The sequence below is a fragment of the Lynx rufus genome, unplaced genomic scaffold (genome assembly GCF_022079265.1).
Source record: "Lynx rufus isolate CCGP_SWC_20201006 ecotype Redwood Valley unplaced genomic scaffold, mLynRuf1.p SCAF_7, whole genome shotgun sequence".
Classification (NCBI taxonomy): Eukaryota; Metazoa; Chordata; class Mammalia; order Carnivora; family Felidae; genus Lynx; species Lynx rufus.
The window spans coordinates 26,160,457-26,304,635 of NW_025814889.1; the positions used below are offsets into that span (position 1 = coordinate 26,160,457).

General features: G+C 40.0%; 2 protein-coding genes across 7 annotated transcripts in view; both read left to right on the top strand.

The window, feature by feature from the left end:
- The first annotated feature begins 22,304 nt into the window (after positions 1-22,304).
- On the top strand, positions 22,305-108,598 carry WAC (WW domain containing adaptor with coiled-coil). 6 transcript variants are annotated; one of them, XM_047066444.1, is made up of 14 exons: positions 22,305-22,391; positions 23,368-23,404; positions 24,976-25,171; positions 73,054-73,160; positions 79,058-79,173; positions 79,735-79,847; positions 84,137-84,445; positions 96,409-96,654; positions 98,026-98,148; positions 99,072-99,220; positions 101,961-102,079; positions 103,571-103,757; positions 105,013-105,140; positions 107,139-108,598. In XM_047066444.1, the coding sequence occupies exons 3-14, from the start codon at positions 25,033-25,035 to the stop codon at positions 107,206-107,208; spliced, it is 1,806 nt and encodes a 601-aa protein (XP_046922400.1). In that variant the 5' UTR covers positions 22,305-22,391; positions 23,368-23,404; positions 24,976-25,032; the 3' UTR covers positions 107,209-108,598. The 6 variants fall into 6 exon arrangements, with proteins under 6 accessions (XP_046922400.1, XP_046922401.1, XP_046922398.1 ...); XM_047066445.1 differs by having other exon boundaries at positions 22,308-22,391; positions 24,958-25,171; XM_047066442.1 differs by lacking the exon at positions 22,305-22,391 and adding an exon at positions 22,783-22,988 and having other exon boundaries at positions 24,958-25,171.
- A 35,006-nt stretch (positions 108,599-143,604) lies between these two features.
- The window catches only part of BAMBI (BMP and activin membrane bound inhibitor), a 4,447-nt gene continuing 3,872 nt past the window's right edge, over positions 143,605-144,179 (top strand). The window contains exon 1 of the mRNA XM_047064970.1: positions 143,605-143,680. Within this exon, the coding sequence (XP_046920926.1) occupies positions 143,605-143,680 (76 nt within the window). The remainder of the gene's footprint in view (positions 143,681-144,179) is intronic.

Consider the following 144,179-nt stretch of genomic DNA (forward strand, 5'->3'; position numbering starts at 1 on the left):
GATCTGCAAGAAGGCTACTCTCAGATCTCACTGGAAAGCTCTGCTTTAATTCAGAAAGCATAGTGGTTTAAAAGGCAGATCTTAGAGCTAAACTGTCCCAGGTTTGCCTGCCACTTTAAAAATTTCTTTTAATGTTTATTTATTTTTGACAGAGAGAGAAAGACACACACACAGAGCATGAGCGGGGGAGGGGCAGAGAGAGAGGGAGACACAGAATCCGAAGCAGGCTCCAGGCTCTGAACGGTCAGCACAGAGCCTGACGCAGGGTTTGAACCCACGGACTGTGAGATCGTGACCTGAGCTGAAGTTGGACGCTTAACCGACTGAGCCACCCAGGCGCCCCTGCCTGCCACTTTTATTATCCATTTGACTTCGGTCAACTAATTTAACTACTTTGTGCCTTAAATAAAATAAAGATGATAATGAGGTGGTAAACATAAGGGTATATATCTATGACATTAGTAAAATAAAATAGAACCTTGAAAGGGAGGTGTATGCAGGCGCTCAGTTTAATCTTGAACTGGAAGTTTGTTTTTACTTGTATTTCCTAGTTTATATGTGAAGTTGGACATTTTTGGTATGTTTATCAGCCATTCGTATTTCTGTTTTTGACTCATTTATTAGTTTACTTTATCTCCCTTTTTGTAGAAGTAGTCTTTTTACTCTTTCATGACCTCTTTATACACCATACATAAATTCTCAATTCTTATATGTATTGCAATTATTTTCTCCAAATCCATAATTTACTTTGTAACTTTATTTGTGGTGCATTTTTTATCATGAAGAAGTCTTAAATTTGTATGTCAGATCTATTAGTCTTTTTCTTCCTGGCTTCTGGTTTTCATATCTTGTTACACCTAGATCGAAACTATTCCACATTTTATTTCAGTAGTTTATATTTTAATTTTCAATATTTGGAAATGTAACACACTAAGAATTGACTTTGGAGTATTATGTGAGGAGGGGATCTAATTTTTTTCTTCAGAATGGGTAGCCAATTGTTTCAACATCATTTCTTAAATATTCTATTAATTTGCTGCTGATTAGAATGTTTTCGTTATAATACACTGATTTGTTATAACCATGTGGACCTATTTTTGGATTCTCTGTTTTGTTCCATGTGGTATTAGTCTCTTCCAATATCCATAACATACATTTTAAATTACTTTAGCTTTATAGTAAATTGTAACGTATGGTATGAAAAGCTCCCCTTCATTATTCTTTCTCATAATTTTGAATTTTTCCTGAATTTTATAATGAACTTGTCAAATACAACCCTAACTCCCCCCAAATTGTGACTGTGATTGGAACTGTATTACATTTATATGTTAATTTGGAAGCACCATCCTCCTTTACAATATTAAGTTATCCCGGGTGCCTAGCTGGCTCAGAGAGTGGAGCATGAGACTTGGGGTTGTGACTTTAAGCCCCACGTTGGACTGTAGTTTAATTAAAAAACAAAACAAAACAAAACAAAAACCAGATTAAGTTATGCCATCCAGGATTTTAAATGGCTTTTAATTTAGTCCAATTGTTTTATGTCCTTCAGCAAATTCTTAAGATGTTCTCAACATAGGTCTTGCTACTTTTTAAAAAACTTATTCTTGGGTATCAAATGGGCTATTCTGTAGAGATCTGTCTGTGATTATTACCTTCAATCAGGATAAAAACTGTGGATAAAAGTCTACAACTGTGAATTTTCTTATGCACATATTTTTGTTTTGCCTCATCTTGAAAAATAGAAGTTAAGGCATTCAAAGTTTATAGGATGAACAAAATATATCAAGAATTAAAGATGATTTTTTACTGGCTAAGATAGGTGAACTGTTTGTCTACTAAACTTGTCTGATCCATTAAATTTGTCTCCTCAAGCAAGATAAAATGTTTGAGTCAAAAGTAGATTCCATGCCTCTCCCTGGGTCTTGAAAAGAGAAAAGTTAGGAGTAAAATCCTTACTTTTAATGTGTAGAATCTCAAACAATCATGTGCATCAGAATCATTTGAAGGGATCATTAAAACAGAATTTGCATTGTAGCAAGTTTCCAGGTGATGCTGATGGTGTTAGTCCAATGATTACACTTGACCTCCACTGATGTAGTGAAATGATGCTGGGAGAGAAATTCCAGTAGCCTTGCTGAGATAGATGCAAAAGGAGATGGTAGAGAGAGCATTAAAAGTTAGATCTTGGGGCACCTGGGTGGCTCAGTCGGTTGAGCGTCCGACTTTGCCTCAGGTCATGATCTCACAGTTTGTGGGTTCGAGCCCCACATCAGGCTCTGTGCTGACCGCTTGCTCAGAGCCTGGAGCCTGCTTCAGATTCTGTGTCTCCTTCTCTCTCTGCCCCTCCCCGATTCACCCTTTGTCTCACTCTGTTTCTCAAAAATAAATAAATGTAAAAAAAAAATTTTTAAGTTAGATCTCTTTCCACAGTAAGGATTATTATGTTTGGCATTATACTCCTTTAAATTTATGATTTTTTCCTCTGGGTTTAGGTCTTATTCATATCTCATATATTTTTGTATGAAATGTTCTGGTTTTCTGGTTTTTCAATTTGCATACAATTGGTAATCTCAACTTTGAATTCTGCTGTGACCCAAACATTATGTAGTAGAGTGCTTTAAAAATTAGTAAGGTTTTAAGTCTTTTTGTCTCATTTGTTCATTCATCCATCAAATATTTATTGAGCATCATCTGAGTCACATGCTTGGGATATATCAATGAGTAAAAGAGACAAAGATTTCTACCTTGTGGAGCTTACACTAGTGGGCAGGAGATAAGCAATCCACAGTAAACATAGTAAGTAAGTTATATAGCATGCCAGAAAGTGTTCAGTGTTATGGGTAAAACAAACAAACAAATAAAAAAGAAAACACATACACACACAAAAATAGAAAAACAAAACAGAGACAGGGGAATCATGGATGCAGGTGGAGGGGGCTGCAATTTTAAATATGCTAATCAAATTAAGCCTCAGTGAGAAGGTGAAATTTGAGCAAGGCCTTAAAGGAGATGAAGGAGTTAGCCAAGTGGACATGTAACAGAAGAATGCACAGTTTATAGCTTGTGCAAAAGCCCTCAAGTAGTAGCATGTCTAGAGTATCTGAAGAACAAGGAGGCCATGGGAACAAGCAAGGGTAGAGAACTGGAGATGGGTCAAAAACGCGAAAGGGTGAGTTCTTTATAGATTTTGGATACTAGCCCTTTGTCCGATATGTCATTTGCAAACATGTTTTCCCATTCTGTCGGTTGCCTTTTAGTTTTGTTGATTGTTTCCTTTCCAGTGCAGAAGCTTCTTATCTTCATGAGGTCCCAATAGTTTATTTTTGCTTTTAATTCCCTTGCCTTTGGAGATGTGTCAAGTAAGAAATTGCTGCAGCTGAGGTCAGAGAGGTTTTTTCCTGCTTTCTCCTCTAGGGGTTTGATGGTTTCCTGTCTCACATTCACATCCTTTATCCATTTTGAGTTTATTTTTGTGAATGGTGTAAGAAAGTGGTCTAGTTTCATTCTTCTGCATGTTGCTGTCCAGTTCTCCCAGCACCATTTGTTAAAGAGACTGTCTTTTTTCCACTGGATGTTCTTTCCTGCTTTGTTAAAGATTAGTTGGCCATACTTTTATGGGTCCAATTCTGGAGTGTCTATTCTATTCCATTAGTCTATGTGTCTGTTTTGTGCCACTACCATGCTGTTTTGATGATTACAGCTTTGTAGTAGAGGCTAAAGTCTGGAAAGCAAAATCTATAAAGAATTCATCAAACTCCACACCTGAAAAACAAATAACCCAGTGAAGAAATGGGCAGAAAGCATGAATAGACACTTCTCTAAAGAAGTCATCCAGATGGCCAACAGGCACATGAAAAGATGCTCTAAGTCACTCCTCATCAGGGAAATACAAATGAAAACCACACTGAGATACCACCTCATGCCAGTCAGAGTGGCTAAAATGAACAAATCAAGAGACTATAGATGATGGCGAGGATGTGGAGAAACGGGAACCCTCTTGCACTATTGGTGGGAATGCAAACTGGTGCAGCCACTCTCTAAAACAGTGTGGAGGTCCCCTCCAAAATTAAAAATAGATCTACCCTATGACCCAGCAATAGCACTGCTAGGAATTTACTCAAGGAATACAGGAGTGCTGATGCATAGGGGCACTTGTACCCCAATGTTTATAGCAGCACTTTCAACAATAGCCAAATTATGGAAAGAGCCTAAATGTCCATCAACTGACGAATGGATAAGAAATTGTGCTTTATATACACAATGGAATACTACTTGGCCATGAGAAAGAATGAAATATGGCCTTTTGTAGCAACGTGGATGGAACTGGAGAGTGTTATGCTAAATGAAATAAGTCATACAGAGAAAGATACCATCTGTTTTCACTCTTCTGTGGATCCTGAGAAACTTAACAGAAGACCATGGGGGAGGGGAAGGAAAAAAAAGTTAGAGAGGGAGAGAGTCAAACCATAAGAGAGTCAAAAACTGAGAATAAACTGAGGGTTAATGGGGGACGGGAGGGAGGGGAGGGTGGGTGATGGACATTGAGGAGAGCACCTGTTGGGATGAGCACTGGGTGTTGTATGGAAACCAATTTGACAATAAATTTCGTATTAAAAAAAAACACAAAAGGGGCCAATTCGTATATGGTTTTTGTAAGCCACTGTTATGACTTTAGATTTCACTTTGAGTGAAATAGGGAGTGATTGAGGGATTCTGAGCAGATGAGTGACACAATATAATTTATATTTTAAAAGTATCACAGGCTGTTATGGTCTGCATAGACTATAGGGAGCAAAAGTAGAACCAAAGAGATCAACTAATAGGCAATGGAGCAGTAATCCAGATGAGGGATGATCGGTTCCTCAAAAAATTAAAAATAGATCTACCCTATGACCCAGCAATAGCTGGGTCAATAGTGGAATCAGAGTGGGGGCAGTGGAAGAACTGAGAAGTGGTCAGACTCTGGTTCCATTTCACAGAATTTCTTGATAAAATGAATGTGTGGTGTAAAAGAGGGAAATCAAGGATGACTCTAAAGTTCTTAGCCTCAGCAACATGAAAGATGGAGGTCACGACAGTGAAATGAGAATAACAACTGAACAGGTTTAGGGTTGAAGATCAGGAAATTAGTTTCAGATGTCCTCTTGACATCTAAATGGAGATATGGAGTAGACAGTTAGATATAGGAAATTGGGTATTAGGAGAAAAGTCAAGGTAAGATATACATTCAGGAATTATCAGCAAATGTTTTTGAAAGCCATAAAACTAGATATCATCACTGAGACATATAAAGGACCAAATCGTGGGACACTCCAATGTCAAGAGACCAGAAAGAAGCATCAGACCAGTGGAGGATACAACAGTACTATAGGGAGAAAACAGAATTTGGCATTCTGGAAATTAAGTGAAGAAAATATATCCAGAAGTAAGGAGTGACCCACTGTGTCAAATATTGCTGTTAGGTCAAATAAGATTAGGATTGAGGATCAATCATTGGGAGATGGGGGGTATTAGTGACCTTAACAAGAGTGGTTTCGGTGATTGGGTGAAAGCCTGATTGAAATAGGCTAAGGTGAGAACTGGAAAGGAGGAATAGTATAGACAAATAAAGACTAGTATTTCAAGAAGCTGTGTTACAAAGGGGAGCAAAGAAATGGAACATAACTGTCAAGGGAGGTGGAGTCAAGAGTTTTGTACTTTTTTTTAAATATAGAAGAAATAACAGAATGCTTGAATGATAGTGGAGATAATCTAATATGGAGGCAAAAATTTGTTAACAGAAGAGAGAGAAGGGAGAATTGTTGAATTAATTAACAATGAGCAGCTGAGCAGATACGATCTAGCAAACTTAAAGGGCCAAATAATGACTATTTTAGGCCTTGCGGGTCACAAATATTCTCTGTTGTATGTTCTCCTCTCACACCCAGCCATATATAAAAATGCAGAAATGATTCTTGGCTCATGGACTATGTGAAAACAAATAATAGGATTTGGCCCACAGGTAGTTTGCCAACCCCCGAGCTAGTACACAGGCAGAAAGGCTGATTTTAATAAGAGCATGGAGAATATGCATAGCTTTTGTATAGTCATAGGCTGAAAAGCATAATACACGAATTCAGCTACTGGTAGGTAGACACTTAGAGTAGCAGAAGCTCTGCTGATTTCTTCAATTTTCTCCAGGAAATGGGAAACGTTATCACTAAGGGTAAGATTGAGAGCAGAAAGTGCTGAATATCTGAGGAGGAGAACTGTATAAAATAGTTGTCTATGAAAAGGAGAACATGGATAAACTTGGAGCCAACATAATTGGATTGCCTGCCAGCATTGTGAGATTACTTGAGGATTGTGTTCATAAATTTAAAGTGAGACCTCTTCACACTGTCATTTTTCTTCCAGTCATGGTCAGCTTCCTGGGAGCAAGAGTGGAATGAACAAACACCGATTAGAGTTACAGTTTTGCCAGGTGAGTATGATGAATCAAGAGAGAATATTAAGGAAATGTCCAAAGGAGTGATCAATAATAGACCATGAAATTTAAACAGAGGGAAAAAAGGGTGAGAGGCAGTGAAACAGTGATAGGATCAAATATATTGGAATTCCCAATGACTTGGAAGAATTGTTGGGAAGCAGGTATTTAGATGAGGTGAGCTGGAAAGATAGAAGAAGGTGGTCATAGAGGGGGATGCATGAAATTCGGATACTGGTGAGTTTGTAGTTACTGGTAATAAGTAGGGAATGACCAAGGGAGTGGCTTAAGTGCCATGGAAAAGAAAGCTAGTCAAGATGAAATCAAAACATTAGAAAAATCATTGAGGAGCGCCTGGGTGGCTCAGTCGGTTAAGCGTCCGACTTCAGCTCAGGTCATGATCTCACAGTCCGTGAGTTTGAGCCCCACGTCGGGCTCTGTGCTGACAGCTCAGAGCCTGGAGCCTGCTTCTGATTCTGTGTCTCCCTCTCTCTGCTCCTCCTCTGCTCATGCTCTGTCTCTCTCTCTCTCTCTGTCTCAAAAATAAATAAAAACATTTAAAAAAAAACTTAAAAAAAAAGATCATTGATATGCATATTAAGATCACCCAGAATGGAGGCAAGAATGTTGGAGAGACTGAAAAAGATAAATCATCAAGAAATAAAGGTAACTTTTGTTGACTTGAGGTTTTATTGTTTCGAGAGCTGAAGAGTAGGTTTTAAGATTTGTACCTTTGGAAGTTTCACTAAGATTTTCTATGTAGCCAAACTTGATTAATAGTTGGAAATGCTCCATAGACATAAGACAATATGAATTTCCTACTTGTAAGATAGAAAATTATGTTCATAATTATTTTTCATTAGGTTTTTCTCAGTAAATATGGAGAGATCAGTTAGGAGGACATTGTATAGACAAAAGAATGATGGTTTAGATGAGGCTGGTGGTAGTAGAGATGAAAGGAAACAGATGGGGGGACAGAAATTAATGAAGTCAAATCATCAAGACCTAATGATGAATTGGATATGGCATATAAAGGATGCAAGCAACAAGGATGTCTTCTAGGTTTCTATATAAAGGTGAATGATCGTCTAGCAATATCATTAAGAACAGAGATTCAGGGGCGCCTGGGTGGCGCAGTCGGTTAAGCGTCCGACTTCAGCCAGGTCACGATCTCGCCGTCCGGGAGTTCGAGCCTGTCAGGCTCTGGGCTGATGGCTCAGAGCCTGGAGCCTGTTTCCGATTCTGTGTCTCCCTCTCTCTCTGCCCCTCCCCCGTTCATGCTCTGTCTCTCTCTGTCCCAAAAATAAATAAACGTTGAAAAAAAAATTAAAAAAAAAAAAAAAAGAACAGAGATTCAGGATACCTTTGTTCAAAGTTAGCCTTACTTACAAGGTGTGTGATAGCAACATGTTATTTTGCTTCTCAGTTTCCTCACTACAGAGAGCAGGTAATAATATATGAGATTTTTGTGAGAATTAAATGAATTAATGGATGTAAAACACTTATTTCAGCCCTAACACATAGTGAGCCTTCAGTGAGTATGAGCTATTTTTAGCCTTTACTGAAACATTCAAAGGTCATCCATCTTGAAAGGCAAGGAATGATCTCAGCTTTGTATGTTTCAAAGCATATACTGGAAGCATACATGTGGAGGTGTTAAGTAAGTAAGCAGTTGGATAGTCAGGCCTGGAATACAGAAAAAAAAAAAAAAGATCTGGGCTGGAGATACAAATTAGTGTCATGTGTGTTCAGATGGTACCAATTCACAGAAACCGTTGGGGTGGGTAAGATTGCCTGGAAAAAACAAAACAAAACAGTGAGGAGAAGACTGATTTTTTAAAATTATTTTTTTAATGTTTATTTATTTGAGAGAGAGAAAGTGGGAGTGTAGGAAGGGCAGAGAAAGAGGGAGACAGAGAATCCCAAGCAGGCTCCACACTCAGTGTGGGGCTCGATCTCACAACCATGATATCATGACGGGAGACAAAATCAAAAGTCAGTCACTTAACATACTGAGCCACCCAGGCACCCCTGATTTTTTTTTTAATTGAGGTAAAACTCAATTTTAATATGACATAAAATTCACCATTTTAACCATTTTAGTACAGAATTCAGTGACTTCCCAGTACATTCACAATGTTTGCAACCACCACCACTGAATTTGAACATCATTCAACAAACGCAGTATTACTACCATTAGGCAGTAATTCCCAATCCAACCTCTTGCTAGCCCCTTGCAAATACTAATACTGCTTTTTATATCTATGGATTTGGCTGCTCCTGATATGTAAGTGGAATCATACCATATGTGGCTTTTTGTGCCCAGCTTCTTTCACTTAGCATGTTTTTCAAGGTTGATCCATATGCATTGGTACTTCATTTCTGTTTATGGCTGGATAAAATTCCATCACATCAATATACCACAGTTTGTTTATCCACTCATCAGTTGATGGACTTTGGGATTGTTTCTACTTTTTGGTTACTATTTGGCTATACGCATTCCTGTACAAGTTTTGAACACTTATTCTCAGTTCTCTTGAGTGTGTATTTAGGAGCAGTATTGCTGGGTCATACAGTAATTCAATGTTTAAACTTTGAGGGCCCCAGAAACTGTTTTCCATAGTGGCTGCATGATTCTACATTCCCACCAGCAATTTACGAGGGTTCCAATTTCTCCACATCACTGCTAATACTTGTTTTCAAATTATAGCCATCCCAGTGGGTGTGAAGTGGTATTTTACTGTGGTTTTGATATGTATTTTCTTAATGGCTTACATTGTTGGGCATCTTTTCATATACTTCTTGGCCATTAGAATATCTTCCTGAGAGGAATATAGTCAAATCCTTGCCTATTTTTAAATTGGGTTGTCTTTTTATTGATGACTCACAAGAGTTATTATATACTTCAGATTACAGACCCTTAACAGATAAATGACTTGCAAATATTTTCTCACATTCATTGGGTTCTTTTTCTTGATAATGTCATTTGATGCATAGACGTTTTAAATTTTGATAAAGTCCAATTTATCTATTTTTCATTTTGCCACTTGTGCTCTTGATGTCATATCTAAGAATCCACTGCTAAATCCAAAGTCATGAAGATTTACCCAAATATTTTCTGACATTTGTACAGTTTTGCTATTACACTTAGGTCTGTAATTCATTTTGAGTTAATGTTTTTACATGGTGTGAGAAAAGGGTTCAAATTCAGTCCTTTGCATGTTGATATCCGGTTTTCTCAGCAGCATTCATTGAAAATACTATTCTTCCCTCAGTGATCTGTCTTGGCATCTTTACCAAAAATCAGCTGATCATATGTGGTGCCTAGGGGGGTCAGTTGGTTAAGCATCTGACTCTTAATTTCAGCTCAGATCATGATTTCATGGTTTGTGAGGTTGAGCCGTGTTGGGCTTTTTACTGACTGCACAGAGCCTGCTTGGGATTCTCGCTCTCCCTCGCTCTCTACCCCTCCCCTGCTCATGCTGTCTCTCTCTGTCTCTCAAAATAAATCAATAAACCTAAAAAAAAAATCAATTGACCATAGATGTATGGGTTTACTTTTGAGCTTTCAATTCTATTACATTTACATATCTATTCTTCTGCCAGGACCACACTGTTTTCATTACTATAGATTTGTAGTAAGTTTTAAAATCAGGAAGTTGAGGTGCCTGGGTGGCTCAGTCAGTTAAGCATCCAAATGGGTTTTGGCTCAGCTCACGATCTCATGGTTCATGGATTTGAGCCCCACATTGGGCTCCATGCTGGCAGCATAGAGCCTGCTTAGGATTCTGTCTCCCTCTCTCACTGTCCCTCTCCTGATCTCTCTCACTCTCTCAAAATAAACAGACATTTAAAAACACTACAAAAAATAAAAATGAAAAAAAAAGTCAGGAAGTATGAATACCCCAACTTTGTTCTTTTTCAAGATTATTTGGGGATCCTTTGTTATTTCATATGAACTTTAGGATCAACTTGTCAGTTTCTGCAAAAAAAAAAAAAAGATGTTGGGATTTTGGTAAGTATTACAATGAATCTGCAGATCAATTTAGGGAGTATTGTCATTCTAACAATATTTGGTCTTCCAATATACAAACATAGAACTGTCTTTCCATTCATTAGGTCTTCTTGAATTTCTTTCAAAAATGTTTTGTAGTTTTCAGTGTACATTTTTTACACTTCATTTAGACTGAGTTCTTGGTATTTTATTATTTTGATGCTGTCAATGGAATTGTGTTCCTAATTTCATTTTTGTAATATTCATTGCAAACGTAGAAAGGCAACTGATTTTTTATAGGTTGATCTTGTGATTTTGCCAAATTTGCTTATTAGCTCTAATAATATATTTTGTGGAGGGGCACCTGGGTGGCTCAGTTGGTTAAGCGTCCAACTTCGGCTCAGGTCATGATCTTGTGGCTCGTGGGTTCTAGCCCCGCATAGGGCTCTGTGCTGACAGCTCAGAGTCTGGAGCCTGCTGTGGATTCTGTGTCTCCCTCTCTCTCTGCCCCTCCCCCCACTTATGCTCTTTCTCTCTCTCTCTCAAAATTAAACATTAAAAAAATTCTTTTTTTAAATTAAAAAATATTTTTTTGTGGATTCCAGTTAGTCATGGAATAGAATCCTTTTACTATGCTGCTAAATTCACTCTTGTTGAGATCTTTGTATCTATATTCATTAGAGATATTGGTCTGTAGTTTTATTTTCTCATGGTGTCTTTGTCTGGGTTCAGTATCAGGGTAATGCTGACCTCATAGAATGAGTTAGTGTCTCCTCTTCATCTGCTTTTTTTTTTTTTTTTTTTTTTTTTTTTTTTTTTTTTTTTTGGTAAGACTTTGAGTCTTCAAAGAAGACTTTGAGAAGCTGTTTTTTTAAATGTTTGATAGAAGCCACCAAGGAAGCCATACGGTTCTTGGCTTTTCTTGTTGAAAGTCTTTTTGATTACTGATTCAGTCTTGTTACTTGTGGTATTATAGGTCCATTCTATTTCTAATTGAGTCAGTTCTGGTAGCTTGTTTTCAGGAATTTGTTCCATTTAGATCATCTAATTTGTTGGCATATAATTGTTAAACAATTCCATTTATTTCAAGGTTGGTAGTAGTAGTAGTATTAGTAGTAATGTCCCACGTTATTTCTAATTGCAGTAATTTGAATCTTCTTTTTTTCTGGTTTATTCTATTTAAAAGTTTGTTAATTTTATTGATCTTTTTAAAGAACCAACTTTTGGTTTGATTCTTCTGTTTTCTATTGTTTATTTCATTTATGTCTGTTCTAATATTATTTCTTTCCTTCTGCTTGCTTTGGATTTCATTTATTTTCCTTTTTCCAATTCCTTAAGGTGGAAGGTTAGGTTACAGATTCTAGATCTTCTCTTTAAATTTAGGCATTTACAACTATAAATTTCCTTCTTAGCTCTGGTTTTGCCGCATCCATGTTTTAGTGTGCACTGTTTTCTTTTTCATTCCTCTTATTTTAAAATTTCTGTTGTAGTTTCATACCATTGTGGTAAAAGAAGATAATTGATATGATTTCAATCTTTTTAAATTTATTGAGACTTATTTTATGGACTAACCTATATTCTATACCGGAGACTGTTCTGCATGCATCTGAGGTATCTTGGAATATCTCCTTCCATCCTTTCAACTCATTGGTTCTTTGGTTCTAGAGTGAGTCCCTTGTAGAGAGGATGTAATTAGAACATTAAAAACATCCATTCTAAAAAAAAAATCCATTCTGCCTGTTAATTGGGGTTTAATGCATTTATATTCAATGTGATTAGTGATAAAGACTTACTTTGCCATTTGCTTTCTCATATGTTGTATATCTTTTATGTTGCTCAGTGCCTCCACTACTGACTTCTTTTGTGCTAGCTATTTTCTAGTGTATCTTTTACTTCTCTCGTCATTTATTTTACTACATAATTTTTAGTCTTAATAGTTGCCCTGGGGACTATAATTAGCAACTAATAACAATATTGTTCAAATAAAAATCAACTTAGCTTCAAGGGTATAAAAAAATCTTTGCTCTTAGGCTTCATCCTATGTTATTGCCAATTACATCTTTATACACCATGTGCCCAATCATATAGATTTATAATTACTGGTTTTTGTTGTTGTTGATTTTAAGTCATACAGAAAAAAAGCTACAAATCAAAAATACATTAACTCTGACTTTTACCTTACCTATATAGTCACCTTTAACAGTGCTTACTCATGTGGATTCAAGTTATTGCCTAGTGTCCTTTCATTTCAGGTTGAAAAACTCCCTTTAATAGTTCTTGTAGGGAAGGTCTACTAACGACAAATTCTCTCAGTGTTTGCTTTTCCGAGACTGTCTTAACTTCTCCTTCAATTTTGAAGGATAGTTTTGCTGGATATAGAATTCTTGACTGACAGTTGTTTTTTTTTCTTTCAGCACTTTGGATGTCATTCCACTGCCCCCTGGTTTCCATAGTTTCTGTTGAGAAATCAACTGTTAATTTTATTGAGGATCCCTTGTATGTGAGGACTTGCTTCTCTCTTGTTGCTTTCAGGATTCTCTCTTTGTCACTGGCTTGTGACAGTTTGATTACAATGTGTCTTGGTGTGAGTCTCTGAGTTTATCCTACTTGGAATTCATTGAGCTTCTTGGATATTTAAGTTCATGTCTTTCTTCAAATCTGTGAAGTTTTTGGCCATTATTTCTTCCCTTTCTCTCTCTCCTCTCCTTCTGGGATGCCCGTTATGCATATATTGGTATGCCTGATACTGTGCCACAGGTCTCCTATATTCATTTTTCTTCATTCTTTTTCTTTTCTGCTCCTCACGTTAGGTAGTCTTAGCTGACCTATCTTGAAGTCTGCTGAGTTCCTTAACTGATAGCTCACACATATTGTTGAATTCCTCTAGTGAATTTTTAGTTTGTTATTATATTTTTCAACTCCAGAAGTTCTATTTAGTTCCTTTCTGTAATTTCAACCTCTTTATCAATATTCTCTATTTGGTGAGACTTCAACCTCTTTATCAATATTCTCTATTTGGTGAGACATTGCTGTCCTGATTTCGTTTAGTTCTTTGTTCATGGTTTCCTTTAGCTATTCCAGCATATTTAAAAGAGTTGGTGGAAGGTCTTTGTCTAGTAAGTCCAGTGTCTGTGCTTCCTTGGGGACAGTTTCTATTAGCTTCTTTTTTTTTTTTTTTTTTTTTCCTGTATATTGGTCACACTTTTTTTCTTTCTTTTCTTTCCTTTTTTTTTTTTTCCCCCTGCCTGGTTATTTTGTGTTGAAAACTGGACACTTTGATTATTACAATGTGGCAAGTCTGGAAATCAGATTCTTCTTCCTCCCTGGAATGTTTCTGCTGTTTACTGTAGTTGCTTTTGTTTGTTTAATGACTTTTCTGAACTATGAAGTCTGTATTCCTTATTTGTGACCACTGAAATTTCTGTTCTGTTGGCTTAGTGGTCAGCTAGTGATTCAACAGAGATTTCCTTAAATGCCTAGAGTCAAAAAATGAAGAAAACAATTTCCAGGCTTTATCAGAGGGCTCTTTGTGTGTGTTGGAGCATGTCTTTATCACCCAAATGGGCAATTTATAAATCTATCTTAGATTTCATTAAGCAAATCTGAGCAGATCCTGAACATTAGCCAGAGGTGAGACTTAGGAAATTTGTAGGGTTTTTTCTGACCATTTGCCCCAGGTAGTCTTTTAGATTCCAAGGAATATGTAGGAGCTTTTCAAAGATTTTATTCTCCAAAGTATTTCACTCTTCAGCCTTTCCTCCCAGGCCTTCTGTTGTGTCTATTGTTTGCCCCAACTGTTACTCCTTTCCCCAACTAGCAGCAGCTAATAAACTTGCCTTTAAATGTTCTTGACAAACATCCCCTCGGTAGTCACCTTTGACTCAGGAGAGTTCCACATCAGGCAAAATAAGGGCAAGCCCTTGCCCCAGTCCTTCAGGGAGCCACCAGATAGGTCAAAATAAACTACTACAATTCTCCAATAACAAGGTCCATTTTGCTACCTCTGGCACCAGAAACCTACACCAGAAATGCAGGCTGTTGTCTTCAAAACTGCCACTGAACTGGGGATGAAGAAATGGGGCTAGGGTTAGTTTAAATAACACAAAGCTCTCCTAATGGGATTCTACCACCTTGTTCTTGATTAAATGTTTGCCTGGTTACTGTAACCTTTTACTAATTTCCAGTTCACATAAACTTGCTTTTGACAATTATTGCCAAATTATTTGCTGTTTATGTGGAGGGACAGGTCCCTGGAGTTACATAATGGACATTTTTGTTGACATAACCCACAAGAGACTGATTCACGGAGAACTTCAACATTTGGTAGTGGAGTAGAAGAGGATGAATCTGCAAAAAGGAATGAGAGGGGCTGTCAGAGAAGTAGAAAGAAAACAAAGAATGTGATGCATTATAGAAGCTAAGAGAGAATGTAATGCAAACAGTAGCTATTCCTGCCAAATATTCTAAGACCAAGTAGGAAAAAGATTGGAATATGTTCAGTGAAAACAGGTACATAGAAGTCATTTGTGACCTTAAGACTGTTTTTCAAGAAGTTTTCTTCCTTCCTTCCTTCCTTGCTTCCTTGCTTCCTTCCTTCCATCTCTATGCCCAATGTGGTGCTTGAACTTACAACTCCAAGATCAAGAGTTGCATGCTCTACCAACTGAGCCAGCCAGGCACCCAAGACTATTTTTCAACATGATACTGGTATTTCGAGAAGGGTAATTCTTTTTTTCTTTCTTTTAAAAAAAATTTTTTTTTACATTAATTTATTTTTGAGACACAGAGCACAAATGGGGGAGGGGCAGACAGAGAATGAGACACCAAATCCAAAGCAGGCTCCAGGCCCCAAGCTGTCAGCACAGAGCCCAACGTGGGGTTTGAACCCACAAACTGTGAGATCATGAGCTGAGCCGAAGTCAGATGCCCAACCGACTGAGCCACCCAGGTGCCCCTCTTTTTTTCTTTTAATAATTTTTTTAAAGTTTATTTATTTATTATTGAGAGCACAAGCTGGGGAGAGGCAGAGGGACAGAGAGCTATCAGCACAGAGCCCGAGGCGGGGCTTGAACCCACAGACTGTGAAATCATGACCTGAGCCAAAGTCAGATACTTAACTGACTGAGCCACCCAGGCACTCCAAGGAGGATAATGCTTAAAGGTGAGGGACTGTCCTACACATTGCAGTATGTTAGGTATACTTGATCCCTGATAACTAAACAGCAGTGGCATTCTTCAGCCTTAAGTCATAACCAAGAATATACAAATCAAAACCAAGAAGTACTGCCACATAGCTCCAAATGCCCCCTAGAGAATAATTAGCACTATCTCTTCATGAACCACTGCATTAGAAAATTGTATTTTGGTGATATTATGGGGGCAGATGACAGTAACCTGGAATGAAACCAGTGAGGTGCCAGAGACAAGGCTTACTGGAAGTTTAGCTGAACTGAGGAATGGGACAGTGTAGCAACTGGGATCAAGGAGGGGATGGGGTTTTTTGACATAGGATTCAGGCATGTTTTTAAAAAAGTGGATACAATCCAAATAAAAGGGAGAGTTTAAACACACAAAGAAAGGGGTAATTGTTAGTGTAAAGTAACTTAAGAGGTGGAAGGAAATCATGGGGAAAGGAAATAACCTTAGAGAAGCTTAATTCCTGTTTTGAAACAGGGACCTTAGGATGATGCAGTAGCATCCCAGCTAATTTCTCTGGCTTCTTCCTTGCCATATAGACTATTCTTAACACAGTAGCTAGCATTACTTTTCTGCTTTTAACTCTCCAATGGCTTCCCATCTCACTCAGAATAAAAGCCAACCTTCTCACAATGGCCTGTTAGATCCTTCATGATCTGCCCCTTAATCGCCCTCCTTTAACCTATTTGACTGCATTTCCAAAACTTTTCCCTTCTGCAAAAAGGAATGAGAGGACCTGTCAGAAGTAGAAAGAAGTAATCACTCTCCCTCCACCCTCCCCCCCGCCCCCCCCCCCCCGCCCCCCGGCTTCCTTATTGTTCTTACACACCAAACTCCTGCCTCTAGACGTTTGCTTTTGCTGTTCCTCCTGCCAGGAATACTCCTCTCCAAACCGCCAAACAGCTTGCTCTCTCACCACCTTTGAGTCTTTGCTCAAATGTCATCTGCTCAATGACTACTCTATTGATTACTTCTTAATCAAGTCCTTCTTATAACCTTCCGCTCTTCTCCATAGTACTTACTACTTTGTAAATTGCCATACCACGTGTTTGTTTTATTCCCATCTTCCCCCACTAAAAGGTAAGCCGGTGAGGGGGAAGTAAAGATTTTTCTTTGTATGGCTCATTGATGTATCCCCAGCACATAGTGGGTACTCAGTAAGTTGTTAAGTAGGGAGGATGAGTGTAGGTAGATTTGCAAATTTGGAAAGATAAAATTTCTATTTGATGGCTTCAGTTTGGGAGGAAAGTGATGATGTGATCTTCTGAGAGTGTCGGGGAGGTAGTAAAGTGAGGGGGGTAGATTTGAGGAGAGTGGAAGTTTGAAAACCTGGTTAAAAGTTGAAGAGATGGGGCGCCTGGGTGGCTCAGTCGGTTAAGCGGACGACTTCGGCTCAGGTCATGATCTCACGGTCCGTGAGTTCGAGCCCCGCGTCGGGCTCTGGGCTGATGGCTCGGAGCCTGGGGCCTGTTTCAGATTCTGTGTCTCCCTCTCTCTCTGACCCTCCCCCGTTCATGCCCTGTCTCTCTCTGTCTCAAAAATAAATAAACATTAAAAAAAAAAATTGTTTTTTAAATAAAAAATAAAAAAAATAAAAGTTGAAGAGATATATAAATAGAAGATTGTCTAGATGTACTTAGGGTTCATTTGATTTTGGTGATTATGAAATTTTAGTGGAATCAGACTGCTGTATTTTCCAATAGCCTTTGGCAGTGTGCAATTGCTCAGATGTTTGGTCTAATTCAGGCCGCAGTTCTGCCAGACAGAGTCAAAGGGTTTAGGGTACAGTTCTCAGTCTTGGCTGTATTTTACCATCTATCACTTGGAAGGACTTTAAAAAGTGGCTAGTTTGTAAATTCAGACCTCACATGAGTAAATAAGGCCCTCTGGACCTGTTAACTATTTACACTATTATCTCTGCTTAAAAAGATACACCATTTACTAATATGGTGCTGTCCTGGAGATTTCTACTCCCCTTTTCTAAATACTGATTTTGGTTACAGCTTTCCTAGTTTTCCACATATTTGAATGAAAGCCTTACATCACAACTCTGAGAACTCAAATGGTTTCTTTTTAGTTATATATTGCAGTTAAAATACAAACTCTCTTGGGGGCACCTGGGTGGCTCAGTTGATTAAGCGTCTGACTTCAGCTCAGGTCATGATCTTGCAGTCCGTGAGTTCGGGCCCCACATTGGGCTCTATGCAGACAGCTCAGAGCCTGGAGCCTGTTTCAGATTCTGTGTCTCCCTCTCTCTCTGCCCCTCCCCTGCTCATGCTCTGTCTCTGAAAAATGACTAAAACCTTAAAAAAAATTAAAAAAAAATATATATATATAAACTCTGTAAGAGCAGAAACTAAGTTAATTTGCTTAATACTGTGCTCCCAAGACATGATACACAGGTCAATGTTTTTGTTTTTTTTTAATGAATGAATAATAACCACCAGCAGTAGGGCATGTATATGCCAGGTGCTGCTAAAGTATTTATGTAATTTCATTTACTTCTGACAAACAGCCTTATACCCTATCAAGCCAATTTTAGAGACAAGGAAGCATAATCACTGAAATTTTAGTAATTTACCTGACGTCACACTGCTTGCTAGTCAGTGAATAATGTAGCCAGAGCTTTATATTGTGTCATTCTGATTCCAAAAGCCATGATTTTAACCACTATACTATGCTGTATGGGAGGAAGGCAAGGACAGAGAAAATAGGTAAAAATTTCAGGGAATACATTCTTATTTTGTGATCCTTTAGAAATTCTAGCAAAACTGGGGCACCTGGGTGGCTAAGTTGGTTGAGCACCTGACCGTTGATTTTGGCTCAGGTCATGGTCTCACAAGTTGTGAGACTGAACCCTGTGTCAGGCTCTGTGCTGGGTGTAGAGCCTGCTTAAGATTTTCTCTTCCTCTCCCTCTGCCCCTTCCCGGCTCTCTCCCTGTCTCTCTCAAATACTCCTGCCCCTTCAAAAAACAAAACTAAAAAAAATAAATTCTAGCAAAACCTTTTTAAGTCACTTTTACAACTAGAGGCTTGAGGACTTCACTTTTTGACTCTCCTCCATGAATAGGATCACATTAAAATCATGGTCACCTACAGCCTAATGGGCCAATAGTTCTTCCTCTCTATTAGCTGATACGTTAATCTGTTGGTTGAAATATGGATCTTTTTTCACATACAAACTTGCAATCTCTCAATAGAGAGGAATGTAAATAGTTTAAGATTTGTTATACATGTAAATTTTCAAATGTTATCTAATACAATATTTTACCCGCATTAGGAATAAGCCAGCTTTTCTCTATTTGTGACAGCCAGACTGGATCTTATAGCCACATGTCTTTTCTTCTTAAGATTACAATACTTTGCTAGTTTCCTTTTTTAGTGTTTATTTATTTTGAGAAACAGTGAGCCCAAGCAGGGGAGGAGCAGAGAGAAAGGGAGAATCCCAAGCGGGCTCTATGCTGTCAGCACGGAGACCAATGTAGGACTTGATTTCATGACCATGAGATCATGACCTGAGCCGATTATCAAGAGTCAGATGTTCAACCAGCTGAGCCACCCAGGCACCCCTTCTATTTCTTTTAGCAATTTTGTAGGTAAATATCCTTTCATTCAACATATTTTTCTGATGTCACAGAGATATCATTATAGTGGGGGACAACCAGTAAACAAAATATGTATTATATGGCAAATAGTTAAAAAAAAAAAAGAGGATGACAGAGAGAGAATGGTGGGGTGCCATAAACAGAGTCTTCAGAGGAAAGACCTTTCTAAAAGTGAAATAGTGTGAACCACTCAGGCAGCCCAAGTTTTTTTTTAAATGATGGCAGCTATTAAAACATGTTTTTAAGTTGACAGGAGTGAATCACTTAAGAGTGAAAAAATCGTAAAGTAGACAATTCCAAGAGTTAAACAGAATTCAAGGCAAAGGTGGCCAAGTTTGCTCTTAGTAATTTTGACAGTTTATCCACAGTTACTGGAGTATAGCAGCATATTCAGATATAGAAAGGTTGGTAGATGCAATGGTGAGTAGCAGACAGCTGTTATTGATTTCTGATTTTTTTTTTCTATTTCCCTGGAGAGATTAGAAGCATGATAAGGATCTACTCAGGAGGAGTGGGATTAAGAAGTTAAACAGCTGTTTAAGAGAACAGGCGTAAACGTATTAGGGAAATTAGACTAAGGGTATGGGGAGAACACAAGGAGCTCAATCTGGAGTTAGCAGGGCTGTGTTTTTCTCCAGCCAAGTTCAACTGCTCCGCAGCAAGCATACAGTGAATTAACCAGGACTGTGGATTAGAAAGATAAAATGGAAGAGAGAAGGAAAGGATTGAAGGTATTCACAAAGGGTTTATAACAATGGATAATGGAATCTAAAAATAGGCAAGGAATTTTTTAAAACATGGGTATAACATTTAGATGTACCTTTTGGTAAATAACTGATTCTTATTTTGTGAGGTAGTTCTATGAAGCCACTGTGAACACTGATCTGTTCCTAGGGGAAAACAGGGTTAGGTTCCAGAAACACTCTGGTCACAACATTTTCATCAGTTTCTATTTAAACATCTTATATTCATTATTGATTCCTTAACACTGAACTCATCACAGTCAAGAGCACAAATAAGAAGCCTGAAAGTTTATCTAGGGCCTGTGTTTTCTCCACAAGGCACATCACATTTTGTGCTTAGGGGTACTAGACAGCACTTTAGCACTATGCTTGCAGGGGCATTTAAAACAGCAAAACCAATAAAAAGCATGAAAAGTGCAAAAACCACAGAAGTATATATATTATGAAAAGTACATTTATTTACAATATGAGAGCTGAATTAATAAGGGAGTGCTATCTTGTTCAACACAGCTGGGAATGTTACATTGTTTGCCACTGTGTGCATGCCCATGAATGCTATGCACACTGATTTGGTGGTTACAAATTTTTAGTGAGTAGGCAAATTTGCAAATATGGAATCTATGAATAATGAAAACTGTACATTGCCTTGTAGTTTCCTCCAGTTCGCGGCTTTTGATCAAACGGTATATGTCAAAGTTTCAGCACATGATTACCATCAAGAAATTAGTAATAATTTTTGCTGCCGGTTTTCAAAAACATTCTGCAAAGGATTTATATATTTGTGTGTACTCTGCTAACCTGTATCTTCAGTGCATGTTACAAACGTGTTAGAAATTGCACGTAAGACTAGGTTTTTAATTTTTTCCCTCATTTCAGTCACTACCAGTTTTGTTTTAGTTACCAATAGCTCACAAGGGGTATTAAGCTTTTACTGGTCCTCACAAAAAGCAATAATCTTAACATCTGGCAGGGGGACTTGACAAATGAGGGTATGTAAGCATTTTTTCTTCAATCAATTGTGATTTCAGGGCCTCTTCCCCACTTCATTCCTTCTCTTTATTAGGCCCAGCAATAAGGATAATTGTTGGAAACCAAGTCAGCTACTTTTGGATACTGGTTTTTGGTGGGGTCTTGTTTTTTTCTGGTTTCCCGTTTTATCTTTCTCTTTTACGCAAATAAGTATATACTTCCTTTATGTTTATTACAATCTATTCGTTAAGTTAATGCTGCCTTATAAGAAATTCAGCGCAGGGGAAAAACCCCACCTGAATATCAGCCACTAACCACCCCACGCTTAATTTGGGGGGGGGTACACCTGACTTTTCCCCTCCCAATACGCCAATGTTGGCATTGCGCGGGTAGCGGTTTATAAAATTCAATTCGTAGCAACTCCATTTAGCACCCCCTATGCCTTTATTCACATGCAGAACGTTCGAATGAGTTTTCTTTCACCAAAGGACTTCAAGGACAAAGAGGAACTAGAAGAGAAAAATGGGAAATAAAGGTGAGGGTGGGGAGGACACTGCCGCGGACGGAAAATACTCCTCAAGGATGAGGCGGGTCAACCCTTTTCCCCTAGAACCCATCCCGCTCCAGATCAGTTTCGGTTTTAATTCACTGCCCCGAGCCGCGCGCGCTCGCGCGCGCGCGCTCCCTCCTCGAACCGGGCACCTTCGCCTTACAGCCGCTGGGGCGCCCGGTCCTCCCGCATTCTGTACGACACCCCGTAACGCCTGCGTCTTTCCTCGCCCGGCAAGCTCGCTTTCCTGCACGCCTCCGGGGGTGACACTTACTTCTAGCGCGTCGACGGGCGAGCTCCGCGCAGCCCCTGCCCACCGAAGGCCGGCCCCGCGCCCGGCTTCCGGTCTGAGGCAGGTGCCCAGGCCCGGGTTCCGGCTCCCGGGAGCGGGCCAAAGGGAGCAGCGGCACGCTCCCCACCTCCCCGAGGGCGGCTGCTGTCGTTGCCAACCGAGGAAGCTCCTTGGTAACCGTCCGCCCGCCGCCTAACCGGGGAGTGGGGGGGGGGGGTCCGACCACCCCGCCGGAGCCCGAAGGGGCGGGGGCCGGCGGCCGAAGAGCTCACTCAAGGGCACCCGCCCACCCCCGCGCCTCTGGGCGCACGCGCAGCAGCCGCAGACTCCTTTATTTAGTCCGCGATGGCTTCTCTCGCGCCCCACCGTCCTCCTCCCGAAGGCGGCTCCCTCCCCGCGCATCCCGGAGCCCCCGGGAACAGCCTCGAGCGGGTCCCCGAGCGGGACTATCCCTAAACTGGAACGGCAGCGGCCAGATTTGCGTGTGAGGAAAAGAAGCGGCAACCGGAAAGACCTGCCGGGTAGCGAGGAGGCGAGCCAGGCCTCAGAGGAAGAGGAAGGCCGGGGCGGGCCGAGGTTTGCCGAAGGCGGCGTTCCGGAGCCGCGCGGGGCGGGGAGGCAGGCAGAGGGTGGGAGAGGAGGGGCGCGGCGGAAACTGCCGAGGTTTTCCGAAGGCCGCGGCGTCCGAGTTGCCCGGATGTAGTTGGTGGAGCGGCAGCGGCGGCACCAGCGGCGGCGGCGGCGGCGGCAGGAGGCGGAGGAGAAGGACCAGGCAGCGGCGGCGACGGGGGGAGGAGGGGAGGAGGCGGCGGAGCAGGAGGAGGAGAAGGCGGAGGAGGCGGTAGCTCTCCGCGGGGCTGAGCCGGACGCGTCTTCTTGCCCCCTCCCCCCGGTTCGCCGCTGCCGCCGTGTAGTTGGCGCCGCTGCCCGGGCTGAGAGTGAGCGTGGTGTCGGCGGAGGGAGATGGCCCGGGAACGCCGGCGCCACTAACGGGGAGGTGCTGAGAGTCGCCGAGGGCGCGCCGGGCCCTGGTGCCGGTGCTGCCGCCCGCCCGCCGCCTGCGCGCCCGCCCGCCCGCCTCTCGCGGCCGCTCTCCCCCCTCCCCCGACACACACTCACAGGCCGGGCATTGATGGTAATGTATGCGAGGAAACAGCAGAGACTCAGTGATGGGTAAATTGTCTTTTCGTTTCGGGCCGGGCCGCAGCGCGGGCGGGGGGCGGTGGCGGCGGCGGCGCGGGGAGGGGGGGGGGCTGTTCCTCCTTATCTGGTGCTGGCCGAGCCGCCATTTTTGTTGTTAACCCTGATCCGGATCGGGCTGGGGAGGAGGAGCAGCCGCGCGAGCAGGCGAGGACTGAGTGAGTGTGGAGGCAGCGGAGGGCCGGGTTCGCGGCGTTTCGCCCTCGTTACCGCCTTTGAGTCGTGTGTGTGTGTGTGTTCGTTGCCGGTACGTTTGGTAGGTCTCCCGCGGGGAGGGGCGCTGGGGGGGCACCCGTTTTCTTCCTCCCCGCCCGAGGTGTCTCATATCGCCGTCTCTCTTCCTGTTTTTCAGCTGTCACGACCGGAGGGGGGACTCGCAGCCTTACCAGGTACCAGCCGAGGCCGGGGTGGAGGGGTGGGTGGGGGGACGGAGGGGGAAGGGAGGAACTGCTACTCGAGCGCAGGCTTCAGAAGTCGCTACAGGCCCTTCGGTGCAACAAATCTGAAACTAGCACCGCGGGTCCCCTTAAAATTCGTGTTTGGTGCCATTAGCGCTCTCCAGCAACGTTGAGTGACTTATTTTGACAGGTGACTGGAGGAAGTTCAGGGTTTGTTTTTTCTTTTTTTCTTTTTTTTTTTTTTTTTTGGAAAAATATTCCTAGCCAGGAAGGACCTGACTCGATTATTTCAGTGTGAAGGAATCGATGGGATGAGGTGATAGGTGACTTCTAAGCAGTATTTATTTATTGTATTTGGGCACTAAAAATAACGTAATGATATTTAAATTAGGAGGGCCTAGGAAGAAATGATTAATTGATCTGCAGCTCTTAGTATGTCCTAAACTATCTCCTCCCCGTTTGAATGGTTTTGGCGCAAGGAATTGCCTTACTAGTGAGAGATAGTGCTTTTCTCTTTGTACGAATTGAGATCTTTGGATACTTGGATAATTAATTCTAATATAGATGGCTCTAGGTATGTAAGGTTCCTTTTTGTTACTGCGGTTTCTGCATATCAAGTTTTTAAAAATTATAGAAGTGGGCCCTGTTTTGAGGGGGAAGAATCTCATAAACGGTAACTATCAGATGACACCAGAAGTAAATACATTCTGCTTAGTACATTTAATCGCTTAAAGGGGTTTCTAAGCTGATAGTTCTGTTATTGGCTAGCCGGAGTTGTTAAAGCTCAAGTTAAAAGTCTTAGGTCCCTTGAAGTGTAAAATCGTTGTTCATTACCTTTGGATAGTCAAGAGATTAAACTCTCTTGAATCTGCTCCTCTGAAACATTGTAATTACACACTGTGAAAGACTGGTCTATTATGGTTGTCTTAAATGTGTGTTAGAATAAAACTGAACCATTTTTCTGAGGGAGTTCCATTAAGTTATGTTAGGAAATAGGAAGTATTGACCAATGTTTTTATACCTTAAAATTATTTTTCCACACCTGCAAGAGTAGGTAAGTTAGGCCTGAAATGTTTTATTTGAATCAGAAAGCTGGAGAACCTGATGCTTTCTTTTTTTGTAGGTTTTCAGAAACCTGCTTCTGCTTATTTATGCCTATCAGTTGTAGAACACAAGATTACACTAGTATACAAGATCACGGACGATGGAACTAGTACATGAGTTTCTACTTTGGGCTAAACTTTGTAATTTGCAGAAAAACTTACTATGGAATTAATGTGCCAAGGTGTTTGGTTTCTGGTATTTACAGTATATTTAATGAAGTGTTTTTTTGTTTCCTTTTTTGAACATGATTTGTATGAGGAGCCTTATCATAACTCTGGGGCATTTAAGTCTTGTCTGAAAAACTTAGAGGCAGAATTGAAAATGGAAATTTTAATTTTATTGATAAAAGTTCACGAAACTGAAGTTAATACGCCATATGCTAAAATTGATTTGGTTTATTGTTAAGTTTAAAGTTTCAATTCTTTCTCTCTTTTTTTTGGGGGGGTGATGTTTTACAGGCACTTAAGTATTCATCGAAGAGTCACCCCAGTAGTGGTGATCACAGACATGAAAAAATGCGAGACGCCGCAGATCCTTCACCACCAAATAAAATGTTGCGGAGATCTGATAGTCCTGAAAACAAATATAGTGACAGCACAGGTCACAGTAAGGCCAAAAATGTGCATATTCACAGAGTTAGAGAGAGGGATGGTGGTGAGTAGCTTTTTTAATGAAACTTCCACATATATTTAACAATAGCTCTGTGTAAAACAATAGGTAGCAGTGATATTTCCAGCCTGTGGACATGACCATATGGTTGTGTCATCAAAATATTTTATTTCCATCAATTAATCCCTAAACAAGTCACTATAGAAGTAAGGTGCTGATCTGAGGAGCATCTTAAAATGGATACCAATGGCATGTAATAAGAGAATGCCTTTATATGAATATAACCTATCAAATGCTTTATTAATGATGAGAAAAATGCAGAACATTTTTCCAAGGAAGGAATTTTCACCTTTTCAAGTAAAGATTTCAGTTTATTTGGCTCAGTTTAAAATTTTTATTGCTGCTTCATTTACTTTTATAAGGAGTTCAAATGTATTTCCTACTGATACATTATGAATTTAAAAGTTCAGTAGGGTTTTTGAGATAGTTTACAGGTTTAAAAAACCACTTGTGATTATAAAATTCTTATGGGTTTTTGTTGTAAGGATTTAAAATGTTACTTTCTGTATTCTCCAGGGTCTTATTAATGTAATTTCTATGCTGTGTTCATACAAATATTCAACTTTTTAAAAGTATGCCTCATTTCTTTTGTATAGTGCTGTTACCCTTAAGTTACTACCTTACCTCATCTTAAGTTCGTTGTGGTGGGAGGCTAAGAAAAAGTAAATAAAGTAAATTCAATAACTTCAGATTTAATTTGCCCAGAATTTATCAAAAAATGCAATTTCATGTCTAAAGCATGTATTGAGCAACAAACCAATTTCACTAAGGTGATTAAAACATGTTTTTTCCCCACTATAAAATTTCTCCTTAATAGGTAACATGTTTGATATACAAATATTCAACAGTGATTGTGCTTTTAGAAGCTACTAAGGAAACTCGAGTGCCATGTGGCTTTCTGCCTCTGACTGCCAACTACCTTCTCAATACTTCCTTTTAAAAAATATCCTGCATCTTCTGGTCTTCTTTTTTGCCTCTTGGGATGGAGAACTGCTTTGTTCAGTGTGCTCAGATAACTCGGAAACATGGGTCTCCTCTGTACATAGTTACTGGGTTGAGGAAATTAGCGATGGTCAGAAGATGGTCAGATTGTGTTGAGATGGAAGAATTTAGATGGTTATTGGATGGGAGGTGAATATAGTTCTGATGAACATAGCTGTAGTTCTGTGCTACTTATGCAGATAAACTATATTTTTGTTTGTAAGTAACCAGTAGCAGGTGGGTTTGGTTATTAAGTGTTAGAAGTTCTTTGATGGCAAAATTACTTAAACTATTAATATTTTTAATTTTGTGGATAAATTTTCCCTTGTGTTATGTACAGTCTGAGATGATACCATTCTCAATCACTCTTATGTAGTGGATTTCATCTTAAACGTTAGCTCTTGGAAGGCAGGTACTGTTTGCATTGTACTGTGCTTTATTTTTCAAATTTTGGTGATTGTGACAAAATAGGATGTGGCACTTCATCTCCTTATGGATAAGTATCTTGGGTTCTCTTTTAGTGATTGTGATCTGGTTTAATGTATCATCAGTTTCTAAATCCAGAAGAAGTCAGTTAAGGTACTCTAGGAAAGTTCTGTAAATGCTTTCAAACATTTATAGTTAACTGTACCTGATAATTCCTTTATAGGTTAAATAATCCCAAGACCATTCTGTTACTTATTCAACAAACATGGGGCAACAATTGTGTTGTATTCCTGGAAGTAAAGATAAAATGTGATCCTGTCCTGGAAACAAGTTTGGAAGACTGACTCTTGTCAGCTAGTGGTGGTTTTAGCTTAACTGCTTACTTTCTCTGTACTCCTTTTTTCTTCATTTTTATTTTAATTTTATTTCTTATATGAATTCCAGATACCTTTTCTAGGATTTTAGTTTTCTTTCTTTGCATCTGTTTGCTGATTCTTCCATTTGTAAGAAACTTCCTTGTTTTTCTGATAGTCATTTGCCGAGTTAGGCCCTACTTTCTGATTTGCTTTTTAGCTGCTTATCTGTCTTCCTCTGGAGACTTTAATAGAAGCTCTGTTCTGAAGTTTGGAGTGCAGATTTGGTGTCCATTCTTTTAAAGATATGAAGTCATTTTCTCATTTTAATACTTATTTTGTCATTATACATTGACTCCAGGTGTTTGCCTTGATTGCTGATACGTGTTTGAAATGGAGTTTTTCAAAGTGTATAAGTATCATCTTATTACAAACATTTGTATCTTTTTAGATTTTAATTTTTAAATATACATTTATGTATAGATATCTGTACATAGATAGATATTTGTCTATTTAAACGCGAAGCCATTACCCAAAGTCAGATGGAAGTGAATTGGGTTCTCTGCCCATGTGTTAAGAAACAACTTGATATAAGAATGGGTTACTACATTGTTTATTGATTTAATATCAGATGTGTTTTCATTTTAGTGTTTTAAAAAAATCTAATGAGTTTAGTAAATACCTAATAACGTAAAAGCCTACGTGCTATAAAACAAACGGATGTGGAACTTACAAAATGTGTTTGTTTTTTTCCGAGATTGGATTTTACTGGCATCTATCCACATCGCAACATATTTTTTACAGTAATTACTAGATGTCTTCTGTAGCACCTTGGATTTCCTTGAAAAGTGCCAGTTCACATGTATAAAATGATTTTAAGTAATTTACCATGAAAAGTAACAAAGCAATTATTGAGAAGGATTGTCTATCGGATTGTTTGTCCTAGAAATCCTTAGCTAAAAGACTGACTGCAACATAATATGTGCAGTTAAGAGTTAAATTTTGTCCTTTAGGATTTATTAAAGGGAATGTGGTTTATTGTAAGTAAAGGGAAGTTCTGTGAGAGTATAATATTTTAACTTCGTGAATCAAGCTATTTTTTATGTATTCTGGGATTTATTTGCAAAGCAGTCTTTTGTTTAAAATGTTTTGTTTAAAAATAACCAAAACCAAGAATCTTAAGGGTTTGTTTTTTTTTTTTTTTATAGCTTAGACATGTTTTAAAAGTGCAGCTGACATCCAGACCTTAGAAGTATGAGCATACAATTCAGGTTGAATTTGTATTTTCGTGGAATTTTAAAAACACTTTCTGTTTGGTTATGAAAGTATTTTTTCTGGAGAACGAGTTTCAAATGATTATTTTACCAAGTAACTAAATTTAAGAATGATGATAGTACAGATGAGTTTAGGAGGGAAAGGTATCTTTACAAGGATTCTGGAAAGCTGTTCCACAAAACTTCAGCCTCGTGGGAGTTGTTCCATTTTTTCATACTATTCCTCTCAGAATTAACTGTTAAGAAACTTACAAGATACATTTGGAATACTTTTTAGAAACCTCTTTTCTGGGGAGACAGCTCAATTGACTGATAGCAGAATAATCTTTATTGTTTTTCTGATTTGTTGGACTTCATTGAATTTGCATAGCTTTTTAGTTAGCATTCAAATATCTTTGAGTACAAAGTAAAGTACCCTTAGTGGTTTAGTAATTATTGTTCTAAAGATTTTAAAGTTTTTAGCTGCATAGTGAAAGCTTTTATCTTGTTTTGTCATTTAGCTATATATTTGGAGATATTCAGAAATGTATTTTCATCTAATTTTCAAACGAAGGATACTTTGACATTTGAAATTGTTCAGTAGAAACTGGGGATAATGGGTACTTTTATAGTTTTTAAAATATACTTTAGTAACGTTTGAAGCTTTTCATGTTGGATGATAGACTGGTACTTGTGTAACATGGCCTTATAGTTACTCAGATAACTTTGTTTTGAATAGAAAGGAAGTATGCTTTGCATTTATAATGCTAGAAAGTATTATAAAAATAAACAGTTTAATTTGATCCTCATGTTGCTCTTGGGAGGTAGAACAGATAGCATCCCTGTTTTACAGTTCTACAAATGAGGGAAAATTTACTTGTATAAAATTGAATAGTGGACTCTAGAAATTGGTCCTCTATACTCTGGTAGATTGTTCACACTCTCAGATGAAACATTTAAGCATATTGAAAGCTTATTTGGTGGGTGTTTACTATAGCACAAATTAATTTAAAGTCAGTTTGCTTGTATCCTCTTAATGCTTTCACCCAGCATCCCCTGTGGTTACATCATACCTAATTTAGTACATTATCAAAACCATGACATTGACATTGGTACAATATATGTGTGTAGTTCTAGACCAAGTTATCAAGTCAGTGTTTTAGTTTTAGAAAGAGTTTTAATGTGAAAGTTGACCAGAGTTTTTGCTTTGATATTTAAAGGCTGTCTTGATTGAACAAAATGTTTTTTAGTTGTGTAAGATACATTTAAAGTTTTTGGTGTAACATATTTAGGATTTTTGGTCCATAATTCAGGAAACTTATTCTAGATTGTCTCTGTTAAGCATCTGCTTCTTGTCTTCTGTTGTGCAGAATGGTTGTGGTGTATGTAGTTTATCATGTTATGCTTGAAAGAGTAAAGATAACAATGAGCTGGGGCATCTTTACAGGGTTTCTATAAGTGGGACTATTGCGCTTCTGGGATTCTGTCCTAAGAACTGGAGATAACTCTTTGTTAATCATTTCAAAACCAGTTACTTAGGTCTTGCAAATGTATCCTAAGAAGAGTCTCCTTTCCATTTATGATTTATGTGATAAATCATAATTTTGAAAGCTCTTTTACATTGTTTCTCATCTCATTCTTTAACAACTCTTTGTGAAACAGGCTGATGAGGATTATTCGTGTTTAAGTGGTTGTTCTTAGAAATATAATTTGAAGATCAAGCTAAGGTTTCATATAGTGCTAAAAACTTGCTTTCCAGTTTCAATAATTAATAGTAGCCTAAATACTTCACTTGGATTGCACTTATAACCATTTTTAGTAGTTAAAATGCAACCATTATACTCCTAGCTACTATCTTCTCTTACCGGGACTGTGTAAGAGCCTGCTGAATGGTGTTCTTTTTGCTTCACACAATCATTTCCCCCCACAGTCCAGAGTGGTCCACTAAAATACTGGTCAGTTCACATCACTCTTGCTCAGAACCCTCCAGGGACTCTCTGTTACTTACAAGGCCCATATGAAAATACTCTGTGTAATCTGGTGTCTGAGTTTCTTCAGCCTCTTCACCTACCACTCTTTCCCCTTGTTTGTGCTTCTCCATTCTGGCCTTATAGGAAGAAGTTCGTTCTTATCTCAAGGATACTGCATGTTACGCTCCTCCTCTCTGGGACGTTCATCTTTCTGTATGTCCTCCTGGTGCGCTTTCACTGAATAATGTGCTTAAATGGCATCCTCTCCCAGAGGCCTTCCCTAGTGTTTGTTCCTGGTCGCTCTGAAACAGCCATCCCCAGCACTGTTTATCCTTTTCATTGCTTTGTTCCTTGCTCATATTTAACATGACTTGATGTTATTTATTTATAGTCATTCTGCTATAACATGACATGTGTTCCTGAAAGGTTTCATGCTATGCAAAATAGCACCACAGGACCTACGGGAAAAATGTGGTTAGGGGCACATTAAAAAGATAGAAATCTAACAAATCCTAGCATAACATTAAATGGTTAAGGAGTCCATTAATAGTGCAGTACATATGGTACTTTGACAAAGACCTGGAGTTAGCTTGTGGAAGTGGGCATCTTTTGAAAGGGTTGCAGATTGTGAGTTATTGTGAATTGATGGGAAGAGGGTTACCTGAAATAACCCTCGTAAAGTTGTAACACAAATTGTGGATGGATAAGAAAGACTCCTACTGGCAGGATGAACCGAGGTAGCTGGCAGATGTTTGGGGTGTGCTTGTGAATTCCTGTGTAGCTTGGTTCAGCTGGGTGCAGTTAGTGTTTTTCATAGGTGAAACCACTCAGAAGTGGTAAATTTGTTATGCTCAAATAATTTCCTGATTTATCAATAGTGCTGGGACAAATTTGTGTTTTCAAAATAAGTGTTAATAGCAGAACTAACTGTATTTTAGTTTATTTTTGCTTATCTTCTGTGGAATACGCTCTAGAACAGAGAGCGAGTTTGTTTTGCTAACTTGTATTCCTATTGCTTAGAACAGTGCCTGACACCTTATAACATTTCAGTAAATGGGTAGATAGAATAGTAGTGGGATTGTCAGTATAATTTAAGGGAAATGAATATTCCAGTTTTCTGAAACAGCGCTTCTCAAACTTCAATGTGTATAGTAATCACCTTGGGATCTTGCTAAAATGCATATTGTAGTTAAGTAGTGCTGGGGTTGGTTCCAAGGCTCTGTATTTTTAACAAGATCCCACATGGTGCCCCTGTTGCTGGCTGCGTGTGAGTAATGGATCTACAGCAGCTCTGTCCAGTGGAAGAAGATTGTGAGCCACAAATGCAAATCCCACGTATAGTTTTCTAATAGTCATAATGAAGAAAAGTAAAGTACGATTAATTTTAGTATATTTTATAAACTAATTTGTCCAGAATATTACTATTTCAACATGTACTTGATATTTTAAAAACACTTAAGATTCTTTACATTCATATTTTTGTGTGAAGTCTTTGAAATCCAGTATTTTACACCTGTAGCACATTTCAGTTTGGACTAGCCACATTTCATGTGCTTACTTGCCACATGTGATTATTGGCTACTGAATTGGACAACACATATTCTCCATATTCTGCAGAATATGATCATTCTGTTGAATGATCTAACTTCACATACTCCTATTTCTCTAAAGAAATTTTTCTTTTTTAATTTTTTTTTTTTTAACGTTTATTTATTTTTGAGACCGAGAGAGACAGCATGAACAGGGGAGGGGCAGAGAGAGAGGGAGACACAGAATCGGAAACAGGCTCCAGGCTCTGAGCTGTCAGCACAGAGCCCGACGCGGGGCTCGAACTCACGGACCGTGAGATCATGACCTGAGCCGAAGTCGGCCGCTTAACCGACCAAGCCACCCAGGCGCCCCACTAAAGAAATTTTTCATATGCCTGATGATTGAAATATCACGTAAAATGCAAGGTATGGTTAGAGTTGATGAATCCTTGAGCCATAGAGTGCTCCTGTACTAAAATTTTTCTCTGTTAGGACCCGTTTGTGATAGAAGAATTAGGAAATGTGGAGAATGGGGGAAAATAAAATTGCCTTAAATGCTGTCACTTGGAGTTAATCAGTTTTCAGAGTATACATTTTTATGTTGTAAAATATCAGTAGGGTTCCACAGGTAGCTTTTCCAGAATTTTTATTAAAATGGTTTCATATTCCGTATTCTGTTATGTCCTTTTTGGGGGCTTGTATTTAAGATTTGTGTAGTGGATTCAGTGGACACTTGGTGTTGATGGTATCAGTCTCAGAGGACTGATCAGAAATACTTTTTAGTTCTTAGAGAATATGCGTATTTATCTTTTATCCTTACCTAATAGATTGAAGTCTTCTTTCAGTTAGATTAGTGTTTTAAGTCTAGGCTCTGATACTTGTAGCTAGGTGATGTTAGGCACACTACATACTATGAATTTTTGTGTCCTGTTCCCCTAGGATTGTTGTGCCTGTTATGTATCTAAAACACTTCCAAGCAGTTAGGTGAGTGCCTTGACTGTGGCACCCTAAATGATTAGGTTTACTCGTATTCCTGTCACTAAGTTAGTGGTAGATCAGCAGGTGTAGGTCTCAGGCTACTGCTTTCTTTAGAGTCAGGAAGGAAAATACTAGATATTTTAGTTGCCGACTGAGGAGCCTGGCAAGTGAGAGCCGTGTCGGGGGCGGGGCGACACGACACGGCAATTTTAACTTGGTACCTGCTCCTACCCAGGACTTCGCAGTTTAAGGTTTTTAGGATAGATGTAAGGATAATTTCCCTCAGATGTGGCTGCTTTTTAGAATCACCTGAGAAACTTAAAGCTACAAGTTCCTTGACTGCCTCTGAATTACTATAAATCAGAGCAGTTTCTAGGATGTAGCCTAGAAAACTGAATTTTTAAATAAACATGAATTTAATTTATTTATAAAGTGCAGGTCTAGAGAGAGTACATGTAAGAGGAGGAGGAACTCTGAGCGAGATTCAGGAATCTAGAAGTTAGAGTGGTTATTTGCCAGATCATAACGTTAACGTGTTACCTTGAGTTTTAAAGAATTTTCTTCTCTTTAATCTTTCCTAATTTATAAATAGTACAATTTCTTTGTAGTTATACGTTAAATACCTAACCTAGTGTTCTGTGGCACATACATCTGATGCCCTACTGTAGAATTCGTGCTGGACGATAGACAAGTTTCTAACCAGTATCAGTGACTGGGCAGGCTGCTAAGCTACTGGGGTGGTGCCAGGAGCCACTATCACTGCGTGAGGTAAAACTGTCCTTGATGCTCCGTGTCCTCCGCCGCCACCCACCCACACCGTCCCTGTGCGTTCACATTGTCGTGAGACTGTTGAATGGTGAACTTCGTTTAGTTTTTGTTTGAGAAACAGGTTTCGCCTGTTGGCGTACTCTGGCTGACTTCAGGTGTTCATAAACCATTTTCTTAAAATTGACTTTTGGGAATAAGTGCATTTTAAAAGAAACTTAGGATCTGAGTGTGGCTGGTATATTTACTTAGTGTTTTTTTAGTCTTTTGTTTAATCTTTCGTTACTTTTGAATCGTGTGACAGTATACCAGAAGAGCGTGACATATGTTGGCTTCTTCTGAAAGATTCTGACCTGTGCTGTCTGAACAGAGTTAGTTGTTTTTGGTAGCCAAAACGCAACGCTAGCAAAATGCGGTATTTTGAAATATTTTGGCTCATATGAGGGAGAAGATCATGGTAAAATTTCTTCACCTAATATACTGCCTGTTGCCTTTTCTGTGGTGGTTTGGTCCAATTTATGCCGGTTTTTTTTGGTTTCCTCAGGGTTTTAAAGCATTTGTATATATAGTATTGTATGCGTAAATATCCGAGTCTCATTTATCATGGGACGTTTAAACTATTAAAAATGTTAAAGTCACAAAGCAGGAGCTATACTTAGTAAACCTTAATTTTATATTTTTGTATAATTATAATAGTTCCTCTTTTATATAACTGCTAAATGTCAATGTTGATTATTTTGGAGAAAGAGGAAAAAGTGCTTAGCCCCTCAGAGTCTCCTCTTTGATTTGGGCCAGTTTTATTACTACCTTGAAAAGGAGTGGGTGAGTCCCTGACACTGACTCATAATTTTGGGATGTTCTTGATGTCTTGGGAAGAACAGGTTTCAGAATGCAGCAGTCATTTTAGTATTTCTGTGTTTAAATCCATTAGTTGATTTTCATTTCCATAGTTCGTGGAAAGACTTAAGTAGGTCAGTCTAGAGCAGAACTACTGGAGCTGTGACTCCTAACTGTTCAAAACTTGCCTTTGTCAGCACATGTTATTAGCACAGTGAGGGGATTATATACCGTTCACTAGTTTGTCCCCCCCATGCCCTTGTACATTGGCACATTATACATTTAGGCTTTGCAATTGTCCTTTGCTGATTTGGGGGCACATTAGCTAAGTTTTGGTTATATAAAGCCTTATGTTACTAGCATTGCTTGTCGTACTGTAGATTTGAGGTAATTAGGATTTGGGTTAAGATAGTGGAAGTAGAATTTAAAGAGAATTGCGGTCCGTATGAACACTTTTGACATCAAAATGGTTAGAAATGCTAAAGAACAGCTCAAGCTTGAACCTGATAGTCTGGGTGAATCCAAGAAACAACTAGTTTTATTCATATAGGAGTGAGGCCTAGGAAGTTAGATTTTGGACATGTGTTATTGGGTTACTTTGGTTGCTTTTATGGCCTTTCTAGAATTTTACTAATATGGGAAACATCAGAATGTCAGTCACGTGGACACTTCTCATTTCTCTTTTGATAATGTAGAATGGGTTGAGTTAAAAACATCTTAAATTTCCTAATTTATTTTCTAAATGTTTGTTTGAGAGAGAGCATGTGTGCACGAGTTGGGGAGGGGCAGAGCAGGAGAGCCAGAATTCCAAGTAGTACCCAGCCTGTCTTGGACCCACGGACTGTGAGATCAGGACCAGAGCCGTGATCAAGAAGAGTTGGCGCTTAAGTGAGCCACCCAGGTCCCCCCACATTTTCTATTTTAAAACAGGTTTACTTAATTTTTACAAAATCAGTAGGACTGTATCCAAAGAGAAAGGCCTGTGCAAGGTAGCCATTATATGTAGTTTGTGCTAATTGTGTGTGTTGTTTCTTCATTAAAATTAGAACAGCAGTGTTGATGAAATGATGTACATTTCAGCTGCTTCCCCTCACTGTAGTTTTATATTAGGTTAATTTGTATGATGTTGCTATTTCTGCAAGTAAAAAAAAATCCTCAATTTCATGTGGTTCCATTTAAGTTGTTATAGATTTATAGCATATTTTACTGCTTATTAGGGCAGTCCTCATGTTTTCAAAAATATCTAGGATATACTTAAATATATTTTCCTGCCTGGATAATCTTTTTATTTTTTGTTTTTATTTTTTAATTTTATATTTATTGCCAAAGATGGGTATCCAGATAATACTCATTGTGTTGATACGGCATCTGGGTGGCTCTGTTGGTTAAGCATCTGACTCTTAATTTTGGCTCAGATCATGATCTCACAGTTCTGAGGTCGAGCCCTGCATCTGGCTCCATGCTGATCATGGAGCCTGCTTGGGATTCTCTTTCCCTCTCCCTCCCTCTCTCTCCCTCCCTCTCTCTCTCTCCCTCTCTCTCCCTCTCTCTCTCTCTCTCTCTCTCTCTCTCTCTGCCCTTTTCCCACCCACCCACCCCCCAAATAAATAAATGAACTTAAAGACCAAAAAAACCCGAAAAACAAATAATGTTTATTGTGTTGACAATGAACATCCTTGTTCATGACTTTAATGGGCATACTTCTATAGTTTCACCTGTAAGAGTACTTTTAGTTTTTTTGTGGGTATTTACCAAATAAGATGGTTTCTTTTTCCTAGTTTGCCAAAGTATTTGTCAGGAATGGACCTTGAATCTCCTGCTTTTCTGCAGCCGTTAAGAGAGATGATTTTGTTTTTTTCTTCAGTTCATTAATATAATAAACTACAGTATGTTTCTTCATGTTGTAGCACCTTTTCTTGGTCATGGTCTTCATGGTTTTGACGTGCTAGTGTTTTTTTTTCCCCCCCTAATGTTTATTTATTTTAGAGAGAGAGAGAGAGACAGAGCACAAGCAGGGGAGGGGCAGAGAGAGAGAGGGAGACACAGAATCTGAAGCAGGCTCCAGGCTCCCAGGTGTCAGCACAGAACCTGACACGGAGCTCGAACTCTGGAACTGTGAGATCATGACCTGAGCAGAAGTCGGATGTGTAACCAACTGAGCCACCCAGCCGCCCTGACATGCTAGTTTTTATTTTATTTTTTAATTTTGTGTCCCATTTCTTTATGTCCAGAAGTGAGAGGAGAAGCACTGTTTAAAATAGGTGAGAAATATTTTTTTTCTGTGTCTTGAAGCAGCTTAAATAATAATTGGAATTACCTGTTAAAGTTGTAGTTGAATTCTGCTATAAATTCTGCTCTTAATGCCTTAATGAGTGGTAGAACTTTGGCTCTTCTCACGTTTTTTGTGCGGTTACTGATTTCCTTTTCCCTGCTTCCTTTAATATTTTATTAGAAAATGTATTGATAACAAAGTTTAAAATTTATATCTAACAACAGTTTCTCTTTTTTTTGTATTAACATTGTATCTTGTACTTTTCAAGAATCAGACTTAACCAAAGACTCTTTTCTTTTATTGGTATTTTTAAACAAGCTACAGAGAAAGAACTCTTGTTTTCTATTTTTATTTCGTTTTTTATTGGATTCTTCTTTGGCCTTAATTTCTTCAGTTGAATCAGTTGGATAGTTTATTTTGATGTTTTGTTTATTGAAAACATTTAAACTTGTAAATTTTCTAAACTTGACTGCTTTGTTCATACTGCATAGGTTTTGATGCAGAGTGATTGCATTTTTATTCATATCTCGATGTGATTCCAGTTTTGTCTTTTTTCTGTTTTTTAGCCTGAGTATTTGGGAGTGTGTTTTAAAAATGTTTAATGCTGGGGCACCTGGACGGCTCAGTTGGTTGAGTTTTTGGCTCAGGTCATGATCCTGTAGTGGTGGGATGGAACCCTGTGTCATGCTCTGGGCTGAGCATGGAGCCTGCTTGAGATTCTCTCTCCCCCTCTCTCCCTTGGCCCTTCTCCTGAGGGCATGTTCGCCCTTGCTCTCTCTCCCTCTCTCTCTTTCTCTCTCTCTCTCAAATCAAATGTTTAATGAATTTTATAAACCAGTATTTTAAAAATTACTATTTAACTTTCTGCTAAATTCTAATTTTCTTGGCCTGTTAGAATTATTTTTTCCTTACCTCAGGATAATTATTTTAAGTATTTTGTGGATGTTTGAAAATAATCTTACTTCTTTTTGGTACAAAGAACTGTCAGATCAAGTTCTTTAGTTTTGTAACACCTAACTATGTAATATCAGTCCTTAGTAATTTTAATTTTGATCTGTTTTCTGACTGATGAGAAAGTTTTCTATTATGATAGTTGATTTCACTTCTCATTTTTTAAAAATATTTTTTGCCTTACATGTTCTATATGTTTGCATGGAGATTTATAACGGATATTTTTTACGAGTGGTAATGTGAAGCTTTGCATGTCTTCATTTTGTCTTTATACAAGAAGAATGATCTTTTGGCTAGATTAAATACAAATTTTTTTTTTTTTCTTTTCTGAAGATACTTCTAAATTGGCGATTACCATTCATTGTTGCAGATGAGAAGTCTGATCTCAAATCTGGTTGTTATCTATAGGTAGTTTTCCATTATGATGTGTGTCTTTTACTTTAATTCTCCTACCCCCCAGCTTGGGAGCCTTTAAGATTTTTCTTTTTCTTCATCCTAAAATGTAAAACTTCACCAGTCTTCTCTTGTAAGTGGGGTCTTTTTTCATACTTCTGCTTATGGCTCTTTTAGTCTAAAGAGAGCCCTTAGAGTTGTTCCTTACTCCTACTGCTACTTTCCCCCTCTTTTTAAAATTGTTTTTGACTCCTCACCTTTCGGAATTCTTGTTATATGTTTTTTGGTTATATTCTACTTCCCTCTTCTCTGATAAACAGTAGACGTTTGGATACTTTTTTTGTCAAATGTCTATTTTTACTTTTTTGAGAGAGAGTGAGTGGGGCAGTAGCAGAGAGAGAGGGAGACAAACAATCAGAAGTGGACTCCAGGCTTCAAGGTGTCAGCACAGAGTCTGACCCAGGACTCGAGCTTATAAACCACAAGATCATGACCTGGGCTGAAGCTGGATGCTTAACCAGCTAAGCCACCCAGGCACGCCAATTATTCAGATGCTTTTTGAGTGAGAATACATTGCACTCCCGTGGCATATTTCAGCACACTAATTATATTTAAAGATGTGTTCATATCATCTACCTATTGAAAGTTCTATTTTGCACAATCTATTTTTTTTTATAGCTTTTAATTTTATGAATCTGATTCAATAGAAATAGTCTGGGAATTTAAATTATATTTTCGTTTTTTTTCCATGTCAAATGTTTCCTCATAAGGTTTTCTGTTTGAGTTTAGTGCATCTCTTCCACATTATTGGGCTCCATGAATTTTTTTTTTTTTTAATGTTTATACTTGAGAGAGAGAGAGAGACAGACAGAGCATGAGCGGGGGAAGGGCAGAGAGAGACAGGCAGACAACAGAATCTGTAGCTGGCTCCAAGCTCCAAGTTGTCAGCAGAGAGCCTGATGCGGGGCTTGAACTCATGGACCACAAGACCATGACCTGAGCCGAAGTCAGACTAAGCTTAACTGACTGAGCCACCCAGGCGTGCCCCGAATTCCATGGATGTTTGCTGTTTATAGTTGAGTGTTCACATTTGGAAATGAGAATCTAGGTTAGCCACTGTTCAATAGAATATATGGTTGAAATGTTTGATGTTTGAGCTATCTATATGGTAGCCACTAGCCACATGTGCTCGTGGAACATTTGAAATGTGACTAGTGCCACTGTGAACTTCAGGTTTTAGTGTTACTTAAATTTAAATTTAGCCCATTGCCCTTATGCTGTTTCTCTCTCACTTGAGGTTTTTTTAAAAATTTTTTTGCAACTGCTTATGGTCTCTTTGTTTAACAAGTCCACTGAAAACCTTTCAGTCCATTAGTTTTTTGAAGTTTTCTCTTTCTTTATAATATTTCTTACGATGTTGGTTTTCCTTTCTCTGTTGCTGTTTTCATCTCATTGCCTGCACTGAACAGTTATTATTCCCTGACATGTTCTGTCCTTGCTGCTTCTCATTCTGTAAATCCTACCCTTCGGTGTCCAGGCCCACATGTCTTTTTTGCTTATTAGGCATGTTTCAATATTTTCCATAGTTACTTTCCTAAAATCTCTTCCTAAATTGATTATTCCCCGGTTAATGCTTAGGAATGCATCCTTGATTTCCTTTTCCTTTTTTTTCCTCCTGTGGGGAATTCTAGACCTCATTATCCTCTTTAAGTATTGCAGCATCCTTTTAACAGATCTTTTGTCTCATCCCTATGCATTGCTATCTGAGTAAAAATTTTAGACTATAATTTTAAACATATTCCCTTCATTAACCCTTAGAAGTCTTCATTAATATTGTATTGCCAACACGATTGCCTGTGTATATGGCTTTCCTCCTTTGTCATGTACTTATCTGGGAAATCTGTCTGGTGGACATAGGGGACACTGAAACGAAAAGGGAACAGTTATGTTCATGCCAGAAATCTAACTAGCATCTCAGAGTAGATGTTTTGCTTGTAAATATAGCTTGAAAATTTGAAGAATTTAAAATCTAAGTCATTCTTGCCAAGAGTCCAAATTTCTGTCTCTTCTCAACCTACTGCCTCTCTCTGTGCTACTGTCATGTAAATTTATTTACCCAGTCCTAGAACATCAAATGCTGTTGTCCTTCTGTACATTTTCACAGCTAAAACCGTCCTCTCCTATCCCATTTTTTTTTCTCTTGGTAATCCTTCAAGATTCCAGCTCTTTTTTTTTAAATATTTTTTTTTCAACGTTTATTTATTTTTGGGGGGACAGAGAGAGACAGAGCATGAACGGGGGAGGGGCAGAGAGAGAGGGAGACACAGAATCGGAAACAGGCTCCAGGCTCCGAGCCATCAGCCCAGAGCCTGACGCGGGGCTCGAACTCCCGGACCGCAAGATCGTGACCTGGCTGAAGTCGGACGCTTAACCGACTGCGCCACCCAGGCGCCCCATCCAGCTCTTTATTGTATGGAGACTTGCCTGAACCTTTTTATATTACAGTTTTTTTTTTTGTGGGGGGGTTAATTGTTTGCATATGTGGTTTGCCTGCTATACCGTAAGCTCCTAGAAGGCAGAAACTGTTTTAATTTTTATTGTATCAAGGCCTGGCATATAAATGTATATGCTCAGTAATGTTAAATTAATGTCTGGTATGACATTTGACATGTCTAACACATGTCAGAAATAGGTAAGTGGTAGTAATCTTCAGGGAATTACTTGGGTTCAAGTGAGTTAATTTTTCAAGTGCAGTTGAGTAAAATAGTAAGAATTTACTATTTTAGAATTCCTAAAGTGGTTAAACTTGCTTTTGTACTATTCGTGAAGAAAGCAAATAGTTTATTCAGATCTTGAAGAAAATATATAAAGTTTTAATTATAAATTTAAAAACAAATTGTAATTGATGTGCTAATTCCATCACAATACTACCAATCCCTTAAGTAGCCCTGATTTTTAGACTGGTACCAGTAGCTTTATTATAATGCTATAAATACATATATATATAATTAGAATAAAATGACATTTAAAGCACTTTTTAAGTTTATTTTTTTAAACTTTTTAAAAAGTTATTTTGAGAGAGCGTGCACGTGTGCAAGTGAGCAGGGAGGGTCAGGGAGCGAGGGAGAGAGAATCCCAAGCAGGTTCTACACTGTCAACACAGAGCCCGATGCAGGGATCGATGCCATGAACTGTGAGATCATGATCTGAGCATGAGTCAGATGCTTAACCTACTGAGCCACCAATGTGCCCTGACATTTTAAATGCTACAGACTTTTTAACTGTTCTTTTCCTAAAGCATAGTGTCTTTTCCAAATATAACCCTATATTTGAGTATTCAGTTTTTCGAGCTTTAGTGAAATTAAGAATTTCCCCAGAAATTCTCATATGTGGTGCTCCATTTCTCAAGGGTAAACCCTTGAGAATTACTGCTCTAGTTATTTTTAATTAGTGATTCATTGTGTTGTGATTTTTATTCCTAAAATGATTAAAATGTTAAGATCATTTTGGATCAGGAAAAAAAGAGTGCAGCTATAACGTGGCATATTTGGGCTCATGAATTTGTGCCTTTTGACAATAAAACTATGACTTTTAAAAAGTAAACTCTTTGAAAGAATATAAGCTATTCTAGTCCAGCAGTGGCTCAGTTGAAGTCTTTTGGGGTTGAATACATATTTTGTTGAAAATCCAAGAGCCACAGTAGCAGATCATTCTTAATTTCTCTTTAATAACTCATTTTGTTTTTGATATGAAACATTAGCCAGTATTCCTTCTACCATATTTACCAGTATTTTAATTGAATTACTCACTACTCACTATTTTTTTTTATTTTTTTATTAAATTTTTTTTTTTAACGTTGATTTATTTTTGAGACAGAGAGAGACACAGCATGAATGGGGGAGGGGCAGAGAGAGAGGGAGACACAGAATCGGAAGCAGGCTCCAGGCTCTGAGCCATCAGCCCAGAGTCTGACGCGGGGCTCGAACCCGCGGACCGCGAGATCATGACCTGAGCTGAAGTTGGACGCTCAACCGACTGAGCCACCCAGGCGCCCCAAATTACTCACTATTTTTAACCCATCTCCAATGTTTGAAGAATTAGCTTAAGACATTTGAGTGAATATATTATAGGCTTTGAAATGGTTTCTCGAGGAGGAGTGATAAATGGTTTGAGAAGTGACACTGGAGAGTCTTAAGGTGAATACTTTGAAGGTTTCTACTTTTTTTGTATGTGAGTATTCTAATTTTTTTTTAATCACATATTTGTCCCTTTTCCAATTTTTTCTTTGTCTTTAGTCTTAAGGATGTGTGTGGTTTTTAAAAGCTGTCTTGCTTTGAGGAGCACCTGGGTTACTCAGTGGATTCAGTGTCCAACTTGGGCTCAGGTCATGCATGATCTCACGGTTCATGAGTTCAAGCCCCGTTTCAGGGTCTGTACTGACGCCTCAGAGCCTGGAGCCTGCTTCAGATTCTGTGTTTCCCTCTCTCTCTCGGCCCCTCCCCTGCTCATGCTCTGTCTCTGTCTCTCAAAAATAAATAATCATTAAAAAATATAAAAACTATCTTGCTTTGAAAAGCGCTGATTTATTTTTGTAGATGTTGGAATGGTGTATCATAAGATTTTTCCTCTAGGCTCAGAATTGATCAAATTAAGTGGAGAAAGTCCATTTGTTGGGCAGAGTGGTACTTAAGTTTTGGCTTGTTAGCCCTGTTTTGTTTTATTTTGTTTTTTTTGTAAACATTGTAATGCTTTCAGTATCACTAAGATTAGTATCAATGGAGGAAGGCAGGGAGGCATATAGAGAACTTGGATTATGTGCAGTGTTATTTCCAAAGACTCTTTATTGGTTAGCCTTTGAATATACATGTCAAAAGCATCATGTTAAGGAACTACTACCAAATAAAATTTACAACGTAAAGTTGTCGGATCACAGAGCCAGAACTCTGAATATTGACTGGATTCTAATTGTCTTACAAGAAAAGTACCTTTTAGGGACACCTGGGTGGTTCAGTCAGCTAAGCGTTCGACTGTGGCTCAAGTCATGATCTCGTGGTCTGTGAGTTCGAACTCTGCATAGGGCTCTGTGCTGACAGCTCAGAGCCTAGAACCTGCTTTGATTCTTTGTGTCTCTCTCTCTGTACCTCCCGTGCACTTTATCTCTCTCACTCTCTCAAAAATGTTTAAAAAAATTTTTTTTAAAGAGAAGTTCCTCTTGGGGTTTGGATATATTTTCGGGATGCTGTGCTGCTAGAGATAGATCATTGTTAACTTGATAACAAGAATTAAGGTGGAAACGTGTAAAGCGGAAGGAGATATCCATGTCTTGAGATATGGGTTGTAGTTGTGTTTTTTGTTTTTTTTGTTTTTTACTGGTTATTAGCTTTTTTAACCATGGGCAAATCATGTTCATATAACTTCTTGGCTACTGCTTTTTTTTTTTTTCCTTCCCCTTTTTATAACAAGGTTGGATTGATAATCTCCAAGGTCCTTTCCAGATAAATGGCTTGAGATGTGAGCATGAGAATTTTCTGATTTTTGTGCTTTAATTTGTTTATTTATTTAGTTTGAGAGAGAACTCAGGTGCACACACACACAGGAGAGGGGCAGAGAGAGAGAAGCCCAAGCAGGCTCTGCACTTTTAGTGCAGAGGCTGATGCAGGGTGCGAACTCAAGAACCATGAGATTATGACCTGAGTTGAAGTCAGGTGCTTAACTGACTGAGCTACCCAGGTGCCCCTGCATTTACTAAGTTTAAATTGAGAAACAAGATTGACATTTTTGAAGACTAGTATAAACAGAAGTCCTAGAGTTTTTACTGTATATGCTATATATAATATAGAAATCAGATTTTGTTTATATAAAAAGTGGTTTAGTTTTTAACCTTGTCAATATAAGCTTCTAGTTTATTAAGTCTTAAGTTGCCCACCAAATTCAGAATTCATTTTTTACTTTATTTACTTATTTTGACTTTCCAGAGTATTAAACATTTTAAACTTAATCTACTGGTCTAACACCAGTTTCTTGTGGGTTTACTTCTAAAAAAAAAAGTGAAAGATATTATTTGCATATTCTAGAAGTTCTTTTATAGTCTTTGTATTTTAGAAGTGGAGCCTTTCTGGTTTTTATTTAATGGGTGAGAAATGGGCATTATAAAACAGGCATTATATAGTTATATAATGCCATTTAACATTGTGGGAAGAGTCCTTACAGATTTAAAATATAAAATTTAAATTTTTACATTTACAATTTTACATTTAAAATCTGTAAGTGATGGGCCCCCGAGTGGCTCAGTTGGTTAAGTATCTGACTCCTGATCTCAGCTCAGGTCTTCATTTCAAGGTTTTGAGTTCAGGCGCCTGTTCTGGGCTCTTTACTGGTCCTGAAGCCTACTTAAAAATATATATAAAGTTTGTAAGTGAAGCATAAATGTTAATTCCTAAATTTGGCAATTTATTTCCAGTGAAAATTGAGAGTCAGTATTCATAATGTTGTGTATGTTTCTGTAGCTGGGGAATGGAATGAGCACTGAGGCTTGGGTGAAACATCCTGGATGTGCATTTATATGATTGTATGAGCTTCAGTTCTCTTTGCATCTTGGTTTCCTTTCCTTTCCTTTGCTTAGCCCTTGATTTTCTTAATGCCCTTATCCTCCCTTATCCCCAATATCCAGTTTTTTAGTCTCTTAGATCATGCCTCTGAAATAGCTTTTGAATCTATTCATTTTTTTCTCGGACCCTGATCCTCTTTTGCCTGAACTAAAGACGTGGGATACTGCCCCTTCCTTCCCTGCTAGTTCATTCTCCCCAGCACAGCCAGAATCACCTTTTAAGGAAAGTACATTTGCTCTTTCTTTATGTAAAAAATCTTTCAGTGTCTTCCACCCCCTTAAGATAAGGTACAAATGTTTCACTGAACAGCTTGCTATATCTCTTTCTCATTTTCTTGCTTTCTTACATGCTTCAGTTCTTTGAGGATAATGAGTTCTGTCACACATGGGTACTTCACACATGCCGTTTCCTTCTAGGATATTGTCTCTCCTCCACCTCCTTTAGCCTAGTTAATTCCTTCCTGTTTTTTAGGGTTCAACTTAGAAGTTACTTCCTCTAACCTCCAGTCCTCAGTCTCAGTTAGTTAGCACATCTGTTACCACATGTAACACCTTATTTCTGGTGATTGTATGGTAGTGTCCAAAACTTGGCCTCTCATTTTCCCCTCCCAAGCCTGCTTTTCCCACAGTCTGCTGTATATTGTTAAATAGAAAATACAGCCTCTCAGTTGCTCAGGCCAATAATCTTGAGCCTCCTAAACCAGTCTTTCTGCTTTCCTACTTTCTAGCTCTTCAGTTTATTCTCCACGCAGCAATCATATTAAGTTACCCCTTTGCTCAAAACCTTCTCACATGTCCTTACAATGGCCTACAGGCCCGGTGTGATTTGTTACTCTCTCCATTGTTACCTCTGACTTTATGTCTCTAGATTTTACTTTTCATTTGTTTGGCTTTAACCACAATGACCTTGTAGTTCCTTGAGCGTTCTATGCACATTCCTGCCTCACAGTCTGTCTTTGCTTTCTTTTTTATTGGATATCTCAGATGTCTTCTGTCATTTAGGTAGTTTGAAAATGACATAAAAAATGTGGATTAAGAATACGTATCCGAGTAATAACACTGAATTGAATGGAATTATCAGAAGGATTACAGTGACATCTGTGGTACCATGGTTCTTACCCAGGCCAGCAACAGATTGTTCAAATGCTGGGTTTCTCATGAATCTTTTTTTCTCCTGCCAGAGGAGTAAATCTCTAATCTTAAAGACTAAATTCAGTGTGGTAATTTAGAGTCTATAGTTTTTTTCTTTTTAACAAAAAGTGAACATACACTATCAAATATATTCCCAGTAACCTTAACAAGCCTTTGGTATTCTTCAGAATACTTTAGTGTATTTTGGAGAAACCTGTATTCATTATATTTTTAGAGAAACATTATGGCTTTTTTTCCCTTTCAAAGAATCACTCGGAGTGTTTAAAAATGCCACTCATTCCCACTCAACGACTACCTGAATCAGAACTTCTAGGTGATGAAACCTGGATGTCTGCATGTTGGGGCACGTAAAAATTTGACAACCAGTACTTCGTGCTGTAGGAATGGTAGAGTTATAATGGAATAGAGGAATTAAGGATTCCAGGGCATGATCAGTGGCAGAAAGTTTGGGGTAGACTTTTAATTTACAACTTGTCGGTGTTCCTGTGCCTTCTTTTTTTTTTTTTTTTTTTCTTTTTTTTTCCTTTTTTTCTTTTTCTTTCCTTTTTTTTTCTTTTTTTTTCCTTTTTTTTCCTTTTTTTTTTCCTTTTTTTTTTCTTTTTTTTTCCTTTTTTTTTTTTTTCCCTGTGCCTTCTGATTCTGAATGACATTTTGTTACTTGAGGGTTACACTAGAGAACCTTGAGGAATACTCTTTAATTCAAATCATAGAAACATCATGAACAGTTTGGTAAAGAGAGTTTATACAACTCCTTCTTTCTAGGAAAATGCCTGTTTTGTCTTAGTGCTTTGGTTGCATCAACAAATTTTAGGTGTGTGTTATAGGAATTGGGAACTGTTTTTATATTAGCACTCAGTTTTTAGCCTGAATGTGAATGGGTTATTTTGGGTTGAGGATGGCTTTTTTTTCCTATGTGCTAGCAGTAGTTTTGTTATGTGAAAACTTTGTTGCTTTAATCCTTTTAGTGTATAACAGTGTTAAGTTGGAGATTCTCCTAAACATTTGGGACTGGCAGTTGCATACTTTGGTTATATTTCTGTGAATGCTGCTTAAGTCAAAATTGTTTAACTTGAAACAGTCTTTTTCTAGTAAAAACAGGTGGTTATACCCTAAGGTGTTTGGAAATTAGCTTTGAGTATCTGTGTAATTGACTTATAGGCATAATTTAAAGCATTTTCAATGCTGGTGTAAATCCTGTTGAGGCAATATGACAACAGCATTATAAAATTGTATTAATGTCATTTAGTATTATTGTTACCTATATGAAGGATACGAAATTTAGAAAGCTCAGTCTTTAGAGAGAAAACTTTACCTCTGTGAAATTACTCATTTTTTTCCCTGCTGCCACTTTTTCTTCTCCAGTGTTATGTGCAGCAGTCTACTTTTATAAAAATAAATTGTAAAAAATTTTTTGTGAGTGGACCAACCTATGTAAGTTAGGAATTTTTATTTTTCTTGGTCTTCATTATTGCACTCCATTGTGTTAAAGACTGTAGTTATATTAATGAAAGCACATAAAAAATAAGTGAATTTGCTTCAGAATCAATAAAACCTGGCAAATTCAAGAACTTCACGGAATCCCAAGGTAGGACTGTCCCAAGGATTAAAAAGACGCTGCCAAGAGTGGAGCATAATATTTATACATTGCAGGCTTCTTAGTTGATGAAATTGGTAGGCACCTAGAAGTCCAAGGTTGACCAGAAAAGAAGTTAGAAGATTTCAAGGAATTGTAGATTGAATCTGTAGTAGTCCATTGGTACAGATCAATGAACATGAATTTGTTACTGTAACAAATGGAATATGTAATTGTAAGAAATTACTGGGGAAAGTGATATTTTCCATAAGATACTGATATAGCAGGTAGAAATAAATTGGACGTCTACCATGTTAGAGAGTTCGAGAAAAGTGCTGCCTCATAGAAAAAGCTGAAGAAGAGGAAATAAAAATAGTCCAGGGAAGTGTAGGGGTTGTTAATAAAGAAATGTTGAAAGTAAGGGTTGCTGTATAGAAATGAGGAAGGTAGGATGCCTGGGTGGCTGAGTAGGTTAAATGTCCATCTTCAGCTCAGGTCACAATCTCGCAGTTCAGGAGTTTGAGCCCTGCTTCGGGCTCTGCTTACAGCCTGGAGCCTGCTTCGGATTCTGTGTCTCCCTCTTCTGCGCGTCTCCATTCATGCTCTGCTTCTCTCCTTTAAAAATAAATATTAAAGGGACGCCTGGGTGGCTCAGTTGGTTAAGCCTCTGACTTCAGCTCAGGTCATGATCTTGCAGTTTGTGAATTCGAGCCCCACGTCTGGGCTCTGTGCTGACAGCTCAGAGCCTGGAGCCTGCTTCAGATTCTGTGTCTCCCTCTCTCTCTGCCCCTTCCCCGTTCATGCTCTGTCTTTCTCTGTCCCAAAAATAAGTAAACATTAAAAAAATATATATATTAAAAAAAAAAAAGAGGAAGGTAGGCATACGACTGTGAAGGGAAGAAGTAGGTTCCAGGCAGAGAATAGTAAATGGCAAGGGTTTCACATGAGAATGTGTTTGGAATGTTTGTTTGAACAAGATAGCTATAGATGTTTTTAGGGTGAGGGTGATAGAAGCTCAAGAGAGGTGAGGCAAGGGCCAGATCAAGCAGAGTCTTGTAGGCTTTTGAAAGGATTTGGGGTTTTACTCAGATGAACCATTGGAGGATATTGAGTGACTTAATCTGTAGGAACAAGACAGGTAGGTCACTTAGGACACTTGATTAGTGGAAAGAGACCATAGTGGCTTTGGATTCGGATGAAACAGTAGAAGTGGTGTGATTCTGGATGTATTTTGAAAGAATCAACAGATAAACTAGAAGTTAAGAATGACTCCCAAGAGTTGTCGCCTAAGCATTTGGAAGCTGGAATTATCCTTTACTGCACTGAAGAAGACTATAGAACAAAAGGTTTGGGGTTGGATAGAATTGCGAGTTTTGTGGTTTTGGGTTGTCTTAAATCGGAGAATCTTGTTCAGACATCAAAGGAGTAGGCAGATGGCTGGGTCGGAATTTAAGGAGGAGTTTGGGTTTGAGTCCTCTGCATATAGAGTGAATTTAAAAACTAGGAGACTAGATTCCACCCAGACTAGAAAATGAGTAATGATGAGGGTTCTGCAGCCTTTCTTTTCCGTAGAGGACCTAGATAAGTAAATATTTTTGACTTTGCAACCATATGGTCTCTTACAAATACTCTGCTCTACCAGTGTAGTGCAGTGGAACTATGATATTGTACAAAGGAATGAGTGTGGTCAGATGGCCAGATTTGATTAGCAAAAAGTTTGCACACCTCTGCCATCAACAAATTAAGATGTAGCTGCAAATTTATCTGGTGGTGCCACCGTGTTTAGAAGTCAGGGACTTCTCCATGTTTAGAAATCAGAGAGTGACTAGGAAAGGAGATAGGGAAGGAACAGCCAGTGGAGTAAAAGAGAACCTTAGAGTATCTCCTGGAAGCCAAGTGAAGAAAGTGTTACATGATGTTTGTGATGACTTCTGTCTAGGTCTGTCAGTAGGTTGGGTAACGTGAGAACTGGTGTCCTAGAGGGTATTGACCTTCAGCAGTTTCAGTGGGCTTGGGGGAATAAAGACCTGATTGGAGTGTGTTTAAGAGCATAGAAGAGGTGAAGGCATTGATGAACACAGGAGTTTTGCTATAAAAGAGTAGAGAACAGAGGTATGGCTAGAGTAGGATGTATGGGTTAAAGGAAAGGGTTTTCCTTCCTTCTCCCCCCCCCCCCCCCACACTTCCTGCCTCCTCTTCCCCGCTCCATCCCTCTCTCTTTTTTTGAAGAGTCATTAAAATATACTGATAGGCTGATGGAACCGATCTAGTAGTGGAAGAACTTGCAGAGGGACTATTGCTGGAGCAGTGTTGAGATTTACTATACAAAATAAATGTTTGACCTGAGATAGGAGCATTAACTATTCATTGATAATAAGTAAAGAGGACAGCCTATTAGTATTTGAGTGTATATACTGATTGTTCTTTGTCATTTAATTATAGCTGGAGAGATCACTATAGCACCATTTTTTAAGTAAATCATAGGAAGATTTATTTGAAACTATAGTTGCTAAATTGGTGTTCTTAATGCTTTCAAACTGCATCCTCTGGTGCCATTGGTGTTCTGCAAAAGTACCTTGCCAGGTCACTGTTAGCAAGGGAAGAGAGACCAATTCTATTTGTATCTGTTTTATATATCTCTTCTGGGTAAGATTTGTTTTTGGAAAAAGATTCTTCTTTAAAGGTTTTGAAAACCATTTGTCAAAATATTTTATATTTTGTTCATATGAAGTGATAAATGTCAGAGTTAAAAGAGGGCCGCCTGGGTGGCTCAGTCAGTTAAGCGTCCAACTTCATCTCAGGTCCATTATCTCAGGGTTCATGGGTTCGAGCCCTGTGTCAGACTCTGTGCTGACGGCTTGGAGCCTGGAGCCTGCTTCAGATTGTGTCTTCCCCCACCCCTCTCTCTGCCCCTCCTCCACTCACAATCTGTCTCTCTCAAAACTAAATAAATGTTTAAAAATATTTTTAAAAAAGTAATGGAAGGTGATGATCTACTGCACCTCTTCAGAACTCTATGCTCCCCACTTAATTGAAGAAATACATCATTAAAAATAAAGGAAGCCTCTTGTGTAACTGCCCTTTTTCAATCATAGTATCCTCTGGATGTCACACTCTCAACCTTGTCCTGCTTCTTTCCTAGAATTACCCTGATTTTGGTATTTGTTGTTCCCAAGAATTTGTCTTCTTTTGATTTTGTGTCACCTAAAATGTACTTTTACAAATTTTCTTTTGACAGAAATGAAGAGTTTACCTTTATCTTATTTATTTTTTAAATTAAAAAAAATTTTTTAATATTTATTTTTGAGAGAGAGGACAGATAGTGCAAGCAGGGAACGGGCAGAGAAGGAGACAGAATCCGAAGCAGGCTGCAGGCTCCAGGTTCTGAGCTCAGCACAGATCCTGATGCAGGGCTCAAACTCTGGAGTTGTGAGATCAGAACCTGAGCTGAAGTTGGATGCTTAAAGGACTGAGCCCCCCCAGGCGCCACTAAACTACTGTTTTTAAAAACACTTATTTAAAAGTAAACGTTTCGGGGCTTTGTGCTGACAGCTTGGATCCTGGAGTCTGCTTCAGATTCTGTGTCTCCCTCTCTACCCCTCCCCCACTCATGCTGGCTTGTTCTCTCTCTCTCTCTCAAATATAAATAAACATTAAAAAAACTGAAAAAACAGTAGTTCAAAACAGTCTGTATTAGGTAGGGTATGTGGATGTATGTGTGTTTTAATGAGATTTGACCCTAGATTGCAAAACTTAAATTTTTTCATTAGGGGGGATGGTGAGTGAAATACTTTCTGGCTTTCTCTGCTAGACTATTGCATCAGAATTTTTTGTCGGTGGGGTGGTTGGGGAAGGGTTAACATTGAGACAACAGGAGAACAGAGAACAAGAACTGATCATGATACACGATATATTGCAGACATTTGAGATGCGTTGTTTTCTTTTTTTTTTTTTTTAAGTGTATTTATTTATTTTGAGAGTGTGAGTGGGGGAGGGCAGAGAGAATCCCAAGCACGCTCAGTGCTGAGCCCGACCCTGGGCTCAGTCTCCCCATTGTGAGATCATGACCTGAGCCAAAATCGAGTCAGACACTTAACCCACTGAGCCATCTAGGCAGTCCGAGTTCTGTTTTCTAGTAGATTTTCTAGATGTTTTCCCCCCAAGCTCCTAAAAGACAATGACATTAGTTGAAAATCTGATTCAAATAGAGTGATCTCACCTTTTATAGCATGCTCTTTGGTCTGGTACGTGTTGTCCTTGCATATAATAGATGCTGAATAATATGATTTAATGAGAAAATAATGTTACGGTTAATAGTAGTTTTTGAATTTGAATATAACTTAAGAATATACTTTTAGGAGATAAAGGTAACAAAAGTTAATAAAATTGACAATATTTAGGCATTTTCTGTTCCTTATTTGAAGGGGTCAGACTAATTGAATATTGGTTTTCCTATACCATAGGATAGGAAAAAGTTTAGTGGGGATAGTCAATTATGTTAATACCAGTGAATTAGTGACATTGGGGTACAAGGAAAAGAAAGAAAATTTAACATTAGGGCAAAGGACTCTAACCTATGTTTGTCTTCCGCTTATTAATTCTGTAGCCTTGGGCTCATTATTTAAAATTTTTCTCTGGATTTTGAACTGTAAAATAGGTATTTTTACTACCCCTCTCAAAGACTTGTTTGAGGACTAAATGGAATAATGTACCTGACATCTGTAACGGTCCCTAACGTGTACAAGGTAATCAAAATATGTTACCTTGTTTTTTTTTTTTCTGTTTTGTGATACTTTCTGTTTTGAGTAAAAATCTATTTGATTTAGGCACAAAAAGCCATATTCTTTCAGCATTACCCTTTTTAAGTAATCTCTTATTCCTCTCTACTTGTACCTAACATTTCTGTCTTTATTTTTGGCTTCTGCCCAAGCTTAGTGATTGTGTTCTAGAAGGTAGAACACATGAGATTTTGGATTTCAACAAAAAAAGGGAATGTTTAATGTGGCACTGTTTTTTATTGAAAATATTTCTTAAAATTTAATTCTTAAAATGCTGTATTTTATAGCTTTAATCAATTAGGTTTCAGCATTTTACAGCGAGCTTGAGCTGAACTGTCTGAAGTCTTTTTGATTACCTTCTACTTTTAAAAGTTTATGGCGGGGCGCCTGGGTGGCGCAGTCGGTTAAGCGTCCGACTTCAGCCAGGTCACGATCTCGCGGTCCGTGAGTTCGAGCCCCGCGTCGGGCTCTGGGCTGATGGCTCGGAGCCTGGAGCCTGTTTCCGATTCTGTGTCTCCCTCTCTCTCTGCCCCTCCCCTGTTCATGCTCTGTCTCTCTCTGTCCCAAAAAAAAAAAAAAAAAACGTTGAAAAAAAAAAAGTTTATGGCAATATAATGATAGCAACACAAGAGACTTCTGTATTTTTAAGAATTACAGTAAAACCTTATTTGACTAAAATAAAGTCTTTCTGAAATGACATCAAATATAGAAGTGTAAAAAAGGAAAGGATGGTGTGAAGTTCATTGATGTGATTGGCTGGTGTCGGTGTTGTCTCTGCAAGGCAAGATGATTTATGTGAAGGTGATAGAATGAGAACATGGAGGTTAGACAAGTGAACAGGGTGATTAAATATGAAACAGACTTTGTGGAGAGGAGGAAGTTTAGTGGGGATAGTGAGGAGCAATGATGAAAGTCACCTTCCAACAAGAATGGCTTTATGATTAGGGACTGTGAGAGAAGAAAGCCACAATGTCCCCTCTACTTGTCATCAACAAGCAGGGTATAGAAGGAGCTGTCACACTTGGGTTTAAATCCCAGCTGTTTGTTTTTAGCTGGTTTCCTTTTTATATGAGGTAATTGTAGATTTGCTTGCAACTGTAAAAAATACTACAGAGAGGCTCAGTGTACTTTTTATCTAGTTTGCATGCATGCAGATAATATCTTCTGTAACTATAGTATACTATCATAAGCAGGAATTTGACATTGTTACAGTTGTAGGTGTGGAAAACTTTTCCTTTCCCTTCTGAGGTTCTTTGGCTGGTCTAACAATTAAATTGGCATCAAACCGATAAATAGGAGAAGACAATTTGATTTCCTATCTACAAGAGCCCCAAACAGGGACTCATGAGTCCATCAGTTGAGGCACATACGATGTCTTGAGTCAAGGAATGGGATGGAGCCTGGGGCTTCATAGGGAGGAAGGTAATTCACAGGATGATAAAAGCAGATGTTTGTAATTAGAAGTTTGCCCTGCCATACAAATAGGTCTTTTAGTTTAAAAAGTTATCTCAGGTAATTAGGAAGCTCGTACCAGAAAAAGACTATCTAAATTCTTTTAGGTAGTTATGGAAGAGGGAGAACTTTTTCCTGAGTCTGTAGGGTCTTAATTTTCTTTAGCTCAAAAATATCCACATGCTGAAGTGGCATATTTTTGGGTGACGTATTCTGCTCTCCTTCACAGTCTCCTGTGGCTGTATTCAGATTTTTTACCAATTTTACATGCATTGCATATGTGTGTTTCATGCAATTTTATCACATGAGTAGATTAACATGACTGCTGTCACAGTCAAGATACAGAACAGCTCATCACAGTAATTTCTTGTGCTTTTTATAGCCACATCCACTTCCCTCCTTCCACTCAACCTCTAGCAAGCTAACTGCTCTCAATCATTACGATTTTGCTGTTTGAAGAGTATTATATAAATGGAATCACAGTATGTATGTAACCTTTTAAGATTAAATTTTTTAACTCCTCATAATTCCCTTCAGAATCAAGGGTCTGTGTATCAGTGATGCATTTCTTTTGTATTGCTGAGTAGCATTCTATGGTATGGTGAACCTCAGTTTGTTTAACCATTCACTTGGGTGGTTTGCAGTTTTGGGCTCTTACCAACATAGCTGTGCGTTTCACGTACAGACTTTTGTGTGAAATAACTTTTCTTTGTTACAGATAGCTAAGGTACAATTGCTGGATCATATGGTAGGTTAGCTATTTATTTAACTCTTATTTTTTTTTAATGTTTGTTTATTTTTGAGAGAGACAGACACCGTGAGCAGGGGAGGGGCAGAGAGAGAGGGAGACACAGAATTCGAAGCAGGCTCCAGGCTCTGAGCTGTCAGCACAGAGCCTGACATGGGCTCAAATTCACGAACTGTGAGATATGACCTGAGCTGCAGTTGGAAGCTTAACCGACTGAGCCACCCAGGTTGCCTTAGCTGCTTAGTTTTTTAATGACAACTATAAGTAGAAAAATTTTCACTTAATGGTCATCAGTCATCAAACTGTATTATTATAATTACTGTTGCCAGAATTCAATCCTCGTGTATTGTCCTCTCTAATTATATTCTTCTGTAAGTCATGATACAAATACCTGCATGTTTTTTAGGAAAGCCTTTAATCACTGGATGCTAATTTAATGTTTCAATATTTATATCTAATGTAGAGTGATATTAAATGTATCAGATTTGCTTTCTTCCGTTTTACTTAGAATGTAATATAAGCAACTCTCCTGGGTAACTTGTACTTTCATATTTGGTCATTATACTTATTGGAACAAATAACACTATTCATTTAATAGATTTAAGGCAATTTTTTTTTTTTTTTTTTTATTTCAACGTTTATTTATTTTTGGGACAGAGAGAGACAGAGCATGAACGGGGGAGGGGCAGAGAGAGAGGGAGACACAGAATCGGAAACAGGCTCCAGGCTCTGAGCCATCAGCCCAGAGCCTGACGTGGGGCTCGAACTCCGGACCGCGAGATCGTGACCTGGCTGAAGTCGGACGCTTAACCGACTGCGCCACCCAGGCGCCCCGATTTAAGGCAATTTTTAACCTGTCAAACTCTCAAGCTGTTATATTTTCACAGAGGTACATATTGCTGCTACTCTCTTTTTAAGACATTTAAAAATTGTGTTCAAAAAGCAGTCACCTACTCTAGAGTCCGACGTAGCATGGTGCCAATACCTACTAAACTGCAGTTGTCAAAAAACTCACCGTAATATAAAATGCAGTCAGCAGTAAAATTACTGGATGTTATTTAATCTGCCTTTGAAGATTTAGGAGACTTAAAGAGGTTGTAGTATATGTTGTAGCCTTTGGCACGTGTCTATCAATCACCTGGGTAGCTCAAACAAACTTGAAAATTCTCGTTATTAAAAGTGGTGGTATGGGACTAGAAATCCCGTAGTTTCTTTTGATACATAGTTAAGTCTGTGAAACTAAACAGAACTCCAGGGAAGAATGATTTCTGGTTTATTCTGTTAGTGTCTTGTACCATCTTTGGTATTTGCTCTTCAGTATTTGTCAAATGTGAGTACTGTGTGCAGCGGGGCGAGGGGTGTAGCCGAGTGCTTTTATGAAATAAAATTACAACAAAGGAAACATTTAAAGTCTATTTTGAGTAAATTAATATTTGCTGTATAATGTCATTTGGCATAAAAGTTTTCAAAATAATCAGTAATCATAAGTGGCTCTTGATTCCAGATGTTAAGCAGGTGAGTTGAGCTGCATGTAGTGCACACTGCTATCTTAGCAGTACAGCTTCTCTCCGTTTGAGATTTGTTATTTCGATTTTTCTTATGATTGTTAGTCTGTGTTAATCTACTAACCCCATCTTTCCCCAGGTTATGAGTACTTTAATTTTTGAATTCTTAAATATTTGATAATGTCCTACTGTTGTTCATTATAAATGGCGTCTTGGTTAGAAAAGTAATTTTCTGGGTCACATCCATTTTCTTCTTTTAGCACAAGACATTATCACTTTGTACTCTAGCATTTAAGGTTTCTGTGGAGAAGTATGAGGTCAGCCCTTTTTTGTTTGTTTTATAAGTGACCTGCTTCTGCTGCCTGGATGCTTTAAGAATTCTTTCTTCATGCTTAAAATTCAGCAGCTTTACCAGACTGTGAAGGAAGATATGCGTCAGCTTTATCGGTTTTTAATTTTTCCTCCTATATGGTGACCCCCTTCAATCTCCAGAATGAGATCTTCCTGTATTTCAGGAAAGCTTTTTTTTTTTTTTTTTTTTTTAATACTTTAGTGTCCTGTTTTCTCTTCTTCAGGACCTCCAGTTTTATGTATGTTGGCTTCATTTTTCATCTGTGGCATTTTATCTCTAAGTGCTAGCATCTCTGTTGTTTTGTCTTCTGTGCTTTGTGTTATTTTTCAGGTCTGTGTACCTCCTTACGGATGACATCACTTTCAGCAATGTTGATTCTTTTATTACCTCAACTGTTGTATTTGTTTCTTTGATGATTGCATCCTTAAGTTTTTCCTCTTATTTCTTCCAGCTCCCCCACCCCTTTATTGTATCCTTTTGTTTCTTGTTTTGCTTTTGTTTCATAAAATTCCTGTTCTTTGTACTCTGAGATAGAACAGAATTTGTCTAAAAGTTAACTTTTTTCAAAGTTTTCTCTTCACCCTACTAATGGTATATATACCATTACTTTGGTCTGTGCATAGGTTCTGTGTAGGGTGGTTTATGTGTACTTGAGTGAATTTGAGTATCTGTGTGTGTGTGTGTGTGTGTGTGTGTGTGTGTGTGTGTGTGTGTGTAAACTGTGATTCATTTCTCTTCGATTCTGTTTCTTATTCTCCTGGACACTACATTAATTGTATCCTTAGAAATTGGTTTTTTATAAAATGCTCCGCGATTAGGGAAAGGTGTATGGGAAGTGTCTTTTGGGAGGAGAGTCATGGAAAGGAGTGTCATGAGAAGGCAGTTCATTTGTTTTTTTCTCAACCCACACTGTATGTGATTAACTCTCTCTTCAGAGCTCACTTTTGGGGTCAGTGCAAAGGTTTAGTGCAAAGGGCCCTCCTTCCTGTTTCAGGTAGTTCTGTACTTAATTGGGCCAAAAAGTCAACAAATGGGCCAAGTGACCTTTCTCTCCCAGCTCTTCTGCCTGCTGTAGTTTTCAAAATATATCCTAACAGATTTTAGAGGAACTGGGTATTGGTCTTTAGCACTTTTCTGTACTGAATATGGATTTGATTTTAATTTTCTCTTGAAACCATCCGTCAGTGCCAGTTTGTTGGGTTGTGACCATTCCATTGTTGGATTTGATTAAATTTTCTGTTCCCCCCTCCCCCCACCCCCCGATTTTGATAGGTTTTATAGAGGGCAAATATAGAAACTTGTTCATGTGGTCATCCTTCTGAAAGTCTGCCTTCAATGTAATTTTCATTACCAAGTTTTTGTGCTACGTAAATCATTTAATTGTTGAAATATATTTATCATTTGAATCATTGAATTACAGGCTTTTAAAATCAATTTGGAAGTAGTCTCTTAAGATGACTCTTCATGGTTCTTTTCAGTGTTAAGGTATTGCTAACTCCATTTTTGTATGGGTTGGGAATTCTGACACCTAGGTAAGTGGTCACTAGAAGACACAAATATTTCTCTGATTGGGTATTAGGATATTTGCATGCTATGTGGAGTATAATGTTGTCATTAGAAACAGTGATGTAGAACCACTTTTTTATTGAGTGAAAGTGTTTCTGGATATTTAGGGGAAAATCCACGCATTAAATAAGTAGTATGCTTCTGTGTTTGGGTATTATATGTACATGTAGGAAAAAAATCTAAGAGGATAGAGTTATTTTTCCTGATTTTTTTTTTAAGATTATGAGTATAGTTAGTATTAATACCTGTTTCAGATAAGTTATTGCAATTTAAAAAAAAGGCTTGATTGGGAGTGTTCTTGGTATTAAAACGTATTACTTGGTGATAAATGATCATTATGTATAAAGATCATCCCTTCTTGAAGTTTATCTTCTTCATACTAAGGAAACTACCTATTCCTACAGTTGGTAATTTGTTGTTAAAAGTCTGTTTGAAATTTATCAAATGCTCTCTCAATCTGTTTTTTTTTTTTTTAACGTTTATTTATTTTTGAGAGAGACAGAGCATGAACGGGGGAGGGTCAGAGAGAGAGGGAGACACAGAATCCCAAGCAGGCTCCAGGCTCTGAGCCATCAGCCTAGAGCCCGACATGGGGCTCGAACTCACAGACTGCGAGATCGTGACCTGAGTTGAAGTCGCACGCTTAACCGACTGAGCCACCCAGGTGCCCCTCTCAATCTGTTTTTAAAAATCGGCATTCAAGATTTATATTCATGCAAGTTCGATATTCAGATATTGTGCTTTCCTGGCTTGAGGTGCATATATAGTTGTGAATTCTAACTTCTGTAACGCCCTGTGTTTCTTGTTGTCTTTGTTAGAATTCTGTAATGGGTTTCTTTTATGATTGAGTCTGTTTCTGGAACACATGATACATTATAGGAATTCTTTTTCCTTGAAAGCTTGAAACAGTTCCTAAATCAACCTCTGTAATCTAAGTCTGGCTAGAGCTGTTATTGGACAGGGAGGGGGGTGAGAGATGGAACCATGAGACTGAAGGGAGAGTGAAGAGATCTATAATTATCCAAAAAATGTTGCCATAAAATGGATACGTCGATTAAACATTATCAGCAAATGTGATCTGTTGAGCTTCTCCTCTTCTAATTATTGAGCTTCTGTTTTTATTTTTAAAATACCTCATAGTAAGCAGCATTTGCATCTATGTTTATAAAACTGGTTTAGGCAATGTGTCAGTGTTTACTTTTCCCTTTAATAGACACCCATTTCACAGTTGGAGAACACCTAGACACAGTGTCCAATGTTACATTACTAGTAGCTGTATGTAAAACTTCAGCCCTGTCTCAACGCAAAAGCAGGATGGCTTAGCAGCAGAAACCAATGGGAGTTTTGGAATAAATGCTGTCTGTTTATGCGTCTCCACTAGGAGCCATGGAAGAGCAATATTAAAAATGTCTTACCTGGGCTCCTGGGTGGCTCAGTCGGTTAAGCCATGACTCTTGGTCTTGGCCCAGGTCATCTACCGGTTCGTGAGTTTGCACCCTGCATCGGGCTCTGCGCAGTCTCGAGCCTGCTTGGGATTCTCTCTCTCCCTGCCCCTCCCCTGTGCAACATGCTCTTTCACTCTGTCTCAAAATAAATAATAAACTTTTAAAAGAGAGATATCCTAACTTAAAAAAAAAGTTCTACCTGTAAGGGAAAACCCAATGTTTTCTTTGAGGTTACTCTTCTGTAACGTGCTGCCTTTTTCTTTTAATACCTCATAATTTTGGGAAAGTACTTTTCCAATTAATGGTGTACAGGGAGGAGGGTAGAATAATTTTTTACTAATATGTACTAATTATACAGTTTTAGTGGGTGTTGGCAGGTAGTGAAGGTCATCTTGACACTTTTTTGCTGTGTCATATTAGTTACATTTAACAAGTGAAGTTTATATACTTATATATAACCCACAGGATTTGTTACTACTACCTAGCTTTTTGATAGCTAATATATAGAATTTATCTGTATCATTCCTTTTGTTTGTTTTATTTATTTTTAAGAGCGAGAGAGAGAGAGACAAAGTGTGAGCCGGGAAGGGGCAGAGAGTGAGGGAGACACAGAATCCGAAGCAGGCTCCAGGCTCTGAGCTGTCAGCCAGATCCTGTCGCGGGGCTTGCACTCATGAACTGTGAGATCATGACCTGGGCCGAAGTTGGATGCTTAACTGACTGAGCCATTCAGGATTCTGTGTCATTACTTTTTAATCCATTTATTTTTTTTTTCAACGTTTATTTATTTTTGGGACAGAGAGAGAGCATGAACGGGGGAGTGGCAGAGAGAGAGGGAGACACAGAATCGGAAACAGGCTCCAGGCTCTGAGCCATCAGCCCAGAGCCTGACGCGGGGCTCGAACTCACAGACCACGAGACCGTGACCTGGCTGAAGTCGGACGCTCAACCGACTACGCCACCCAGGTGCCCCTGTGTCATTACTTTTTAAATGATACTGTATGGAGGCTAGAGGTTCCAAGGATGGGACTGAGCATGTCTTCAACCCCTCATACTCCCATCACAATAAGAGAGTATCCTGCTGTACATATCGGGCTTCCATTCATGCATTTGTTTTATTTTAGTCTACTGACAGACCCAAGCACTGTTACAGGTATTCTAGCTGTGACATGACAGGCAAAGTCCCTGTGTTCAGGGAGCTTTTCTCTCCTAGTAGAAGAGACAGACAATATGAAATAGACAAACAGGATAATTTCATATTGTGGTCTGTGCTATAAAGGAAATAGTGATTTGACATGGTAATGGAATGTGACAGGAGGTGGTCAGGTAAAGGCTCTTTTAGGGGGTAATTTGTGAATTGACATTTGCAGGAAGAGCAGCAAGCCATGTAAGGAAAGAATTCGGTGGCTTAAAGTTGGGAAAATACTAGGCAACTATTTCTTTGAAAGAATTTTCTTCTTTAATCTTTTGTGTTATTCTTAAAGATAAATACTCTTAAGTCTCCTTTTTTCATGGTGTACCTAGTACTGTTCAAAAGCATTGGGGGGAAAAAAAACAAAATACTCAGAAGCAAGTAACAGTTCTTAATAGTTTGAGAGTTCCTTGTCTGAGAGATAAACTCTGTTTTTCCCTTAGTTTGGCTTCCAAGGTCCTTCAGTAGTTTTTCCTTAATTTAGCTTTACACCCCTTTTAGCTCATCTGTAGAAAGTTTATGTTGCTATCCCACTAATTTTAGTGGGAATCGTTATTGCTCTCTGAACCCTTGTCATCCTGTGCTTTCCTTACGCCATTTCTCATATTGTTTTTCTTTTTTTTCTTTTTTTTTTTTTTTAATTTTTTTTTTTCTTTTCCAACGTTTTATTTATTCTTGGGACAGAGAGAGACAGAGCATGAACGGGGGAGGGGCAGAGAAAGAGGGAGACACAGAATCGGAAACAGGCTCCAGGCCCTGAGCCATCAGCCCAGAGCCCGACGCGGGGCTTGAACTCCCGGACCGCGAGATCGTGACCTGGCCTAAGTCGGACGCTCAACCGACTGCGCCACCCAGGCGCCCCATCTCATATTGTTTTTCTTGACTGAAGTTTATTCTTCATTTCATTTTATCCAGTTAAATCTTTTGTTAGATGATCTTTGTAATTTCCTTTACTATCTTAATATAAACTGAGAGTTACAAGTGTGTGAAACATATGAGAGCGTAGCACATACTTGAGGATTCCTTTGTTTTCATCTTGCGACCATTTCTAGATTGAAGAATACCATGAGGCTTCCAAAGTTGAAACTGATTACTTTGCTCAATTGATTATAGTCAGGAGGTAAAATTACTTGGAGACACATAGGCATGACAGGACCTGCCTCTCTTTCGCCTTGTTTGCTGTACTCTCTCTAAAGGCATCAGCTTGGGAAAGAATAGTTTCCAACTACATTGTCTCCTACCCACCTATTCAGAATCTTAGGATAATTTGGTAAGTTTCCTAAAACTCAATTTTTTTCATGCTAACCTATGCTATATTCTTTTCTCTTTCAAAGGAATGCGTTCCTTACTTTGGCGAGCCACATAGTTAATATAAATACAAGAAAACAGAACAATGTGAGTTGTAATCTAATTACACTCCATACAAATAGCTGTTAAGGAGAGATATGTGCTATGAGAGGGGGCTTGTTTTAGGTTGGAGGATTAGGAAGGGCATTTCTAAGGATGTGGCTTTTAAGCTGAGACCGAAGAAATGGATGACCAAGAGATAGGCAGATAAAGAATGGGAGATAGAGGTGAGATAGAATGTATGAAGGATCTAGGATCTAGGGTAGGAAAGAACTGGGCATGTATTCAAAAACTTGAAAGTGGCCAGGATAGCTCAGGTGTAGAGAGCGAGGTGTGGTTAGTGCTGCAGAATAAGGCTGGAAGGGTAAGTAGGGCCAGAGAAGTTGAATGGCTTCCCACTGTAACCATTAAAATTCAAGACACCTGTCATGATTGAAGATACAGGCTTGAGAGATTACTTCAACTGCTCTGTAGAGACTGTTTTCAAATGGAGACCAGAATGAAAGTGGGAGAGCAGTTTGAATATTAAAGTGAACCCAGTGAATTTCTACTGGAATTCATAAGAATGAAGAGATCCTTACTTCAAGATTAGTTCTACATCAGCCCTGTCTTGCTGTTTGCTCTGTGTCGTACTGAATTAAGTGCTTGAGATCATTGAAGAGTCCAGGGTCCTGTGTTGGTAGTTTTTCTAAACAAGTAGAAGTAATTCTGCACACTGTCCAGCCAGTATCTTATTTGACAAGTGAAGATAATTGTAGAAGATGGGTGACCTCCTCACTTTTATTTAGTAAGGCAGAGGCAAAGTCTGGACTGAAGCCCATATTTACCTGCTTGAGTGCTGTTTTCCCCACGTGGTTCTCAATTTTAAATGTCTTTTTAAAAATTGAGGTATAGGGGCGCCTGGGTGGCTGAGTCGGTTGAGCATCCAACTTCAGCTCAGGTCATGATCTCACGGTCCATGAGTTTGAGCCCCGTGTCGGGCTCTGTGCTGTCAGTTCAGAGCCTGGAGCTTGCTTCGGATTCTGTGTCTCCTCTCTCTCTGCCCCTCCCCGACTCACGCTCTGTCTCTTTATCAAAAGATGAATAAACGTTAAAAAAAAAAAATTGAGGTATAATTCGCATACCACACAATCGCCACCACCACCACCACCCCACCAGTAGCAGTCACTCCCCATTTCTTCCCCTCCCTGCCCACTCCCCAACCACTGATCTGCTTTCTGTCTGGAGAGATTTTTCTGTTGTGGACGTTTCATATAAATGGATTACATGTGGTCTTTTGTGACTGGCCTCTTTCACTTAACATAGTGTTTTCATGGATCACGTATGATGTGTCATGTGTCAGTACTTAATTCCCTCTCCCCCCCCACCTACCCAGCTTAAAGTTTCTTTACTTCAGTAATTCTTAGATCCTTTAAAGTACATTTAAGTTTTCTATGAGAGAATATCATATACAACTTTTTCCAGATTTACATGACCATGTGACATTTTGTATTCAAAGCATCTCATAGAATTAGAGTTTAAGAAATGATGAATTAAGGGTTTCTGTCTAAGCTAGACAAGTCAAAGTCACATTTAAGTTACGGCAGGTTTTTTTTTTTGGTAAGTTTTATTGGTGTGTAATCCACCTCCTGTACAGTTGACTAATTTAAAGGGTGCAGTTCAGTGGTTTTTAGTATACTCCCAGTTGTGCAACCATCACCACCACCCATTTTAGAACAATGTTACTACCCAAAAAGAAACCCTATAGCTTTCACCTTGCCTCCAGTCTTAGGCAGCCTTTATGTCTCTATAGATGTGCCGATTGTGGATGTTTCATCCTAGTGGAATCCTACAAGGTACAGTCTTTTGTGACTGGCTTCTTGGATTTAGCATAACATTTTCAGTTCATCCATGTTACACGTTATGGCAGTACTTATTCATTTTTATTGTCGGATAATATTCTGTATCTTATTTATCTGTCAGTCAGACATCTTGTTTGTTCCTATCTTTTTTTGTTTGTTTTATTTTTGAGAGAGACAGACAGTGCACAAGCATGGGAGGGGCAGAGAGAGAGGGAGACACAGAATCTGAAGCAGGCTCCAGGCTTTGAGCTGTCAGCACTGAGCCCGATACGGAGCTTGAACTCAAGAACTATGAGAGCATGACCTGACTGAAATTGGAGGCTTAACCGACTGAGCCACCCAGGCGCCCTGGGTTTGTTCCTATCTTTTGGCTGTTATGGACTCTGAACATTTGTGGACACATGTTTTCATTTCTCTTGGATATATACCTAGAAGTAGAATTACTGGGTCATATAGTTCTGTGTTTAACCTTTTAAGGAAATGCCAGACTGTTTTCCAAAGCAACTTAGTATTTTTTTTTTAATGTTTTTTATTTATTTTTGAGACAGAGAGAGACAGAGCATGAACAGGGGAGGGGCAGAGAGAGAGGGAGACACAGAATCGGAAGCAGGCTCCAGGCTCTGAGCCATCAGCCCAGAGCCCGACGCGGGGCTCGAACTCACGGACAGCGAGATCGTGACCTGAGCCGAAGTCGGACGCTTAACCGACTGAGCCACCCAGGCACCCCCAAAGCATCTTAGTATTTTATATTTTCAACACCAGTGTGTATGAGGATTTTGGTTTCTCTACATCCTCCTCAACACTTGTCCATCTTTTTTGACTATAGCTATCCTCATGGATGTGAAGTGGTGTTTCATTGCAGCTTTGCTTTGCATTTCCCTAATAGCTAATGTTGGTGAGCATCTTTTCATGTGCTTTTTGGTCATTTGTATGTCTTTGGAGAAATGTTTGTTATCTTTTAGTCATTTAAAAAGTACTGTTTGGGGACGCCTGGGTGGCTCAGTCGGTTAAGCGTCCGACTTCGGCTCAGGTCATGATCTCGTGGTTGGTGGGCTTGAGCCCCGCCTCCGTCGGGCTCTGTGCTGACAGCTCAGAGCCTGGAGCCTGCTTCAAATTCTGTGTCTCCCTCTCTCTCTGCCCCTCCCATGCTCATGCTCTGTCTTTCTCTCTCTCAATAATAAATGTTTAAAAAAAATTTTAAATAAAGTACTGTTTGTCTTTTATTGAGTTGTAAGAGTTCCTACTAGTAGATCTAGGTAAATGTCCTTTGCATATATATGATTTGCAAATATGTTCTCCCATTCTGTGGATTGACTTTTCACTTCCTTGATGGTGTCCTTTGAAGCACAAAAGCTTTAAATTTTGGCAGAGTTTAATTTATATTTTTTCTTTTTTCACTTGTACTTTTGGTGATGATTTGAGCTTATATTTACTTATTAACAGTTTTAGTTTCATCTCTTACATTTAGGTCTGTGATTCATTTTGTATTATACGTATGTATAGTGTATAATGTATGTATGGGGTGAGGAAGGAGTCCAACTCAACTTTATTCTTTTGCATGTACACCTTCCCTTAAAATATGTTGTAAAATTCCATTTCTAGTCTGTAGGTAAATATAAATATGTTACCTACACTTTAGAGTAAGAAAGATGTGGGTAGTTCTTTTTTTTTTAATATGAAATTTATTGTCAAATTGGTTTCCATACAACACCCAGTGCTCATCCCAACAGGTGCCCTCCTCAACACCCATCACTCACCCTTCCCTCCCTCCCTCCCACCCCCCATCAACCCTCAGTTTGTTCTCAGTTTTTAAGTCTCTTATGTTTTGGCTCCCTCCCTCCCTAACTTTTTTTTTTTTCTTCCCCTCCCCCATGGTCTTCTTGTAAGTTTCTGAGGATCCACATAAGAGTGAAAACATATGGTATCTGTCTTTCTCTGTATGACTTACTTCTCTTAGCATAACACTCTCCAGTCCATCCACGTTGCTACAAAAGGCCATATCTCATTCTTTTCTCATTGCCACGTAGTAATTCATTGTGTATATAAACCACAATTTCTTTATCCATTCATCAGTTGATGGACATTTAGGCTCTTTCCATAATTTGGCTATTGTTGAAAGTGCTGCTATAAACATTGGGGTACAACGCAACTTTGTTCTTTTGCATGTACACCTTCCCTTAAAATATGTTGTAAAATTCCATTTCTAGACTGTAGGTAAATATAAATAATATGTTACCTACACATGTTAGAGTAGAAAGATGTGGGTAGTTCTAAAGGATGTAATACATACTTGTCACAAAGTAGTTTGTATCACTGTGCAGAAAAATAGGTAGCATATTCATTTGGGATAAACATAAAGGATAGCAGTACTGCTTTTAAAACAAGCTTTATTAATGAAATTCAGTGAAAGCTGCATCTTTCATTTATCTCTGCTAGTTTAATTTTTGGTCCTGACTCTTAACAAAGGAATCTCTTTGATATCATTTGTTTGTGATAGATACAACAGCAGGTATATTGTATGATGTTGTTGGTGATGAAGTTTTTCAAAGTGGTGAGCATCTTGGTAAGAGTTTGAAACAGAACTAAGTACTGTACAGTACAATCTAAATTTCTAGAAAAATTTGCATATTGTGTTAAGCAGAATTAGGTTCTAGGCTTAGCTAATTATAAGCTAATTTTTTAGATGGGACAGATCTTTGAGAAATGGCCTCTGTACGCTAGGCATCTCTGGCCCTCTTTCACTAATTGTCAGTGGGTACCTTCATCTAGAACGATGCTGTCCAGTGAGCCATGTATGCAGTTTTATTCTACCAGCCAACATCTGACGTTAATTTTAATCATATATACTATTTAACCCAACATATCGAAAACAGGTCATTATGTAATCCATATGAAAATATTAATTGTGCTATTTTATATTCTTTTTGTATTGAGTCTTTGAATCCAGTGTGTGTTTTGTACATACAGCGGATTTCAATTTAGAGTAGCCACATTTCAAGTGCTCAACAGCTGTGTGTGGCCTAGTGAACTATCACTTGTATAACACAGATCTCGAAGGAGTAACTCAACTACAGGGGACTGTCCAGTGCAAGCCTGTTGTCGACACATTATCTTATTCATTTCCACCCTCACCGAGAAGCGTAGTCTGATTAGCTACATTTTGCTTTTCCACCACCATTGAGCTCGTGTACAAGTAGTAAATTGGAGAATGACATCAATATAAACTGAAACTGTGTTCGTTCATATGTGAAATTTTTTTTTCTAGGCAGGGAGAATCAGAATAGCAGGAGTAGGTTATGACCTTCAAATAGAAAGGATAAAGCCCTCAACCAGCTGCTGCACAGGCAAGACCCCTAAAGTCAAGTCTACTCCTCCAGCCTTCATGGCTCCCTGTCTGTGGCAAGTTGCACTTTCTTCTCTGTCCATTTTAACTGTAGCTTCAATGCTCAGAACTTCACTTCTCTGTTCTCAGCCTCAGCAAACTGCATTTCTTTCCTAATTTTTTTTTGCGTTTTTAATATCCCCTGAAACAATCTACAACCGTGCTGAGCTGCTTGCCTGTGCTATTCAAGTTTTTGTTTATGCTCTGGTTGTAATAAAGTTGCATAATTTTGAGTGATTTGCTCTTAATCTATTTTTCCCATAAGACTTATTTTTAGTGTGAGTTTGCAGAATTTAAGGTTTTTCAGGAAAATATTTGTCATGTTATGGTAAAATTACTCATAGGTGTGGCTTTCCTTGTAAAAATCTCCTTATTTTTAACTGTTTGTGGCCTCTTTCTTTGAACTGTTCAAAGGAAGACTGAAGACAGTGGAAGGCAGTAGAGCATTTAAAATAAAAGTGTGGCCCGGATACTGACCATATTAAAACCCTCTTATGAAAAATTTATGTCTTGGGGGTCTCATCCCATATACCATGAATCAGAATCTTTGTGACATTCAACCTTGAAATCTATATTTTTTTAATATACTAAAGTTTGAGATCTGCTGAACCTTATTCAGGCATACTTACTATCTGCTTTTATTAGTTTGAATAGCAGTTTAGTGTGGTTGAAATCTTGCATTTAGCATTCTAGGTATACCTTACCCATTCCAGTTATTTGTTGAAGGCATTAAGACTTAATTTCTAAGTCTGAGGATCTGATAACGGTTGTTCTGAATAAGGATACAAATGCTGTGATATTTATCCCTGAGTAGAATGAAAACTGTTGTTTCACTTTTTGAAAAGCTGGTTGCATTTCCCAGCCTTGTTTGATCATATAGAAGTTTATACCTGCTGTTTTTCCTCTACGCAGGCGCCCCTACTTTATCTTAGATTAACGCCCAATCTAGCAATGTTTTAGTATTGTAGGTCTCACAGTCATTGTTACAATTAAAAGAGAAACAGTAGCCATAGGTAATACTTAAATGGTTGGCTCTCACTGTGTTCTGATAAAACTATTGATGAAAATTTACATCCAGCAGGTTGTATTTTGCTGATACCTGGATTCTAGTCTGACATTAGCATCTAATCATGTTAGTACATCTGTTTCATTTCTGCCTTTGGTTAAGCATAGACCTATAACCCCTTTATTCTACTCCCCACCCTACCTTTAAACCTAAATCTCAGTAATATCCTTTTCTTAGAGGTCTTTAAGACTTGCTTCACCAGTCCGCACTTTTAATTTTTTACGCTATCATTTAAAGTCGATTTTATCCCGCTTATCCATAAATACTACCTTTCTCAGATTTTTTAAGTAGTGAGCCCTTTTTTGGTAATATACAGAGAACATTGGGGAGCCTGGGTGGCTCAGTTGGTTAAGCATCTGACTTCAGCTCAGGTCATGATCTCACTGATGGTGAGTTCGAGCCCCTCGTCGGGCTCTGTGCTGTCAGTTCAGAGCCTGGAGCCTGCTTCAGATTCTGTGTCTCCCCCTCTCTCTCTGCCCCTCCTCCATTCACACTCTGTCTCTCTCAAAAATAAATAAACATTAAAAAAAATTTGGTTTTAAATATACAGAGACCATAAAGGGTACCAGACCATATAAACAGCTTTTGCTTCTATTATTTTCCTGGGCCAGACAGCATCCATGAGACTGTCTTTAACCGGCTTTATATATATATTTATATATTATATTATATTAATTATTATATATATAAGTGTGTGTATGTGTATACGCATTTTTTTCCTCACCAGCATATAATCTTCTTTTGTGCACTTGAATAGTCACTGGATATAGTATTAAAATTCTGAGTTCAAGTTTTATGCATCTTTGGATATATTGCCATCCACAAATCACTTATTTTTTCTCTCAGTCTTAGACTCTGCAACCTACTAATAAAAATTTGTGTTCTGGGGAACCTAGGTGGCTCTGTCGGTTGAGTGTCTGACTTCAGCTTGGTTCATGCGTTCAAACCCTGCATTGGGCTCTCTGCTGTCAGTGTGGAGCCAACATCGCATCCTCTGTCCCCCTTTCTGTGTACCTTCCCTGCTTGCTTGCTCGCTTGCTCTCTTTCAAAAACAAATACACATTAAAAAACAACGGAAAACTTGTGTTCTTACTCTGAAACACACAAACTCATTGTAGGGCAGTATACAAAAACTCATGTGAATTTTTAAGATAAAAGATTTAGAAGAAATTTTGTGATGTAGCACTTTTGTATAGGTATGGCAAATGTAGCTCTGAAAATCATAACCACCATCACCATTAACTCTGATGCTGGGTGTGTATCATCACTATACTTTTCTACTTGGGTGTTACTTCAGTTTGGAAAGAACTACATGGAGAAATGAAGACTCAAATGGCATACCCCCCAAAACTGCATTAGAAGATAATATAGATTGTAGCTTTTATTATAGAGAGTTAGTTTTAACTTAATATCATGTTATTCAGAAGCAAATCTGCCCTGCCTTAAGTTCTTAAGCACACCCTTCTGGTTAGAATGTACGGATTTATTGCCTACCATATCATATCATGCTTTTTATAAAAACCTCTTTTACTTAGTTTTGAATTCTGTTTAAGAATGTCAGTTTATTTTTAGTCTCTTACTAAAATATCTGTGTCTTAATCTTGCTTCTCACTTCTAAGTTTCAGTTGTTTTGCTAAGTGGTCTAGATAAATCTGTTTCACAGGATGTAGACTCTAATCCCTATTGAAAAAGCTCCTGTCTCTGAAAGTGCCTTCTCTCTTAACAGCTGATTCAGTTTTCTCTTCTCTCTAAAGTCTTAGACTGGTGTGCCTCTATACTTGGCGTTTTTGACGATTATGTTATGCCCTCTGAAAACACATACACCAGGCCTGAAAGCTCTCTGATACCATCTGTATCAGACTTGTGGAAAGTACACTGTTTCTTCAGAGGCGAGAGCTTAGCTAATTGGGTGGTTGTCAATTTTTGAATTTTTGTTGATAGTAAGAATAACATTAAAGTGGAGTAGATTCGTGGATTTTTAACCTCATGGGAGGCTCAGTCAGTAGACCTCATTCCTAATATACCTTATGTTTATTTTTTTGAAGTTTGCTTATTTTGAGAGAGACTGAGAATAGCACAGGTGGGGGAGGGACAGAGACAGGGTGAGAGAGAGCATCCCAAGCAGGCTCAGCGCTGTCACTGTGGAGCCAGACAGGGCCCGCATTCACAAAACCCATGAAACTGTGAGATCCTGACCTGAGCTGAAACCAGGTCAGATGCTTAACCAGCTGAGCCACGCAGGCACTCCAAATATACCTTACGTTTATAGAGTACTTCGCTTATGTCTTCTCAACAAATCTTTAATTTGGGTCTTTATTTCATAGATTTAAGCATAGATTGTCTTGCTTAAGAATATATACAAATAAATGTCAGGGCATCTAACACAGGCTTCTTAAAGGATTATTCTAGGATTCTTTTCAGTCTTTAAAATTGGCCTTGATTTTCTTTATTTTCAACATATCTTTGGAAATTTCAATGGGAATCTCAACTCTACTAGGGATGTATAAATATGACATTCCAAGTGTGTATTATTCTGCTTTTTATTTGTAAACCTGACTTTAAAATAAGAGTTCTAAAGAGTGCAAATTTTGGCATAGATCTGATTTTCTTAAAAGCCTGGGAGTATTGCCTTTTCTTTGTAACTGAGTGTGTTGGGACTTGGTGATTGTCTAAGAGGCTCACAGGACCCAGTGTGTAATTACTACCCTGGCTATGACCTATTATTGTGAAAAGATACAAAGCATAGTAGTCAGCTAAGGGAAAAGGTATGCAGAGTAAAGCCTGGAGGAGACCAGGTGTGGGCCTCCAAGAGTCTTCTTCCAGTAGACTCAGACAAGACATACTTCTTCGTTCCTTCAGCAGTGAATTGTGACAATACATGTGAAATGTTGACTACACGGGAGGCTTATTAGAGAATTAGTACCCAAGATTTTTACTGGATTTGGCTTGTCGTTACATAGGCACCTCTCCCTAGCACGTACCAAAAATCTGGATTCCCAATAGGAAAGCATATGTTAAGCATAAACCATATTGCATGCACAAACAGCTTAGAGCCAGTGAGCAACTGTCAGCTGTTGTGGGAACTCTCCAGAAATCTAGGTTCCCACATATGAGCCAAAGGCCAACTGTGTAAGCGGGCTTTTCTAAGGATAGCAGTCTTAGCCCGGCTCTGATAACTTTTCTGCACACTGAATTAATCTTGACTGATTTCGTCTTGATTGTGTTTTATGTTGTTTATTGAAGAATGTTTAGCCAACTGTATTAAAGTTTAGGGTGTTTTATATAAACACATGCCATACAGCAAGAAAAAAATTAAAAACAAGTAGATGAAGAAGTCATCAAGCAGTAGCCTTGTTGAGAAATTTCCTGTTATACCACCTCCGTTTTGCCAGGTTCTTAAGTAACCCTCTTTTGTCACTTGACTAGCTTTTTTGGGTCTTTGGATCTGCTTCTGGCATCCCTTGCAAACTGGCCCTTGTCCAAGGTTAAGTGTTGGTCATTGCCTTTACTCTTGCCATATTCTTACTTCATTCCAAGCTCATAGTGCTTGTTTATATTATCATGCAAGGTAAAGTTAGAGTCTCCTACCTTTCACTTCTAATGGAGGAGACTTCCAGATCCCCTTCTGAATTCCTGGTTCTGTGTAGATCTGCTGACCACTTCCACTTGGGTATCTTAAAACTTTATAGTCCCCTTCTGTCCCCAGTTCACTTTCTTATCCACCTAGTTTCCTCTGCTGATATAGTTAATTCTTAATTATTTCTACTAATAACAACTCTGGTTCTAAGTGCTAATTCCTAGACCAGTCATCCATTTAAATTACTCTTCCCACTTTTTTGTTCATTATAGGGTACCCTCCATACCATTGACAGCGTAGTTGTTTTTCTTTTTTAACAAAAGTTGAATTATGGTACCTTGTTGCTGAAAAATAAACATGTGGAATGAAATTTGAAATACTAGCAATTAGACTTTTATGATGAACCTTTTCATATCCTTACCAGCGTTTTTACAAGTCTATGTTTTTATATCTTGGCTTTAAAATTTGTTTTTGTTTTTGTTTTTTTTTTTTTTACTATTTATTTATTTTTGAGAGTGAGAGAGAGAGGGGGAGACACAGAATCCGAAGCACTTCCAGGCTCTGAGCTGTCAGCACAGAGCCCAACGCAGGGCTAGAACTCCTGACTCGTGAGATCATAACCTGAGCCGAAGTTGGACGCTTAACCGACTGAGCCACCCCGGTGCCCCCTCTTTTTTTTTTTTTTTTTTAAAGACCGTGAACACTTATCATCTCTGATGGTCTCTGAGATGTGTGGTTTATTAATAAAACTTATGAATTACTTTAAAAACCATTCTTAGGTAGAGTTGGTCCTGTTATTAGGGGACTTGATAACATTTCACCATCTTGAAAGGGAAGTACTTTCCCTAAGATTTAGTTTTCTTGATATTGTTTTAGTTAAAAAATTGGCAGAACTCTTTAAAATAAAGTTGTAGGAGCTATTTAAGAAATTGAAAAATAGGGGTGCCTGGGTGGCTTGTCAGTTAAGCATCTGACTCTTGATTTCGGCTCAGGTCATGATCTTGCGGTTCTTGAATTTGAGCCCTACATCCCCACATCGGGCTCTGTGCTCACAGTGTGAAGCTTGCTTCTCCCTCTCTCTGCCCCTCCCTCCACTTGTGCGTGTACTCTCTCTCTCAGTAATACGTAAATGTTCAAAAATATTTTTAAAAAGAAATTTAAAAATAATTGCAAAAACATATTGGATATTTGTGACTTTTAGTTGTGTATCGCTTGAAATTTTGTGACTTTTTTCTTTATGTGTGGTTGTGTTTCTGTCTTTCCCTAATATAACTTATTTAAAAAAAAAAAAAACAAAAACAAGTTGCCAGAAATGATATAGATTAGGTTTTGCTCATCTAAATATAGTTAACATTTTTCCATAGGCTGTCAGCCATGTAAGATACATGCTCTTCAAGCCACATCTTTAGTTGGCTCACAAATGCTTAATATTGCAAGAAGTATGAATATGTATATATTCCTGATGCTTATGTAAAATGATTTAGGGTTACATGGTGATCTGTAGTATGGTAGAAACCAGTTGAAATTAAACATGAAATACGATTTATAATTCACTTTGCTCTTTATTTCTTTTAAGGGACCAGTTACTCTCCACAAGAAAATTCACACAACCACAGTGCTCTTCATAGTTCAAATTCACATTCTTCTAATCCAAGCAATAATCCAAGCAAAACTTCAGACACAGTAAGTATATAAACATGCTCACTTTTGGTTTTTGGGTTTTTTCTGTTTGTTTCATTTATTGCCCTACCCACCTCCACTCTCCACCCCTTCAACCAAGTCTGTTGTTGTTGTTGTTGTTGTTGTTGTTGTTGTTGTTGTTAAATCTAATGTCTTTTTTTTTTTTTTTTAAGTAAATGTTGACCTTTTTAAAAATGTATTTGAAGTAATGAGCTTACCTTTTAGTAGAATTGAGAATACTTGGGAGACACCACTTTGATATTTCTTCACTTTTATACTGTACAGAGCAAAATCTACCGTTGCAATATCTGAGATATAAAGATCTGTAGATTATGAAACTTCTATAGTTACCTAAAGTGGTTTAACTTGAGCTTGTTCTCCTTCTATAATATGTACACATCTTACAACATCTGTTAAGAGCATCTCCTGTGTTACACACTGTACTAAACACTAGTGATGCAAAGATTCCTGTCCTCAAGGGAATTTAAGTCATTTCTGAACTGAAGTAATAACTCAGCTTGCATTTTTTAAAGTCAGGGTTCAAATGAAAGTTGTAACAAGTCCATTTTACAAAAGTTGCCAAGCATATGCTAGGTTGTAGCTATATAGTACTAAGAAAATGTGTCCCATCCTAAAGGAACTTTTGGACCTGTGGTGAAAACTGAAGAGTGAACAGTTAAAACAGTGTGCGTTATGGGTGCTTGGGTGGCTCAGTCGGTTGGGCGTCCGACTTCGGCTCAGGTTGTGATCTCGCAGTCTGTGAGTTCGGGCCCCGCATCAGGCTCTGTGTGAACAGCTCAGAGCCTGGAGCCTGCTTTGGATTCTGTGTCTCCCTCTCTCTCTGCCCCTCCCCTGCTCACAGTCTGTCTCTCTCTGTCTCTGAGAAATGAATAAACCTTAAAAAAAATTTTTTTTTTAAACAGTGTGAGTTAAAGTTGCTTTGGGAGCACTCAGAAGGAGAACTCCCAGCTTGGATGAGAGTAAGATATTAAAGTACAAGTAACACTACTGAGCAGATTGAATAGAACTTAGCCAGTTGAAGAGGTCTGGAATTTGTGTGCTATGCAAAGGGAACAGCATCTACAAAGACAGTAAAGTGTGAGATAGCCCAGTGTATTTGGAGAACGGCAAGGATTTGGTAGTGTGAAAGAATGGCAAGAGTTCAGGTTACAGACGTGAGTGGGAGCCAGATCACAAAAAAATAATATATCTTACCAAGGAATGTGAATTTTATAGAAAGGCAGTGGAGAGCTATTGAAGCATAGAATTGGTGAAGTAACCTCATACTTGCAATTTAAAAAATTCTATCCGGTAGTACCTTGGAAAATCTAGGAAGGAAAGAACAACTAGAAGACTATAAAAGTGGAGGTTGAATCCAACAGATTTTGCTTTGGTGATCATCATGACTTAATCAGCATTGAAAGGTGCTTGGGATTGATTATTTCTTGTCCCTTGTTGAAGCAGTGTGGATAGTACATTTCTGCAGAAACTCGAAACATAAATGGTAGTATTTTCGTAAAGGTAGATTTAGAATGGTTTTAAATATTGTATTAGTCAGGGTCCAGGTAGGAGAACAAAACAATATTGGATATTTCAGCACAGAAAATTTAATAGTGCAAAGAATTTTATGTATAGGATTAAGCAGATACTGCATGCTTTTGAGGACTGAAGAAACAAAAAGGAACATTCAGCTATTGCATCTATAGTAATCACCATTAGGGCCAGAGTACAGTAAGAAGACGTTGTGGTTATTAGAACCTAGTAGTTTAGAGGAGGAGTCCTGCAGAGATCTGGTTAGAACCTCAGTGGTATGAAGCTAGTTCTGGTTTCAGACAGCAGAGAGCCAGAAACTGGAGCCAGCTGTGGCTGCTAGGCTTCTCCTTTCTCCTGCCTTTCAGTCCTGTTCCAGTGCCTACTGTTGGCAGAATCTAACGGGAAGCCAGGTGACTAAATAGAATGTAATTTGCAGTATCACACAACAGCATAGAAGTGTTGGTGTTGGGGTGCCTGGGTGGCTCAGTTGGTTGAGCATCCGACTTCAGCTCAGGTCATGATCTCACAGCTCGTGAGTTCGAGCCCTGCGTCAGGCTCTGTGCTGACAGCTCGGAGCCTGGAGCCTGCTTCGGATTCTGTGTCTCCCTCTCTCTCTGTCCCTCGCCCGCTCATGCTCTGTCTCTGTCAAAAATAAATAAACGTTAGGGGCGCCTGGGTGGCGCAGTCGGTTAAGCGTCCGACTTCAGCCAGGTCACGATCTCGCGGTCCGTGAGTTCGAGCCCCGCGTCAGGCTCTGGGCTGATGGCTCAGAGCCTGGAGCCTGTTTCCGATTCTGTGTCTCCCTCTCTCTTTGCCCCTCCCCCGTTCATGCTCTGTCTCTCTCTGTCCCAAAAATAAATAAACGTTGAAAAAAAAAAATAAATACATAAATAAACGTTAAAAAAAATTTAGTAGGAGTGTGGTGTCGAGACTGAGACAACAGCTTGGTAAACCTTAACCGGTGTTTACCAAACTACTTGTGAGGAGTCATTTCCATTAAGGTGTATAGTCAGGATTTTAGGATGAATCTTTTTTGTGGAAAATGGCTCCATTAATTTACAAAGTAACAAGCAATAACTTAAAGTTCCATTTATCACTCACAATTCTGATTTGGTATTTGCTGACAGTTACAGTGGCAGGCCATGTGGACATTAGTTTAAACAGAATCTTTATTCAAGGAAAACTAATTCTGGTTATTTTGATTTCCAAGATGACAATGAGCAATCAGAGAAGTTTCATCAACCCAAATCATGTTAGGGGATTTCATTATGTGGGTGGATGCTGAAGACTGTACTGAAATGGAATGAATTAAGTGTTACATGTTTTCAGAATCAGGATTTCCCTTTTGGTAAATTTCAACTATAGGTATATAATTAATCTCCAAGCAGGTGTCTTTTTTATTATAATGTACCCAGTGGGCATGACACGTGTTTTATAAAGTATAAATTTAATCTTACCTGAGAAGTTAGCTTTTGAAATTTCTGCATGTTACTTAGTTGTAAACTGACTTTCTCTTCAAATCACTTCTAATGGAAGTTTTTGAGTAGAAAATAAAACATAAAATTAGTCTTTAATATTTTCATAATGGAAGAAAAGATGAATATTAGGTAACTTAGGTCAACACAATATGGAATAACTTTTTAAAAAAGTAGTTCTTTTTTCTCTTCGAAGTTTTCACGTTTTAAATCTGTCTTTGAAAATCTTATTTAGTTATCTACAAAGACATTTTATTGTTGGGTGATTTATATTTATAAACTGTTGAAAATCAAATTGAAGTTGTCTTATTTTTTCAGTATTAGATTAAGATGCTCACATGTCCTGTGATGATGAACATTTATTGTGGTTTAACACAGAACCGAGCCCATGGTAACTAGGAAAAGCTTTTTGAATGCATCCTCCTCCCTAATCTAAATCATAATAGGATTTACCTCATGTAGATTATTTTAGATTAGTTATGCGTATTTGTGATTTTTAAGAGGCCTCTAAATTGCTTCATTTAGAAAAAAAAAATATTCCCATTTAAATACATAATTGGTATCTTCCCTTCTGCCTGTCCACCAATTTTGATTTGCTAGGGATTCAGTCCTAGTTTGAATTCAGTCCTAGATGACTTTGCATTTATATATCAGCTGTACTGTTATGGCTTAAGTATCTTCATATTTTGAAGCTTTTCAGTTCGAGGCCCTCAAGATCTAGTTTCTGTAATCAGCCTTGCCCAAAGATACTCAGCTTAATTTAAAAAAAAAAAATTTTTTTTTTTAAACGTTTTTATTTATTTTTGAGACAGAGAGAGACAGAGCATGAACAGGGGAGGGGCAGAGAGAGAGGGAGACACAGAATCCAAAGCAGGCTCCAGGCTCTGAGCTGTCAGCACAGAGCCCAACGCGGGGCTCGAACTCACGGACCGTGAGATCATGACCTGAGCCGAAGTCGGATGCTTAACCGACCGAGCCACCCAGGAGCCCCACAGCTTAATTTTTTAAAAATTAGAAATTTATCAGAGAATTCTTAGGACTCCATGAAATTCTTTTGTTACAGTAAATGCCATCTTAGATGTTGCTGTTCAGTGAACTGTTCCTTAATAACCATTTGTAGGTTAATTCCAAGATTAACCATTTCTTTCCCATGGTCTCACTTGGGGAAGAAGTAGTGGGATTCTGTATTTCAAGAAAGACAGTAGAAAGGGATATGCTTTTTTAAAAAGAGAAAAGCAGTCTTTGCATAAGAGGTAAAAGACATTTTGAATTGGAGAACAGATGGTGCCTATGGAGTACTAACTGTTTAGTACTATTCGTTAAGTGCAGTTGTTTTCATTCTTTCTCAAGATCTTTCTACATTCATGAGTTTTGAGAGCCTTTGTTTATCTTCTATCAGTATTTGCCATATTAAAAATTAAAACTTGGTAAATATGAAAAATAATTTTTAAATTGGTCAATTGTAAACCCTTTAGATGTTAGCGTATGTAATGTTTTTATGAAAAATAACTATAAAACAAAAAAATAGAATCGAATTATCTCTTTAACGCTTGTCTTAATAGAAGATACCTAGAACTTCACATCTGCTCTGCATTCAATCTCCCATGGTTGGGTTCCTGCAGCTTGGTACTTGTAGGCTACTTCTGGAAACTAGAAGGATTGAGAGTTAACTTTCCACTGGTATCAGAAGTTTGGAGGCACATGGGTGATTTCCAGTAGCTTCATTTTTGGGGAGCATACTCCCAAGAGTATAAATGTGGCAGAATCTGCAGTATTTTTTCATCTACCCTCAAAATTATTGTGACCTATTTAGAATTGGAATTGATTTGGTGGAAATAATGGGCATCCAGAAACAGGTGTTGACCCTTTTTTCTGTCACAATTAGTTTTGTGACCTGTGGACAACTTGTAAGTTCTCTAGGCTTATTTCCTACTTGGTGAAATTAAAGCAGGCATGAGAGTTTGTTCCTCAAGCTTTAAAATTGTTCACTTTACACCGGTGAGCCCAGAAGAAGTGTGGACTACCAAAGTATGACATTGTTTCATTTTGATTTCAAAGCTCCTTTGAGAAAATAGTCAACTTCATCTAGAAGTACACTTGGAAACCTATCCGATTTCCTGGGGCCATTGCAGGCACTTAGACTTCATACTTTTTGAGATCAGTTCCATGGAAATGGGGCCTCCTTTCAGACTTTTCTAATTTCTTTATAATTTAACAGTATCTATAAAATACCTAGAGAATGTGAGAATTTTTGAAAGGCTGGTTTTTGTTACAGGGAAATGAGTGATGCTGCTGACCCTGTGTATTAGACAAGGTTTAGCTAACACTTGGCCCATCTCATGGATTTTGAAGGTGAAACAAATTTATAGCACAAAGCTGTGTTTACATTTTTTTTTTAAATTTTGTGCCTTTTTTTTCCACTAAGTAAGTTAATATAGGCAGGATGTTCTCTTACATTGTATGTGAGTACTGTTGTGCCATGATGAGTTTAGAACTGCTGCACTGTCCTGTCATCAAATCAGTCAGTTGAGTGGGTTTTCTAAAACACTCTCCCTCCCGCTGCCGTGTGACTGGATTTCAGCAATTAAAATTACAATAATGGGGAACTTTTTGTAATGCTTTTCTACAGTCAAGATGTGTTAATTTTGCATTTCTTATTCTGTGCCTAATCTAATGTAATCTGTTTAATTTTATAGGATTTTCTATTGTTATTTTTGATGGTTTTCAGTAGACCAAGGTCTCCTAAGATATATATACAGAGAATTACATTCTAGATCAAGATCCCTTTGTTTCATAGTCTTTTTCCATATATATGCTTTGAAAACCTTTGGCATTCTTGATATTGGTTGATTAGCATTAACATTTTCTAACTTGTAAAAATGTATTTTTAAGCCTTATGATTCTGCAGATGACTGGTCTGAGCATATTAGCTCTTCTGGGAAAAAATACTACTACAATTGTCGAACAGAAGTTTCACAATGGGAAAAACCAAAAGAGTGGCTTGAAAGGTATTTGCTCTTATTGAAAAATATTTCTTCTTGATTCTACAAGTTAATATCTTAGAACATTCTGAGTTTAGATTTCTTATAGTGAAACTCCTCGTTCTCCTCTTTAGTTATAGGAGTTGGCCCATTGTGTTTTCTATAATTTCTCTTAAAATAAAAAAAATAACTTGGACAGATAAGCAGCTGTCCCCAAGGACTTTGTAAACAGTATATTTAATTATAATTTTATATCATCCTATATTTATGTGTCTTATAATTTGTAATAGAGATCTTTATAATTCTTAAAGGATAATATGTTTCCTTCATACATGTAGAATTAATATTGGAGAGTTTTGGTTGTAGGGTTAATGGCATATAAATAATTGCTATAATATTGCCATCACTGAGAAACATTAATGTTCTGTTAGCTATGTCTCTCTCATCTTCCACACCACTTGATAGTATGGCTGTGTTCAGTTCTTTTATTTTCCATATACCATTTTGTTTTGACCATTTGTTGAGAAGTGGCACATGTAAACTCATTGTACTTGATATTTTATGGGTTTATCCATGTTTTATTTTTAGAGAACAGAGACAAAAAGAAGCAAACAAGATGGCAGTTAATAGCTTCCCAAAAGATAGGGATTACAGAAGGGAGGTGATGCAAGCAACAGCCACTAGTGGGTTTGCCAGTGGAAGTAAGTATTAATTATTGTCTTTGCAACAGTATAATGTTTGATTCACTCCTATAGATCATGTATTTATCTCTGTATGCATAACTGTTTACATATGTAAACTAAAATAATAGTAACATACAGGGTTTCTTTTATGTCAGATCTGTCCCCTAAACCTCCACCATTTTGATTGCTGAAAAGAAAAAGGGTGCACAGAGGAATAGTACATCTATGTATTCATCACTACTCATAATGGCTATAATGCAGCTGAATTGGTGAGAAATAAAATTTCATAATGTGGACTGACTGCTTTTTAAGGCAGGAGTTTTGTGTTTTTTCACCTTTCCTGAATTGTGTCCTATTAAACTGGACAGTGAAATCCCTTCCAAAACTCAGTGTTTCCATCTAATTATTGATTTGTGGCCACACACAGATTGTGACATCCAAATATCGGTGCTTTGTGTTTATCAGGGAGTAACTTTTTTATCCTCATAGCTGGATACTGATTTTGTCATAATCCTAGATCTGTATAACGTCTCCATAGTGTGGGCATACCTTAATATTTTTTGAGGTCAGATTATGTCTAAGTGGGACAGTATGAGTCCTATACTTTTATTTCTTAATTCAAATTGAGTTTGAATTTGAAGCTTTTTACTAGTGGTAGTCTATTCCCAGTGACTTCCCTTGCCTGGAATAGAATTTAAATGCCACTGTAGAATTTTTAGGCTCTTTGTCAAATTTGAAATTTTGAGAAGAATCTTAAAAAGATGTGTTCTGGAAATTCTTGGACTTAAGCATTTGAATCTTCCTCCTGTAACTTATGTAGGGGATGTGTTTGGTCTCAGCAGAGGATGCTGATTTTTTGATGGGAAAAACTTTAAGGTGAAACAGATAGTTAACAGTTCTTCAGCACTGAATGTTTAATTTACATTCCTTGGAACATTTAATTTTTTTATATTCGTGAAATTGTACTTAATTCTCAGAAAACAATGACTTAAAGTACTGAAGTAAAATTAAAACTATTGTATTTTGAGACAGAAGGCTTGGGTTCTAGGTCCATTTCACTTACTACCTTAAGTAACTGACTTCTGGCAAACAATCAAAAATGAGATAAAGGTTTTTCTTTCCAGGTTAAAAAAAATAGCACCCTGCTTATGGGCCTCCTGAACAAACTGCAGAAAAAGGGATATTAGGAGGTATGGAGAAGGAGTGGCAAATGGGTGTAAAAATAATAACTTTATTAAGATATTGGGGCAGGCCTCTCAGTGGCTCATGGTTCCCGGATAGGAAAACAGAGCGTAGTGTGTCTACTTTATTCTTTCCAAAATACTCTTATCAGTTAAGTCCCTTTTCCTCCCTTGAGGTAGAATACATGAGAGAAGTAGTTAAAGATCTGATGCAAATAATGATAGAAGTGAAAATGTTATTTTTTTGTCTTTTTAATAAACCACCTTTAAGGAAATAAAATCAGTTTTTAAATTGTGTGCATCTTTTTCTTTCAAAGATGAAATAGTTTTTTCCTTTTTTTCCATAACTTCACAAGTGAGGCATGTTTATTGTTAAAAAATTAGAGGGGTCAGTTTTAAATTCCGTCAGCCAGGAACATTTGGGGTTATACTTTTTTTCTATATGCTTACAAATGTTTATAAAAACTACATATGTGTGTATATATATATATATATATATATATATATATATATGGGATGATATGTTACTGCTTTTAATCTTTTTTTTTTTTCAGTAGTATTTCAAGGAAATGTTTCTGTGTCAGTTTATAAATCCATATGTGTTAAATTGGCTGCATGGTTTTCCATTTTTGGTTGTGCCCTCATATATAAATAAGATACTTAGGTGGTTTTTTGCCTTTTCCTAATGTCAACAGTGCTGCGATTCCTATTATTACTTCCTCAGCCAAATTCCTCGAAGTGCAAATGATGAGTCAGTAGGTCTGACTTTGTGTTGAAATACAGTCATGAGTCACACCTTTTCAGTTTTAAGTAATGTTTGAGAAAAACCTTGACTTTCTCCTTTTATTTTTCCTTAATTGATCAACTGATTTGTACTTAAGTGTGGTAGTAATGAAGTCATTATGCCATTTCAGTGCTTAACTTGGTCTATCCAAAAAATGTTGGCAACTTTCCCGTATGTCCAGTGCATTGGTGTTCATATAGGATAAGGCCTAAAGCTTTGTAGTTCATAAATGCCGATAAAATGTGTGGGGCGAGGCGGGGCAAGATGGAAAGGTTTTATATGTAAAGACATCAAGGTGGAAAATAGATTTGTTTTTTGCACTATAGCAAATAATGTTATCCAGAACTTGACATTGAAAACTTTCTGGATAAAATTTTTAATTTGACATTACTGCTGCTAGGTTTTCATTGTCTTTAATCTGTGCCTCATAGAATGATTGCTCTGTGCTTAGAGAAACCTTAATTTGGGGTTTCTCAACAGTAGCACCGATGACATTTTGGCTTGGGAGATTCTTTGTTGTGGGACGCCGTCCTCCATACCTGTATACTGTGCCTGGCCTCTACTTGCTGGATACCAGTAGCACACCTCCTCTCTCCCCAGTCGTGACAACCAAAAATGTCTGCAGACATTTGCCACATGTCTTTGTTGTGGGGGGTGTGCAAGCAGAGTCATTGCGTTAACTGTTTTGTCTAGAGTTGTGAATAATAGAAAGTTGTTGCAGCTGCTACTTCCTTAGCTCCTGTAATCCTGCTGCCATTTTTTTTCCCTAAAGCTTACAAGTGAAGAAGTATCAGCTTTAATTTTCATCTGAATGCATTTGCTTGTTGTACTTTGACTCCAGTCATACAGAACTGAAAGGGACTTTTGTTGGTGTCCAGGAAAAAAAAGTTCTTGGTAATCAAGTGACATGATTAGGGGGAATTGGGCATGGTGTTATTTGTTTTATCTGTCCCGAAAAGTTTCTATTGTAGTGGTATTCTTCCCAGGAAGACATTCTAGAACAAAATTTCTTAAGTTTCGTGTGCTGCATGCAAGTTGATGGTTTAATGATGAGTTAATATCATGCAACAGATGTTTGTATTCTACTCTGATAGCTCAATCTGTGTGTTCATTTTTTTTTTTTTTGCTAAGGTTAATATATGTGTAACTTATAACATTGAATTTTATTTATTAAGTCAAAAGACTTTGTGTTTTCGTACAACTGAAGGTTTTTTTGGCAGTACCCAGTACATTTTGTTTAGTGTAACACATGGGAGTTGTGCACTGAAGATTTGGAAACTGACTTGTAGTTTCAGTATACTTCCTTCTTTGCACTGTCTTGATCTCTAGACTCAGAGGAACCACGAATTGGAAAAAAACTAAAATATTCAACAGGGAGGGCATCCTTTGGTAATATTATTGCATATGTGCTTGAATCTTAAGATGTTTCTCTACTTGAAAGTTGCTTAATTTTTTAGTTATAAATTAGACTATTAGAATTTTGGCTATAGAATTTTTGATAAATCCAAATTTTGTTATCATGATTGTTGAAATTTTCCTTGTACTCTTTTTTGGAAGTAGAATATTTCTGAGGTTTAAATATTTTTGTGACTTTAAATCGGAAGGAGATGTTTTTAATAGAACTGGTAAATAGCGAGAATTTTCTGACTGTGCTGCCAGATGTAGGCTTTGTATTTTCAGATAGCATTATCTATAACTTGAGTTTATAACTAAATGGTATTATTAGCATTATTAAAAATATGAACTGATTTATGTTTTGAAAGCACAGTACATCATAAATTCAGCCATCCCAAAATAAGGTCATTTAAGCCCTAGCACAAACTACTTTAGAGACCACTAGTTAGCTACTTTACTATTCAGAACAATCAGGCTAATAAAGCTAATATTCCTTTGCAGTTGAACCACTGTGGATAATTCAATTATTAGAACCTGTGGTCCATATTTTAAAGGAATGGACCATTTCCCTTTTCTATTTTAAAATATTTAAAAAGGTTTTCATTTGAGTAAAATGTTATAACTCCATATATTTATTTTTTTCCATGTTTTGTGTGAACTGTGGTGTGGTTCTAAAGAATCGCCCGAAACTAGTAGCCCACTTGAAATCTGAGTATAGATTAATGCTTAATTACAATTGAGCTAAAATTTCTCTCTTTCAGTATTCGGATTTTTATATATGCTAGTGGTAAAACTGCAGATACTAACTGGGCTTGCAGTTTTATATCAAGATACAAGTACAGGTATGTTGCTAAATTAGCTGATGTTAAAGACAGGATTCTAACGTAATCTTTTTTCTTCCCCCTTCCGTCATTCCAACATCTCTTTTTTCGAACTGTGAACTAAAGTGGAAGACAAGCATTCCAGTGATGCCAGTAGTTTGCTCCCACAGAATATTTTGTCTCAAACAAGCAGACACAATGACAGAGACTACAGACTGCCAAGAGCAGAGACTCACAGTAGTTCTACGCCAGTACAGCACCCCATCAAACCAGTGGTTCATCCAACTGCTACCCCAAGCACTCTTCCTTCTAGTCCATTTACGCTACAGTCTGATCACCAGCCAAAGAAATCATTTGATGCTAATGGAGCATCTACTTTATCAAAACTGCCTACACCCACATCTTCTGTCCCTGCACAGAAAACAGAAAGAAAAGGTATGCCATTATTACTAGATGATGCACGTTGAACTATAGTTTCTGAGTTTTTGATTATATTACATTATCTCCATTAGCTTGAATAAGACTCTTTAAAAGTCTTTTAGAATGTTACTGCATAGATTTAGGTCTAGAGTTAGCCATATTTAGCTTTTTCTTTTAATTTTTAATTATGAAGCTTTTGCACTGTTTTTTGCCTTCGACACTTTGAAGTCAAGTGCTTAATTTATAACAGTAATGGTTTAAATAACTTCTCAAAGTCAAAGGACTGTCCCTTCATATTTGTATAATTTTCAGGTTTTGTAATAATTGTCATGATGGTTTAGTTCAGATATGGTCTCAATTTTCTGTTAATTAAAATTTAATATGAATATAATATGAATAGACATTTTAAAGCTTGTTATTTCTGCATACCGTGCAACTATTGGTTTTAATTTGTGAATTAGAAAACTGTCATGGGCCGTAAGATAGAGTCTTAATGTCTGAATTAGAACTTTAATCTGAAGAGTAGAAGTTAAACTTTGCAACCCAATTTGTGTTTTTATACAACTCAGTGCTGATAACCGTAGATTGTTAAAAGAGTTAAGAGAAAAATTGTGGCAACAACTACTTGGGAGGTAACACACAACAGAAGCAGAGCGCTGAGATAATTATATCTGCGTGGACCACAGTTCTAAACTTCACACGTAATAACGCGTTTTAAGAAATAAAGGCAATTAAAAGGCATTAAGGAAGTAAATTATGGGCAAGACCCATTAGCAGACTAATTGGCAGATTAGCATCAGTAACTATTGAGAAACTTTTAAACGTCCTATGAGTTTGGGAGATGCTACATGGATCTGATGAGTCTTTAAGCTTTTAATCTATTACCCGATTCGTTATTTCACATTGATTTGTTGACAAAGGGTTCTCATAGTTCTGTTTCTTTTGTTTCTTGTTTCCTTTTATGCATGTTACTTGAATTTCTCTTGTAGTAGTGGTTACACATTAAGCCACACTTTTATCGTATAGTCTTTTTAATACATTAAACCTTAAGCAGGTTGTTCCAAATGTCAGATTCCCCTAAGATGGTTTGTACCAGAATTCATACGTGTAAGTCCTATTTACCTTGATGCAGAATTAAGTTGAAGAGAATTCTTGAGAGATGAAATCTGAATTAATGCAGTAATTGTTAATGTGATAGAACTTTCTAAAGGATGTTAATGGTTTATAATTTTGATTATTTGGTCACAGAAATTTTACTTTAAAATCCTGTCAGTTAAAATCCTGTGGCCTTTAAAAAGTCTTTGTCTCATTTCCTCTCTTGTTCATTTAACACTTACTTCTTAGCTCTTACCTCCCTTTTGAAATTCTTTCTTTCCTTAGCTTCTGGGATACTGCCACTCTTCAATTTACTAATTCTCTTTGCCCTCCTTAAATACCGGTATCGTTCAGCCTTTTCCTGTGGTTTGTTCTTTTTTTCTTGCTCAGCATGTTCTCTTTTGCTCAACAGTTGTTCTTGTGACTGCTTTGTCTACAAAGGTGACTCCCAAATCTTTATTTCTAACTCCTACTACATATATGTGTCCCAGATTCCTCCCTTTCCCCACAATTTATTCTTAGGTTCTCAGTGAGTAACTACACTATTCTCCCAGCTGTTCCTTGTTCTTCAACAAGGTTCATCTGCACCTACCCTTACCTGTCTATTGACAAATCCTGGATTCTGCCTTCTGTATCTTATGTGTGTGTGTGTGTGTATGTATGTATATATATATATATATATATATATATATATATATATATATATATCTCCTTTCTCTGGTTATTGTTACTACTGTTATTGAAACTCAGGGCATCTCTTTTGAAATAACTATCTGATAACCGCTCTGCTTCCTTCTACCCAGACTTATGGTGGCATCATCATAAAATTTAGGTTGGATTGTGTTAACTTCTTTGTTTAAAATTTTCTAATAGTTCTCCATTATCCACAGGATAAAGTCCATACTTTTTAGTAAGATGATCATAGCAAGTACTTGATAGTCTGGTTGCCACCTGTCTGACTGGCTTGATCTCCACCATTCCCCATAATTCATCTTTTGCGAACTTGTACATTTCTTAGGGCATGTTACATTCTTTCATGTTTTGAGCCTTTGCTTAAAAGAAGGACATGTTTGTTCTTCCGTTCCATCCTGTTGAACTCCGTACTCTTTCTTTAAGAGCCAGCTCTAATGTCGTTGGGTTCTCAATGTCCCTTAACCTTTCCCAGTCTCTGTGTTTCCCAAACATCGGGTGTGTTTATTTATTACAGCACTTACACATTTTAATTTTAGTTGCTTTAATTAAACTGTTTAGGGTTAGATGTTAATTGCATGTTGAACTTGTTTCACCTTCTGCCCTCTCCCTCCATGCTATAAGCACCATTCCTGACAAACTTTTTAAACATCATTAAAAATTAACTGTGTACCGGGTTTGGGGCTAAGTGTTTATCATACAATTTAGTTTATTCCTTAAAACATAATTATACGGGAAGGTGGTGTATCTCTTAGCTAAGAAGAGCCTGAATGTTGCCACCTGGTGTTAGAGGCAGCTTCGCCATTGTTTCCATTAAAACTGTAGGTAATGAAAGACACAAATCTATATTAATTTGGACTCCAGTAACTCAAAATTCCTGACAAATTGTAGATATTATAGGAAGAACCTTGATTACTTTGGAATTGACTATTGATAGAGGGAAAATCGTATAATCTTTGCAGGTACTCCTTGCCTCCGAATTGAAGACAGTATTCTTATATGACTATTTGGATCTTTTCAGATTGTTTAGCACTTAGTCTAAATTTGTGAACTGCTCATTAATTTGAAATATATTTTTTTCCTTAATGGAGACATCCATGTTATTTAAGTTAAGCTTCCTATTGACTCTTCTCATCAATACAGTGATTTCTTTGTTTGGATTTGCCCTAACAAATAAATTTATATTGAGAGGTTGATGGTTCTGGTAAGATCAGACTCTTTGGACTCTTGGTAATAAGTGCTGATAGTATAGCTAAGCCCTATCTAGGGATATCAGTGGTAGGGTGCTGTATTAAGTAATACAAGAGCAAGGTCTTTGTTTTGTTTACCACTGCTCTGTCTCTAGTTCTTGACAAAATAATAGGCAGTCAGTAAATATTTGTTGTAGAAGGATAAATACCTGAAAGAAGGGTAATGAGTGTGTTAAAGGTTGGGGAAACACCTGCAGTGGTCATGTTTTAAAAAATGTATTTGCAGAAATAAAGTATTCTGTATTTGTTGTGAATCTAATTAAAAGATACCAGCAATAGATTTAGATGCCAAAATGCCAGTGTGCCTTTTGAGAAAAAGAGCCCAAGATAAATTCACATGCTTGCTTGAGAAGCCAGAGTGTGGAGAATCTGAAGCTCCCGTTTTATAGGGAACAATCCTGGTGTTCAGTAGAGTGAAACAAGGTCGTGTATCTTCTTTTAGATCTGTATCTGTTGCTAGGGTAACATTTGAACATCTACTGGCAAGATTACTCTCCTGAACAACCGTATAACAAAGTAACAGAGATAGCGATGTGCTTAAAAACCTAAAATTTGATTTTTATCGGTTGGCACCCCATTGACCATTCTAAATCGGTCCTAACTCTGCCCTCCCTTCTGGATTTGTGACATGACAAAATGGGCAAGAGACCTTTGCTTTGGCCAAATAACTGCCAATCCAGAGGAGTTTAATGACCTTAATTATGAAGTTTCTTATTTAGTAATTTAGAGTTTTGATTTATTAGCATAGATAAGCTTGAAAAGTAAAGCAAAATGGCCACAGAAGCAGATCTATTCAGTGATTTACAAGATAGCTTTTAGGAGATTAGCATATCTAACCATTTACTTGGTTCCACACTCTTAATCTAATGGGAGGGGAGATTAATCCTTCATTAACATGAGGTGTGAGTTAGTCACTTGGAATAAATTTCCCTTTTGTGTTTTGATGGTATCTGTAGTCAGTGTGAAACCTGAATGAACCTGAAGACTTCAGTTGGTCATTAACCAGCTGTAGTGGGCCACCTTCAGCCCTGAGTTGCTTTGCTTTATAATAATTTTTAGGATTAATAACTATTCATGAAAATTAATAAGACTGGCCATAGAGTTACTCAGATTTTGTTGAATAACTGAATACGTTAGTGGAAGAATTTAGTCTGTTCTAATCAATAAGTTTAAAATGATGTTAGTCAACCTAAGATGGCACTTTGAACAGTGGGACAGGAGAAATGCAGTACCTGTGATGAAAGAATATTAGAAAATACAGTTTTAATTTGAGAGGTAGGGGAGGACTTTTTAAATCAAGACCCAAAATGCATTTGTCTTTGAAAAAAATGTTGATAGATTTGAACACGTAAGACAAATGAGCAATGGATATGAACAGGCAATTATAGAAGAGGAATTTAAAATTGCCAGCCTTGGCTTACAGTTATAAAAAATTAATGGATCAGAGACCTTAAACCTAGAAGCTAAAACTATAAAACTCTCAGAAGAAAACAGGTGAAAATCTTTAGGACATTGGATTTGGTGGTGATTTCTTAACTATGACACAAAAAGCACAGGCAACAAAATAAAATAAATTGGACTTCATCAAAATGAAAAACTTGTGCATCAGAGGACACTCTAGAGTGAAAAGACAACCCACAGAATGAGAGGAAGTAAATTGTAAATCATATGTCTGATACAGAATTAATGTCCAGAATATATGAAGTCCTGTAACTGAACAATTAAATGAAACAACTTGGTTCAAATATGGGCAAAGGATTTGAATAGACGTTTCTCCAAAGATGTTCTAGTGGCCAGTCAGTAAGCTGAAAAGGCATTCAGCACAGTGAAATACATAGTTCACACCCATAGGATGACTACTATAAAAACAGCAATGAAAATAAGTGTTTTTGAGGATGTGGAAAAAATTAGACCCCATGTACATTTCCTGTAAGATTGCAAAATGATGCAGCTCCTTTGGGATACAGTGTTTCCTCAAAAAAAACAAAACCTGGAATTAACGTAGGATCAGCCAATTCTGTGCTTAGGTACATAGCCAAGAGAAGTGAAAGGGAATCAAACAGGTATTAATACATGGACGTTGTTCTTACCAGTATTCTTTACAGTAGCCAAAAGGTGGAAACAGTCCAAGTGTCCATCAGCTGAAACAGGATAAACAAAACGTGTGACACATGCAGTGTTACCCTGAAAAAGGAAGGAATTTATGACACATGCTGCAACATGGATGAACCTTGAAGACCTTATGCTAAGTGAAATAAGCCCAGACCCAAAAGGACAAATACTTGTGATTCCGCTTCTATGTGGTACTCAGAGTGAGCAAATTCAGAGACAGAAAGTAGAATAGTGACTTCTAGGGAGCAGGATGGTGAGGAATCCTTGTTTAATTGGTTACAGAATTTTTGTTTGGAGAGATGGAAAAGTTCTAGAGATGAATAGTGGTGATGTTTACATTGCACAACAATGTATATACTTAATGCCACTGAATTGTAAACCTAGAAATGGTTAAAGTGGTAAATTTTATATTGTATGTATTTTAACAGCATAAAAATTTTCAAGAGAAAGCTTTGTCAATACAAATTGGAGAGTAAAATGAGATTTTGCATCCTTAAGATTAGTGACAGTTAACAGTTGAATGTGGGGAAGCACAATCGGTGGGAATATATAAGTTGGTTATTGCAGGAGTCATTTTAATAAAATCTGTTAAAAGTTTTAAAATGTTTATCCTTCATATCTGTTAGCCTAAAGATTTTCTCAGTTGAATAAAAAAGCAAGTTGCAAAAATATATCCTAATATATTTCACATCAACACCATACTTAAGTACCTTAGTGGATGGATAGATGATTTAAAGTATTCATGAGTTATCAAAGTAAAAATAAATGAAAGTCACAGATTATATTGCTGTCAACAAGCTACTTTACAGTTTTGTTTTGTTTTCTTATTCTACTACGCTTGAATACTTTGTTTCCTTTGCAACTTCTCCATGTTGTAATTTTCAGTGTCACACCACTACTACAAAATAGGACAAAACAGACTGCCCTTGTTGCATCGGTGGTTTGTGCTTGTTCGCATGTCCTGGTGGAGTGGCATTACAGCAACTGTCCAGACATCATAGGAGATTAATGTTTAGAAATGCAATATACTACCTTTTACTGTTTAAGTGCTGTATCTGTTTAGATCTTACTGTGTAGTTCAAAAAGGAATTACTTGGCATACCAGAAAAATGTAGGTCAGAAATAGATTTTGACTTTGGTTTATGCTCTTGGATATTTTGAATGGGTGCCTAGAATTAGAAGAGGTGAATGTTACTTTTAACCTTAACTCAGAGTGTAGTAACAGATTTCTGTGTGATTTGTATGTGCAGTTTAGTCTTTAGTAGGTTTCGCCCCCTACTGGTAAGCGTTGGAAATATAAATGAATAATTCATAGTTACAGGCATAAAGGGAAAGAAAAAGGTTTTGTCAATGCATATATACAGAAGTTAAAATCAGAGGATAACATACTTATTTTAAGGCTCATATTAAAGTGAATAATTGGTTAGAGATCTGTAAATCATAGAAATATCAGATGGGAAAGTGACTTAATTTATTTAAGTTTAAAACAGCTTTGGGAAGAGACTAAAAAAACGCTCAAAGGAACCTAGGTTGGTTTGAATGCTTGGGAAAGTTTGCTTTTAAAGGAATGAGACTAGAGGCTGATATTCTTTAAAAGTGAAAGCCTATAGGAATGGCTTTGTAATGCAAAATAGTTTTTATTTATGTTTGATACACACTTGTAATGAGCATGTTATTAAGTATATCAGCCTTACTTCCTAACAGATTAGATTCCAGATTAAAAGGTCTCATAGAAATGTTAATTACAATTAAATACCTGAGGGCACCTGGCTGGCTCAGTTGGAAGAGCTTGCAATTCTTGATCTCAGGGTTGTAAGTTCAAGCCCTAAATGAGGTGTAGAGATTACTTAAATAAAACTTAAGAAAATTACACGTCTATATAGAAAAAACTATATTTGGTGACTGTTCCAAATAGTTTCGTTTCCTTTCTTATATTTTTTTAAAAAAGAGATTGAGTATAAGATATTTTTGAGAGACACAGAGAGAGTGCGCACGAGAGAGAGAGAGAATCCCAGGAGGGGCAGAGGGAGACAGAGAGAGAAAGAGAAGTGGGGCTTGTGTTCCTTCTACCTGAAGGGGAACATGAGCTCACACCATGTGGGACTCAAACTCATGAACTGTGAGATCATGACCTGAACCGAAGTCCGATGCTTAACGACTGAGCCGGCCTGGTGCCCGAATGTAAGATTATTTAAAATAAGTTTAAATAAGTTAAATTTATCTCTAAGACTGTATACTGTTAATCCCTGTTTTGAAAATAGCATAAAGTAAGCCGTTAATTGGCTATTTGGAGACCTTAGGCTTTCCACCCCATTATCATAAGTTCTACACCTAGAGGTTAAGAGGGAGAGGGAGAGCACATGTATGTGGACCTGGGCCTTAATGACAGAATCAGGCACCCATTCAACAAATACTTGTTGATGCCATCTTGTTGCCAAGTCCTATTTTTGTACCAGGGCTACAGAGGTAAATACAACAAAATTCCTCTCTTGAAGGAGTTCAAGTTCTAATAGGAGGGAAACATAAAGATAATAAACTATATAATAGAAGATGCTGAGTAATATGATAGATCTGTGTTAGGACAGTCAGAACTCAGAGGAAAGGTACCCAACCAATACCTTTTGTGATATTTAAAAAAATTTTTTTTAATGTTTATTTTAGAGAGAGAGAGAGACAGAGCACGAGTGGGGGAGGAGCAGAGAGAGAGGGAGACACAGAGTCAGAAGCAGGCTCCAGGCTCTGAGCTGTTAGCACAGAGCCCGACGTGGGGCCCAAACTCACGAACCACAAGATCATGACCTGAGCTGAAGTCGGACGCTCAACCGACTGAGCCACCCAGGCGCCCCACCTTTTGTGATATTTTAATGATAAAACTAAGACTGCCTTTTGGGGTAGCATATTTATATTAATAAGCTCCATTATTTTCAGTTATACATGTAGATTGAGGCAACTGATATTTTAAATGTATAACGTAACATGCTTTGGAAGGGCGTTTGTATGGGTATGTGTCTTAGGGTGGAGCTATTATTTAAAATAGCATGGAAATATTTATATGAGGAATCTAAAAATATAAAACCAAGCTTATAGATACAGAGACCAGATTGGTGGTTGCCAGGGGGGAAATGAGTAAAGGAAGTCAAAAGGTATAAACTTCCAGTTATAAAATGGAAGCATGGGGACAATAATGTGTAGCATGGCAACTATAGTTATTAATACAGTTAATATTTGAAAGTTGTGCATATTTGAAAGTTGCCAAGACAATCAATCTTGAAAGTTCTCATCACAAGAAAAATAATGTGATCATTTCACAATATATATGGATAAAGATTGTTGAACACCCGAAACTAATACAGTATTGTATGTCAATTATACTTCAATTAAAAAAAACAATCGTATACTGAAGACCTGCCTTGAAAAAAAAAGATTTAGTTTCCCTGTCTTGCATCTTATCCTTAACTCTATTCACTCCTATATGTTTGTGCTATGCTTTTTTTATTTTGTTTTGCTTATGTTTCCTTTGGTTTTTAAAGTTAAAAGGAACCTCGGAAGTTCTCTAATCTATTTTTTCAAAATCAGCAAGGATGTCAGAATCACCCATAGAATTCTCACAAGTTCAACATATGCTCGGGCCTCCCCAGGTTCAGTAGGAGTGGAGTCCAAGTATCTAGGTTTTTGTTTTGTTTTGTTTTGTTTTGTTTTGTTTTAATTTTGTTTCAGCTTTATAGATGATTCTGATCAGCATTTTGTTGAAAACTAATATTCAAAAACCTTTTAATAGAAAAATCCTGGCCTTTTCGATCAAGATGTTACTTGTTTAAGGGTCTCATAGGTATTTAGTAGTACCAGCTAGTTTTATACTGCTCATCAGTAATCTTCCACAAAACTTCAAAAGAAATTTATTCTTATGGTAAATAAACATTAAAACTAGGAGGTAAGGATATTTAGGTTTTGTTACTTTATTTCTTTATAGTGATGTGTATTAGTTTTCTATCTTGGGAATGTTTCCTTTTCTTGGATTAAAGGGTAACACTGAAAAGTTTTTAAGTTGTGTTGATTTTTTTAAAGTCTGGATAGATTTAACAGCATCAAAATACAGTTGGAGACCGTTTTTACCTTCTTTAGTCATTATATCACTGTTCACGAGTTCGAGCCCCGCCTTAGGCTCTGTGCTGACAGCTCAGAGCCTGGAGCCTGCTTCGGATTCTGTGTCTGCCTCTCCTTGTGTCTCTCTCTCTCTTTCTCAAAAACAAATAAACATTAAAAGCATTCTTTAAACATTAACCAGGAATGGCCCTAAGGGGGTGTACCTGGGTGGCTTAGTTGGTTTAAGATCCTACTCTAGATTGCAGCTCAGGTCATGATCTCAGGGTTGTGAGATCCTGCCCCTTGTTGGGCTCCCTAATGACCTGGAGTCTGCTTGGGATTCTCTCTCCCCTCTCTTTCTGTGCCTCCCACGCTCTCACATGTGCTTGTTCATGGGCCCTCTCTCTCAAACTTAAAAAAAAAAAATTTGCCCCTCAGCAATATGTTGACTAAGCTGACCCTTGTGGAATATGATCTGGAGAAAACTGTTACTATAGTCTTTACCCCAGAAAATGTAATAACTGACAGCATGTTTTCACAGAGAAAACCTTACTTCATTCAAGTTTCTGTATATTTGTGAATCCAGAACAGCAGGGTTAGCCATGATAAGCGGTCTGCTAGGCTTAATAACCCTCCTTTAGAATGTGTGCCTTACAAAAATTAAAATGTCTTATACTTTATGAATTGGTCGTAGTTGATCAGCATAGCCTTGAAATGTATTTATAGCAGCTATGAGGTCCATACTTGAGAGAGCTATTGCCCCTGGTTGTGTTTTACTAGTACAGTGGTGGTGTAAAAAGGCTGATAGAGGAGTCCCTTTTCAGTAAGTTTGCTAGTAATTCCCAGCTTCTTTGGGGACGTGAAGATTAAAGAATGTTTAGTTCTAAGAATTGGAAATGAGGATTTACAGTTACTAGGTAGCAGTGTAATATTCCTGAAACTTTTATGCCTCGTAATAGTCTTAATTTGGGTTGTACAATGTATATATGAGCTTGAAAATCATCTTCAAGAAGTGGGTGTGTATGGGAAACTAAAGATACTTAAGCAAATCTTCATATTTAGTCTTTAGGCCAGTATTGTAAGAGCGTGTCTGAATATCTTGAATAGTTGAGTCTTAATGTTTTTTACCCAGATGTCCTCTAACTCATTTTTTCGTCCATTAAAGTTACTGTATTAGTAAAATTCCATGATATGAAAATAGTTTATGTTCATCTTTGTGTTGGTAGACATTTAGTTTATTTCTAGTTTTGTGCTAAAATGAAAACAAGCATAGTACTATTATAAATATTGTTGAATATTTCTCCCAATTTACATACATTAGTTTCTCTTAAGGGTATTCTACCTAAAGGGAATTACTTGAGTCATCAAGTGTGTGCATCTCCACATTTCCTAGATAATTCCCAATTATTCTGCAGTGTGGGTACATCAATTTAGTGTGCATCAGAAATGTTCCTGTTACTCCTTTTCAACATTTGATATTGTCAGATTTTCAAATTTTTGTCAATCTGGTAAGCATAAAAGGATATCCTGTTGATTTGCATTTTCCTGAATATCAGTGAAGTTGATTACCCCGTGTTTTCTAAAGCCATTCAAGTGCCTTCTGTGAAATGTCTTTTTATTTCAGGTCTTCTGTTCATTTTTCTATCATGTGGTTTCTTTCTTGATTTCTAGGTAAAGTACTTCGGTTATCAATACTTTGAATGTAATTGGTTTGTTTTTTGTAATTTTCTGTATCTAAATCTCAAAGATACTTTCCTGTTTTCCTTTACTAGTTCTAAAAACTTAAATATGTATACAGAAGCTTGATCTTCCTTAAATTGGTTTTGTTTTAAATGTAAGTTTTTATACTGGCAAGACACATCTCACTAGCTGTGTTCTTTTTCTTCACGAATTTTGTGGCTGTACCACCCCTTGTCTTTTTTAAGTAAGTTAATAGAATCAGCTTGTCAAATGCTGCTAAAAATGCTATTGGGGTTTTGACTGCAATTACGTTGAATCTATATACATAATTTGCATGGACTGCTTTCAAATGATGATAATTTTCCATGAATGTTTTATTTTTTGTGTGTGTGTTTATTTTTAAATACTGAATATAGTGTACTGGGATCCTTTTTATTGCCCACAGTTTAGAAATAGCTAGTTGCCTTATATATTATAAAAGTATGTAATCGTAAAACTCAATTGTTAAGTATAAAAGTTCAAAGTAGGGAGTCTCCTCATTCATCTGTCCTTCCCCTATTCTGGAGGTGCTCATCATGGTGCCAATCTTGATTTGTATTCAGGCCATTGTGTTTATTAGGAGGGTTGTTACTGTGGTCATAAACATTTTCATCTTAAATTAAGTTCAGGAGAATTATGTTGTCCACTTATCCTAATGGAAGCTTATTTAACGGTGTAGTTAATTCATAACTCTTTGAAACAGCATTACCAGTAAACAGCATGGTACTTTCAGAATCAGACATAAATGTGGTTGAATCACTGCTTTATACCAGGTGTTGTGATTTCAAGCAAGTTCCATAATCTCTCTTTTTTAGTTTTCTCACCTATGAAGTTGGGATATAAAAATGCCCTCCCTCATTATTCTAATCAGTCAAATATTTACTGAGCCCCCTGTGTGCTACCTTGGAAAGATTAAATGAGGTTACTTGAGTTAGGTGTTTGACGCAGGAAAGTTGTTTTTTTGCTGTCGGTTCCAGTTTTCTCTATTCAAGTAACTTTTTTCAGCCTTGTTATCTCCTTTTTACCCAGAGTCTACGCCAGGAGACAAATCTGTATCACATTCTTGCACAACTCCTTCCACATCTTCTGCCTCTGGACTGAATCCCACGTCTGCACCTCCAACATCAGCTTCAGCAATCCCAGTTTCTCCTGTTCCACAGTCCCCAATACCTCCATTACTCCAGGACCCAAACCTTCTTAGACAGTTGCTTCCTGCTTTGCAAGCCACACTGCAACTTAATAATTCTAATGTGGACATATCCAAAATAAATGAAGGTAAATTTTCATAGTCAAAACTTTTTAAAAATTCATTTGCATTGGTCTTTGTTTCATTTTGAAATTCACATTTGAACTTCATTTGCTAGGATTTATATACCCCCCATAATCCAAGACCTTTGGTATTGTAATTGCATTAGCAATATTTGGATTTTTTCTGTATATTATTTAAGACTTGCTGTGTAGCTGGTAGTTGGTGGAGATGAGCTGTTCTGTGTTTGCGTAATGTGTATGGTGAGTTTTTTTTTTTTTTAAGTAAAAACAGCATTTCCAAAAGCTGATATGAAAATACTTGAATTCTAGAATTTCAAAAAAATTCTTGAATTTCAAAAAAACCTCTTGTATAGGAGTACATTATTTGGGATATTAAGCTAATTAATAAAAGTAGGAATTCAGGTAGTTTCTTATAATACTTGAAAAAAATTTGAGGTGAGAAATAACATTTTTCTTGTTTTTTAGTTAATTGCAGTATTCCAACTTTGCTTGTCAGCATGCTACTTAAAGTATTTAGGTAGTCACCTCAAAGAAGTCTGAATAAAAATGGATGTAGTGTTAATTCACAAACCATTCAAACAGTCCTAAAGGCATTGCAAAATTTTCTGTTTAGAATAGTCAATTTTGACTTGTGTCCATTGTGGTCCCAGAATATATTTAGTAGTGGTGTTAAGTGGTTATTTTCTTCCTTTATTTTAAACATATAGCTATTTCAGGCTAGTTGGTCAATAATCTTCTGTCTTTATTGTACTTTTCTGTATTTTGATTTTATTGTGTGATAGGTAACTTTGTTATTAGGGATTGTGGGGCTTTTCAACAGTTTGAAGAAATGATAGCGTAAAAAAATGCCAACAATAAAAAATCTTGTATGTCGAAAATACATGGTATTCCTAAATTACCTAGCTTTTTAATGTCTGCCTTTAAAAGATTGTTGGAGGGCGTATCAGTGCAGGATTTGAATGGTCAGCTTGTCTAATAAAGCATTTGCATGAAATAGCTACCATTTATTTATCCAGTTAATTCCAAGTAACATACTGAGCACTTTAGCAGTGGATGAATAGGTTTCTGGTTATATAATCAAATTCCCGGGAACATGCTTTACTGTTTTTATCAAGTCTTGGAGGAGTTTCTTTAACTGAACACCTAAATTTTAGTGTGAAGGAAACTACTGTTTTCCTTTGCTATAAACTGATTAAGTTTCTTTTCCTCTGTCTTGTCATTTCACATTTCTAGATCCATTTTATTACTCCTATCTTCTAGAGTTCTAAGTTTGAAACACTGTAGTTTTCTGTGGGTTCTTTTGAGTTTTCAAGTTACTACTAATGCCATAAATGCTTCTGTGTTTTTATTTTAATTTAAGGTATAATATGTTTTTAGTTCTTACAGCAGCTGTGACACAAGCCTCATTGCAGTCTATAATTCATAAGTTTCTTACTGCTGGACCATCTGCTTTCAACATAACTTCTTTGATTTCTCAAGCTGCTCAGCTCTCTACACAAGGTATTCATATTCTTAGGTATCACGAGAATTGCATATTAACTTGGAGGAGGGTTTCATAGCAAATTTTTCTTTAGTCTTTGAAGAAGTTAGCTATAATAATGATTTGGGTTTTTTTTAACACCAGTATATACAGTATTTTTACTTACTGATTCTTTCTGAGATGAGGCAAGCTTTGACATTTGTTTTGCAGTATTGCCATTAAACCTGTAATATATATTTAATTCAGAATTTAAGTTGCCAGTGAAATATTTTACTCCAAAGCTAAATGTAAACTGATGCCCTCAATCTTTGTGAGACATTGAATGTATTTTAAGAGTTGACGTTTGGTTTCAGCTTTGATGGTAGATGGTTTTTGACCAGAGGATACAGAAATGCTCAAGTCTTGTCTTGAATCAGCCATTTCTCTTCTCTGTGGAGGTATTCAATGGAGAGGGACATACATAGGGAAAAAGAGAAGTGAAAGGGTCACTTTGACTTGTCCCCCGGCCCCAGTTCAAAAAATTGATAAACTGAGCAGGAATACTTGTTCTGAAATTGAAATGTAATAGTGAAAAGACTTCTATTCCTCTGGTTAGCCTCATGAAGCAGGAGATACAGGGGGATAACCAGGCTTACGTGTAGAATAAGAAAGAGGAAATAAGGATGGTGAGGGTGCCTTCCCATGTAAGAACAGGTTCAGGCTTACCTTCTTGCTCCAGCCTAAGAAAGGGGTTAGGGGAGGCACACATTAGGTGTGCCTGTCTAATCCACGGCTAATGTAGTCCATGTGGCCCCAGTGAGTACTTCAGGTTCTTGACTTTCTCGGATAAGTGTTAAGTGTTCTCTTTGCGGGGCAGGGGGCCTGTGAAGAGATGGAAAGACCTCTTCACATACATTACAGAGGTTTTGGTTTCTTTGAAATTAATTGCTTCACTTTTTTACAGCCCAGCCATCTAATCAGTCTCCAATGTCTTTAACTTCTGATGCATCATCCCCAAGATCGTATGTGTCTCCAAGAATAAGCACACCTCAAACTAACACAGTCCCTATCAAACCTTTGATTAGTACTCCTCCTGTTTCATCACAGCCAAAGGTATGTCGCTTTTGAGGGAAATTTGGAAAAGAAACCACTCACTTTTAGAAAAACCAACTTAATGTTTTAGAATCTGCAGGGTCAAAAAAGCTCTCTTTGAGAATGTAGGCAGTGGTGGAATGAATGAGGGGTGAGAATAGATGCAGGTTAGACTTGGTAAACTGAGGGCTAGATAAGGGAATTTCATCTGTGCTTCCTCTTTACACACTGATTCTGTTCTCTTACTCGCTTTGGGATTTCTGACCTGGAGAGTGGGATAAAGAAGCATATGCTAATTGTCTTAATGTTTGTAGAATTGTTTAAAAGGTAGGAGAGAACATGTTTTCCAGTGACTCCTCCTACCCCATGCTTTTATTTCAGAGATGAGTCTGTTTCTGTGCTGATGCCTTTAACGTATATATTTAACGTCACATGAGAATCAACGACTGTTTGCTTCATTTAATAGATAAGAAAACTAAGCCTTCAGTTAAATCTAGTTTTTTGTGATGGACTCAGAATTTGAGACCTAGGTCTTTCTGAACACAGAACCCATTTTACTAAGCTATACTGCCTGTGTTTGTCCAGGAGAAATCTTCTCTAGATGGCTCCTCAGGGCACAGTTAGAAAGTTGCCGGTCTGTTCCTTTTGGAATATATTTAACAACAACAGTGCTGCACCCCAATTTTGTACTACATCATTTGAGTCTTGCCTACAGATTCATAAGTAAATCCCAGTCCATGCTCATTCTTGGCTTTGTAGTCCTACTACCAGCAACACATTAAGAGATTTGGAAGTTGGTATGTACAAATTGCATTTGTTTTTTCTTAATGGTAAATTTAGGAAATTCTTTTTAGTTGTTGTAAAAACTGGGCTGTTTCAGTCCTTGATGCCAAGGAATTTTTTACTGAAATAAAATCATAAGCAGAAGCCTAAAAATAAAAGTGCCTTGATCCATAACTTGAAATTGTTGGTAGGCCAGCTTAGGTCTTCCTGTTGGCTTATCCCTTCCTTTTTCAGTCCTTTATGCATGTTTTAAGGTCAATGTGGATTGAGTTTTTAAAATTCTGACTTAAACTTGTTAGTTTATTGTGCAGTTTCTTATTGTTTGCCTGTATTTTGATGGGAGAATTGTGAGTTTCTGCTAAAGAGACCTTATTCTTAGGCCTTATCCTTAGAGCTTAAAATTTAACTTCAGGGTGGTGTCTTAAGAGTATAATAAATGATGACTGAAAGGGAAGTAAGTGGTAGTGTTAGTTTTATAGTCAGTTATAAAATTAGCATTTCAAATCCCTTAAGCATATGGCTATCAATTTTTTGCATTCAAAAACTTTTTCGGGGTGCCTGGGTGGCTCAGTTGGTTAAACGGTCGACTTCAGCTCGGGTCATGATCTCCCGGTTCATGAGTTCAGATTCTGTGTGTCCCTTTCTCTCTGACCCTCCCCTGCGTGCGCGCTCTCTCTCTCTCTCTCTCTCTCTCTCGCTCGCTCTCTCTCGCTCTCTCTCGCTCGCTCTCAAAAATAAACGTTAAAACAAAATTTAAAAAAAAAAACTTTTTCAAGGTTTTTTTTTTTTTTTAAGTGGACATTTGGTATTCTATAGATCTTCTAAAAATGGTCTTTATAAAAGGACATGTTCTTTTACATTCAGAAGTTTACCAGGCTATCCGCAGATTTGTTTTGGAGAAAATTAATCAAAAAAAGAAAAGAAAAAAATAACTGCTGTCGGAGGATGTGACTTAATCACAAATGGCTGTTGTTGCCTTTGCGCCTTAATTTGGGGCTTATGTTTAAAACTACTTGTTTTCCCTCTCAGTGGCATCTGAACCTGCCTAGTATATGTATCACCACTGACAATTATGGACCTCTTCTTGTTCCACCTCTACAGGGTAACATCTCTTTGAAGACCACTCCAGTTGAATTTTGCATGGGCCGTACCTATACTAATATATAGGCCAATCTATACATTCTCTGCACATGTCGTTGAAATTTGAGCCAGCTGTATTTATGTGATGTGTTAACATTAATTTTTCTTGATCTATAAGTAACAGTAAATCAGAAAAGCTATTTTAGCATATTGGAAAGAAAACTTTCCACAACAGTAGGCACAACATTAGGAGAACTAGTTTCTTAGACTGTTGTGCTAAGAAAGTAGTCTTTTTTTAAATAATTTTTTTAAATGTTTATTTATTTTTGAGAGAGAAGAGGGGGAAGGAGCAGAGAGAGAGAGCGGGGGAGACAGAATCCAAAGGAGGCTCCAGGCTCCGAGCTGTCAGCACAGAGCCCGATGCGGGACTCGAACTGACGAACTACAAGATCATGACCTGAGCCGAAGTAGGACACTAAACCAAATGAACCCCCAGGCACCCAGAAAGTAGTCTTAACGGCCTTGGGCCGTTTTATGAAGAAATTAGATCCTAGTCTCAAAACTTGACTGTCTTCTAACTACATGAACTTGGGGAACTTACTTGATTTCACTTCTTTAAATCTCTAGATTTTTCACAGTTTAAGATTTTTCAACCAGATTTGGAGGGGTGTGTGGATTTGGGGGCCTTAAATTACCATGATTTATACTATTAAATATGTCTGTATCGCTAATACTAATTTTATTATGAAACAGAATTAGGACAGTTTGTGTTACCTTAAATTACTAAAGAATAGAAATAATAGGTACTTTTCATTGATAGTACTTTTGCTTTTATTTAGTTTCCATGGTATTTGTCTTATGTGATAGAAGGATATCTCACCAGATTTTGACATTTCAGGTTAGTACTCCAGTAGTTAAGCAAGGACCGGTTTCACAATCGGCCACACAGCAGCCTGTAACTGCTGACAAGCAGCAAGGTCATGAACCTGTCTCTCCTCGAAGTCTTCAGCGCTCAAAGTAAGTTGATAGGTGTTGAAACATTTTTTCCTTAATATTGCATGCTGCATTGTTTGAATATTATAAATATATATGTGTAACAGAACTTGATCTTGGAAGAATCCATGGATAGCCTTTGTTTTGTGCATTATAAGATTTATAAAGGGAAATCTTATTACAACTAGGTGATTTATCTCTAGTAGTGAAGCTGGGTTATTCTTGAAGAAAGTGATTCCTTTCTTTAGAATTTTACTTAGTGGAATATGATGGGATTAACAATATGTGATACTTGTATAAAGAGGGCACATGAGTGTATAATACTTTACTTGTTGGAAATGACATCATTTTTAACCTCATAGCAGTTTTAGATTTTGAGTGTATTGACGAAGCCAAAAATGTTACATCTAAGACTTGGGCCAGTATTTATTTCCCAGCTGGTCTGTGTCAGGTTTTCCTGATAGCTTTAACTCTGACCCCTATGTGGATTGCTTGTCAGATAGGGCTGTGTTGTGTTGTCACTTTCTTTGTTAATTAACAAATACAACTTTAAATGATTTTCATTTGATTGATTTTCCTATTTTTATTTCTTGCTATGAGGTGGCAAAATAATTCAACTGTTGTTTTTATTGTTGTTTTCTAAACAAGCATTTCAGAACTTATACATCCAAATGAGAGTTGTTCCCTTCAAAATAATCACCTTGGGAAGCTGTCTTCTTACTCCAGCAATGTTGCCATTGCTCAGAACATTTTTGGGAAACTCTTCTTTTAAATTGTCTTTAGAGGCGGCAGTATTATTTTAAATATCCTCAGTGATGAAAACTCTTCATCCTTTGGGAGATTTAGTTTTTGGAAATAACTGAAATTCATTCAGAGCCAAGTCTGGTGAAGCAGGTAGGAAATCAACTTGGGTGATTAAATTTTTGGTTCTCACCACCATATCCCCAAACCCTAGCCCAAACCATACAGTTTTAAAAGAAGATAACCAATCTCAGAGTGTTACTTTTTTGGTCTTATTTTGCCACTAAACTCCTTCATTGCTCTCCAATAAAATGCCTGTATTTTGCTTCACATTATCTACCCTCTGATTCAGTATTTCGTTCTGATGTTAAGCAAAGGCAATAGATTTTTTTCCCCTCCATATCTACATGTATGTAAAATAGAATATTCAGTTGTTCCTTGTATCTACAACGGTTAAAACTGGACCGTTTCTAACATTCTTATTAGTGTCTCTGGTATACGAAATCAACAGTTTCTGTTGTCAAATTTAGAGAGCAGTGGTAGTTTAAATTTAACTGACATTAGTGTTAAAAGGGCTCTTTTTCCCCCCTAAAGTGTGGAGAGGAATACACGATATAAATACAGTTTGGATTTTAAATTCTATTTATTTGATGTTCAAATAACAAATTTTTCTTAGGAATTTGGATATCTTTAAATTAATAGAAGGTATTGACACTTTCTAGGATACCTACTTTTTTAAACATACTACACATTCAACTTTGTTTTCTCTTCCAGTAGCCAGAGAAGTCCATCACCTGGTCCAAATCATACTTCTAGTAGTAATGCATCAAATGCAACAGTTGTACCACAGAATTCATCTGCTCGACCTACATGTTCATTAACACCTACACTAGCAGCACACTTCAATGAAAATCTCATAAAACATGTTCAAGGATGGCCTGCAGATCATGCAGAGAAGCAGGTATGTTACATGATTCATAGAAGATGTTTTACCTTTGGGTGAGTGACGAAAATACAACTTCTACTTTTAGAAAATCTAATCCAAATCACTGAATGTAAGCTACATTTTAAAATAACTAATTTCTAATTAGATTGTCTGTAGTCATTTTATAAAATATTTGATAAATAACTATAGGGTATTTATGAGGTGACTTTTTATCCTATTAAAATAATTACTGTTACAGCTACTGTCATCAAATACTCAGCAGTTAGCACCTGTGCTGAGTCCTTTATTTTCTCCACTTCTCAAAACTGTTAACCATTGCAGGTAATGCTTTTCCCATTTTACCAATGAGTCCCTTACGACCAAATAAATTCTATATCAAGGTCACCCAGTTAAATCATGATGGAGCTCACATCAAAGCCATAGTGTTTTTTCCACTCAGCTGGCCACTCTGATATTTAGAACCCGTTCGTATAGTTAGTCTTACGTCGTTCTCTCCACTAGACTAGCAACTAGAAGTGAGGCAACAGTTTTGCTTTGTAGTGAGGGACCTTTGGACAGTGCAGTTAACTGCCACTGGCTTCTCCCTTTGAGCAGATTACTGACTGTCTGAAATTTTCTCTCAGTTCACAGAGATAATGTTGTGTGTCTTATGACACAAGAAAACAGTGAGGCCCTTTTATCAGTGTTACACCTGAACTTTACTCTAGCTGACTCAGCATCTTTTATTAACCACAAATCATGAGATCTATCCTAGTGCTGTGCATTACTGAAATTGGAAATACTGTTTTCTCAAGCAGTTGAAGGGGAAATCTTTGAAAAGTTCTTTCCACCATTAGCGATGGGATTTCTTTTTTTAATTTAATTCAATTCAATTTTATTTTTATTATTATTTTTTTAATGATTATTTTCAAGAGAGAGAGCACAAGTGGGGGAGGGGCAGAGCGAGAGGTGTGGATTTAAAGGAAAAGAATTAGGGGCGGCTGGGTAGCTCAGTCAGTTAAGCGTTCCACTCTTGATTTTGGCTCAGGTCATGATCTCCTGGTTTTGTGAGATCGAGGCCTGTGGCAGCACGACATGGAGAGCCTGCTTGGGATTCTCTCTGCCTGTGCCCTGCTTGCACACGCACCCTTTCTCTCTCAATAAGTAAAATAAACTTTTAAAAAAATAAAAGGCTTATTTTGTAATCTTGGTTTAAAGTTCTACTCAGCAGTTTGATGTTTTTTTGGTATGTGATTGTGACATATTTTCCACGATTTGTATTTCTTTATAGGCATCAAGATTGCGAGAAGAAGCCCATAATATGGGAAGTGTTCACATGTCAGAAATTTGTACTGAATTAAAAAATTTAAGATCTTTAGTCCGAGTATGTGAAATTCAAGCAACTTTGCGAGAGCAAAGGTAAGTTTTTCACTGAAATCCATTTTTGTGTGAGCGTTGTATATCTTCATGTGAAGAATATAAACCACATCTCACTTCTGATATTAAAAGTTCCTTCTGCTATATCATGTTCCGTACTACTGTAACTGCATTTTTATAGTTTAATAGTATTCCTGGTGAATGGTAATGGCATCTAGATTTTAATTCTCTAACCCATGGTAAATGCTGCGATAGACTTCTTTTCCCCTTATGTTAGAACTCTGTAAGGTACAGTAAGTTTTAAAAAAATAAAATGTTTGTGTGCCTGGGTGGCTCAGTTGGCTAAGCGTTCGACTCTTGATTTCGGCTCAGGTCATGATCCCCATGGTTGTGAGATGAAGCTTCACAATGGGGCTCCCCATTGAGCATGGACCTCGCTTAAGATTCTCCCTCTCCTCTTTCTGTCCCTCCCCGACTTGTGCTTGCACGCTTTTTCTCTTTCTCAAAAAAGAAAAAAGAAGTGAAATGTTGAAACACTGCATGTTAAGTATACAGGAATTTTTAAAAAATAAAACTGTTTTTTAAAAGTGAAATGTTGGCAGCAGCTGATTACAAAGGGTCTCTTCTTTAATTGAGCATGGGATTCTGAGGATGCTTGTTGCAGCTGAAATTTCAAATCGTTATTTACATGGTGTTTGGATCATCTGTGGATCCCTTGGGAATTACAGTAAGACTGTAGTTGTCCCAGCAAGTATATCTATTTTCTGAATTGTTTTCACTTAAACTCTTCCTGTCTCCTATTTCTTAATCTAGTATCATACTCCAGTAAGGATACCTACATCCCAATAAATAGTATAGGTATTTTTTAAATGCTGATTACAGAATGAAGGACAAACTTTTAATGGCTTCACATCCTGTCTGTGTAAATCACTGGTTTATAGGTAGAGTTACTCTTAACATGAAACCACAGATACTTAGTAAACACTAAGTTGGAGTTTATCCTCAGCTTGGAAAAGTAACGCATCTTGCAGTCACTAAAGCATCTGGAGGTACATTTTGAGTATCACTTGAGAGTTGTGTACTCTAGGATTGCTCTGAAAGTACTTCTAATAGACACAAAGCTTGACTTCATTTTGGCTTGGTAAGATAAACGGTTTGACTTGTAGGAACTTGCAGCCTCAACTGTTGACACGAGTGTACACGGGTAAATACCAGCCCGTCCCTCTTAACGATCGTGCCTAATCCACTGCTACAGGCGGTAAATGGCCCACTTCACAGAAGAGAGGGCCAGAAGGGGAACAGTTTCACGAAGCTCCTGGAAATCTAGTTGCCTGTGGAGTTGGTGTTTTACTAACATTTATTTTAAATATATGTGTCACTTGGACTGTGACGTGGCTCCGTTTTCATGGGTCTCTATGTTGGGAATTGTTCTTCAAAACGATTAGCCTCCTGCACCTAGTTAATTCTAGGCTTACTGGATTGTGGCCCAGAAGTCATGCAGTCTAAGTTTATCTCCTATTTAATCTCCGCTGCCTTTTGTGTGTGGGTCTCTGATGATACAGTAAACAAATACATTTTATAAGTCGGTCTTAATATCGGGGGACCTGGCTGGCTCAGTCAGTTAAGCACCCAACTCTTGGTTTCCGCTCAGGTCGTGAGTACAAGCCCCGCATCAGGCTCTGTGCTGACAGTGCAGAGCCTGCTTGGGATTCTCCCTTTCTGCCCACCCCCCACTCGTGCACACACGCTCGCACTCTCGCTCTCAAAATAAACTTAAAAAAAAAATGTTTATCTTTATATTCAAATTAATTGGAATTTTTAGGAAACTAGGAACATTCTAACTTTTGTCATCGTAATACTTTAATACGTATCATATACTCACTGGTCATTTTGTGTTAACAAACCCATATTTAATTACTTAGTCTGAACTGCAGTTACTCATTTTATCTTTTTTTAAGATAATATCTGTAGTTAAAAATTTGGTTTTTGGTAACATTTATATGAATTACATGAGTTCTAATGCCTTCTTTTATTTTTCAGGATACTATTTTTGAGACAACAAATTAAGGAACTCGAAAAGCTAAAAAATCAGAATTCCTTCATGGTGTGAAGATGTGAATAATTGCACATGGTTTTGCGTACAGGAACTGTAAATCTCTATTGCCCGATCTTAACATTTTTGAGCTGCATTTAAGTAGACTTTGGACCGTTAAGCTGGGCAAAGGAAATGACAAGGGGATGGGGTCTGTGAGAGTCAATTCAGGGGAAAGATACAAGATTGATTTGTAAAACCCTTGAAATGTAGATTTCTTGTAGATGTATTCTTCACGTTGTAAATATGTTTTGTAGAGTGAAGCCATGGGAAGCCATGTGTAACAGAGCTTAGACATCCAAAACTAATCAATGCTGAGGTGGCTAAATACCTAGCCTTTTACATGTAAACCTGTCTGCAAAATTAGCTTTTTTAAAAAAAATTTGGGGGGTTAATTTATCATTCAGAAATCTTGCATTTTCAAAAATTCAGTGCAAGCGCCAGGCGATCTGTGTCTAAGGATACGATTTTGAACCATATGGGCAGTGTACAAAATATCATGAAACAACTGTTTCCACACTTGCACCTGATCAAGAGCAGTGCTTCTCCATTTGTTTTGCAGAGAAATGTTTTTCATTTCCTCAGTGTGTTCCATTTCCCTCTGAAATCCTCGATCTGATTTTATCCATTTTTTTTAAGGCTCCTCTTTTTCTCCTTTCTTAAGGCACTGTTGCTATGGCACTTTTCTATAACCTTTTCATTCCCGTGTACAGTAGCTTAAAATTGCAGTGATTGAGCATAACCCACTTGTTTGTATAAATTATTGAAATCCATTTGCACCCTGTAAGAATGGACTTAAAAGTACTGCTGGGCATGTGTGCTGAAAGTACATTGATTGCTCAACTAGAAAGAAATGGCCCAATGAACATGGTTGTGGGAGGGGAAAGAGGAAACAGAGCTAGTCAGATGTGAATTGTATCTGTTGTAATAAACATGTTAAAACAAACAAAAATTGTTATTTTTCTTTTCCTTCGGTCAATGCATATTAGAAATTGAACTACCTGGGGATTCTTTATCAGAACTATTCTTGTTGAATATTTATACTTAATTGAAATAATTCCTTAAGGGAGGTTTTGTTTAAAGCATATTAACAGGAAATTGTGTATAAGATATTTAATGAACTAAGAAATTCAACAAGAATGATTAAGTCACTTCCCAAGTGGTTGTCATTTGTTATAAACCCTGGTTTAACCTGTCTTGCTATTATGACATTTCATTTTGAAGGATGTTTGTGTTGTAGCTAACTGTTCAAGTCTGGTGCTGACTGCTGTTCTTAGCCATCACAAAACGCTAAATTTGTGTCATTGGAGCTTCCTTCTGTTACCTGGAAATGGTGGGAAAGCTCAGCTTTGTATATTGTTTCCTAAAGTATATTAAAATAAAAAAAGAAACTATTGCTACTATAAAATTACCTTGGCTTTTTTTTTTTTTCTTTTCTAAAATATTGGTCACATGGCCTTAGCATGACACTGCCAGTATTCTATCAAATCACAAGGGTTTCTGTATGCAGAAAATTTAATTTCAATTTCAAAAATCTTAACCGATTTAGAGACTTTTTTCCTATTGAGGCAGATGTATTTATGTGCTTTCAGAACTGCCAGCACCAAGGGCTTATTTTGTGATGTTAGACATGTTGTTGCATTCTGGGATACGAAAATTCCAAAATTGCTCTTGTGCTTCAAGCATATTTAAAGCATAGAAGATCATGCTCAAACCTTTCAGTAAACTTTAAAAAAGTAAACTGTAAGTGATAGTATGGATGATACTTTCTAAAACACATAAATGTTCCAGTGTAATTAAGAGGAATCACAGTCTTCTACTGGAAACTGATTTTTTGTTGTTGTTGTTGTAACTTGAGCTTCCTTTTAAAAATGTAAGAAAAGACGACTGTCAAATTCTATCCTCATGGAATGTTCATACCTGTAAGATTGTTAACATTTGCTGGGCTTGATTAGTGCATGTAAATGAAACTCCAAAGGGCAATGTTAAGCGAGAACTCTTCACTGATGGAGTCCTGTATCTTTCCTGGAAAGAAGTGAGCAGTTTGTGATGTAGTAGGCAAATGTTTCCTGGTCAGATGGCAACTTGACTTGTGGTTTAAGGTAAATTGGAATTTTATTTGCTAATAGTTTATGGATCTATGTCACCTTATTCATTTGCTTTGAAAAAATGTTTACATCCCTAAATGAATTGCTCACATATATATATATAGGAGAAGATGCCTAATATGAAATTTCCTGGTGAATTTTTAAACAATTAAAATTTTTGTGGAAATATTTTTACAATATTTGATTCACTTATTATTCTGTAGTAAATTATCTCAATCATTGCGTTTAATACATTGTGTCCAGCTACAAACCTTCTTGAGATAACCAGGGAGTATTTCTTAAGATAGGCATGATACCCAAGAAGATTCTTCATACAGTCGGCCTGTTGCCATGGCTTGGAACACGTATCTCATTTTGATGGGCACCTTGGCTCAGATAATTTGAAAATAAGAATGCAAAGAGTCCCTAGGAAACCTCAGGGTTTTTATTTTAAAAGGACATTAGCAGTCTTCTATTCAAACCTTAAAAACTGGTGTCGTAATAAAACATATTTTGTGAAGGCGAGTCTGTTAGGAAGTCTTTACCCTGAAGAACCAGATTTCCTACTTTTACATTGTTTTCTGTTTGACTAGTTTGACTAATTTTTCATTTCAAACCTTGGACTATGACTCCAGATTTTAAGCACACTGAAAACTCCATTCTTCAGCTCTTTTTAAAGACCTGATGCTTCTTTTAATAACCCAAACGAATGGTTTTATCTTCTCAATTTTATATACATTTCACACTTCTGAAACCTTGGAAAGGAGGTGCTTAAAACTTTGCAAAGTGAATTGTTATCCCATTTCCAACAATCTATTGTTTAAACATAACTAGCTTTAAGGGATTATTTCAAAGGGGGGGCACAAAATAATTTATTCTGCAAACCGGAACTATTGTAGTTGAGGACTTAAAGCTACTGTATTTAGATGTGGGTTTTGAATATACGGATTTCTTTTCAATACCTGTATATATGGCTATATTCTTGTATTTGTACTGAAGTGTACAAAATGACACTTAAAGTAATAAATATGTTTTGACTATATTGTGCAGTTATTTCAGAACAGTCTTTTGAAAGTCTTAGTCTTAGAATGCATAATTTGCATTTGAGTAAGAAAATACCAAATTACTGCAAAAGTTTTACTACGATTCAGTAGTTTCCATATAATTTAATCGCACTATTTTGATGAAAAATTTAGCTTAATCTTTTGAGGTCTTGAGATCCTCTTCTAATTTGCTGTACCCTTTTTTCCTGACCTCTGAGTTTTGGGAGTGCCCTGAAAGTACAGTCTGCCTAGGTGATCTCATCTTGGCCCTTGGCTCTGAGAATCCCAATCTTCGGTCGGTTTCATCCACATTAACCTCCAGTCTTGAACCCTTCAGCTCCAAACAGCAGTCAGTGTAGATACTTGCCTTAACGTGGCAAATTCTCAAAACAAAACAAAACAAAACAAAAAGCCTTGTGCCTCAGACTTCATTCCCTAGTGTCCCCATTTTCAGTAATTGATCCCGTCATTCCCCATTGCTTGAGACCCAAACGGAGGAAGCATCCTTTGTCTAGCACCCTGTATTTAATCCATCAAACCTGGTTTCCAAAATATATGTTGGATCTGAGCGCTCATTACCTCCATGTTTACAACTCTATTCCAACCCACGATCATCTATGAACCAACCAGACTGCTGGCATGATTGCCTAGTCCGCTTACCACCACCACCACCACCACACGTACCCAGTCTGTTCTCTATGCCAGAGAGAAATGAGAAGCATGTATCATTCTGGTCGATGACTTCACATACAACAAAGTCCAAACCTCTCCCTGTAGCTTGTGCTCAAGGCCCGGAATACCCACTAGATTCTCCCTCTCACTGCAGTCTCACCCCAGGGTTTTTAAAATATCTGGCTGGAAAGCTCTGTTCTTGGAGACTTGTACAGCTTGCCGCCCATTCAGTCTCTTCTCGAAGGACACACAAGCCTGTTCTGACCTCCCATCTAAAAACACCGTCACTGTTCGTTCATTTTCTTCGAGAGAACAGTGTCTGATACGTAGGAAGTACCCCAGAAATACTTGTTGAAAGGGATTAAGAAAAAGGGCTATGGAAAAAATCAACTTACAATTTGTAAAGAAACTTTTTCTTCAAGGGTTTTGATTTTGGTCCTTACACCTTGGGAGATAGGCATGAAACAGCAACTAGCTTTTTTTCTTTTTTCTTTTCTCTTTCTTCCTTTATTTCTTTTCTTCTTCCCTTCCCTACCTTCCTTTCTTTCCTTTACTGCAACTTACTATTGGTTACCAAAACCTAACTCCGTACCTGTTCTTATTGTGAAATGTGCTTTCTAGACACGTTTAATCAACGGAACCAGTAATCATTAGAGGCCCCTCAAGGTAGGGATGCTTTCACAGGCCTGTTTGGTTCGGATGACGCCTTTACATCCAAGGAAACCGTTCCAACTTTTTAGGACAAGGGTGTAGGCAGAAAACACTTGACAACACTCTAAGATGTGTCACAGAACATCTGTACCACGTGTATATATCCTACAGGAAAATGGCTGGGGTGTGGGAATGGCCTGCCTTTATGACAGGTGGGAAGATTTAAGATTGACAGGCCCTTGACACCATTGTATGCACTTTATAAACAGGATCTTTTTCCTTTTTTAAGGTGGGTACCATCGCTTAGTTTGATCATCCTATGTGGCTGTGTTAGCATCACAATACGTTTTCTTATCCCTTTTAGGTAGTTACAGGATTATTACCTTGGATGTGAAAGGCAGAATGCAAGCATAAAATTGGGTCTTTTGTGTTTTGTCTTCCTCCCAAACCTAGAAAGGTCAGCACATAGTGGCTGCTCAGAATTTTTGTATGAATGAGTGAGTGAAATACACATTTTAAATATTTTCTCTGTTAAGTTTGCTCAAACTTGTATTTAATTTTTAGGCATAATGTTTTCAAAAATATTTTTTAAATTAAAAGTTTGTTACTAGAGGGGGCTCCTAGGTGGCTCAGTCGGTTGAGCGCCGAACCCTTGATTTCAGCTCAGGTCATGATCTCACGGTTCATGAACTCAAGCCCCACATCAGGCTCTGCACTAACAATGCGGAGCCTGCTTGCGATTCTCTCTGCCCCTCCCCCCCACCCTCTCTCTCTCTCTCTCTCTCTCTCTCTCTCTCAAAAATACATAAACTTAAAAAAAACTATTAGGGGCGCCTGCCTGGCTCAGTCAGTGGAGCATGTGATTCTTGATCTTGGGGGTAAATTCAAGCCCCATGTTGGTTGTAGAGATTAGTTAAAAATAGTCTTGAAATTATTGACTAGAGCTTTGAATAGAGAGTCACTCTGAAGCTTCGAAAAGCCTCTTGCCTAATGTTTTTTTCATTGATGCCTTGAATATCCTCTTAATAACTAAAACTGTTAAAATGATAAAATTGTACCATGGTTGGACATGAGCTCTAATTTTTAAAACACCAGTGCAGTCTCAGGCTACATCTCTCTATACCAGTTTCAGAAGCCCAAAACTTCCAAAGATACCATGTAAAAACACTGACAACGGAATTGGAGGATAAGATAGCTGACGAAATTTCACCCAACGCTTAACAAAAGTATTTAAGGAGGCAAAATATTTCTCCACAAACATCAAAACAATGAAAGAAACAAAACTTCTATGATCTTTGAAAGGTGATGGAGAGAACGGAAAATAGAAAATTTTGGTATAATTTACCACGTTAAATGATCCCCAAATTAGTGAGGGTTCAGTCAGAAAATAGAGGTCACCTTAGTTATTTCAAAAGAGAGTTTGAAACTAACGGCGAATGAAAACAAGGCAGCCTTATTGGAGGAAATGTCAGGAGAGACCTGGGAAGATAGAGGGAAGGGAGGGAGGAAGCAGGATCCAAGGAAAAGACAAAACTTCTGACCAAATGCCATGTGAAGCAGAGGGAGGGAGAAACCCAGACTTTCCCTCTTTCTGTCCTCTAGTTCTGCCTACGTTGGCAGAACTTACTCAGAAGCAAGAGGACGAGAGAGCTTGGGACAGTCCCTGAAATGCTGAGAAGGGTAGAGAATGAAGGGAGAAAAATGAATCTGAGGGCAAACCCTCTGACCTCAGTATAACCTCTGACCCTACCAGCAGACAAAAGGAAGAAAGAATGTCAATTCAAGCCACCTTTCCTGACAATAATGGAGGCACGTCTATGAAGTTCTAAGAAATGTGTAAGAAAATGTATTGGGACCCAAATATTGTATTTAGTAAGCTGTTCAAATATAAAAGCAACAGTGACTCCCAAACATGAAAGGGTCAAAGACTGTTATTCAACTCTTGAGTCCTTGAAGAAAATAACTGACAAAAGCTAAGAGATGAGTGGTGAATGGTGATTAAAGCATTACTGGTGATACAGAAGCAATTTACATATGCAACCTCAGAATAATGGGAAAAGTACATGAATTCAGTAAAATGTGGCAATGTTGAAATAAAACGGGAAATGGTCACAAGATGTGAGGAAATATAAGTGCCTTCATTTTTGTTAACAGAAAGTCCAAAGTTGATCAAGAAATAAAGTGGTACGAAGGTACACCAGGTTCTCACTCTAGTGACATTCCATTGAAGTGAAGGCAGAACAATAATAAGTTGAAAAAGCAAATGCATGCAAAAAAAAAAAAATCGGAATTCAATACGTAATGCATGATAAATGCAGAAATAATTGTGAAGAATATAAAACAAGGCACTAAATTAGAGACCCACAAGGGAGTGGATTGTTAGCGATTTTAGATCATGTGTTTAGGAAAACCCTTAAAGACTTCTTAAGGCATGACTTTTGAGTTAAGATCTGAGGAGTGAGAACAAGACAGCCAGGTGAAGCTTATTGTGTTGTGCTTAATAAGTGTCAACAGATGAAGGGACCAAAAAAAAAATGTATTTATAAAATGGAATATTATCCAGCCATAAAAAAGAAAGAAATCCTACCATTTGCAACAACATGGGTGAACTTTGAGGGCATTATGCTGAGTGAAATAGGTCAGAGAAAGACAAATACTGTATGGTATCGTTTTTATGTAGAATCTAAAAAAGCTGAACCCATAGAAATAGATGAGACTGGTGGTTGCCAGGGACTGAGGGGTGAGGAAATTTGGGAGATGTTGATCAGAGTTGCAATTATAAGATGAATAAGGTCCAGGCATCTGATGTGTAATATAGTGACCATAGTTAATATTGTAGTGAATACTTGGAAGTTTCTAAGAAATTAAATATTCTAACTACCAAAAAACAAAACACACACACACACACACACACACACACACACACACACACACACACAAACTAAACCCAAAATCATGTCAGACGAATCTTATTATGGTAATGGAATATATACATGTATCAAATCATCATATTGTGCACCTGAAACTTGCACAATATTATACATCAACTATTTCTCAGTAAAACTGGGAGAGGGGAAGATATGTGTAAGCCTGTGTGAAAAAACTTTAGGGGTGCCTGGGTGGCTCAGTCAGTTAAGGATCTGACTCTTGATTTTGGCTCAGGTCATGATCTCAAGGTCATGAGATTGAGCCCCATTTCAGGCTCTGTGCTGGGCTGGAGGCTGCTTGAGATTCTCTCTCCCTATCTCTATGCCCTCTCCCTACCAATCAATCAATCAATCAATCAATCAATAAAATTTTAAAATGTCAAAATCCTCAATATATTCAATGTAATTTCAATAAAGTACCAACTTTTTTTTGGTGGGAATTTGATAGAATGATACCTACGTACACCTGGAAAAATCAACGTACAAATTATTGGAAATAACTTTTTTCTTTCTTTTTTTCCTTTTTTTATTTATTTTTGAGAGAGACAGAGCGTGAGTGGGGAGGGGCAGAGAGAGAGGGAGACACAGAATCCGAAGCAGGCTCCAGGCTCCGAGCTGTCAGCACAGAGCCCGACGCGGGGCTCGAATTCACGAACCGCGAGATCATGACCTGAGCCGAAGTTGGACGCTTCATCGACGCAGCCACCCAGATGCCCCAAAGCGTTTCCAGTTTTGAACACAATTATGAATTCCCTGAGAGAAGTCTTGTGACAAAAAAGTGCAGGTGAGGGTAGAGAGAAGCTTGCTTACAAAATCCTCTTTCCCTGCCTTTGTGCCCTTCGGTTGTTTATCCAGTTATGTATAGAAGTTGCCAAGATGTGCGAACATTTGCTTTAGCTAAGTATTACGGTCACAACAAGAATTTTTCAAGTGACCGGAGTGATTAGCTTCAGTATCGATGGCCAACTCTGGGTGCCATCAGCTTGGTCAGGCCCTTCGAATCCGCCTTCCGCCTGCACCCTTCCCCCTCCTCCACACCCTACAGAAAAAGACACCAACTTACACTTTCGGGGCCTTCCTTCAGCCCCTTCGTTTGTTGTTCTTTTCCACTTTGTTTTTGGTTCCTTTTGCTAGGCTCTAACGTTTCCTGGTTGAGCATAAAAATGGAAAAGAAAGGGTGGCTCAGTTGGCTCAGTCTGGCTCTCGATTTCGGCTCAGGTTGTGATCTCACTTCTTGGGATTGAGCCCCGCGTCCGTCTCTGTGCTGACCGAGCAGAGCCTGCTTGGGGTTCTCTCCTTCTCTCTCTCTCTCTCTCTCTCCCTCTCTCTCTGTCCCTCTCCCACTTGCACTCTCTCTCTCTCTCAAAAATAAATAAAGTTAAAAAAAAAAGATTCGGGCAACAACAGATGCTGGCGAGGATGCGGAGAAAGAGGATCTCTTTTGCATTGTTGGTGGGAATGCAAGCTGGTGCAGCCACTCTGGAAAACAGTATGGAGGTTCCCCAAAAAATTAACAATAGAACTACCTTGCGACCCAGCAATTGCACTACTAGGCATCCACGGGATACAGGTGTGCTGTTTCGAAGGGACACATGCACCCCCATGTTTATAGCAGCACTACCAACAATAGCCAAAGTGTGGAAAGAGCCCAAATGTCCATCGAGGGATGAATGGATAAAGAAGATGTGGTATATATATACAATGGAGTATTACTCGGCAGTCAAAAAGAATGAAATCTTGCCATTTGCAACTACATGGATGGAACTGGAGGGTATTATGCTAAGTGAAATTAGTCAGAGAAAGACAAAAATCATATGAGAACTTTAAGAGACAAAACAGATAAACATAAGAGAAGGGAAACAAAAATAATATAACAACAGGGAAGGGGACAAAACAGAAGAGACTCATAAATACGGAGAACAAAGTGAGGGTTACTGGAGGGGGTGTGAGAGGGGGAATGGGCTCAATGGGTAAGGGGCACTAAGGAATCTACTGAAATCATTGTTGCACTATCTGCTGACTAATTTGGATGTAAATTTAAAAAAAATGATTAACAGGAGAAAACCAAATTTTAATTTTGTAAGTATGGGAGCCCTGTAAAGACGGGAGATTCCGAGGGCAGTCTGGTAATTGAGGCTTCTCTAACATCCGGAATTAAGGCAAAGGGTGGGGGTCTGCGGATACGGAGGGAAGGTGACATGTTTGGAAAGCAAAGTTTGCCCTGTGGGGCAGGTAAGTTTATTAAGAAAAAGACGTCTCTCTGGTAAGGCCATCTTCCAGGTCTAGGTCTCCTTTCTCATGTAAATTTACGTCTTTGAGCGACGCTAAAAGGCTTTCCCTGGATCTGCTGAGTTTCGATTCCCTTTAGCTCGAACTAACCCTCAGGCCCAAGCGACGTATTCTGGGGTAGCAAATTTCGCTCCACTTAATTGACCACAGTATGCAACTCTTCTGTCGCACGCTGTGTCAGGTCAACTTGTGTTGGGTTGGGCTGGAACCACTGAGGTCTATCAAGTAGAGGAAAATTCCTTATGTCCAAGAAGGTTTGATGCTACCCCCGGGGGGTGGAGGCTGGAATCCAGTCCCACAAGATTCAGTTTGCCCGTGAGCCCTCCCCAGCCTCTAGAAATTCTACTCACTACTCACCTGGAAGGGCGCGCATGCGCGTGGGCCACATTCCTAGATTTGGACATTAACCCGTGAACCCTGCCTAATCTGTCTCCTCCCACTCCCAGTGATGCTTGTGACTTTTTATTGGAAGACTGTCACACATACAAAAAGTTACCACCGTCTGGATTCAATACCTGGGCTCTCTTTTGTCCCCCGGATCCGTTTCAGAGCCAGACGCAGACGCTGCGGCACTTACCCCTACGCCCTTCAGTGTGAGTCTCCTAAGAGCGAGCCTGTTATCCTACATAACCAGGACACCGTTGTCACAAGGACAGGTACAATTTCATGGAACTGGCGGTTAAGGAAAATTAGGGGAATAGAGGTCAAAGCAGGGCCGACTTGGCTTCCCACTGTAGAAGCGAGCTTTTAGAATCATTCTTCCCAAGCAGACTCGCAAGTGTTACAAGGAGCGTGTTTCTTTTGCAGTCCGAAAAGCAAACCGAAACAAAGACAAGGGGGAATCGGGGCCTGTAGGTTCTGCGTCTGGTGGCCGCTCTGGGTGCTTCGCGGGCCTGGGCACGCCTGCTGCCGCCACCAGGTGGCAGTGTTGGGCTGCCGTCAGCCAGCTCACCCCAACTGGTGAGCTAGCCCCCCAAGAAACTTTAGGTAGGGAGCAAGAGAACGGTTACGTTTTCAAAGTCAATGTTAGAACCGCAGGCAGACCCTGAAGAGGCAAGAAGGGGGAAAATGACAGAGAACTTATTTTCATGAACGCACTTCGGGGCTCAGTCGGTTAGGCATCAGACTTCGGCTCCGGTCATGATCTCAAGGTTCGTGGGATCGAGCCCCGCGTCAGGTTCTGTGCCGAAAGCTCAGAGCCTGGACCCTGCTTCAGATTCTGCGTCTCGCTCTCTCTCTCTGCTTCTCCCCTGCTTGTGCTCTCTGTCTCCCTAAGTATAATACCTGGCATAAAGCAGACGACTTTATAAATAAGTGAACATTTAGTGAATACATAAACGAAACAAGCAAACGTATTTTTTTTTTAAGTATTTTGTGGGCGTTCAGCACTGTGTTAGCCACAAGCAATTGGTAAGTTTCTCGACTGAGAAAGGAAAAAAAAAAAAAAGGAAAGGAAAGGAAAAAAAAAAATCTTCCCCTAAAACTAAGGATGTTCCAGGAGTGACCCCAGAAGCTGCCTCATCTGTGCCTCTGGGCCCGCGAGAACTGAGAGCATTCGTGGTATGAGGGGGCAGCTGGGTTCTTCTGTCCTGATGTGCGGAAGGCTGCTCTGGACAGGGGTCCCCAGTACCTGCCGAGCCGCAAAGCAAGGCTTGTGAAATAAGAGAAAATAAAAAAGCAGGGCACCTGGGTGGCTCAGTTGGTTAAGCGTCCCACTGTAGATTTCGGCTCAGGTCATGATCTCCCGGTCCGTGAGTTCAAGCCCCGCGTTGGGCTCTGTGCTAACAGCTCAGAGCCTGGAGCCTGTTTCAGATTCTGTGTCTCCCCCTCTCTCTCTCTCGGCCCCTCCCCCACTCACACTCTGTCTCTCTCTCTCTCTCTCTCTCTCTCTCTCAAAAATAAACAAACTTGAAAAAAACTTTAAAAAAAAAAGAGAGAGAGGCAGAGAGAGAATCCCAAGCAGGCTCCTCACTGTCAGCGTGGAGCCAGACATGGGGCTCGAACGCACGAACCGAGAGATCACGCCCGGAGCCGAAATCAAGCGTCGGACGCTTAACCGACTGAGCCACTCAGGCGCCCCTCGATGACATTTTTATAACCCGAAATTACAGGCTGTTTGGGGGAACTATTTTGAACTCAGGGCTTTGTGCTGCTTTTCCATAGGATGCAGACCTTTCCAGCAACTTCCCTCTGGCTGTCCTGCTGAAGAGCTAAGTAAGTGTTTGGGAGCAGCCCCTCTTCTCCTGGGGAAGGGCACCCCTCCAGTGGTCCCGGGGTGCTCCCTGACGGAGGTGGGGTGCTGGAATGTGGGAGGGAGGCCTCCCTTGGGTCTTCCCGGCTCTGGGGGCCGAGCTCTGCCCTGGCTTCTCTTGCTGCAAACGTTGGTGGGTGGAGTCGCCTTGGCCGTGGGCTGGGGGTGCCAGGCCGGCGGGTCCTCCGTGCGCGGCGTGGCCAGGGACCAGTGGACGCGGATGAAACCGGCAGAGGCAGTCCTAGCCGCCCCTCCTGCCTCGGGCCGCCTCGCCCCTGCCCATCGCTCTGGAGATTCTACCTGAAACCTGAGACGGTGGACCCCAAATTACCTCTGCAGCTGGGGACCTGCCTTCCCACCTGTGCTTTGAGGAGAAGAGGCCGTTTCTGGGGCAGATACGATGCAGGGTTTTCCACACGAAAGTTAAGGTCTGGTCAAGTAAAACAGATGGGGTTCGTGTTGTGCAGGACACGTCCGACTTCCCCCTTCCCTTACTCCCGGTCTCCCAACCTCTGCCAACGGTTCTGCCCCTCACAGCTCCGAAAAACCAGAGTCCTCAAGGCAGGTGGCACAGGGGGAAAGAACAGTAGCCCCGGACGCCAGGAGCTCAGAACGGCTAAGGGGAAGGCAGGGCGGACCAGTTAGCTGCAGGGTCTCCAGTTTTCTGTGCTGGTCAGACCCAGACCGGACGGCACGCAGCATTGAACTCTGCAAGACGGGAGCGATCCCCAGAGCTAGAAGAGAGGCCACAGTGGTGATTAACGTGGTAGCCAAGGAATTGGAATGATTAATGCAATGAAAAGGGTCAGACCACATCCCACGGTGGTCTTCTGATACCTGAAGGGGTGTCACCGGCCGTGCTCCACTGTTCTTTGTCCTAAGGATGATCGAACAGGAAACGGAGTTCAAAAATTCTGTAAAATGTGTAGGTCCGATGAGAGGGAGACCTTCTGGGTCGTGAAGGTCATTAGGCCCAAGAAGGGATGTAGAGGGAGGTAGCACCTCCTTGGGGTCAGCCCAAGGGCCAGGCCCGGTGTCCTGTTGAATGGAGGGCCTGTCTCTCGCTCTATTTGAGTTAACAATGAAATGGGTTTCCGGGGCGGGGGGGGGGGGTGGGGGGAAGAAGAGCGTGTGGAAACTGACAGGCAGGTGAGAAATGCGTGTGAAATGGCAAAATGAGTCAACCCTGACACCTGTCACTTGGAGGAGAAGTCAGAAATATTACCTTTTGGGGCACCCGGGTTGTTCAGTTGGTTAAGTGTCCCAGTTCGGCTCAGGTCTTGATCTCACGGTTCATGGGTTCGAGCCCTGCGTCGGGCTCTGTGCTGACAGCTCAGAGCCTGGAGCCTGCTTCGGATTCTGTGTCTCCCTCTCTCTATGTTCCTCCCTGACTTTCACACACTCTCTCTCTCTCAAAAATAAATAGACATTAAAAAAATTAAAAAAAAAAAAAGAAATATGACTCAAAAAATTTTTTTAAACTTTTTTTCATTTTCAGGAGACAGAGAGAGACAGAACATGAGCAGGGGAGGGACAGAGAGAGAGGGGGAGACACAGAATCCAAAGCAGGCTCCAGGTTCTGAGCTGTCAGCACAGAGCACGACACGGGGCTCGAACTCACGAACCGGGAGATCATGACCTGAGCCGAAGTCCGACACTCAACCGACTGAGCCACCCAGGCGCCCCAGAAATACTACTTTCGTGATGATACTGTACTTAGAAACTACTTGTGCCTTGGCAAATAATTATCACCGGTGACCCTTGAGCAGCATAGTTGTTGAGGCCCTATCTTCCTTCCAGAAGCATAGGCCCATCCCCGAAGCCTGTATGCGCCTGACGAATACTAGCTCAGGCCTCAGTTGTGGAGTCCTCACTCTGGCAGACCTACTGCTGACGTCAGACGAGGAGGTCCGCTCAAGCAAAGCTACACGATCGGGTCTTGGGAGGGTTTATTTATCTAGAAAACCGAATCAGGCTTGGACCTAAAGCCAAAAAACTGTGACGTACCTAGACCGGAGCTGGGGAAAACACATCCTTCTAGTTTTCAGAACCTTATTGTCACATCTCCTCATTTAGAGTTTATTTAGGATGGTGACCGCCACTCCAGCCTTCTCATACTTACTGTTTGCATAGCGTATCTTTTTTCATCCATTTGCTTTCTGTTCATATGTGCTTGTATATTTAAATTGCACGTCTAAATAGTTAACACAGGTATATACATAATACATACATATGTAAAATCTTTATCTGACAAAGCTTGCCCTTTATTTTTTTTAAGTTTATTTATTTATTTTACGAGAGAGAGTTCAAGTGGGAAAGAGGCAGAGAGAGGAGAGAGAGAATCCCAAGCAGGCTCTGTGCTGAGAGAGCTGACTCGCGGCTCGCTCGATCTCACGAACCATGAGATCGTGACCTCAGCTGAAACCAAGAGCCAGCTGCTTAACCAATGGAGCCACCCAGGCACCCCAGTGCTTGCCTTTCAATCGGAGTGTTTAATTCATTAATGCCTAATGTAATTATTGATACATTTGGGTTTGGATCTATTGTTGTATGACTTTTCTCTTGGTCTACTCTGTTCTCTTTATTTGTCTCTTTTACCTCCCCACTCCCTTTTCTTTTTTTAAAGGTTTTTTGTTGTTGTTGTTGTTTGTTTGTTTTTTTAAGCAATCTCTACACCCAGCATGGGGCTCGAACCTACAACCCGGAGACCAAGAGTCACACGAGGCAGCCAGGCACCTCCTCTCCTCACTCTCTTTTTAATATCACCGCCATGTCTCACGTATGCAGCCTGGGTCTCTCTCTCTTGAACTCCAGACTCTGAAATTCAATTCCCTACTCAACACCTGTGTTTGCATATACAACAGGCATCTCAAACTTAACATACCACACCCAAGCTCCTGACAGTCCCCTCCCTAACTCTCCCGGGGGTCCCCCTCTAGGACAATGGCAACTCTCTCCAGTTCTTCCAGCCAAACTTTGGGGTCTTACTTGGCCCTTCTCCTTCTCTCACACCCCACATTCAACACATGCACATCCTGTCAGTCTTGGCGTTAAAGTGTCTCCAGAATGCACTACATTCCACAGCCACTCCAGCTCCCAGCCTCTACCATCCCAGACCAAGTGCCGTTACCTTGCGCCATAGCAATGGTCTCCAACCGGTCTCCCTGAAGTCCATTTTCAACATGGCAGCCGGAAGGATTCTTTTTAAAGCCACGTTGTCACTTCACTCCTCTGTTAAAAGCCTGCAATGTCCTTCGTTTTCTTAGAGGAAAAAGGGAAGGGTTTATGATGACCTATAAGACTGCTCCCCATTATTTTTCTGTTCTTCTGTCTTTTTCACTCTTTCCCTTGTTCCCTCCATTCTAGCTGCCTTCACTGTTCCTGTACCTCGGCGTATTGCAGCTTTTTTTTCATTATTGCCCCCACCACGGGCAAAAGGGAAATGTCATTTTTTTAGACATTTTTCCTAATCAACCCTACCCTCACCCCATGACATTTTAATACCACGGACATACAGGCACATCTTGTTTTCTTGTGTTTCGCAGCTACCGCAGCTGTTACACGTCGGAGGTTTGTGGCAGCCCTGTGTCGAGCTTCTACAGCATTTGCTCGCTTCGTGCCTCTGTGTCACATTTCGGGAATTCTCACAATACTGCGAACTTTTTCATCGCCACGATATTTATTGTGACGATCTGTGATCAGTGATCACGGCTCGCTGAAAGTTCAGATGATGGCTAGCATTTTTTAGCAATGAAACGATTTTGAATTAACCCATATGCGTTGTTTTTTAGACGCAATGCTGTTGCACTCTTAACAGATGACACGGTAGTGTAAACACCACTTTTATGTGCTCTGGGAAGCAAAAAATTCATTTGACTAGCTTTATTGAGATAAATATTCCCTTTATTGTGGTTGGTCTGGAACCGAACCCACAATCTCTCTGAGGTATGATTGCACTATATACATGTTTACTTACCATCTCCGTTTCTGTGCTTGCCTGCCTGCCTGCCTTCTTTCCTTCCTTCCTATTTTCTTTTTCTTTTTCTCTTTTTCTTTCTTTCTCTTTCTTTCTTTCTTTCTTTCTTTCTTTCTTTCTTTCTTTCTTTCTTTCTTTCGATTTTGTTTTTTTTAGTAATCTCTACACCCAACGTGGGACTCAAACTTACAACCCCAAGATCAAGAGTCTCATGCTCTATGGATGGATGGCTGGAGCCAGCCAGGCACCCCTGTATCTGTGCTTTATACATTAAAAGAGTAAGATTTTCAGGGTGCCTGAGGGGCTCAGTCGGTTGGACGACTAACTTCGGCTCAGGTCACGACCTCACGGTTCGTGGGTTTGAGACCAGCATCAGGCTCTGTGCTAACAGCTCAGAGCCTGGAGCTTGCTTTGGATTCTGTGTCTTCCTCTCTCTAGCCCCCCCCCCTCCCCCGCTCACATTTTGTCTCAAAAGTAAATAAACATTAAAAAAAAATTTTTTTAAAAGAATTAGATTTTCATCATCCTCCCAAGAATGACTTTTCACCGCCTTAGGAGGATGTCTCCCCTGTTGGGAATGCATACTTCCACTATTTGCATATAATTCTACCTCAGGACCTTTGTACTTACTACCATCTGGCACCTTTATATGTTCCTTGGCTGGTTTTTGTTGTCTGTCTGCCTTCATGAGAATGTAAGTCCCAGGAGATATTTGTGTTCCTTGAGGCATCCCAGATGCCTGGTTCCCGGCACACAGCCCGTGACCATTCAAAGCTGTTGAGGGCCCACACGCCGAGCTCACTTGTGCACACCTGCCTCGGTTTTGTGTGACTTCGTCTGCCACCATGTCATCTTTTCTCCCTTTTATCAACCAGGTCCTGTCCTGGCTTTAAAACTCGAATCAACGGGCGCCTGGGTGTTTCAGTAAGTTGAGTGAGAGTCCGACTTCAGCTCAGGTCATGATCTTACTGTTTGTGAGTTCGAGCCCCGTGTCGGGCTCTGTGCTGACAGCTCGGAGCCTGGAGCCTGCTTCGGATTCTGTGTCTCCCTCTCTCTGCGCCCCTCCCCCACTTGTACTCCCTCTCTCTCTCTCTCTCTCTCTCAAAAATAAATAAACATTAAAAAAATAAAACAAACAAATAAATAAATGAAACTCAAATCAAGCAGCAACTCCTTCCTGGCTGCTTTTCTGGCTTGATGTCCTCAAGAGTATTATAAAGTTCTTTATACCCCACACTCCTGGCAGGAGATAGAGAATTAGAATTACTGAACTTTTTTCCCTCTGGTCTCATCTGCCTCAAAACGATTCGGGCACCTCCTTGGGCACTCACTATGAACAGTACCTTTTAGCCTCCAGAGGCGCTTGGTTATTCCTAAAATCACGTATGTTTGTGTGTGATCGAAGACTGTGTGTGTGGACGTGGGGGGTGCTTCTGAGTTGGGCGTGTGGACACGAAGGAAGGAGAGAAAACCATTTAGTCTTTAGGCTGATTAACACTGTCTAAGTACGCTTTGGGTACATTCAGTTGGCCTTGTGCTACTGGAAATAAAGAATATATTTTTTTGTTGTTGCTGGTTTTCATTGCATTAGATCATGTGGTTTTAACCCAGGGGCCTCAGGAAGTGCACAGTAAATTCGAGCCCTCGATCAAATAAAACGAGTGCGCTTAAACTGCGTTATGGTTGTGCCACAAATGCTAAAAGTTCAAGTTGACATTCCAGCCCGAGCTCCTAATGTTATTAGTGAGGAGCCCGGGGCGGGGTGGGGGGGAGGGGGGGCGGGGAGCAGAGAGGGTATCGACTTCAACACACACGCGGTGACGTTTGTGGCTCCACAAGAAATTGAACTTGGTGATAACCTCACTCCTTTGTGTTTATCCATTTTCTCGTGTGTTCAGAGGTCAGGTCTGGGTAGGACAGTGAGTGTCCGTATGTTTTGCCAAGTAGATCTTTTGTTGGGTGGGCATCTGAGAGGAGGGACAGGTTTTAGGGAAAATCACTCTCTGGCCCTCCAGCCCCCCCACCCCCACCCCCAGCTCGGCTCTCCAGTGCTGACGGACTGAGGGTGGGGAGGGGCTGTCCTGTAGCGGGAGTGGGGCCTGCAGCCCACTACCCCTGCCCCCACCCCCCCCCACCCCCCCGCCACAGGCTGGCAGCGTTTGGCCTTGTCTGTGTTCTGTTTGTCAGCAACCCGGGGAACGTGAGCAGTGAGCGGGCAGCATCTCAATTCAGAGAGCGAGCACCATCAGGGACGCCTGGCTGGCTCAGTTCATGCAGGTGACTCTTGACCTTGGGGCCATGAGTGTGAGCCCCCCGTTGGGCCTGGAGATTACTTGTATTTTTTAAAGTTTGTTCATTTTTTGAGAGAGAGCGAGAGAAAGCGGAGAAGGGGCAGAGAGAGGAGAGAGAGGATCCAAAGCAGGCACCACGCTGTCAGTACAGAGCCTGACGTGTGCCCTACTCACCAACCCCGAGATCACGACTCGAGCCGAAATCAAGAGTCAGACGCTCAACCGACTGAACCGCCCAGGTGCCCTGTGGAGATTACTTAAAAAAAAAAAAAAAAAAAAAAGGCAAATAGGGGCGCCTGGGTGGCTCAGCCGGTTAAGCACCCAGCTTCGGCTCAGGTCATGATCTCACGGTTCGTGAGTTCAAGCCTGTCTGTGCCGACAGCTCAGAGCCTGGAGCCTGCTTCCGATTCTCTGTTTCTCTCTCTCTGCCCCTCCCCCACTCGTACTCTGTCTCTCCCTTTCAAAAATAAACGTCAAAAACATTAAAAAAAGAGTAGATAATATTAAAATGTCGCCTATGGAACATACCAAGCCCCAGCACACAAGCCCCAGCACACAAGCCCCAGACGGAACCACATCTGGGGAGCCAGACTTTTCGGGCAACCGTGGCAGCCTTTGGGCGTAATTACGAGAAGGAGAAGTCTGTGTTCAGGGTCTTCTCTGCTATCCTTCCTTTGCTCTCATTCTCCTGTCCACGGTCTGTCCTCAGGTTTCAGTCCCTTAGCCTTCTGGGAATTAATCTTCACAGCTCACCAAACAGAGTCTCCGGTGATGTTTTAGTTTTAATCCTTGCAACATTCCCAGGAGGTGGGAATTATCGTGACCTCCGTTTCATCGGTGAGAAAGCGGGAGCGGAGGAGACGCTGAGTCAGGTGACGTATTTTGGCATCAAAATCATAGGTCGTGTAACATCCTAGATCATATAACCCAGGCAACGTGTAGATTCTGGCCAAGAACCTCAAATCCTAAGAGTTTCCCTTATCAGGTAACCAAAGTAGTAAGGATAGCCAAGTGCATTGAGGGCTCATTCTGGATAGTCGTTTATGCCATGTGCCTTAGGTATAATGTCTCATTTTTTCCTCCCAATAACCTCGTGAAATGGTTATTTAATTGCCATCTTTATTTATTTTTATTTATTTTGAGAGAGAGAGAGAGTGAGCACAAGCAGGCTCCTCACTGGCCGCGCAGAGCCCGATGCAGGGCTCGAGCTCCCAAATTGTGAGATCGTGACCTGCGCGGAAACCGAGAGTCGAATGCTTAGCCCCCTGAGCCACCTTTATTCCCATCTATAAAATGAGAAAATGGAGGCTTAGGAAGAGTTAAAGACTTCAACCAAGTGTCTTCTGAACAAATCGATCCATTAAATCCACTGTAATTTAAAAAGAAGTATCGGGGTAAAAGGGCGCCTGGGTGGGCTTCGGACTTCGGCTCAGGTCACGATCTCATGGTTTGTGGGTTCGAGCCCCGCCTCGGCCTCGGTGCGGACAGCTCGGAGCCTGGAGCCTGTTTCGGATTCTGCGTCGCCTTCTCTCTCTGCCCCTCCCCCATTCACACTGTGTCTCTCTGTCTCTCAAAAATGAATAAACATTAAAAAAACTTCAAGAAAAGTAGTGGGGAGAAGGAAGTGGGGGGAAAGGATAAAGGGGAGGGGGGGGCGGGAGAGGGAGGATCGTGAAAGAGACAGAGGAGGAGGAGTCTACAAGAGCCACAGACCCAGTCCTGGCTTGGCCAGCGTCCCAGTGGGTGTTTGAGTCCAGAGCGTGCCCACGGCCACCCGCCGCCTCCCCAGGCCACGGCCTCCATCGGCCCCCGAGGGAAAAAGCGTTAGGTGGATGTGGGGTCAGGAGGTTTGTGGGCGGGAAAGCATTACTGAGCCGTTATCTCAGATGCCAGTAGTTTGTATCAGGGACCAATGTAATAGTGGAGGAAGGGGCATGACTCCCACCTAGTTTAGCTGGAAAGGTAGTCGCTTGCGTGCAGCAAGTCCAAGCCAGGAAGATCCCAAGGGAGAGACCAGCTGACCACTCTGGGTGGCTCTCAGTTTGCTAAAAACCCTTCTGCCAACTTAGGAAAGTTGGCAAAGCTCGCTTAAGTTTTTTTTTTTTTTTTTTTTTTAAGGTTTATTTATTTCTGAGACAGAGAGAGACAGAGCATGAGCGGAGGAGGGGCAGAGAGAGAGGGAGACACAGAATCAGAAGCAGGCTCCAGGCTCTGAGCTGTCAGCACAGAGCCCGACGCGGGGCTCGAGCTCACGGACCGCGAGATCATGACCTGAGCCGAAGTCGGTCACCTAACCGACTGAGCCACCCAGGCGCCCCAAGACTCTCTTAAGTTTTTATTAAAAACTTTGTAATGCATGTTCTGCCCCACCCCATTGCCAGCACTGCTCACCTCCAAGTGCAGACAAATCCCGCCTTTGTCCTTGCTCTGCACAGCCATTGCCGCTCTCCCAGGCCCATCTCCTTCCAGCCGGTGCTGGGAGACTAATCATCCAACTTTCGTGGAGGCCAGCAGGCCAACAATATTTTTCCATGCCTCTGTCCTTAGACACCTGTCTCAAGGGATCCGGTTTTGGTGGACCAGGTTTGGGGTGTAAGGGCAGAAAGCCCAACTCGGTGCCCTGCGGCTTGGGAGCTCCCCACTGGGCAGCACCTACTCCCCGTGTCCCCCCCCCCCCCACCTCCCATTATCACTGACGAGCGGTGCAGGCCCCTGCTCTGGGCTGAGGCTCTCGGGGTAGATGAGCAAGGTTTTTAATCTCTCTTGCAAAAGCTCTGTTCCAAGAGTCACTGTTCGACAAAACGATAAGCACGGTTGAATCGGTGTAAGAGTCCGTGTGTCCTCCAGGGGAAGCATTTAACAGGATACGCGGGGGTTTTCATTCCTTTACCCTAAGAAGGAGGTCGGACTTCCCTAGAGCTGCACTGGAGTGTTCGGCAGGAAAGACTCTTCTCGGGCAGCGCTCCCAGGACGGGTGACGGAGAATGAGCCTGATGAACCACTTCAGTCACGTTGTTCGGGAAGGTCATCATTGTTGACGGTGAAGGGGTGCGGCCTCGTTCTGTCCGCTTGCAGCCATCACTCTATACTACCAGACTGCCAACTCTCTCCGAGGACTTGCTGTGAACTGCATTAACTGACGACAGAAAGGAATCCAGCAAGTGATCAGACATTCTAAAATCAAAACCGAGAGCTAAGTGCTGAAAGCGGCCTTGTGTCCGTCTTATCCGGGGAGTCCTCGTCTAGGACGCTGGGTTGTGCAGAAAAATTATCTGGTACTACTAATGGCGGTGACTGAAATACGATGCAAATTCATTCACCGTTTCCCTTAGACTGTTGGAAAGCCACACTGAGCGAGAGTCGGGGCCTTCGGCTCAGGTTTCTGCTGCGTTATGGCAACGGAGCAGGAGAAAACAGCTTTCTGAATCATCTGGCTTTGCGTGTGTTAAAGCGATACCTAATTAGCACTTCAAGGAAATGATTATTTGGGTAGAAACAGTGCCCCAATTACCCAAAAGAGTACACTCATGGGCAGCTTGGTGAAGCATGAAGAACAGAGAAGACTCGAAAGCTTTCGATGAACCGTCCTGAGTCCCCCTTCCGCTGCTCTTGGGCTGTGTGATACTGATCAAACACGTGACCACTTGGAACTGCGGGTTCAGCCCCGGAAACTGAGGATGGTAACATCTTCCTTATCCGGACCATGGGGTTGCCAGGAGGAACAAAAGGAGTAAAGCCAAAGCTCTCCGCAGATTGTAGAGCACTATATTCGTATCGGTTACCGTTACATCCTTCTCCATGAGGTTAGCTCTGGGAAACAGGTTGTAGGTTATTTAGGGACCTGTCAACAGGGGTCGGTTTGCGTGTCTGTCTGAAAGAGCCTCCCTCTTGGCTGGCAGGGCAGGTCAAGCTCTCTGAGCCGTATGTCAGTCTGTCATTTGGAGCCTCGGTACTTTGGTGCTTCCGTCACAGTGCTCAGCCAGAGGTTCCCGAAGTGTGGTCTCCTATCAGCAGCCACCTGGGAACTTAGTAGAAATGCAAATTCTCAGGCCCTGCCTCAGAGTTTCTGAATCAGGAACTCTGGGGGAGGAACCCACGAATCTGTTTTAACAAGCCTTCCAGATGATTCTTCTGCTTGCTCAAGTTTGAGAACCATTGAACTAGGTCTTGGAGCCTCTGCAGAAACCAAGAACAAGGGCCCCTTTAACAGCCTGTTACTCATCCTTCACAATGTGAGCGGGCAGGACAAAGGAGGCTTAGAATTCCAGACCCAGGAGGGACGTGAGAAGCCATTTGTCCGGTTGGCTCATTCCATAGCTGAGGATTCTGCAGCCCCGAGGGCTCAAGCGAGATCTGACCCCAAACCAGGCCGAGAGGTGATGTCAAGACGACTCAGTCCGGTGCTCTTCGCCTCCGTCCCATTTCCGTCTTGCGTCCAGATCACAAATGCCATGCAGTTGCTACTCAAAGAAGGGGGTCCAGCACAGAGAAGCAAAGTCAGGTGGAGAAGCTCGGCTTGGTTAGACCCACTTATCTCCAGCCCAGAGGGCAGGACTCCAGGGGAAGTCATGGCTGCCTTACTTGCTCCTGGTCTGGAAGATGAAGTTATCTGCAGGTTCTTCGTAATTGGTGGCTCTCCCGTCCATTGTCCTCAAAACACAAATGAGGTATGGACTTCGGAGGCCCTGAGGTGTCTGTTCCAACGGAAGCCACTTCCCTGATTGGTGTGAAAATTCTGGCTGGTAGGAAGGCTGGGATTCCTAGATGTTTCTGCTTATGCACTTAACGAGCACTGAGGGTGAAGGTCAGGGATCCCATAGAAGATTTCTGCAGAGGAAGGCCAAGTCCTGAGCAGAAGGGGCCTGCAGATACAATCAAGCCATCGGGGAAAGCAATCACTGACAGCTGCCTAGGCAGGTTGGTTCCTGCAGCAAAGACTGACGCCCAAGAATGACCCCAAAGCTCATTCCCAGAAATACTCTCTTCAGGCTCACAGGACCTGAGAGAGGTTTGGGAGCGGCAGTGATTCAACCCACTTATAAACAGCCTTTGTTCTCAGCAGTCAAATGCCTCCCTTTCTCTCTCTCTTTCTCTCCTCCTTTTCTCAGTCTCCTTCAAATTACTGCATTTGGCAAGAGGTGATTTTACCTTATAATATGGCCGAAATGTTTCTATGGAATCTCAGCTCAGAACGCTAACAAATTTCCTTCTGTATCTTTGTTCAAGGAGAAACTGACCCCGATTTACCAGTGAATGCAATGGCCCCTCACACCTTCCCACCTTTTGGATGGGCCAGAAGGTCGTGCCCTGAGCCCTGAGTCTCAGTGCAGCTGGTGTGACCTTGGAGAGCCACATAGCCTTCTCTTGGTTTCTTCCGCTGTAAAATCAGAGACGGAAGTGATCATTTTCATGATTTAATATAAACAGTGGCTGGCGTGGCCTCATGCAGCTCTTAGTACCCAGAGGAACTGTGTGGTTAATTTCAGCAGTCGAGACTGGCAACTCGTGTAGAGTTGGAGACTGAATTATCCTGTTAGACCCTTGGCTTTGATCTTGACCCAAATGAGAGTCAGATTTTCATGCCCCATGGCGGGAAGAGTCGGGTAGCTCCAGACTTCGATACAATCCTGCCATGCTTGGTTCTGGGGGAAACGTCCATCACCCATCTTTTGGTGGAATACAGATCAGGAGGGGAGGGGATTTTCGTTGAACTCATCTGCGTGGAGGGTTTCTGTCTGTTTGCTTTTTAAAGCTGGAGCTGGCCAAAAAAAGTCTGTGGATTTGTAGAAACAATGCACACATTTAGACTTTAGAGATTAGGAGTCATGCTCTGTGGTGGTTCTGTTCAGTTAACACAGTTCCACTGGAAAATGTTAGAAACCAAGGAATGAACCAAAGTCTTTGAGAGTATGGACTCCTCTGCGGGGAGAGTCCTGGCTTGCCGGTGGGTGACACAGGCAAGGGTGTTTTGTTTAGAACAATGGTCACTGTTGTTGTCCACGGCTTACCTGGAGTTGCAACCACCACCTTCTCCTGGCCTTACACACAGAGAGAAGCCTGTTCATTGTTGTCCAAAGCCCTAAGAAGATTCTGGAAATAGGGCTCACCGCCCTCTTACTGAGGTCACCACATGACACTGAGACACGGTTATTAAAATATTGACTCGGAATCTTCCCCTCGGTGACCTCGATACTTGCCCCGACAGCAAATCACAGCTCCTGTCTTCCCAGCTGGGCGCTCCTTCCCTCTCACCACAAGGGGGCGAGAAAGACATGCCCCCGGGGGAATGTCCACCCGACAGGGGAACCGACTCTGGGCTGCAAAAACCAATGCAATACACTCTCCGAAAAATAAAAGTGACCACAGATGTGCATAATCTAGTGCTGGCTTGGGGAAAAAGGGTTACCCTGGTGGGAGTTTTTTTTTTTTAACCCATTTTTTTTCTCCAGAAAAGAACACATTAGTTTAGGTCACTTTAAGGATACATGGGTAAGAATTCAAATGTGTGATGAAAGAGAGGGTCTGGTGATGGGGAACAGAGGCCCAGTTCCCAGAGCTGTTACTCTTGCTTCAGGACCATGTGATGTGCAGGACATCTGGGAAGGATACCGGGGAGGACAATGCTTTCAAGAGAAGCGAGCCACTAGGCTAAGTTATGGTGAATCTATTCCTGGTTTCGGAGTCCAGTTCCAGGCACACCTCGAGGGGTACTTACCAAGGAACTTAAAATACTGTGCTAGCAAAAGCTGAGAAAATAAATCTACAATTACATCATGAAGAAAGACAGGAGACCTACGTGGGTTCTTTCTCTCTTTCTCCTTCCTCTTTTTTTTTTTTTTTGGTCTGGAATGAGGATATGATATGAAATCACTTACGAGGAAGGTTGCAAAGGCCTGGCGAGCACAATTTGTCTTTATTCCCATTGAAAGTCAAATCTGTCCAGCAGTCAACTGAAAGAAGATGGACAGAAGGCATTGTTTAGACACTTGTCAGGGAAGGGATACAGAATGCCTTTTGGTGACACAGGCAGTACAGGGTGGGGAGAATCTGAATCAGTTGAAAGTGGTTTTTGAGATTTTCTCCTTGGTCTTGTACGGATCCCAGCCTTGAATTAAGACCATCTATATTTACGTAGCTGTCTTCACGTGGGCCATCTGCCCTTTGGAGGCTATCATTTCCTGCCCGTGAACCAGTCTTGTTAACGTTAGTTAAGGGCTGGGTCTCAGGACTGTGACTAGCTCATACTAGGCTCATTTTGTACATTAGAAAGAGGCACCCCCTCAAGCAGGCACAGCCAGCTTCGGGGTACACAGCCAAGTCTGAGAGTCACAGCTGAGCCTCAGCCCTCCCTCCTCCCCAACCCCCTCCCCCCCCCATCAGGGGGACAGCCTCAGTCTTGAACAGCTCTGGGCAGCCCAAGTTCACTCTAAGGTCCTTACTCCTTAGATGAGTTCCAGCGCCCGGCATTTTTCCTACTTCTGGAAAACGACACAGCGTCGTCGTCTTTAATATTTGAGCTGTAGCTGTAATTAGAGCATCTCAGTGTTGCAAGGGACGTCAAAGTGTCACCTGCTCCAACAATTACTTCACACCCCCAACCCGGGACTTCATCTCCGCACTTGGGAACCACACGGTGTCTTCAGGATGCCTCGTCCGCCTCCGAGTGGCATTATTGCTAGGAAGTTCTTCCTTATTTGAACTCTCCCTGGCGACTTCTGGCGGGTGTAGCTGGCACCCCCTGGTCCTTGTTATGCCCTCTGCGATTATACAAGCAGGTCTCTCTCTCTTTTCAATCACTGAAAGTCTTCCCTTCACATTTATCGTTCGATAAATGCTCTACTTCATCAAAGGCCTTTTAAGGTGCTACACTGTGCCTTGAGCTCAGGCGTTTCGAAATGGTCGGATCAGTGCAGCCTCCAGTACAACAGTCATCCCTTGGAGCTGGACTTTTAAACATGTATTGGCACCAAGTTGCCCTGCCGGAACCTTGTGTTATTATTCACATCTGTTTTGAAGAAACAACGCTTCTAAAGGACCGATGGGTCACCTGGCTGCCTTGTGAAGGCCTCCTCAAAGCATTTCTTGAAAAGCAGTAATTTTTATTTGACTTGCTGGAGGAGGTAATGTCACTTGCTGTGTTCCACCCTGATTTCATTTTTGAAGCTGTCTTTCACCGAACCTCGAAATGGTCTGCGAGACCATTCTCCTGGTCGGTGTCCCATCAGTGACAAAACAGCTCTAGCGAGATGTAACGATGTTTGGCCCCAACCACACCCTATGTTCATGTGCTTTGTTTCCCACGTGGCTTATCTTCAAGACCCCACTTAAGTTCCGGGGTGATGCTGGTAGTAATGGTGGGATCAAAGCGAGATGATGAGGACAGAGTTGTTTCCGGCCTACCGACCCTAGCCTGGGGGGAATCTGCCCAGACCAGAAAGGTTTGCCCCCCCACACACACACACACAGCCCCCCTTTTACTATTGGGACAAGTCCGTGTCGCTGGACTAGTCACAAGTGAGAGAGGCGGCGGGGCGAGGCCGAGGACCCGGCCGGTGAGTCAGGCAGGGGAGCGCGGCCGGGCGGCGCGCACCTGAACTTGAGCGCGGCCCCGGGCGGGGCAGCTGCAGAGCCACGAGGGCGGGCGGGCGGGGAAGGGCCCGGAGAGCCCCGCGGGCGTGGACTCGGCGCGGGAGGAGCCGAGCGCCGGTGCGGGTGCGTCCGGGTCGGGGCTGGGTGATGTAAAACAGAGCGGAGCTGCTTGGCGCCTCGGCCCCATTACCTCCAATTATAATAATTGGTGCCTCTCTGCCGCGTTTGCTTTCCCCCCAGGGAGCTCGGCTGCGTCTCCCGGTTTCTCCGCCTCGCTCTCCCGCTCCCGGCCCCGTCCGTCTGGCTTGGTCCGCCACCCCCAGCCTCGCCCTCCCCTCTATCCATCTGCCCCTCCTGGACAGTGTCCCCGCGGGGCCGGGGGTGGGGGTGCTCCCTGGAGCCGACACTGAGTCCCGTTGATTGGCCCGAAATGGAGCTGCTGCTGCTGTGCTCTGGCTTCTTTCTACCGAAGCTTCAGAGGGCCTCGTAGGCCCAGGTACCTCTGCTTCCATCCCAAGAAACTGGGAACCAGGGCAAATGGGCGGAGCCTGGAGGTAACCGCCCCGCCCCAACCCCCTGGATCGGTCAATGTGGAAGATTCCCCCTTGGCCACCGCCCATCCCCATCACCCTCTGCCTTTTATCTCCTGACTCTTGCCGGACTTGGGCTGAGTGTTGGAAACAAGAAGATTTTAGACCTGACGGGGCTTTTGTTTGTACATTACCTCTGACAAAATAAATAAATAAATAAATAAATAAATAAATAAATAAATAAATACATAAATAAGTAAATAAATAAAATAAAAACACGGATTCTTTTCTCTGCATGACCTACATCAATCAGGGGCCGGAACTCACCTATGTCCAGGAAAACTGTGCTGGTCTCCACGGGATGATTTCAAGGATTAGGACAAAAGGAATGTCAGCCGCACCCCTCCCCGCCCCCCCTTTCCTCCCCTCTTTCTACAAAACTTTGTTAAAATTAGTCACCTAAAAGAAGGATGGCAGGATTGGAAGCATTTGGAGGGCAGGAGCCTCTTCAGCAACCTTGCTGATGACCCATAAAAAAGAGTATGGCTCATGGGACAGTTCATGGCAAATACATCCATAACCAATCGGGATTTTACTGGGAAATGCTTCTCTCTGACAGTGAGGAAGCAACACCAGAGTTCTTTGAAAAACGCAATTGACTTGGAGACGGATAATCTTTCAAAGGAGTCCAATTACAGGGTAGAAGATACTTTTTGTGTTTGCCCGATGACGAGGGGCATGAATTAGGGCTCCTCCTTTAGTGAGCAGCTACGTTTCTCGTATAACGACAACTTAGCCGACCAATTTGTCTCTGCTGATTCTTAGACTAGCAGCCGTCGTGAGAGCTAACCTGTGTTGGCCAAGATCCATGCTGTGTTTACAGAGATATCACCACCCTGCCAAGACTGGTCTGGCAGTGCCCTCATTTCTACTTCAGATTTCCAGCTCCGGGGAGAAGAGAATCCTGAAACCAGCTGAAAAGTCCCGACGCTACCGTAAACGTGTTCGAATGAGTGAAAAATAGATTTGGATAAACTCGTTGTTTCCAAGGAAAATCACTGAACGTTTCTGTAGGGTTTCACGGCTAACATGATGGGATCTCAAGTTACTCCCTCAGCAATCTTGAGACAGCCAGGCCACCTAGCACTCTGGTCCTCGTTTTCTAGGACAGGAAACAGGGGCACAGAGGGAGCAGTTGAGTTGCTGGTGATAACACCCTGAACGGTGGAGCATGGGTACCAATTCAGGTCTCCGTCTCCCAGGCGATTGTTGTTTCTTCGTCCACAACGTTCTATCATTTCCATTCAGAATTCACTCGTTGACATTAATTCAGTAAAAAATGAAATTTATTCTGGATGACACTGTGAAAGGCATCAAAGGGAATAGAAAGCAGAGTAGAGGTATTTTCCGGTCTTTATTTATAATCTCTTCGAGGAGCCAGAATGAAAAGAGAAGTATAGTAACTATTGTAACCATGCTGCTTCTTTAGAAAACTCTTATTATATTCCTGTGATTTTATGAGGAAAAGCTAAGTGGTATGATGTGGAGCGGGGAGAGGGGAACGATTGTAAGGAAGCAAATGACTATGCTGGCTGTTTAGTTGAGAGTTGATACGTTTTGTTCACCTATTACGTATAGACTGCAACACCATTTGCTCATAGACATGTCGGCACCTTGGCCTTGAATATCCAAACTACACGTATGGGATAAGCCAGGTGATTATTCACCCCAACGACCCATCTTTCTCAGGAAACTGATTGAAAAGCTCTTTCAGTTGCCACAGTCAACTAAAAAGACGGGATATTCAAGATTGTTGTACATTAAACATAACCCAAGAGTTAAAGATGGTCCTTCTGTCCTTGTTTGGAAAGGTGCTGAGTCTTAGGCTCTATAGATGGGCTGCCTTCATTTGGTAACATGGTTATTTTATCTATCTATCATCTATCTATCTATCTATCTATCTATCATTTTTAAGCAGGCTTCATGTCCAGCATGGAGCCCAGTGCAGGGCTTGAACTCATGATGGTGAGATCAAGAACTGAGTGGAGATCAAGAGTTGGTCGCTTAACCCACCGAGCCACCCAGGTGCCCCATGAAGTTTATTTTTGATGACAGCAAAACACTCAAGTGGCAAATTCACACTAAATCATTTAAAGGAACTCGCTCATACTTTTTTATAGCAAGTTAAACTTTATATGTGTGTATCATATCTATAATATAAGCAGGTGTATGTTATGCTTTATGTTGCCAGCCTGTCCACCCACCCTTCCTGCTCTTCCTGGCCCACAACCTTGATGAGGGGCAGCAGACACATTTTATATCAGCCAGGAGCGCTACCCTAGCTGAAACAGACTGCAAAGTGCACATTTTGGTCTCTCCGTAAGCTGAACAGCAGCCTGTGTAACTTGCATGTCAGATTCACTTAGGAGCTGGAAATCCAGAAGCCAGAGGGTAGAGGTAGTGTGCCACAGGGACAGAAGGAGCATTGCATCTGTGTAAGGGATGCTTATGACTGGGGGGGGAACCACGCAAGCAGAAGTTACGAGAGAGTAAAAACTAGAGCTAACGAAAGGATGCCGGCTCGCCAGTAGAGAGGTGGGAAGAGACAACCCTGAGAAAATGAGACCCAAATCTTCTCATTTCCCATTCCATGGACACTGGCTTCCCAGCAAGATAAGTAATGCTTATCAATTACCAATTAGCTGTATCCCTACAATAAGCCTATTGTATCTGCACAAGAAACCCCTCCTGAATCAACTAATCTTAAGTAGGTCTCTCTTTCTTTTCATTAAACAAGTCTGACTGAACAGCGTACTCTAAATGTGCATATTTCAAATGATGTCTTTGAGATGCCTGGCTAAATATCTAGGTAGGTGACATGAAACTAGGAATGGGACAGTGGAGAGTTATTTGCATTTAAACAAATTCACAGCAGAATCGGAACTTGTTTGTTAGGTGGCCAGGTGGAACAAAGGAAGATTATTGGATATGGGGGTGAATGCATTATAAGTTCTTCCCTGAATATCAGGGAGGCCAAGAATTCTGTTCAAGCAAAAGTCTAAATGGTTGGCTGTCTAATGAAAATATCAAAGCTGAATTCAGGTTTGAATGTGAATGTTTAAAAAAATTGTTTTTAATGTTTATTTAGTTTTGAGAGAGAGAGAGAGAGAGAGAGAGAGAGAGAGAGAGAGACAATGCGAGCAGGGGAGGGGCAGAGAGAGAGGGAGACACAGAATTTGAAGCAGGCTCCAGGCTCTGAGATCAGCATAGAGCCTGATGCAGGGCTTGAACTCACCAACGGCAAGATCATGACCTGAGCCGAAGTCAGACACTTAACCGACTGAGCCACCCAGGTGCCCCTGAATGTGAACATTAAAAAAAAAAATTCAAAAGAACATAAGCAAAGTACTGTCAGTTGAGATAGAACTCAACAATACTGTTCACTGCATTACTGAACAGCATTCAGGGTCAAGAATGTTCCTCCAATTAAGTAGCAATTTGTTTAAGGTAATTTCTCTGTTTAAAAAAAATTTTTTTTAACATTTATTCATTTTTGAGAGACAGAGAGAGACAGAGCACAAACAGAGGTGGGGCAGAGAGAGAGGGAGACACAGAATCCAAAGCAGGCTCCAGGCCCTGAGCGATCAGGGTAGAGCCTGACACAGGGCTCAAACTCATGAACCCTGAGATCATGACCTGAGCTGAAGCCAGATGCTTAACCAACTGAGCCACCCAGGTGCCCTGGTAATTTCTCTGTTTTAAAGGACTGACTTACCATTTTAGTTATAAGAACCCAAGTGGGGGGAAAAACCTGGTTATTTGACACCAGGTAGGCAAAACTAGCAGGCTATTGAATAATTTCTAAAAGTTTTACTGGCTTAATTACATTAACACAAATGAATAGAACAAAGGCTATGGCTTGTGGTCAAGGATCATATAGAACATATTTGATGCTATTGGATTATAAATAATACTCATGGTTAACTTCATAAGGTAATGTTCTTTAACCAGGGATATTTCTTACTGTATTCTAAACATTGTTGCTTTCACAATTCTTAAGAAAACTGGGGTACCTGGGGGACTCAGTCGGTTGAGGATCTGACTCTTGATTTTGGCTCAGGTCATGATCCCGGGGTCGTGGGATCAAGCTCTGCATTAGGGCTCTGCACTGCTTATGATTCTCTCGCTCTTGGGGTGCCTGGGTGGCTCAGTGGGTTAAGCATCTGACTTCAGCTCAGGTCATGATCTTGCAGTTGGTGGGTTTGAGCCCAGTGTCAGACACTGTGTTTGAGCCTGCTTCAGATTCTGTGTCTCCCTCTCTCTCTGTCCTTCCACTGCTCACACTGTGTCTCTCTCTCTCTCTCTCTCTCAAAGATAAACATTAAAAAATTAAAAAAAAAAAAAAGATTCTCTCTGTCTTTCCCTTTGCCCCTCTCCCCTGCTCACACAGTCTCTCTAAAATATAAATAAATAAATAAATAAAATTCTTAAGAAAACCTTAACTCCGCAGACACTGCAAGGTTTATTTGTAAGACCCCATAGTGTTTTTGCTAGCTTGCAGGAAGATGGGCATTTCAGAATGTGGCCTTAAGTCCTTTTTCTATCACACTACCTCCTGGACTCTGCAGTCAGTTCATTTTGGAAAAAAGGGGGGAAAAAAAGCAAAAAAACGAAAACAAAAACACTTCACTAGACAGCCATTCTTGTAGGCTGGGCTAATCACTCACCTTTGACTCCATTCCAATGAAAGTAAACTTGAGTTCTGAACTCCTAACTTCTACTGAGAACAAATGACTTTTTTAAAAAGCTGCTACTGGGAATTCGAAGTGTTATCTAACCTCTGTGGATTGTTAGTTGGTAGAAGAAATGTTAGATTCTATCCCTAGACTGTAAGAGTTGTTTGTATGCTAGCCAGGGACATGAACACAACGGTTTCTCTCCGAACCAAATGTACCAACCAAGAGTTATTTTTCATCTGCATTGTGAAGAGAGAGTCATTACTGAAAATGGGGATCACATATAACCTTGGAAAACAATGGCATTATTTGAGTAAGCAGAGACTGGTATTTATAGCTGTGTTAACAAAACGGGTTGAACATACACCACGCTTTTTTTTTTTTTTACTATTTATAGAAAAAATGAAATTTAGAAAGTTATTCTGTGGTGTAGAACTACCATACAAATGTGCCATGGCGGCACGTTGTGATTATATACTTATATGTAATATATATAATGTACCTAATACATATCCATATGTCTGTGGATAAAACGTATCTAGAACACTCTTTGAAGGTAATAATAGTAAACTATTATAACTTTTAATATTATTGTTAGGTCTAGAATCAGCTTTCTGTTCTTAGGCATGCATAGCTGATTCCAGCTTATATTTTCGTAATTCCCTTCAAAAGAGTGAAAAGAATTTTGGTCACTGAGTTCATTTCTTAATTTAAATTTCCAAAAGACATTAGCTTTTACTATTTTCTCTTCTCCTTACTGGCCTATGTGTAGGAAAGTAATAACTGAATTATTCATAAGACGCAAGTAAAATTCTATAAAGAAGCAATTTGCTTGAGTCTTAAATTGAATTAAAATTGTTACCTATTCTCTCAACTATGAATATGGCCTTATAATTGACATATCATCCATAAAATAATTTTTACTTTCCACATTGATTCAAACACTCTCGTTCACTTAGTTGAAAAGTCCATGTCTGCTCCAAAACCATTAGATAAAGCGCAGACTTGTTTTTCTTAAAACTAATTTCTGGCCATTTAAAAAGCCTGCCCATTAAACTAATAATAAAAACAAAAGAGCTGAAATCATTGTCTGAAGAATGGATCATACATTCTTACTCTGTGTTTGAAACAAAAAAAGTAGATATCCTGGAATGATGAAAGTCACAATGAATTCAATAAAATACAAGTATCATAGTTCACACCCTTTGGGTTGAAAGTAAAAGAACCTTAAGTAAAAAGGGGAACTTACAGGGGCACCTGGCTGGCTCAGTCACTTAGGCATCTGACTTCAGCTCAGGTGATGATCTCACTGCTTGTGGGTTTAAGCCCCTTGTCGAGCTCTGTGCTGAGAGTTTAGAGCCTGGAGCCTGCTTCGGATTCTGTGTCTCCCTCTCTCTCTGCTCCTCCCCCACCTCACTCTGTCTCTCTCTCTCCCTCAAAAATAAATAATTTTTTTCAAAAAGGGGGGGAAGGGGACTTACCAAGGTGCCTGAGTTAACCTTAATATGGAACCTAAGGACCCGAAGTGACACCATGTGACTGTGAATCCATTTGGACTTACATCTTTGTCATTTTTTCTCTTTCTTTGCACACAGGTGGATTCGGAATTTGTATGTCTCCTGTGAATTGGCCTCTACAGATTGACCAGCATCTCTGGCCAAAGATGGAGGAGAGAAAACTTAATTGGCCCAACTGGGATCATGTGACTACCTATGGCTAGAGGGACAGAGGCCCCTGGTCTGGCTGCCAATGCCCACTACAGAGAAATCGGATATTCTTTGAAAGGCACTCAGAAAGTGTTCACTACAATAGAACTTTCATCAACACATCCCCCAGACTGCCTTCCATTAAACAAGTATTTATTTGCATTACAGGTAAATCTAGTTATTTCCTGGTGCATCTCTGCCCACTCCTTGCTTCACATTTTTATGCTCCAACAACAAAGAATTGCTCGCAGTCCCAACTCCCTATCCCCTACTTACCACCTATATCCCCCAATGCAATCAATAAATTTCATGCCTAAGTTCCCATGGTCCTCTATGCTTGTAATGGTCTCCTTGCAACTCCCTTTGTTCTTTAGGAGTCATGCCTGATGTCACTGCTTCCAGCAGACCTCGTGGACTTCTTTACCTTCCTGTCTAGTTATCTCTTCTTTCTTTATGCAGCATAACATTGTGCACATAAATCTCTATCATCGCCCCACTCCATTGTTAGTGATTTACTGTTTAGGTTCTGACATCTTTATAACCCCAAACACTGTGCCTGGCCTATAGTGGGCGCTTCAAGATAGTTGAATGAATATGCTCTAAAAGCTTCCTTTTAGCTAATGATGGACTCTTCTAGAGTTAAAAAAGAGTGTGTCCTTACATGAAAGGTACTGTCTCGTGAACCCCTTAGAACTGTTAACTTGTCAAAGAAGCAGATGTCAGGCAGTTCTAATCAGACTCCTCCTCAGGAGCAAGGGTCAACCCACCATTTGAGAAATGCCTGCAGGTTACCTGGTGCTCCAGCCAGGGTAATTTCCCCCTAAAACTTCTCCCATCTTTTTTAGATGCAATTTTGATCTAGTGAAGTAATGGACAGCGCATCAACTTATGAAATTATTTTATTTTTTCTGCATATAAACATTATTTTTTAATGGCAATTTCATTAACTGTATCCTGTATCGTCTGTGAACTTTCAATAAGTTTAATTTACAAGGTTCACCTTGATTTTCGGTCCTCCAGACATGTACATTTTTTTCTTAGTCTTAAAGGTCATTTCTGTACAATAGTCCTAAAGGGTTTGACTTTACATCTCCCACCTTAGAATTAAATGCTTTTTTGCTCCTCCCCCTCCCCCCCCCCCCCCCCCCCCCGCCTTGACATTTTTATCAGGTAGGGAAATGTTGGCTGATCCTAAAAGGAAATTTCGCAAATGGTTGACTTGTTAATCTCAGGTTATGGGAGGAAGGGATACAAGAGCATTCCCTCGGATCAAGAGTTTTAAGTTGAATTTCACCTCCTAAAAACCAAACCAAAACAAAAACCAACAAAAACAAACCAAACAAACAAAAAAACAGCACAACCTCCAGGAACGCCTTTGGGTACGTTGGGGCCGACAGCCCTGCAAGTCCTAATAAATGAATTAGTATCTCAGAAAGGAGATCACTGCGGGACTGATATTGATCAGAGTCAGCCGGTGTGTTTGCCTGCGATTGTTTGGGGGGTGGTTAATTGAGTGTCAGTCTCGGCCAGTGTCGTCTCGCTGGCGCCGGGTGCTTTTGGATTTGCTAATTTTCGTTAAGTGTCTCTAGCCGGCTACTCGTCCCCTGTCTACCCAGGAGAACTTAGCGGCTCCCACTGATCAACAGTCTGTCTGTCTGGGCTTTATTGATCACAGGGCAGGCGGCTCGAGGCGGATGCGCTGAGAGGGAGGGAGGCTGGGGGAAGGCAGAAAGCAGACCCTAGCGCCCGGCCGCCCCCCTTCCGGGCTCCCGACGGAACCCCCTCCTTGGCCACACGCAAGCCAGGAGGGTTGGGCAGGGGCGCCTTGGCCGTCGGCGCACGCCGGGGGACCGCCACTTGTCCCTGGGGTTCCTAAAGCGCACAGCGTGGCCCGGGAGGGCTTTCGCAGGCGGCCGCGCGGTCTCTCGCGTGTTTCGGGGGCAACAAAAAAGAAGCCGGCCCAAGGCTGAGTTGTGAGGGTCTCGGTGTCGAGTGCCAGAGACAGACCCGGAGGCCGGGATCGACCCCGCGCCTCCAGAAGGTCACGGACGCGCAGGCATCCGCGAGGGGGAGCGCGGGAGACGGCAGCCTCCCAGCCCGCGGCCCCAGACGCCGGCGCCGCCAGGAGCCGCGGGGCAGGTCCCTCCTGGCCCCCCTCTGGGCCCGCCTCCTGGCCGCGGGGATGATTGACTGGAGCCTGGCGGCCAATCGGACGGCGCTGGCGCTGCCGGGGCGGGGCCGGGGGCGGGGCGGTGTCTGGCCGGCTCCCGGCGCGGGGCGCTATTTACGGCGCGGATCCGGGCCGGCTGAGGCGGGCGCAGGCTGGAGCTCGCGGCTGGCGGTCTCTGCGTGCGCTCGGGGAGCTTCTCCCCTCGCGGAGTGCCCGGCCAACGCGCATCGAGGCCGGTAGCTCACGCGGGACTGCAGCGCCGAGCGGAGCGGAGGAGCCGCTGGCTGCGGGGTCGGGTCGCGAAAGTCGTCTGGGCTCCTCCGCGCCCCTCCAGCCGCACTCCATGCTCCGGCCGCGGCCGGGCCCCTCGCCCTGTCGCTGACGGCGCCCGCCGCCCCGGGCAGCACCCATGCACTGCGCGCTCCGGGAGTCGTAGGCTGCAGTTGCGCCGCGGCTCCGGGAGCCGGCGGGGGCGCCGCGGCCGTGGGGGGCGTCAATGGATCGCCATTCCAGCTACATCTTCATCTGGCTGCAGCTCGAACTCTGCGCCATGGCCGTGCTGCTCACCAAAGGTGGGTGCCCGCCGGCCGGCCCGGGGCGCGGGCTCCCCGGGGAGGGGCGCGCGGGGGTCCCGGGGCGGCCGCCGCCGCGGGCCTTTGAAGGCGGCTGCCAAGGCTTTGTTAGCGGCGGGCGAGGTTTCCTCCCGCGCTGGAGCCCGCAGGTCGCGACAAGTTGCCTGTTCTTAGAAGTCGCGGCGGTGGCTTCGCGGCCGCCCCCTCGGGTGTCCCGGGCGCGGCGCGTGGAGGTGGAGTCAGACCTCAGGGCAAGTGCTTGTCACCATGTTTTTGGAAGTCCGTCCGTAGCGAACTTCTGAACGTCTGCAGCCGGGGAGCGGGGCGGTGGAGTGCGCTGGGCCGCCGCCTCCCTGCGCACCCCGCGGGCGGGGGCGGCCGGGCGGCACCGCGCTGGAGTGTGGGGGTGTCCCCGCACGTCTCCACGTGCGGCCCTGTCCGCCACTGTGGCTTTGTGTGTGTGTCTTTGTGAGCCAGCGAGTGTGCGTGACTCCCCGTG

Bases quoted from the DNA above. Each gene is read 5' to 3' on its own strand.
- WAC (XM_047066442.1), top strand. From the start codon at position 22,948: ATGGTAATGTATGCGAGGAAACAGCAGAGACTCAGTGATGG. The intron at 23,405-24,957 runs GTACCAGCCGAG...TCTTTTTTTTGG, and splicing joins GGGACTCGCAGCCTTACCAG to GGGGGTGATGTTTTACAGGC. The intron at 73,161-79,057 runs GTAAGTATATAA...TGTATTTTTAAG, and splicing joins CAAGCAAAACTTCAGACACA to CCTTATGATTCTGCAGATGA.